The sequence below is a fragment of the Myotis nattereri genome (assembly GCF_964212035.1).
Source record: "Myotis nattereri genome assembly, chromosome: 18".
Classification (NCBI taxonomy): Eukaryota; Metazoa; Chordata; class Mammalia; order Chiroptera; family Vespertilionidae; genus Myotis; species Myotis nattereri.
The window spans coordinates 34,257,542-34,396,048 of NC_138093.1; the positions used below are offsets into that span (position 1 = coordinate 34,257,542).

At 54.4% G+C, this 138,507-nt stretch overlaps 4 protein-coding genes and 1 long non-coding RNA gene across 8 annotated transcripts in view; 3 read left to right on the plus strand and 2 right to left on the minus strand.

Moving 5' to 3' along the window:
• The first annotated feature begins 10,553 nt into the window (after nt 1-10,553).
• On the plus strand, nt 10,554-30,994 carry SLC45A3 (solute carrier family 45 member 3). Its single transcript, XM_081111924.1, has 5 exons — nt 10,554-10,622; nt 24,862-25,254; nt 26,032-26,817; nt 27,485-27,750; nt 29,251-30,994. The coding sequence occupies exons 2-5, from the start codon at nt 25,083-25,085 to the stop codon at nt 29,686-29,688; spliced, it is 1,662 nt and encodes a 553-aa protein (XP_080968050.1). The 5' UTR covers nt 10,554-10,622; nt 24,862-25,082; the 3' UTR covers nt 29,689-30,994.
• A 14,358-nt stretch (nt 30,995-45,352) lies between these two features.
• Nucleotides 45,353-67,951, plus strand: ELK4 (ETS transcription factor ELK4). 2 transcript variants are annotated; one of them, XR_013997153.1, is made up of 6 exons: nt 45,353-45,530; nt 54,181-54,396; nt 56,360-57,208; nt 57,877-57,993; nt 59,573-59,740; nt 67,848-67,951. XR_013997153.1 is itself a non-coding variant. In XM_081112389.1 (5 exons), the coding sequence occupies exons 2-5, from the start codon at nt 54,184-54,186 to the stop codon at nt 59,669-59,671; spliced, it is 1,278 nt and encodes a 425-aa protein (XP_080968515.1). In that variant the 5' UTR covers nt 45,354-45,530; nt 54,181-54,183; the 3' UTR covers nt 59,672-60,888. The 2 variants fall into 2 exon arrangements, 1 of the variants encoding a protein (XP_080968515.1); XM_081112389.1 differs by lacking the exon at nt 67,848-67,951 and having other exon boundaries at nt 45,354-45,530; nt 59,573-60,888.
• A 1,839-nt stretch (nt 67,952-69,790) lies between these two features.
• Nucleotides 69,791-95,739, minus strand: MFSD4A (major facilitator superfamily domain containing 4A). 2 transcript variants are annotated; one of them, XM_081112388.1, is made up of 10 exons: nt 95,461-95,739; nt 85,524-85,722; nt 84,677-84,937; nt 81,236-81,404; nt 80,713-80,828; nt 79,328-79,501; nt 77,338-77,485; nt 73,655-73,725; nt 72,427-72,547; nt 69,791-71,088 (listed from the first exon to the last, which is right to left on the minus strand). In XM_081112388.1, exons 1-10 carry the CDS (start codon nt 95,688-95,690, stop codon nt 71,033-71,035), a joined length of 1,545 nt encoding a protein of 514 aa, XP_080968514.1. In that variant the 5' UTR covers nt 95,691-95,739; the 3' UTR covers nt 69,791-71,032. The 2 variants fall into 2 exon arrangements, with proteins under 2 accessions (XP_080968514.1, XP_080968513.1); XM_081112387.1 differs by having other exon boundaries at nt 79,328-79,475; nt 95,461-95,721.
• On the plus strand, nt 95,528-97,909 carry LOC308534092. The gene is made up of 3 exons (XR_013997154.1): nt 95,528-95,631; nt 97,484-97,587; nt 97,830-97,909. It is a non-coding gene; the product is annotated as an uncharacterized lncRNA (long non-coding RNA).
• Nucleotides 97,910-118,779: 20,870 nt separating this feature from the next.
• CDK18 (cyclin dependent kinase 18) overlaps nt 118,780-138,507 on the minus strand; it is a 23,963-nt gene continuing 4,235 nt past the window's right edge. The window contains exons 1-16 of one of the 2 annotated variants that reach the window (XM_081113157.1): nt 134,283-134,335; nt 127,646-127,794; nt 127,329-127,468; nt 126,635-126,760; nt 125,767-125,823; nt 124,876-124,990; nt 124,637-124,731; nt 124,314-124,376; nt 123,575-123,698; nt 123,351-123,471; nt 122,613-122,710; nt 122,291-122,396; nt 122,128-122,170; nt 121,331-121,421; nt 120,922-120,999; nt 118,780-120,250 (exon numbers count right to left, since the gene is read on the minus strand). In XM_081113157.1, the coding sequence (XP_080969283.1) occupies nt 120,216-120,250; nt 120,922-120,999; nt 121,331-121,421; nt 122,128-122,170; nt 122,291-122,396; nt 122,613-122,710; nt 123,351-123,471; nt 123,575-123,698; nt 124,314-124,376; nt 124,637-124,731; nt 124,876-124,990; nt 125,767-125,823; nt 126,635-126,760; nt 127,329-127,468; nt 127,646-127,769 (1,416 nt within the window). In that variant the 5' untranslated portion in view covers nt 127,770-127,794; nt 134,283-134,335 and the 3' untranslated portion in view covers nt 118,780-120,215. Of the gene's footprint in view, nt 120,251-120,921; nt 121,000-121,330; nt 121,422-122,127; nt 122,171-122,290; nt 122,397-122,612; nt 122,711-123,350; nt 123,472-123,574; nt 123,699-124,313; nt 124,377-124,636; nt 124,732-124,875; nt 124,991-125,766; nt 125,824-126,634; nt 126,761-127,328; nt 127,469-127,645; nt 127,795-134,282; nt 134,336-138,507 lie in introns of those variants that run through there. The other variant, XM_081113158.1, reaches the window with a different exon arrangement.

Here is a 138,507-nt window from a genome sequence, read left to right on the forward strand (position 1 = left end):
TATTTACTCCTTGGTCCTTTGCAGAGGAAGCGTGCAGATTCCTGGCTGGGTCTACAGTGGGGAAGGGATTGTCTAAGGGGCTGGGTGTTGGGGGGACACGTGGCCTCGGGGGCTGTGCCTTGGGCTTTCTGCTGCCTGCGGTGGGAGGCCCTGTCTCACCCCTCACCACAGACACAGTGCCAGCCTCCTGGAATCTAGACAGAGACTGCGGGGAGCTGCACCTCCATGAAGCCTTTGGGGGAAGGGGCCCCCCAAGGGGTGTGCCACAGGAGTCCCATGACCTGTTGCAGCTCATCCAACCTCCCTTTCCCTTTAGTGTTTTCTAGAAGGTGGGAGGTGGGGCCGTTAAATTGGTTTAACCTCCCCCGGACCTCAGCTCTCAAAGACAAAGTCAACCTACCCAACAGAGGAGCCCTAGGACCCCCTCTCCTCCCAGCAGCGGCCCCACATCCTCCCCGCAGGCCCCTACAGGAGGGAGGCCTGGGCAGAGAGTTGTCAGAAACAGACAGTGACAGGGAGCTCGCTGCTGCTTCGGGAAGTGGAATGTCTGCTCCTAATGACAGGCCTGTCTCCCTGGGGAGCTTGTAATCACCTTGTCAGGCTCCGGCTTCCTGTGGCAGCGATGCCGGCCAATGGAGCCGGAGATCCCCGGAGGCGCCGTGCGGCCTTGGGGGTGGGGATGTGTGTGCAACAGTCCCTGGGGTGTGGAGGGGAGGAACCAGAATCAAAATGTGAATACAAGGTCAGGTGCCCGGGATGAACTGGAAGCCGGGAGCCTGAGGGGCCTCGGCTGCCATCCCCAGCTCAGGGAGTGGGGGTGAGGGGCGGGGGCGGGGAGCACAGTGCACAGATGTGCCATTGCGATGCCACCTTCCTTCCCCTTGTCCTTCCTCCACCCCCTCGGGGAGGTCCGCGGGGCTGGGGCCAAGGCCCCCCCACTGTCCCGCTCCCTCGAAGGAAGAAAAGGCCCTTTTCACCAGAGACTTCTCAGAGAGCAGACACCGTCCTGTCTGCCTCGTACTCAGCCTGGGCACCAGCAGCCTCATCCCCTGGGGCCGCCACCCTTGGAAGTAGACGTGGCCAGAGGACTAGCGGTCAAGGCCAGGCTCCCACACTTAGGGCCGGCCGGCCGCGCGGCCCCAGTCAGTCACCGCCTACTTCTCTAAGTGTACATCTCCCTCCTTTAATGATGCCTGTCTCCCCAGGTCACTGAGAGGTCAGAACCACACCCTGTACCTGAAACCACAAAGCCCAGAAAGGGATGTCCGCGGGAACGAGCTACGATCTTTGTGTCCACTCCGTCCCTATGGGCCCTGAGCCTGCCCATTGTACTAGCAGTGAGCCCGGCCCAAAGCGAGGGAGTCTGAGATCAACTAAGCATAGCGTGGCCCACGCAGAGCGAGAGAGGCCTCTGTCGCTAGCACGTTATATAAAATCTGGGAGATGTGCGCAAGGGGTGGAAGATGCCATCGCAGGCTCTCATCACAGGCTCCCACGGTGCCCTGCTTGTGATCTGCCCTCAGCATCTCTCTGTGGGGCTCACCTTCCTGTGTCAGCCGGCAGTTAGGTGAGACAGCGGTCAGCCCCCCACCACGGCCAGTGCCACAGCCTCTCCGGGTCCTTGGGCTCTCATCTGCTCAGGGCTGGACTGGGCGGGACACAGGTTTTTAATGTGTGGGTTTCAGCTGCCCCCTGCCTCTCCCCTCTTTATTCTTGGAGGGTGTCAGTGAAGTTCTAGAAACCCCCATAGGACACCGGGGGCAGGGGGGAGCTCAGCACAAAGGGCATGGGCTTAGGTTCTAATCCAGCCCTGCCACTCGGGAGCCACAAAACCTTCGGTCAGTCTGACACCTTTCCTGTCCGACCCTCAGAGTGGCAGAGAGCAAATGGGAGGTGTCTGTGCAAGTGCTTTGCAAACGATGCTATTTACCCGTGAGGGACTAGTGTTTTCATGTAATGGGTGCTCAGACGTAGACTGGGGTGATGGGACAGAACCGGAAATGGCCCTGAGCGGCCGGTGGGAGGCAGGGGATGGGAGGGGAGGAACGTGGACAGTAATCATTTACTGCTGTCAGGCACTAAACAAAGCCCTCTCTGGTTCTTACACAGCCCTGTGGGATAGGAACTATAATCCCACCTCACAGAGGGCAGTCTAGGCTTAGCAACGTTAGGTCATTTGCCCCAAGTTTACCGCTGGTGAGGGCAGCGCAGGGCAGCGAGCCGAGTCTGTGGAACCTGGGCGCCCATGATCTTTGCACACTACCAAGTCTCCAAGCCCTGGTGAGGGCACAGGACTGAAGTGGGGGGAGGTGGAGGAGGAGAGTGAACCCGGTGCAGGAAGGGACGGGAAGGATGTCTCCGTGCTGGGCACAGTGCCTGGTCCACCCAAGGTCCAGGGCTACTACCAGCCCATAGAGCACTTTTATGTAAATTAGAAAAGGGAGGAGCAGCCAAGAGCCTTGCCTAGCGGTGCTTGCAAAGTGAATAACATGGACAACTGTATTAGTACATGGCAGCCCTGGGAGGGGCTCTGAAATTAATTAAGAAAAGAAAAAACAAATAAAGTCTAGGAAACAATGGAGTTGAACAATAAAGAGTCACTGGGGATGGGGAAGAAGGAAAAATGTGGGAAAAATATGCAAATGGGGAGGAGTGTCAAAAGGGGCTGTCGCTGCTGAGAGGGAGGCGGAGGGAGGACTTGGCCTGCCGCTCCAACCTCTCCAAACAGCTGCTGCTAGTAACACACCTTGCTCCCTGCTGCTTCACCTGCTGGACGGTCAGCTCTGGACAGGCGGGGGGAGAGATGTTGCAGCGTTCTTTCTCTTCAGTTCTCATTGAACCGAGGAGGCGTCTTTTGGCCAACATGGCTAGATGGTGCTCAGTCACTACCGTGCAATTGTACACAGCAGCCCTGAGGAGGACTTTGAAATTAATTAATTAAGAAAAAACAAGCCTGGCCGGTGTGCTCAGTGGTTGACCGTGAACCTATGAACCAGAAGGTCACAGTTCAATTCCCGGTCAGGGCACATGCCCAGTGTAGGGCGTGCAGGAGGCAGCTGATCAATGATTCTTTCTTTTTTTAAAAAAAAAAAAAATATATTTTTTTATTGATTTCAGAGAGGAAAGGAGAGGGAAAAGAGAATACAAATATCAGTGATGAGAGAGAATCATTGATTGGCTGCCTCCTGCACGCCCCCTACTGGGGATCGAGCCAGCAACCCTGGCATATGCTCTTGACCGGAATGGAACCCAGGACCCTTCAGTCTACAGGTCGATGCTCTATCCACTGAGCCAAACCAGCTAGGGCAATGATTCTTTCTTATCATTGATATTTCTATTTCTCTCTCTCCCTCCCTTCCTCTCTAAAATCAATAGAAATATGTTAAATTTAAAAAAAGAAAAATACAATACAAAACAAAATCTAGGCTATAGATTTTGTGGCTTGTTCCGCCTCCCCTTCCTGGCCTTGGAGCCCAGCAGGAGGTGGGATGGGAGTCTCCACCAAATCCTTCTGCTCCCCTGGAGCTCCAGAGTCTGGGGCTGGTGGCCCTGCCCAGGAACCTGGACTCAGACCTGTCCTCCCTTTCCTGCAGGCCTGGGGATGGATTGTGCAAAAGTGGTACCGTAAGTACCCTGAGTCAAGAGGTTAGTTCACAACCTAATTACTAATTACTCACTTGCTTATTACCTTGAGCATTGCATCAGGACCGTGAGAATGGCTTTATAGCCACTTAAATTAGTATCAGCTCCCCTCACCCCAGACACACACACAGGTTCAGTAGTAAATCCTGCCGAAAGTCACTCCAGCCCCAGCCTATCCCCCACAACTCCTGGCACACTCAGGCCATCCCTTCCAGAATGGGAAAAGCTGCCCAGCCTGCAGGATCCCCAACATCAGATCCCCAAGATGGGGCCTGCCACGGTCATCTCACCCATCCCAATTCCCTGGGCTGTATTGCACTGGACTCAGAGAGCTCAGGGCCGGGGGACACTTCGGGAAGGGGCTTAGAGATTTTATATCTGATCTCAGATGCCCAGGGAAGTCCCTCCTCTAGTCTGACTCCCATTCCTTCTTGCTGCAGTTGTAGTGTTTTCCCTCTCGTTTGGCCCTCCAAGTAAATGGTGTGAGAGCATTTGATGGTGGCTATAGCAGACTCATCCTCCTTGTATTCCTGCCTCACAGCCTAGAGTCAGCCATACAGGAAAATGGGAGCAAGACCTTGGGGCCTCTTCTCCTGCCCCTCGCTTGACCCCTCTATTCCCCCACTCTGAGCTCCTCTGCCTGCTGATCTGGGCTCTGTCTGGGCCTGCTGCTGCTGTGGCAACACCAGCAAGGTGCAGCACTGATGTAGAGAGAGCTGAGCCCTGGCTTCTACTGCCACGCAGGGAGCAGGGAGCAGGGCTCTGAGCGCACGCAGATACGAGGGTGAGGGCGAGGGCTTTAGCTCTGCCACCCTGGGCACGTGACTTGACCCCAGTTTCCCCAACTGTAAAACGAGGTGGCACCTGCCTATCTTACAGGCACTGTGAGAACGGAACCTGACGATGTCGGTGAGAGTGCTTTGTAAGCCGTTAAGCACAGACCAGAAACAAGTAATTATCGCTCACTGTCCCGGCGTGCTGACTTAAACACTCAGTTCACAGCTCCCCGCGCTGCCCCCTTCCCGGGCTGGTCCCGCTGAGCTCTGATCACTTCAGGCCTCTGGAGCTGGTGCAGAGCCTTGAGGTTTTGCCGACAGGCTGCCGAGGAATATTTTTGCGTCACTATTTCCCAGAGAAGACGGAGACCTCCATGGGGGCAGAGGATGCCCCTTGTATGTCCTCCTGCATCTCATTTAGGATTGTGTCCACAAGACAGAATGAACAAACATGCATCGAGATCCTCCTCCCAGGACATGACTGACACAGTGATGGTGAACCTTTTGAAAAACCCTAACTTAACTCTGGTGCCGTGTCACATATAGAAATTTTTTGATATTTGCAACCATAGTAAAACAAAGATATTTATTTTATATATTTAAATGCCATTTAACAAAGAAAAATCAACCAAAAAAATGAGTTCGCGTGTCGCCTCTGACACGCGTGTCATAGGTTCGCCATCACTGACTTACACAATAGCCCTCATCATTCCCAACAAGCTTTCTGCATAAATTTACTTATTTATTTTTAAAATATATTTTATTGGTTTTTTTACAGAGAGGAAGGGAAAGGGATAGAGAATAAGAAACATCAACGAGAGAGAAACATCGATCAGCTGCCTCCTGCACACCTCCTACTGGGGATGTGCCCTTGACCGGAATCGAACCTGGGATCTTTCAGTCCGAAGGCTGATGCTCTATCCACCGAGCCAAACCGGTTAGGCCTATTTTATTTATTGATGAGAGAGAGAGAGAGAGAGAGAGAGAGAGAGAGAGAGAGAATTGTTTGTTCCATTTATTTATAGATTCATTCATTGGTTGCTCCTTATATGTGCCCTGATCAGGGATTGAGCCCAAAACCTTGGCTCCAACCAACTGAGCTGTCGGGCCGGCCAGAGCTCTGATTAGAAATTGAGACTCAGAAGTTAAATGACTTACTTGCAGGCGTAAGGTTACTATGTTGTAGCATCAAGCCTGATTCATAATTATTACTTAATAAATGTTTATTGAATGAGAACAGAATGACTAGATGCATCGTAAGTGGCCTTGGATCTATCTGTTCCCTGAGCCCACAGTTTTTCTAGGAAAGCACATAGCATCTCATTGACTCACGGGGTGAAGGACCTGTGTGGGGATGTGGAGCTGGCAGCTCTGTCGCCTCAGGCTGTCCCTCCCCATTCCCAACCCACCCGCAGTTAGCCCCTCAGGCACCCAGCTCCAGAGCAGAATTCCGGGTACTCACAGTGAAGTAATCACCTCCTCGCTCCAGGCATTTCACAGCCCAGCCCAGGTACCATTGGGAGACTGGCAGGGAAACTGTCTGGTGCACGACTGAAACCTTAAAGGGAAGGGACAGCATTACCGTCTGTGCCTCTGCTTAATGCCCCGAACAAGTCCCGTCAAGCATCGAACCCCAGTCCCAATCTGTCCTGTTACTTCAGTTTCTAACACTGAGCAGGTACAGTTCTAGGCTTTGAACTAGGCTTCCCTGACGGAGCATTCTGCTGGTGGCCCCCCGCCCCCCCTGCCCCCCGCCTCCTTATGGGAGGCTGACAGACAGCGTTCCTGCCTTTGAGAAGAGAGTGGATGCATTTCATTGACCCTCAGAGCTGGAAAGGACTATTGTGCTCATCCAGGCTCACCCCTTACCTGGTGCCTGAGAGCCCTGCAGAGCCCCTCCCTTCTCACACTTTATCTCTTTAAAGTTGCTTCGGACCTGCCCCTGAGTGAACTCACCTATGATCTGGCTCCTCATAACTCTCTCCTCTGGTCTAGGTTGGCCCTCTGAAGCCATTCCCTTTTTTTAAAAAAAATATTTTTTATTGATTTCAGAGAGAAAGGGAGAGGGAAAGATAGAAACATCAATGATATGCCCCCTACTGGGGGTCAAGCCCACAACCTTCAACCAGTTTCCCTGATATAAACATAACCATAGAAAAATTATCAAAACTGAGAAATTAACACTGGAGTACTTACTGAACTGCCAGTTCCCACCAGCTTTCCACTAATGTCCCTTTTCTGTTCCAAGATCCAGTTCAGGAGAGTACGTTGCATTAGTATACACCTATTTTTAATTGATATTTTTTAGAGAGGGAGGAAGAGAGAGAGAAACATCAAAATGAGAGAGATACATCGATTGTTTGCCTCCCATACATGCCCTGACCAGGGATGGAACAGGCAACCCCAGGTATGTGCCCTGACTGGGAATCGAACCCATAAACTTCTGGTGCACAGGATGACACTCCAACCAAATGAGCCCCAGTAATTGTGATTACTATTTTGTAGCTGGCTGTTTTCATTGATAATCTTATATAATAAAACCCTAATATGCAAATCGACCAAATGGTGGAACAACCGGTTGCTATGACACGCACTGACCACCAGGGGGCAGATGCTCAATGCAGGAGCTGCCCCTGGTGGTAAGTACGCTCCCACAGGGGGAGCGCTGCTCAGTCAGAAGCTGGGCTCACGGCTGGCCAGTGTAGCAGTGGTGGCGGGAGCCTCTTCTGCCTCCATGGCAGTGCTAAGGACCCCTCTGGGGATGTCTGACTGCCGGCTTAGGCCCACTCCTAAGCTGGCAGTTGGACATTCCTCAAGGGGTTCTGAACTGAGAGAGGGCACAGGTGGGGCTGAGGGACCCCATTCCCCCCGACCCCAGTGCACAAATGTCGTGCACCAGGCCTCTAGTATATTATAAACATTTTCCAGTCAATTAAAATTCTTCCATCATCACCACTTTCAATGGCAGCATAATGTTCCATTATATGGATTTTTCATAATTTCGCTTAGCCAATAGCTTATTATTCTACATTTAAATTGTTTCTAATTTTTCACTATTATGAAGAATGATGAGATGAATATCATGCACATACTTTTTTTAAAAAAAAATGTTTTTATTGATTCCAGAGGTAGAGGGAGAGGGAGAGAAACATCTATGGATCAGCTGCCTCCTGCACGCCCCCAACTGGGCATTGAGCCTGCAACTCAGACATGTGCCTAGACAGGGAATCGAACTAGTGACCTCTTGGTGCATGGGTCGACACTCGCCCACTGAGCCACACCGGCCTGGCCACATACTTTTGATATACATATCTGATTATTTTGCCACAAGCAAAATCCCAGAAATGGAATTGTGTGGACCTCTCCCCCCACCCCCGCTTCCAAGTCCGTAGCCAGGATGTGGCCCTACTGGTGGCCTTTATATTCAAAAGACTGCTCGCCCCTGAACCTGAAGCAGGCGGGGGAAGAAGCAAAGAGACCTCAGAGGGAACCGCGGCCTTTGGATGGTGGCGACGGCAAGAGAAGATGGGAGCATCACGAGAAGTCCAGGTGCCCCCTGGCTTCTCAGCCTTCTTCCAGGGTAAGCAGCCCCAGCTAGGTAGCTTGTTCTGTCCGAGGAGAATAATGCTTGCTCTGAGCCCAAGGATAATGGGAAGGGGCTGTGGGGGGAGGGGGGAGAAGCTGCTAATGCATTTTTGCCAGCATCTTTGGTTTCTCCAATATTCAGCCAGACAATTAGCAGGTCCCCAAGGATGGCCTTGCTCCTCACGTCATCCCCATTTCCTATAAATGGGAAGTGGCTGGGGAGTAGGGTGTGTGTGTGTGTGTGTGTGGTGAGGGAGGAAGGGAAAGGGACATAATGGTTTTCCTAACACTGACTTAGTGGGGAACTGAGACCCAAAGAAGCATCTACTTGCCCAGAATGCCCCAGCCTTGTGAGGAGTAGTGAGGATGTTGGGACTTTCTCTAAGGCTCTGAAGTCACTGGCCAGGCTAAGTGAGGGATTGCTGCCTCTGCCTGGTTCCTGGAGCCCAGAGACTGTGTGTGCTGTGTGTGTGTTGGGGGTGGGGAGGTGGGGGGTGGGAGGATAGTGATTGGACTGAAGGATTGCCTCAGTTTATCTGAAAATAGTACCCATCTCTTGAATGTCATAAGAATTAAATGAGTAAATACATGAAAAGCATTTAGAACGGTGCTTGGCACAATGAGTAATAGTTAGCTACTACTATTATTACACAAGGAGGCTGAGACAGCAGAAAAAGGGGGTGGCCTTTATACTTAGAAGACTGCTCGCCCCTGACCCTAAGGCAGGCAGGGGGAGAAGCAGAGACCTCAAAGGGGACCCCAGCCTTTGGATGGTGGAGATGGCACGAGGGGATGGGAGCATGTTCACAGCACCCTGTGCAGGGCAGGCCCTGAGGAGTGCAGCCACCTGGCTTGGCCCAGAAGGGTCACCTGCACTGGGAGGCGTGGCCTGGCACCTGTCCAGGTGAACAGGCCCTGGGTGGGTCCAGGAGCTCACACCATGCTGTTTGCTCACAAGGTGTAAGGCATGTAGGCCTCTGGCAAAAAATGAGGGAGCGGAGAAGGGGACCCCTATGGCTCTGAGACAGAAAACCTCCCTCTTGCTCCCAGCGCTCTTTCCCCACGCTTGGAAAATACCACGTGCAGTCTCTCTTGGCTCTGTAATTTTCCAACTGACCTGGAATTCCCCCTGACTCCTGCCCTCCTTTGCTGGGCTGTGGGGACACCCGCTCAGAGACCCAGGGCTCCTAGTCGCTCTCTTGGCCACAAATGGGGATGCCAAAGGCTTTGGAAAGCCCCTGGGGACCTGGAGGGTCACCTGCTGAGGGGTAAGTGCGTCCTAGTTTTCATGTTAAACTTGTTAAATGACTCAAAGATAGGTGTTTTTTTTTTTTTTTTGAAATTGATTTTTAGAGAGGAAGGGAGAGGGAGAGAGACACATGCCTGCCCTCTGTGGGGGATGAAGCCGAAAGCCCGACCAGAATTGAATGTGTAACCTTTCAAATCCTGGGAGATGCCCAACCCACTGTGGCACACTGGCCAGCCTCCAAAGGCAGATTCTTGATTCTTCTCTTCTCTGCGCCCTCCGGCACCACTCTGTTCCCAGGCCATCAGGGCTCCACGGTTCTTCTGTCTCTTCTCTGTTTCCCATTCTTCTTTGCCTCCCAGCTGGAGGTGCCCTCAGAGATGCCCTGGCCAACCCTTCTCTGTACAGAAGCCCAGAATAAGGAAGGGACTTGCTCCACGTCACACCTGGTTGGTGGCAGAGCCAGCGCTGGACTCCAGTGCCCCCAGTGCCCAGCCCGTGGCCCCAGCAAGGCCGTCCCTTCAGAGGCATCTTCCTGTGATTTTCCCACAGCAATTGCATGTATCCATCCTGATAAAACTCCAGGGAGGAAACAAAGACACTGGCCAGCCCGGGCCTCCGGCGCTCTGCCTCCCACCTGCCTCGTTCCACGCTTGTCAAAGGCACCTGGGAACAGGTATCTGTGGGGACCTTGTTCAGCCGCTGACAAAGGGCACATTTCACTGACAAGTATCAACCCCGCGTCCCCGCACACACCCCAAGGAGGGAAAGAAAAGGAACTTGGCTTTCAACTCCAGGAAGAGGGGCTGAGTCAGGTATCAGGAAGCTCTTTCTGCCCCAGAGAACAGCAAACAGTAGAGCGAGTAACTCGGGACAGAATGTGACATCTCCTTGCAAGGGCTGGTCCTGGATGGGCGGCCTGGATGGGCGGGGTGCCGCTCTGCCTGGGGACCCGGGCATGGCCCGCGGAGCCCCAGCAGGTCACGGCCACAGCCTGGCTGCCGGGAGGGGAGGTGCCCCGCGCTGCCGGGTCGCTGTTACCTAAATGTCTGGGTGGCAGCGGCGAGGGGGCGGTGCGCTGCCCGAGGTAATGACAGGGCGGCCGGGAGCCGTGCGGGGGCTGCCCGTCGCGGTCGCGGCTACAAAGACGTTCGGAGACCTCGCGCTTCCGCGGCTGGGGGGGCCCTCCCACCCCCCGGACCCCCTCCGGCCCGCTCGCCCCGCCCCCTCCGGGCCGCCCCAGCGCGCATGCTCCCCCCCCCGCCCCCCCGCGGAGCAACCTGGAGATTTAAAAGCCGCCGGCTGGCGCGCATGGGGCAGCAGGAGGCCGAGCTCGGCCGCGCCGGCCGGTGACAGCCGCTCGCCTCGGCCAGGTAGGAGCGCGCCCCGTCTCCTCCGGGGGCCGGGGGCCCGGCGCGGGGAGGGGAGGGGCGCGGCGCGGCCCCGCGAGGTCGCATGCTTCGCGCCCCGCGGGCTGGGACCGACCGCGCGGTGGCCGTCCGGGCGCCGCCGTCGCCTCGAGCCCCAGAGGAGGCGGCAGGGCGGCCGGGCGGCGGAGGGCGGGGCGCCCGCTCGGGTCCCCGCTGGGGCCGTGCGTTCCGGGCGGGAGGCGGGAGGCGGGAGGCGGGAGGCGGGCTGGGCTGGACGCCCGGGCCCCGCGGTCCCCGGCTGGCGGCGGGTGGGCGGCCGGGCGCTCGCTCCTGTTGCACCTCCGCGGCGGAGTTTTCTTTGGAAAGTTGCGTGTATTTTCTTCCCTTGTCTCGCTCCACCGGAAAGGGGCAGATGAGTCACCGCGGCGCGCACCGTCCCGGACTCGGGAGCCGGGAAAGGGGCCGGACGCCCGCGGGAAAGGTGACTGAGCCCTTTGGGACATTCATCTTGGCGCCGGGCTCGGGGCAGGGAGTCGAGGCTGGAGCGTGTGTGCGCGCGCGCGTGCGGGCTCCTCTGCTTCTCAGCCTGGGGTACCCCCTTGGGGAGTGGGGGGGAGAGGGGGAAAGAAGGGAAGAGGGAAGCTCAGTGCTCAGCCCTCCTGCCGTGCCTGCCCGGGCTCGGGGAGAGAAGAGAGGACCTGAGATGAGCAGACGGTGTGAGTAGGTGGAACTGGGCCCCTGCTCCAGCTCCCCAGCGCTCCAGGCGCAGGCTCCCCTGCTGCAGAAGCCCCCAGGGACCGGCAGGGTTTCTCCAGAACCAGGGGCAGCCCTTCCAGCGACCTGGAGCCCTGTGATGTGCCCTTGCCCTTGACCTCTGAATCAGCTTCTCTCCTCCTGACGGACACTTTTGACGTCCTCAGCTTTTCCTTTCCCCCCTGTGCTTCCTCTTTTCTGGGGAGGCCGGAGTTGCGGGGAGCGAGAGGTTTGGCATGGTGGCGGGTACCTGCCGAGGACTTGCCCTTCTGCTGTTGCACAGACCGGGCCTCCGTGGAGCAGGGATTAAGAACAGCCCCGCTGCTGCCTTGCTGCCCTGGAGCCTGCGGCTGGGCATAGCCAGTGGACCAGGGCTCCTGGAGGCATTGCTCGGGGATGGAGCGAGGCTCTGGGGGCTTCTGGCTGCTTCTCCTGAGGCACTTAGCCGGTCTCCCCTCAGAGCCAGGCTTGGGGTGGACTCACCTGCCCAGGCCTGGGGCAACAGGCTGGCTTAGGAGGGTGGGGAAGGCAGGGGCCGGGAGGTGCAGGCTGGATGGGAAGCCTGAGGAAACCCACAGAGCAGCTTCTCCGAGGGAGGGAGTGGGACTGTTTGTGAGGTCAGGGGCCCTTTAGTTGGATGGGTCCCATTCCCTCATTCCTCCCTTATCTCCTCCCCCCAGGCCTGTCATGGAGCCAGGACTCTGTTGTTCCAAAAGGGCTCAGAAAACTGAAGCTTGAGTCAGCAGGATGAGTCTCAAGATAAAAATACAGCTGTGGATGAATGTGCAGCTGTGGGCATACAGGCCCCGATTTAGTGGGTGGCGGGGAGTTTTGTACAGACTCTCGGAGTGTGTGGGGACCTCCCTGCCTCTCCTGGCTCTCCGAGTGACCCCGAGAGGAGGAGCTGGACAGTGATCCTTGGTGGTCCACTCAGGTCCTTCTGGGCCCGTGGGTGGTGGAGGGATGGTGTGGATTCCCCTTTCCCAGCCTGTCCAGCCTCTGGAGAGAAAAGGCAGAGAGGCGGGAATGGCTGAGGACTCCAGAAGTGAAATTAAGCACTAATATCAGGAACATTATCGTCTAATAGCACAACATTATGGATAAAAACCCAGACTGTCAGGAAGACAGCGTTTACATCTTGGCTACTCTCTTAGCTATGGAATGTTGACAAGTTGCTTAACCTCTTCTAAGCTTCACTATCTGTGGCTGCAAAGTGAGGATGAGGACAATAATAATAATAATAATAATAATGATAATACCTCCTTGTAGCTTTATTATTTATTAGACAACAAATATAACAAATGAAAATATTTATAAATACAGTTCTATATGATATGTAAAAGGTAAACAGTGATAGCTCTATTAAATCACACTGAGAGAGCACTGGGCTGACTGTGCCCAACAGGGAAGATGTGCTCGGTAAGTGTCAGCTAGTATGAGCCACATCCAGTGTATCCGTCACTGTCCCTGACTGCACAGCGGCCCCCAGGCTGGGACTCCCTTCTCGGGTTCTGCTGTAGACCTTGTTTCTTTGGGAGCGAGGTCTCCCGGACTTTGGGGAGTCAGTGTGACGAGGAAAGAGGCTGAGCTGCAGCACCCCGTTGCCTGGGGTTGGATCCTATTTCCCCTTTTGAAAGTTACTTCACCCCTCTGTGCTTCCTCTTCCCCGTCTCCAAATGCGGATAAGGGGACCCACCTCACAGTGTTGTGAGGATGAAATGAGCGCATGCAGGTGACGCTCCGAACGCAGCCGCTGTAGGTCAAAAGAGCTGGATCAGTGCCAGCTGCTGTTATGTGGTGGCAATGAAGACAATCATTGTGGTTTACGGTCCGAGACCAGCGTTTCTTAGCAAGGGAATCACACCATCTATAACTATATGGAAGCTGTGAATGACACATCATGCGGTTGAACTTGTGGTTTGGTGCAAAGAACACACCAGGACTGGATGTCCTGGGCTCCCCCTGTCAGTATTGTGTGTGTGACTTGTTTCTTCATCTGTCCAGTCACCCCGTCCCCCTTCCCTCCTCAAGTGGGGATGGAAGTGAATCGCGGGGTCATAGATAATATACACTGAGTGGCCAGGTTATTACGACCACCCCATCAGTACTTCATTGACACTTCCAAAAATACTGAATATTAAAAACTTCCTAAGCAAATACTCTCAAGGTTTTATTATTATTATTATTCGCATAACTCATTCACTTCATTGTACTGATGGGGTGGTCATAATAATCTGGCCGGTCATAATAATCTGGCCACTCAGTGTATATTCTGAAAGGTCAAGAGCCTCCCATGCAGAAAGGTTATTCGTTGCGATTTGTAGGGAAGCTGTGATGGGGAGGGTGTGCCCTGAATGTGGGTTCAGCTCCTCCCCTCCCCACGGGGATCCTCGCACTGCTCCCTGGTGTCCAGCCTGGCTGTCGTTGGAACAGTCGGTGGCCCTGTTTGCTGGACAGCCAGGGCCGAGGCTGGACCAGCTGGTGCCAGGCCCAGTGTCTTGAGCGCCGATGCCACTTGACTCCCAGCAGTAGCGCTGGAGTGTGGAGCTTTGTCCAGTGTGTTAAGTGTCCCTGTTCGGGGCCAGGGGCTGGTGATGGAGCCGTCACGGGATGGTCCTGACATCTTGCCAGAGCTTCCTGTCCAATCCCCTTGTCTGCTGCACGGTGTTTGCTCTCCATGGGAAGAGGTGCCGCTGGGCCCTGAATGACTTGCGGGGGCCTCTTGCTTCTTTTTTTTTTTTTTTTTTTTTAATATATTTTATTGATTTTTTTACAGAGAGGAAGGGATAGGGACAGAGAGTCAGAAACATCGATGAGAGAGAAACACCAATCAGCTGCCTCCTGCACACCCCCAACTGGGGATGCGCCCGCAACCATGCCCTTGACCGGAATTGAACCCGGGACCCTTGAGTCTGCAGGCCGACGCTCTATCCGCTGAGCCAAACCAGCTAGGGCGCCTCTTGCTTCTGATGTCGGAGCTGGGCCTCTCTCGCCTGTTGGCCTCGTTTCTGTGTCTGTAAAATGGAGATGATACTATTCACCCTGTGAGGTTACATACGGGGAGGATTAAACGAGATAGGCACGTGTAGCAAAGTGCTGCACAGACCAGGAGCTCAGTACATGTTTGTTTCCTTCCCGTCCTTGTTAATCCTGGATACCAGACCCTCTGGGAGCTGGGATGAGACGGCAAGGCAAAGGGTCCCATAGCCCACAGTCCTTCAGGCACCAGAGTTCGGCCATGCCGAATGCCCAGCCAGGCAGGGTGCCCTCGGGAGCAGCCAGCCTGTGGCCGCAGCCCCTCTCCCAGTGGTCTCTGCCGTGCCCCCTGCCTCTCTAATCTCAAGTGTCCTTGGAGCTGACAGATAGTGTCCAAGCTGGCGGCATGCGGCCCCTTCCTAGGGCGTGACGATAGAGCTTCCCACTCCTGGCTCCAGCCATGAGAGAGAGCCGAGCACCCGGAAACCTTGTGTGTGGCCCTGCCATGAATCCCAGGGACGCGGGTTAAATCACATCAAACAGGAACCCCGATTCAGCTTCCCCTGTGAGGCCTTCTGTTGAGCACTGCTCTTCTCATGGTCTGGGTGGGGGCTGTGCTCCCTGCTGTCTAGGAGCTGAAGGGCTAGTGGGGTGGGGGCAGGGAAGTACTGCGAGCCTTCCAGGATGACCCTGAGCTGTCAGTATCCAGCCCTGAGGGCTCCCGGGAGGTTTGGGAGAAAAGGGGGGTCCTTGACAGCGTGGGTTCCAGGCAGCCCTGCAGGAGGCGTGGGACTTGAGCTGGGCAGGACTCAGGTGAGAGGCCCTGGAGGGCAGGTGACTGGAAGCAAAAACAGGCCCAGTGCTGATGAATATCCTCTTAGACCAGATCTGAGATCAAAACTCGCCCCTTAATTTGGGGTCTGGTATCCATCCTTCCTTCCTTCCTTCCTTCCTCCCTCCCTCTCTCCCTCCCTCCCTCCCTTTCTCTCTCTCTCTCTCTCTCTCTCTCTCTCTCTCTCTCTCTTTTTCCCCCTCCCTCCCTCTCTCTTTCTCTCTCTCTCTTTCTTTCTTTCTGTATTTTAAAATATTTTTTTATTGATTTCAGAGAGGAAGGTAGAAGAAGAGAGAGCTAGAAACATTAATGCTGAGAGAGAATCATTGATCAGCTGCCTCCAGCGCAGCCCCCGACTGGGGATCAAGCCTGCAACCCAGGCATGTGCCCTTGACTGGAATCAAACCCGGGACCCTTCAGTCTACAGGCCGACGTTCTATCCACTGAGCCAAACCAGCTGGAGCGGGCCATGGTGTTCTTTCCACCACACCTCACTGGGGAGGGGCCAAAGGAGAGGGGGTGGGTGTGGAAGGCCCAGGCCTCAGTGGCTGTGTTTTGCAGATATCTACCCTTTTCTGCATCGTGTTCACCTTCCTTCCTTCCTTCCTTCCTTCCTTCCTTCCTTCCTTCCTTCCTTCCTTCCTTCATTTTTTTTCCCCACCTGCTCATCCTTCAAGGCTCAGCAACACGGCCACCTCCTCTAGGAGGTCCTAGAACTGAACACGCCCCACTGGAGGGACATGGGTCTTTGCACCTGTCCCACCTCTGCTAACAGGGCTGCAGTCCATTGGCCCAGCACCTTCTCAGGGGGCTCTCACACAGTGGGGCTCAGAGTTGGTTGGATGGGTAGTAGGTGAGTTTCAGTGCTCTTTGGTGTTCCTTTGGGGGAGGTTAGGTTGTACTCACTGAGGCATATTTCCTCCACAGGTGGGCCAACTAGAGCTCTTTAATCATAATCATAGTCATAATCATAAAAGAGTCTTTTTTGGAGCCTGCTTGCCCCTTGCTCACCAGTGACTATTTTTGAGAACACGTTTCCATAGGACGGAGTCTGGCCTCTGGAATGGGGCTGGTCACAGACCCTAAAATATCAGGGCTGCAAGGTTCTTTGATGCCATCACATTTGAGATCCTAGAGGCGGGACATGGCAGAGCTGGGAGCAGCACCCTTGTATGACTCCCTGCTCTGCTCTGCTCTGCTCATCTGCGGGTCTGCTGGACCCTCCATCCCTGGCCTCATTCCTGTACACTTTCCCTCCGAGGGAGGCCAGGCTGCAGGCAGAGGACAAGGGTCATCTGTGCAGATGGGGAGAGCTGCTGGCAAAGTTCAGGTTCACCAGGAGGGAGGCCAGTTTGAGTTTCACTTCGCAGGGCCTGTAAGAGGAAAAGAGAACAGAGCCCTGACCAGTTTGGCTCAGTGGCTAGAGCATCAGCCTGTGGACTGAAGGGTTACAGGTTCGATTCCGGACAAGGGCATGTACCTTGGTTGCGGGGAACATCCCTAATAGGAGGTGTGCAGGAGCCAGCTGATTGATGTTTCTCTCTCTCTCTCATCGATGTTTCTAACTCTCTATCCCTCTCCCTTCCTCTCTGTAAAAAATCAATAAAATATTTAAAAAAAAAAAAAAAAAGAAGGAAAAGAGAACAGAGAGAGGGAACTTCCCAGGGCTTGGAGGATGTGCACAACTCCCCATCCTCCCACATCCGTCCTCTTTCCCCACCCTGGGCGTAGGGATTTCTTGGGACCACTGCCCAGCATTGTAGGGAAGCATTTATTGTGGCCCGAGTAGAGGAAGAATTTGGTCACTAATTTCAGCCAGTTACAGAGTCCAGCTCTGGGAGGGCATAGGGAAAAGGGCAAATTCTGCCCCCAGATGTCTCGGTGACTTGGCTCAGTTTCAGGTGACCGCTGACCCTTGGCACTGGGATGTACTCGAGCAGTGTGAAGGCAAGTGAAGGAGGGTTTTTTGTGGTGGCAGTGGTGGTGGTGGTGGTGGGCGTGAGATCGCAGAGCTGTGGGGTGGGAAAGAACCTGAGACAGCCAGTTCTCATTTTACAGGTGTGGAAGCCAAGTCCCAGAGAGGTGAAATGGTTTGTCCAGGCAGCACAGCTGTAAGAGTTACTGCAACTGGACCACACTGTCCTGGCTCCCAGTTCAGAGCACTTTCCAGAATTTTCAAATGGTTTGAATTTTTCATTCAACCCTTTTTATCTGTGCAACCTTGGGCATGTTCATGGATCTCTCAGTTTTCATTCTTGGGAAATAGGAATATTAAATAGTACGTACTTTGTAGGATTGTACAAATGGTATGAATTAGAGAGAGGAGGTATGTCAGTTACCAGCACATGCCGGACACCTCCTGGACAGTTAGTAGGTATCAGCCACTGTGATGGTTTCCCCTGTGGACGGGAACCTCCCTGTCTTACAACGTTGGGATGTTTATCCGTCTTGTCCCTCCACCTGCCTCCCCAGCCTCCTACAGCAGGCAGGTCTGCTGCACTGACCTCTGCTCACCTGGTGGGGCCAACACCTGGGGAGGCATTTACATTCTTGGCATTCCTCTTGCCTCTGGGGCTGGAAGAGGCGCTAGGGGGGATGGGGGGGGGGAGGAGAGGAGAATGGAAGGGAGAATAAAGGGGTAGCTGGTCGCTCTCTGACTTCTGCTGCTCCTGTTGGGGAAAGAGCCACCTCTCCAGACTGCTCTGCCGAAGAGGCCTGGACAGCTGAGGAAGAGGCTGCCAGGAACTTCCATAGCCAGTGGGACCTTCGTTCTGGAAGGCTGTTCGAAAACCGAGTCACTTTTTCCCATTAGAAATAATGTAAACTGAATTAATCCGTCCCAGACCCCCCAAATGATTCCCTGTTTTAATCTTTCTTATACATAGTACATATCTATTGTACTGTTTAATCTATAAATTAACACTTTAAAAACAAAAAGGACAGTGAATGTAAATGAAACTTTAACCAAAAGGAAAGGAAATGTACAGTAAAAAAGGAAAATCTATAATAATAAAAGCATAATATGCTAATTAGACCAGACAGCCAAACAGCATTCCAGATGTCATTCCGGACATCCTTCCGGATAAAGCCGCTGCGGCAGGGGCCAAGGCAGAGGTGGTTAGGGGCGATTAGGCAGGCAGGCAGGCAAGTTATTAGCGGCAATCAGGCAGGCAGGCAAAGTGGTTAGGGGTGACCAGGAAGAAAGGCAGAGTGGTTAGGAGAGATCAGTCAGGCAGGTGAGTGGTTAGGGGTGATCAGGCAGGCAGGTAGGCAGGCAAGCAGTTAGGAGCCAGTGGTCCTGGATTGCGAGAGGGATGTCGGACTGCTGCGGGATCGGGCCTAAACTGGCAGTTGGACATCCCCCAAGGGATCCCGGATTGCAAGAGGGTGCAGGCTGGGCTGAGGGACTCCCCTCCGCCCCATGCACGAATTTCGTGCACTGGGCCTCTAGTCTTCTATAATAATAAAAGGGTAATATGCTAATTAGACTGAACATCCTTCCGGATGACCTTCCGGATGAAAGTTAGGCTTTAAGGGAAGCCTGGGTCCCGGTGCCAGAGGGAAGCCGGTGTCGGCAGCCAGACGGGGGGAAGGAAGGCCTACTCTTGCACGAATTTCATGCATCAGGCCTCTAGTTTAACAATAATTACAAGCAGCAAAAAAAAAAAAACAAAAACAGGAAAATATTCACAGCACAATATCCTGAGATTTTAACAGTGAGTGGTAACTGACTCATATTTGCACATGCTTTCCTTTGTTTGTCACCTGAGAGATACGTGACTGACCATACAAGAATCAGCATGAAAGGGCTGTCAGGTTGAGAAGGGAATTGTTCGAGATGGGAGATGTTCGAGAAACCAGGACTCCCTGTACTTTCTGTCAAACCTAATGGCTAGGAGGTTGGTCGTATTGAGCCAAGTTTCCTTGCCTGTCAAATGGGTCTACTCATGTACCCACCTTGTCGGGCAGGTGGGAGATTGAAATGCTCAGAGGAGTGCCTGGCACATAGTGTCTCGATGGTAGCTGCTGTTATTAACTGCAGATGGGAGAGCGGAGGCTCAGGGAGGCCAATGAGCAAGGTCACACAGTCAGAGTAAGTGGTGGAGTTGGCATGCAAACCCAGGTCAGACTGATGGCAGAGTCTAGGTCACCCTCAGAACCTGCCAGGTTCAGGGGTCTGCGGCCCCGGGGTGGGGGGTGGGGGAGTGAAAGAGAGCTACCCAGGTTGTCTTGGTGTGGAGCAGTGATGGTGAACCTTTTGAGCTCGGCGTGTCAGCATTTTGAAAAACCCTAACTTAACTCTGGTGCCGTGTCACATATAGAAATTTTTTGATATTTGCAACCATAGTAAAACAAAGACTTATATGTTTGATATTTATTTTATATATTTAAATGCCATTTAACAAAGAAAAAATCAACCAAAAAAATGAGTTCGCGTGTCCCCTCTGACACGCGTGTCATAGGTTCGCCATCACTGGTGTGGAGGTACTTGGTCAGGTGACTCAGTGTGACCTTGGGTCACAGCTGTTCCCAGAAAGGAAGCCTGGTTGGGAGACCCATTGCCTGGAGTTAGATGTCTATTTGTGTTGACTGTCACCGTGGTGCCAGGTGACCCTTGGGAGGTGCTTGGCCTTAGGCTGGCCAAGGTGAGGGTCAGGCCTGCCATTGGATTGGAGAGGGGAGGAGAGACCAGAGTGAGCTCAGGGACTGTTCCCCCCTCCCTTCCCCCAGCCTCCTCCGGCATTTGCTCCTTTCAGAAGCTGGGCTGCGGCTCAGACAGGGCAACAAAAGCAACTTTCCTCCAAGCCACTGCCACCTGTTGGGTTTTCACACGTTGGGGCTGAGTGCGGGGAGGGGGCCGTTGCCCTTTTCCCAGTGTCTGTGCTGTGCCCCCGCGGGCCCCCCAGGGCCTGGGATTCTCTGTGCTGCCTAACATGACAGGGCTCATGAGCTGGAGGGGGTGGGGGGCCCCCAGCAGCTGGAAGGGGAATTGAGTGGGAAGGGGCTGGTGCTGGCAGCCGGGAGAGAGTTTGATGGATTACTCTGTGGGCCTAGAGGTTTCTCCCTAATCCCCCTTTGTGTCCCAGCCTGCAGCCCCCTCGCTCTCTCTGACAAGCTGCTAAGCAGAAGGCTTCCAGTCCGAGTGAAGAAAAGGCAGCGCAGCAGGCGGACGCTAAATCCCTGGCCTCTGGGCCCTGGGGGAGGCGGGAGCCAGGGAGCCAGCCTGGGAGGGGACTGATCTTCCTCCTCCTGCGTAGCCCTTATTCTCACAAGTCTCGTAAGGTGCAGGGGTTGCATTCTGAGTGGTGTGGGCAGGGGGAGTCCTTCTAAGTCGTGCGCCCTGGCTATTTGTGCAAATCTCTGCCTTTTTATGGGGTGGGGCCAGGAAGAGCAGACCCTCGCTTCTTCGGAAGTACTCGAGCCCAGAGAATCAAAGACGAAATATGGGTTGGAGGGTGCTGCACCAATGATGCACAGTCTAATCCTGTGCCCCTTCGACCAGCTGCCCAGGGAGGGACACGGGCCCTGAGACAGCGGCGGCTCATTGCCTCACAAGGATGCTCACCCTCAGGTGCCCCGGCTGCCAGCCTGGCTTCTTTCTGGGGTGCCCTAAGGCTTCCTGTGGAGCTGCATTTCTGGAGTGCAGTGTGCTGGGTTTTGCTGGGGAAGGCCAAGGACGTTGGTCCCAGGGACTGCGGCAAGGGGGTGGCCGACAGGTGGCTGGGCTGGTGAATCCCCAGATCTCTTCCCTGCCCCCAACCTAGAGGGGCTGGGAGAGCTCAACCTGGAACCCGATTCTGGGGTCCAGTCCTATGTGGAGGAAGGGGGGATCCTCCCAGCCTTGAGGTCTTGCAGCTTCCACCTGAGGGTTGCTCCCCACCCTCAGTCCTGGCCTGGGGTGGGACCTCCGCCCCCTCGTGTAGGGTGGTTCTAGGGTGGTTCGTTGGGGAGATTGGCCTGGAGAAACCCCACCCTCTGCCGCTGAGTCATCACCCCCCTGGCTAGCCTCCCTAGTCCCCAGTTTCCTCCTCTGGGGAGGGGGAGGGGGAGGGGGAGGGGGACAGGCGCGAGCCTCCCCGGGAGCTGTGAGAAAGCTGGCTGTCTTTGTGAGTGTGGAGGGAGGAGGGCACAGTCGCCTGCCCGGCGGGGTCAGGGTGGGGGCTGCTGCCGTTTGATGTGCCCGGGCGGGGTGTGGGGACGCTGGCCGAATAAAGAGGCCATAGAATTGCTGCCTGACACTGGCCCACCGCGGGGCTGCCTCCGCCGGCTCCCTCGGCCTCTGTCTGTCAGTGTCAGCCCAGGGACTCTGCTCCCCACAGCTCCCCTTCAGCCTTGCGTGCGGGGTGGCAGGAGCCCCTTTGAAAGCCCTCAAAGGCCCCTTTATACGTCCCTCTGACCCTCCCTGCCATGGGGAGCCGAGGGAGTGGGCTCGGTTGCCTTTCCTCCCGCCTCCTCCCCTGTGATCAGAATTCTGGAGAAAGTTCAGGCCACGCTCCTAGCGTTGCTGTTTCATTTCCTCACACTCCCCGCTGGGCCTGACCTGAAGTGGGTGTGGCCGAGCCCACCGCCTGCCCGGGGGCGCCACGTGGAGGAGCACGGGGCGCTGTTTAGGTCTCCGTGTGTGGAGCTGGACAGACAGAAGGCAAGTTCACTGACCCTGCGGGGCCCTTGGCTCTCTGGGCTGGGGTCCTGCTCCCCGGGGTGAGGAAGGATGGCCGGGCGGAGCCCCAGGAAGGTTTGCAGAGTCTTGGGCTCCCTCCAGCTTTCTTGCTGCCCTGTCCTGGGGGCCAGGAGAAGAGGGAGGCCATTTGGAACTCGAGAGGGTCTTGTCCTCGAAGGCTGTGGTTCCTTTCTGGGAGGTCTGGCCAGATGCCCCCTTTCAGTACCTCCCCACCCCTCCCCACCAGGTGTGTGGAGTCTGCCTCTTTGGGTTGATCTTCTGTTTGCCTGACAGGAAGATGCTCCCAGAGCAGTGGGCCTGGAGGGAACAGGGGAGAATTGGGTCCTGTCTCCCTTCCCCCGTCCCCTGGGGAGGACAGGAGCTCCCCAAACGGGGACTGGCAGTGCTCCACCACTTTCAAGTTTTAGCCCGTGCCCTGGGGCTGCTTGTAGGAGTGTAGCCAGGGCCGTGGTACTGAACCCCTTCCTCTCCTCCCGCCTCTCTGGGCCTGGGAGCCAGAGGGGCTGCGCTGCCCCCGCTGAGCCAGGGACGCGGCCTGGAGGGACTGGAGTTAGTGCTGAGGGAGCCCTTGGTCACTTCCTCCCCCCGAGGGCCCCGGAGTGGGGATGAAGGGGGCAGCCTGGGGCACTGGGGTCGATGCCAGGAGAAGAAAGGGGGCTTTGGAGGGGAGAGCATTCTTTTGGCTTAGGACTCCTCAGGCACTTCCAGGCTGGCAGGAGCAAAGCCCGAGGGTGGTAAGAGTGCCCTGGACACCCCCCCCCCCCCCCACACACACCATAGACATCAAAAAGGGGCAGACGGGCTCAGTAACCTAAGAACAGTGGGCAGAGCAGGGCTGGGAGCCAGCCGACTTCCTAACCTACTCCTTTCAATGAATTCCTCACCTGGTCCAGCCCCGGTTTCCAGGTTAGCGCCTCTGGGGGGAGGGGAGAGGTGCTGAGGAGGGGGGATGGCTAATGGGCTATCTGGGTTGTAGGTGGATGAGGGGAGAGTCCTCTCTGCACCCCTTTTTCTCTTTCTCCCTTGTGGGCTGAGGAGCTGGATTGGGGGGGCAGGGAGGCAGGGAGGCAGGTGGGTCATTAATACTTGCTGGAGAGCTGCAGTTTATTTTAAACGAGAGCAACCAGGTCTTGGAAATGGGGGAAGGCTGTGGGTGAGGCTGGGTCTGACCACTTCTGTTTGCCCAGGGAGGGCCTGGCCCTTAAAATCCAGAACAGGTGAGTGTCCAGGGTCCGCCCCAGCTGCGGGCAGGGAGTGGACTGGGCTGGAAGCCTTCTGACCCAGATCCCCTCCCTCCACGCTGGAAGGCACCCCTGGCCTCTGTGCCATCGACTGCTTTCCTTCTGGGGGTGCTACGGCCATGCAGCCTCTGGGGAGGGGCTTGGCTCAAGCTGAACCCACACTTGCCCAGCTAACAGTGGTATGTATCCGGTACCCCCTCCCCGCTTTGGGGCCTTGTGGGCCCGTGTTTTACACTCTTCCCATGCCACTGAGCCGGTGCCCTGCCCCAGCGCTGATGGGCTGGGGCTGGGCGGAACTCTGGGGAGGAGGTGGCTCAGCCTTATCTGATCTGCCAGCTGCAGAGCCCGTGGCAGTTATGGGATGGAGACCTCTACCCAGGATTGATAGCCATCTGATTTCTCTGTGGCACAGTGCAGAGAGCACCTACGACGCATTTTGTAACACACAAGGCCCTGTGGAGCTGTCATTTGAAAAGATAAAAGGGGTTGAAGTGCCAAGTTACGAGATGCTGAGTAAGATTGGAAGAGGGGATGAGTGGAGGCCGAGGGTGCTCCAAGCGGGGAGGAGACTAGAGCCTGGCCCGCTGCCACAGCATCTGTCGGACGGAGCCAGCGAGGCAAGGGACGGCTCCCGACTCCAGCCCCCTTTGGCCTGGGCTCGGTGCACCCACCCCCTTTGACACGGAGGACAGGTTAGAGGACGTGCCTTTTCACACCCGGGTGCCCCTTCTATGCCGCCTCTTCGTGGCTGACTTGATCTTCCCTCTTTTGTGGTCACTTCTGAACAGGGCAGACTGCAGCACCAGTAGGTGCTGTGGTTATGAAGCAGGATCAGGGTGGGATCTCTGTGCACAGCGGTCAGGCCTGGAAGGAAGGGCTGAGGGACTTCTCTGCTGAGAATGGAGTTGTTTGGGGAGCAGAGGAAGGCTGCCGGGGAAGTGGTGGGGCATCCTGCCAGCCCAGGGGTCACAGGGCAAGGCAGTTGCTGACAGTTGGTGGTTTCACACCCCTGTGAGGCTGGCACCTGGGAACAGCCTGGCCCAGCTGTGGCCCCACTGTCCCCACTGTCCCGGGACAGCCGGGCAGCACACGTGGGAATGTTTCCTCTGCGTGAATGCCGAGCGCGGGAAGAAGCTAAGGGACAGGTGTTCAGGCCCAGGTTCTCGGAGAGGAGCGCTCTTTCAGCGGCTCCGTGACAGATTCAGACCCACCCAGCAAACCACAGCCTCCCCTCCCCTCCCCTCCCCTCGTCCTGTCCGTGGGGGTGGGAGTTCTGGTGCAACATGGCTCGGGGCCAGGCAGTGCAGAATAGGAGGCGCTGCTCTTAACAAAGGGGACTGGAACGGCCCAGCTTTGGGAGATGAGAGAGAAGCAAATCAGCCCTGCCTGGTGGGGGTTTCCAGGGGCACCTCGATAACAGGGCCTGGGGATCCGGGAATTCAGTTGCTTTGATTTTTTTTTTTTTCCATACCAGCAGGCGAGGGCACTTGCAAGGGTATCCAAGACAGAGAATAACCGATATCTGTTTGGCTCTGGAGTGTGCTGAGGTTTAAAAATCATATTTACCTTATTCATTATGTCAGCCTTAGGCTAATATTAACATGCACTTCCTGATTGGGCAGCCAGGGGGTGGCACCTAGGTGGCAGGGCCCAGCACCAGCCTGGGAGTGACCAGGATTCAGGGCCATCGGAGCAAATCCTGGAGCCCCGGTTCCCAGGACCTCGCACTCAGTGTGGGATGTGTTCCTGCCCTTTTAGGATCTGAGTGACATGTCCCCACCGAGGCACCCGCGGCAGCAGGCACGGAGCGTGGGCTGAGAAGCCGGACCTGCACGGAGGGCTGGCGGAAATGGGCTCCTGGCTGCGTCCTCGGCAGCCTGTGGCCGTGAGGAGGAGAGGCCTGGGCGCCTGGAGCGGGACTGGGACCAGGCGGTTCTGGAGCGAGTGACGGGGTCAGAGCCCTACCCACCTGGCCCGCCATGGTCCAGAGGCTGTGGGTGAGCCGCCTGCTGCGGCATCGCAAAGCCCAGCTCCTGCTGGTCAACCTGCTGACCTTCGGCCTGGAGGTGTGTCTGGCCGCGGGAATCACCTACGTGCCACCCCTGCTGCTGGAAGTGGGGGTCGAAGAGAAGTTCATGACCATGGTGCTGGGTAAGTCACCACCTCCTCCTGCCTCCTGTTCCAGATACATGTCACCTGGGAATAAGGCAACAGTGCCTCTGTCCACAGAGCCACCTGGCGGGAGAGGGGGCTGTCTGGGCTGAGAGGGTCCCAAGAAGAAGAAAAGGCGACATGCCCTGTTCATCACTGTGCCCCTGGCCCTGCGGCATGACCGGCTCATGGGGACACTGTAGAAATGGCCCTTCCCCTTGGACTGGCCCTTTCTTATTTCTGTCTATTATCTCATTTAATGCTTGCTGCAAGCCTTGAGGATGTCTAGTCCACAGAGAAGATAGTGGAGGTCTATCAGAAGTTAGTGACCTAGCCAGCTGTACACCTGGCTTCTGGGTAGTAGGGTCAAGGTCTCCCAGCCAGGGCTCCTGCTTACCTGTGGGGCGAATTCTGCAAAAGCCACTAAAGGCAAGTGGGCAGCCCCGTGCGGCTCCCAGGCGGCAGGGGCTCTGCCAGGATGATGGGCTCTGGAGTCGGACCCCCTGCCGAAGCCCTGCCTCCCGCCCTCCTCGCCCTAGCCCTGGACACGAGTCTCACTCATCCGTCGCTCCATGCCTCAGTTTCCCCATCTGAAAATGGGGCGTTAGTGATCCCAGCTGTGAGGAGTACATTAGAGTCCCTAAGTACTCAGCACAGTGCCCAGGGCAGGAGCGGTCCTCCCTGTGAGAGTATCACGGTCGTTCCATCCTCCCCAAGGAGGTGGGTCCCCCTGCCCCAGCCCCAGCCTCTGGCTCACACTACCTGCCTTTCTTGCAGGCATCGGTCCAGTGCTGGGCCTGGTCTCGGTCCCACTCCTAGGCTCAGCCAGTGACCACTGGCGTGGGCGCTATGGTCGCCGGAGGCCCTTCATCTGGGCCCTGTCCCTGGGCGTCCTGCTGAGCCTCTTCCTCATCCCGAGGGCCAGCTGGCTGGCGGGGCTGCTGTGCCCGGACACCAGGCCCCTGGAGCTGGCACTGCTGATCATGGGCGTGGGGCTGCTGGACTTCTGCGGCCAAGTGTGCTTCACTCCGCTGGAGGCCCTGCTCTCGGACCTCTTCCGGGACCCCGACCACTGTCGCCAGGCCTTCTCCGTCTATGCTTTCATGATCAGCCTCGGGGGCTGCCTGGGCTACCTCCTGCCTGCCATCGACTGGGACGCCAGCGCCCTGGCCCCCTACCTGGGCACCCAGGAAGAGTGTCTCTTCGGCCTGCTCACTCTCATCTTCCTCACGTGCATGGCGGCCACACTGTTTGTGGTCGAGGAGGCAGCACTGGACCCCGCCGAGCCAGCGGAAGGGCTGTCCGTCCCCTCCAGGCCAGTCCGCGGCTGCCCGTGTCGCGCCCGCCTGGCTTTCCGGAACCTGGGCGCCCTGTTTCCCCGGCTGCACCAGCTCTGCTGCCGCGTGCCGCATGCCCTGCGCCGACTCTTTGTGGCCGAGCTGTGCAGCTGGATGGCATTCATGACCTTCACGTTGTTTTACACGGACTTCGTGGGTGAGGGGCTGTACCAGGGTGTGCCCAGGGCTGAGCCAGGCACTGAAGCCCGGAGACACTACGATGAAGGTAAGGCTCCTTGGCGGGGGCGGGGGGGGGGGGGCGGAGTAGGGGGGTTGGGGGGCTCAGGCATAGGGGCATGCCCACCACCTGTGCCTGGGCAGGTAGCTGTGCACCTCTGCACCCTGACTTCCCCATCAGGAAAACGGGCCCAGCCTCTGCCTGCAGCTCCTCAAGGTTACAGAGCAGCTGAGCCTGCAGTCTCAGTAGAGCCTGGGGCTGCTCTGGGGGTTTGATCAGGGCCCTTGTCCCAAAGTGACAGAAAAGGCTGCACTGATTTAAAGGGAGTGGAGGAGTCCAGGCTGCCTGTTCAATGGTGTACCCTGCCCCCACTCCTGACTTTCCAAATCCCCTTGCCAACACCTTGCAGCCCAGGTGTCCTGGAACCTCAGAGCCTCTGGCGGAACTGTCTTTGTGTCCCTCTCCTCCTAGCTAGCTGAGCACTAGCCGGGGCTGCCTATCAACCCTCCAAGTGGCTTCCGCTGCCCTTAGCCAGTAGCTCTGGCCACATTCCCTAGACTCCTGGGGTTACAGGTAGGGGAGGAGGGTGCTGGGGAGCAGGGCTGACCTAGCAGGTCTTGGGCAGCAGGTGTCCATGGCCCCTAACTCTGAGCACCCCCAGATTGCATTGGGCCCCTCCCCTGCCTGACTGCCTCTCTCCTGCCTCTCTGTCTAGGAGTCCGGATGGGCAGCCTGGGGCTGTTCCTGCAGTGTGCCACCTCCCTGCTCTTCTCCCTGGTCATGGACCGGCTGGTGCAGCGATTCGGCACGCGGGCAGTCTACCTGGCCAGTGTGGTGGCTTTCCCCGTGGCTGCTGGCGCCACGTGCCTGTCACGCAGTGTGGCTGTTGTGACCGCCTCAGCTGCGCTCACCGGGTTTACCTTCTCCACCCTGCAGATCCTGCCTTACACGCTGGCCTCCCTCTACCACCGGGAGAGGCAGGTACTCACACCGGATGCTACCTTGGGCCTTGGGGTGGGGCGGGGGGGTTGTGGGGTGGAGGGGGGCTGGCTGGCCCAGAACTGGGCTCAGGCAAGAGAAGTTTGAGAAAGCAGCCTTTGATCAGAGAGGAAGGCCAGGCAGCCCCAGGGCCAGAGACGTGGGCTGAGGGCTGCGGAAGGAGGGTATAGATTAGCTTCTGGGAACGACTTCCTGGTGTCAGGATTATAAAGCACTTGAGTGGATGATTGCAGGAAGTGCAGAATCCTTCCCTGGGGGAGTCCTGAAGAGTCGTGCCAAGAAGCCCTCTGATGGCTGGGCTGTGCTGTGGGGGCAGGGGGCTGGGCCAGGTGACCTTGGGGCCCAGCTTCTGCAGATGGGAGTGGGGGTGGCCTGGTGTTGGGCAGAGGCTGGGAGGGGCGGACTGACCTGGGCCTGCTTTGGTCTCCCAGACGGGAAGGCTCCTCACTGTCCCCTCTCATGCTTTATCTGCCTCTTCCTATCGAATTCTCTCTTTTCTTTTCCTGTTTTTCCCTCTTCCTTTGTTCCCTTCCCCCACCCCCTCGACCTGACACCACTTGCCTGGACATTTTGAAGTGGGGGTTTCACACTAGCCTTTCCAGGGGCCCCCTTTTGTGGGCAGCCTCCTGACCAGGCTATATGTCAACTTTGTCTCCTCCACTGTCCTCACTGAGCTACAGTCCTGGGCGCAGAGCTCTGCCCAGACGGGCAAGAAGCTGGGGTGTCCCCAGGGAGGAGATGCAGGTGTGTCCTCGGAGCTTCCAGACTTGGGGAGACGTATCTCTGCCTTTGTAGAACATGAGTGGGTAGCAGGGAAGCAGCAAACTGAAGGCTGGTTAACCAAATCGGTAGCTGCAGGGGGGAGGAATGGCGGGAGGGGCCAGGGTTCTGGTTGGGGGAACCTGTCAGCACACGGATAACCTTCATCAGCCTCCACTCTTCCGCTGCCTGGGCTGCGGGCTTGGGGCTGATGTCCCGAGGCCAGGCTTGGGCACATGCACTGGTGCCAGGGAACATACAGGGGCCGGTCCTCCCCTTGGACCGAGGAGCACTTCTAACTCCAGGGGCCCCTCCAGGCTCCAGCCTCACTGGTCTTTCCTGGGGTAGCAGGCAGGGAGTGGAGGGCTTGGGAGGCCCCTTCCAGCAATCGCTGATGGCACACCTGGCCCTGTGCATTGCCTGCACCTGTCTTTGCCCACTTCCGTGAGTCATGGGCTCCCCGGGGGTCAGGGGTGAGCTCTGCCACGGATCTCAGACCTAATGCAGCCAACTAGACTTCTAGCTTCAGATTTGTCCTATCCCTGCCCCCTGCCCGCCTCCCAGTCCTGAAGAGGGTTCTGACTCGACCCAGACCAAGCTCAGGTTTCTGACCCGCTGCCTGGTTTTCACCAAGGCCTGTGGACTGGTGTTCTCATCGCCGGGGGACTCCCAGGCCTGGGTACACACCATCCTCGTCCCCTTTTCCTTCCTCTGTTCCCCCAGGTATTTCTTCCCAAGTACCGAGGAGATGCCGGAGGGGGTACCACTGAAGACAGCCTGATGACCAGCTTCCTGCCCGGCCCCAAGGCCACGTCCCCCTTCCCCAATGGACACGTGGGTGCTGGAGGCAGCGGCCTGCTCCCCTCTGCGCCTGCGCTCTGCGGGGCCTCCACCTGCGATGTCTCCATGCGTGTGGTGGTGGGCGAGCCGCCCGAGGCCAGGGTCGTTCCAGGCAGGGGCATCTGCCTGGACCTCGCCATCCTGGACAGTGCCTTCCTGTTGTCCCAGGTGGCCCCGTCCCTGTTCATGGGCTCCATCGTCCAGCTCAGCCAGTCTGTCACTGCCTATATGGTGTCAGCCGCAGGCCTGGGTCTGGTTGCCATTTACTTTGCTACGCGGGTAGTATTTGACAAGAGTGACCTGGCCAAATACTCAGTGTAGAGCACTTCCCACCCACTGAGCGAGGGCCTGCCTCCCTGGGTCCCGCCTCCCTGGGTCCCAGCTCCCCCTCTTCCAGGCTCCATAGGGCTGTGGGGCTGGCTTCCCAGCTTCTATTGCTGCCCAAGTGGTGTGGCTCTCTGCTGCCACCCCATGGCGGTAAGGTGCGTAGCTGCACAGATAGGGCACTGGGCTTCCCTCCCACCTCTCCCCCATCCTTAGGGCTGCGGCTGACTCCACATGGGCCTAAGTCTGGACTTACAGGGAGATAAAGTCGGGGCATTTGACTAGCACCGTGCACTGGAATTCAGGACTCTCGCGGGATTACCCAGGCTCAGGGGTAACAGCTAGCGCCCTGATCAAGACATACCAAGAGAAGGTACTTGGGGAGCTGAGTAAACTCAGCCATCAGGTCTTCTCTCTCCAAGCCCCCATATCCTATAGGTTCCCCCAATGTTGCTCTAGTGTGAAACTCTCCCCCACAGGATTTGAAAGTATGGAAGTTACTTGGGGGGCAGATTTCTGAGGGGAGAGGGGACACTGCCTGTCCTCCCAGCACTGCCTTTCCACGGATGCCCCCAGCCCTGTGTCATCAGGACATGGCTCGTTGGCCTCTGTGTCTCCATCATCGGGACACAGGCCTTTAAATATTTAACTTATTTATTTAAATAGAGGGGAATCAATTCCCAGCTCTGTGTCTGGGCGGTGACATCCTCAACGACAGGGCCCCCGGAGATGGCTGGTGACTGGGCCAAGCATTGCCAGCATCTCCTTTTCCTGGAGTGATTGGTCTGGCCCCAGAACTTTCTAACCCAGGAGCTCGGAAGCTCTGCTCGCCCCAGCTGATCCCAACTCCTCTCACCCAAGGCTGGTAAAGGCGGAGGGTTGGGCTGCAGGTCTCAGCAGCCTCCCTGGACTGCCCTCCTCTCTCGGCCCAGCCTGCCCCGCCCGACTCCCCTCTGCTTCCTCTAGGACTGGGCTGATGAAGGCGCTGCCCACGCCCTACCTTTCTCCACTGGCTTCACAGCCTCTCTCGGGGGCTGTTTCGGGACCAGAAGCACTCAGTGTGGCTCCTCGAACCTTTATCCGTCTCGGCCCCCAGGGCATATCTGTGCTTGGAGACACTCGCACAGAATCTCAGGAGCACCCCCTGCCTAGGTTAAGGAGGGCATATCTCCGGGGGGGTTTTAAGTGCCGTTTGCAATAACGTCATGTCTTATTTATTTAGCGGAGTAAATATTTTATACTGTATGTGAGCAATCAGAATATAATGTTTATGGTGATGAAATTAAAGGTTTCTTATATGTTTAATTGGCCTGTATTTATCTTCGCTGCTGGGAAGGACCAGATTTGTCAAAAATTATCCTCTGACCCCTTCTCATTGGAGCTGGGTTTTTGTGCGTCGGGGAGGCGGGGGGGGGGGGGGGGGACCGTCAACTTCAGTTCCCAGCATCACCAGCAGGTGGAGCCATAGACCAATACTCTGGTCCTTTGGTGATTGGGTGTGGCTGTGCTACCCCCTGGATTGAGGGGTTCCTTTGGGAATGTGGGGGAGATGAAGGGGTTGGGAATGAAGGGGAGTGGGGGCATTTTCCTTCTCAAAGGGCTCATAGTGTGTCCAAGGAGATGGAGCAAGCACCTATTATCAACTACAGCAATACGAACTCCCCTGATGTGCAGGTGAGGATGTTGACCCCTCTGTGCCTCGGTCCTGCCCTTCCTCATCTCCTTCATCCCTCCTGCCAGGCTCAGGTCAAGTTCAGAGACTTCTCTGTCTTCTCGCCTCAACTTGACGGGTCTTCCTGTCCTTTAAGTAGTTACTAGCAAAAACCAGTTTTATTCATTTTTAAAATGTTCTATATTTTATTTAACTTTTTATTATGGAAATTTCAAGCATACATGAGTAATGAACCTGGTATAATGAGTTCAAGTTCAACAATTATTAATGTTCTGACATTTTTGTTCCATATCCTGCAGCCTACCTCCTGCCTTTTTTTGGTGTGTGTGTGAGATATATATATTAACAAAGAGCTTTTTTAAATTTTATTTTTATTTTTTAAAATATTTTGCCTATCAAGTTGGCAATGACTTTTATTTATTTTAATATATATATGTGTATGTATATATATATATATATATATATTTTAATTGATTTTAGAGAGGAAGGGAGAGGGGGCGAGAGAGATAGAAACATCAACAATGAGAAGAAATCAATGATTGGCTGCCTCCTGCACGCCCCGTACTGGGGATCAAGCCTGCAACCTGGGCATGTGCCCTTGACCAGAATCAAACCTGTGACTCTTCATTCCACAGGCTGACCCTCTATACACTGAGCCAAACTGGGTAGGACTATTTTTATTTTTTTCTTATTGGAGAGAGGAACAGAGAGCCACATTATTAGTATAAAAAAATAATAATTCATTATTATAATCAAATATCCAGTCAATGTTCACATTTTCATCTCAAATTATTTTGTAAAGATTTTGTTCAAATTAGAACAAAATAAGTTCCACACATTGCAACTGATGGGTATGTCTTTTAAATTCGTATAATCCATAGGCATCTCCTCAATTTTCATTTATTTATTTACTTTAAATATAGTTTTATTGATTTCAGAGAGGAAGGGAGAGGGAGAGAGAGATAGAAACATCAATGATGAGAATCATGGATCAGCTGCCTCCTGCACGCCCCACACTGGGGATCGAGCCCACAACCCAGGCATGTGCCCTGACTGGGAGTCGAACCATGACCTCGTGGTTCATAGGTCGACCACTGAGCCACGCACGGCTGGGCGAATGTGTTTATTCTTTCTCCCTTGGACGGGTCCTCATCCCCACGGTGCCAACTGCTTCAGTGTACGCAAAAGCAGATTGCAAACCCTGAGGGAACAAGAGGCTTGGGCTCAGAGGGCTTTGCTAGCAGGTTTTCAATATTTGGGACCAGATAAACCAGCTCACAGGCAATCGCAGCCTTCTGTTGGTAGCCCTCAAGTTTTGAAATATGTTTCTCACAGAAACATCAACTTGCTAACAAGTACAGCAAGGAGGAGCGAAGCAGGAAGAAGGAGGACTCTGGCCAGGACACGGTGAGTAGCCAGCTCAAGGACATCACCACTGAGTCTGCTGAGTCCTCCACGTGGGGTCCCAGACAAGTGCAATCTGGCCCAGACAAGAACAAGCATGTCAACCAAATGTACGTACATGTTTCGGGCAGGATGTACGTGGGGAATGCAGAACATGAACCAAAGATACGAATAGAGTTTAGGGGGCGGGAAAATATATGATTTTTTTGTGAGGGAGAAAGAAAGGGTCAGGCTATCCCACAGCCCTCTCCACCCCCCTCATGTGGATCCTGCCCAGCTCCCAGGGGGAGGGTTGGGTAGGGTGGAGCCCAGGGTCCTGGGCTGGAGTCAGTGAGCGGTGCCCCATCCCTGTGCATTCATGGATCTCCCTTTCTGGCCTGGGGTGCCCTCCCTGCAGAGCCAGTTACAGTGGATGGGGGAGCAGAAAGAGGAGGGGTGGGGAACGGCGCCTGGGCAGCTTGGATCTCGGGTTACTTCTTGTGCTGTTGGGAAAAAGACCTTGGTTTCCAGGGTCAGGTTTGGTTACAGCAGCCTGGCAGTTCTGCCACTGTTGGCCGGAGGGCTGCTCAGAGCTGGGGCTTCCTGACACCCAACACTGTCAGCAGATCCCCATGCGCACTAGGAGACAGCTTGTCACTTGACCCAGCTGCCTCGTGCTAGCATTTGACCTTTGACATGTCATTCTACTGTGGGTACAGTGAGGGGTTAATAGACATAGTAGACACAGCTCTCCAATGCCATGACTTCATGGTTCTGAGCTGCTCCCCCACCCAATAAGCTAGCAATTTACAGCCCCCATTAATGCTCCTTTTCATCAGATAGTATCTGTCTACCTTCCTGTATGCTGGCCCTATGTTAGCCCTGGGACTGTGGCAACGACAGACACCCTCCCTCACTGCAGCTCAGATGGGCTGTGAGGAGGCCCCTGGGAGCAGCCCTGGGCCAGCTAGGGATCCAGGTTCTGGGGGGAAGGGGCTCCAGGGAGAGCCAGGCGTGGGTGAGCCAGCAAGAAGCAGGCTGGGGGGGGGGGAGGTGCCCTGATACAGAGGGTACCCCACTGGCTGGCCTTTCTCAGTGACTTTATTACAGTGACATGGGAATAGCGTGTAGCAGGAGGCACTTCTTCCATCAGTGACAAACAGGCCTGTGAAAATGCCGCCACTGGTCCAGGGGCACTGCCTCCAGCTCTTCTTGTTCTACCATCACAAGTTTAACAGGTGGAGGAGGTGAGGGGGATGTGGGAGGCCCCTGCATTGTCTCCACAGCTTTTCTGTGAATCTAATATCCAATATAATAAAAGTGTAGTATGCAAATTGTCCCCTCATCCAGGAGTTGTCTGGGAGTTCACCAGGGGGCAGGGCCGCCTGGGCGAAGCGAGGGAGGCCCTGGCCGGCAGCCGGCAGCCGCTAGGGACCCTGCCAGTGTACAAATTTTGTGCACTGGGCCTCTAGTTCCAACACAAAAGGGTGACTTCTTCTTAATGTGGGGGACTTTTGATCTGTGCCGTGCCCTTCTGATAAGCACCAACTGATCCATTGTCAACCATTGCCATTGACTGGATACCTGAGAGGGAAGGGCACCAGCGGGTGTGGAGGTGTGGGCAGTCCCTGCTCTCTGAGCTCTCAGATTTCCCTGGGGAAAGAAGCTGTGTCCAGTGAAAAGGCGGTGTGACAAGCACCAGCAACACAGGACTGCAGGGGCGCTGGCGGGAGAAACCACTGCTGGGAGCGTGTTTTTAAAATAGGGACAAAGACCATCTCCTACAGAACAAGCTGGCGGCGTTTATGACTCCATGCGCGCTCTCCGAATCCATGAGCACTTCCATCGATCGGACGGACATTTTCCCAGTCTTCGTGCATTAGTCATAAAGAAACCCACCAAGGCATATTGATTGTGCATCCTAAACACCCCTCCCATCGATCTCTCCATTGCTAGCCCTCGCCGCCGCGGTCGTGTCATCTCTGTCTGGGGCTAATACATTACCCTCATCGATCCCCAGCTCACCTTGGCGGCTGGCCATCAAGTCCCTGCCTACCCTGCAGCCTCATCTTCCCAAGGCACCGAGCTGACTCACCTTGGGAGACTCACCTGCACGCAGCAACGGCAACCAGGCTCCGTCCAGCTCTGTATCCCCGTGGCCCGCCACTCTCCGGTGCCCTCAGCCCCCAAACCCTGCTTCAGCCACAACGAGCATCTTCCCGCTGTCAACCGAACTTGCCTCTGTTGAGCCTCAGTGCCTTTGCACATGGTGCGTTCTCGTCATGACAAGCTCTCCGCCTCGTCTCTGTCTACTGAAGTTGTATTTATTTTTCCACTCTCAGCTTAAACATCTCCTTCTCGGGCTCCTCGATGTTAATCGCATCCTCCTCCGTCTTCCCGTAACATGCAGCCACTATGGCACCCATGCTCACGGGGCAAAACTTCATTGGACTCACTCATCTAATTCTCTCCACAAACATTTATTAAGCAACCACCACGTGCCAGGGCTGTGACAGGCTGGAAACATAGGAGCAGTCTCTACCCTCTTTCAAGTCCCTGACCGCTGAGGGGTGCAGCGACACACAGAAGCAATCACAGAACACGTGGCGGTACTGGGGCGAGGGCCACGGGCAAGGGAAGTACATAGAGGGACCCTGGCCCAGCCCGGGGTGAGGCCTGATAGTGGGGAACCAGAGAGGGTTTCCTAGAAGCTGAAACGAGACCTGAAACCCCAACAGGAATTCACAGCCCGTCCCCCCACCAAGTTCTGGAGCAAAAGCTGCGTCGTATTGAGTGCTGTTCCAAATCTAGATCTGTATCTATGCATTATTATTACGGAGGGGGACGTGATTAACATCGAGGAGCCAGGGAAGGAGATGTTTAAGCTGAGAGTGGAAAAATAAATACAACTTCAGTAGACAGAGAAGAGGCAGAGAGCTTGCCATGATGAGAACGCACCATGTGCAAAGGCACTGAGGCTCAACAGAGGCAAGTTTGGTTGAACAGCGGGAAGACGCTCGTTGTGGCTGAAGCAGGGTTTGGGGGCTGAGGGCACCGGAGAGTGGCGGGCCACAGGGATACAGAGCTGGACGGAAACCGGGTGCCGTTCCTGCGTGCAGGTGAGTCTCCCAAGGTGAGTCAGCTCGGTGCCTTGGGAAGATGAGGCTGCAGGGTAGGCAGGGACTTGATGGCCAGCTGCCGAGGTGAGCTGGGGATCGATGAGGGTAATGTATTAGCCCCAGACAGAGATGACATGACCGCGGCGGCGAGGGCTAGCAAGGAGCGATCGATGGGAGCGGTGTTTAGGGTGCTCGATGCATCGGCTCGCTTGACTAAATGAATTCATGAGCCAACCAAAGGAACGGGCAGAGGAAACCCACCTTCCTTTTGAACAGGTGGACGACCTCCGCTGGGCAGTCCTGCTTCCAGCACCGGTGGCTGCTGCCCTGCAGGCGGGTTTTGCCTTGGCCGGTCACATGGTTCGTCGTAGGACTTGTTTTGGGCCTTTGGGTTCAGTGTAGTCATACTGAGTGAGTGATGAGTGGTTTCACGTGGCTTTTTTTTAATGAGTTTGTGGTTTTGTGTCAGTATGCTGCAGAACGGAGTATTTCATTTAATTTATTAATGTCTGGATTTTTGGGGTAATATGTTCCTTAGAGTGCTTCACATTTTTCTCAATGTAAAAAAAAAAAAGAAAAACATTCAAGTTGTGACGTGGGAGTGGAAATTGTGAGGCTGACGGGTAAGAGACAGGGAGAAGAGGTAGAGTCTTTAAGTCCAGGTGTTCCAAGAACTTTCCCATCTGACCTCTCTCTCTCCTTCTTTTTTAAATATATGTGCGTGTGTTTTAAATTGATTTTAGAGACAGAGAAAGGGAGAGGGAGAGATGAAAACATCGATGAGATGCTTTGGTCACAATGTCTTGTTCACAGCCAGGGCCAGGCCTTTCGCGAGACCGTCTCTATTCTCACGGGGTGATGGTTAATTTTATGCCAACTCACTGGGCCCCAGGTGGACAGATACTTGCTCAGACATTATTCTGGGTGTGTCTTCGAGGGTGTTTTGGGATGAGGTGAACACTTGCATGCGTAGACTGAGTAAAGCAAAGGCAGATGGGCCTCGTTCAATCAGTTGAAGGTCTGAATAGAACAACAACAACAAGAAAGCTGGGCCCTGGCTGGTTTGGCTCCGTGGATAGAGCGTCGGCCTGCGGACTGAAAGGTCCCGGGGTCGATTCCAGTCAAGGGCACATGCCTGGGTTGTGGGCTCAATCCCCAGTGGGGGGGCGCGCAGGAGGCAGCCAATCAATGATTCTCTCTCACCATTGATGTTTCTAGCTCCCTCTCCCTCTCCCTTCCTCTCTGAAACCAATAAAAACATATTAAATTAAAAAAAAAAAAAAGCTGGCCTGCGTCTGATAAGACAGAACTCCTCCTTCCTGACTGCCTTTGAATCAGGACATCACCATCTTCCTGCCTTCAGACTCGAACTGAAACGTCAGCCGGGCCGGGAGCCAGTCCACGGCTTCCAGGCCTTGTTGTCTCCATAACTGCGTGAGCCAGTTCCTTATAATAAACCGTTCTATCTAGAGAAACCAATAGGAAACTACCTATTGACTGATGACTAATTAGTCATGACTAATACAATGAGGTCTTATTAACACCACATAAATCATCGGCTCGCAGACACGCAGACACCGGAGCTGGAGGGCAAACATCCCCCTCAGTTTACAGGCGATGAAATGCGGCCCAGAAGGGAAGGCGCTTTCCACGGCACATCCCACCAGCCTGGGAAAATGATGTCCTGACACGGATTCGGATTCATGAGAGCATGCAGATGACTTGATAAAATGCCTTTTGAAAGAGCAGGTTTTGGTGGGGGAAGGCAGGGGGACAGGGTGAAGAGAGACACAGTTCCTCCCCTCTCGGAGGTCCTTGCTCACCGAGAACTTCAGAGATGTGCAGAAGGAAATGACACAGTTTGGTTCTTTTTTAAAAATGTTTTTATCCATTTCAGGGACAGGAAGGGAGATGGAGAGACAGAGAAACATTGATGCGAGAGCCATCGATCGGCTGCCTCCTGCACGCCCCCTCCTGGGGATCGAGCCTGCCACCCAGGCACATACATGTCCAGACCCCGAATCGAACCGGTGACCTCTGTGCATGGACAACGCTCAACCAACTGAGCCACACTGGCCGGGCCATAGTTTGGTTCTTGAAGGTGAAAGGCGGCATTCAGAACAATGGGAGGTGGCACGGGAGGGGCAGGGCGGGCCCACAGGCCTCGCCCCTGTGGTCTGTTACACTGGGAAGCTGAGACTATACACATCTGGGCGGGGGAGAGGGGGTAAATGGCTGGAGCTGGCCCAATCCCTCACTTCAGTGAGCTCCCAGAACATTTCTGAAAATACAGACTTTTCGCTGCTGCTTGCATGTTTTTAAACAGGACATTTTTAGCGCCTGCCGCCTGCCTTCCTGGCTACATTGGGAAGAGTTGTGGGTTGCGTGGGCGGCAGGGTGTTTGGAACAGGGAGGCAACCCGTAGCCTATTTTCAAACCTTATGTGTAACTTTTTTTTTTGCTTTTTGCCTGTATGAAGCTTATGCTTGAATTTTCTCCTTAGGTCAGTATCTTGAAAAAGCAAGCCATGTTCTGCCCAATGTGGTACAGGATTGTCCATCCGACTTAGAGCGAGGGCAACGAGCAAAATGAAGACACGTGGAATCCCATCCCCTGGGGAAGGGGGATGGGATGGAGATGTGTTTGGCTTGGCATCCTCAGGAGACGGGAGGACAGCCTCCAGCTATGTAAAGGGCTGTTCTGTGGAGGAAGGAATGGGTGGTTCTGTGTTTTCCAGGGAGCAGGGGGCCGAGAGAGGCACGGGAATCCAGATAGTGATGGAGTCAAAGGGTAAATGGAGGTAGGCCGTTCTCTTGGGACGTGGGCTGGACCAGTGATTGGTGCAGGGTCATGGAGGAGATTCAAGCGTTAAGAGGTGGCGGGTGTATCATAAGCACCTTCTAACCCCGAGGTTCTCTGAGAGAAGGCTGTAGACCAGCGGTTCTCAACCTGTGGGTCGCGACCCCTTTGGGGGTCGGACGACCCTTTCACAGGGGTCACCTAAGCCCATCGGAAAACACATCTATAATTACATTTTGTTTTTGTGATTAATCACTATGCTTTCATTATGTTCAATTTGTAACAATGAAATTGGGGGTCACCACAACATGAGGAACTGTATGAAAGGGCCGCGGCAATAGGAAGGCTGAGAACCACTGCTGTAGACAGTGGTCAGTGGCCACAAGCACAGATGTGTGCAGAGGCTGGAGTACGACCCCTCACTCAACCAGAGGTGTTGGTCTGTGGCGAACAAGCTCTCTGTTTGGCTAGAGATACTCAGTCCCCATCCCAAAGACACAAGTGGCTACAATACAAAGGAGAATGTCACACAGGCTATACAGAGGCTCAACGCTTTTCTTCTTCTGTTAGATACGCCTGGTTCGGTTAGGACAATGTGGCAGAGTTGGCTAGCACCTAGGAGACTGTTTTAAGGCAGCTAAGAAGGACCTGCTGGCAGAAGGGAGATGGGCCAGAGAACCGGAAAGACTCGGTGAGGAAGGTGCGGAGTGATTGGCCCCACGTTGTTGTTGGGCGGGTGGCGGGGAGGTGGGGAGGTAAATAGGGGGGCCTCTCTCTTGCCTGTAGCTCTGTTGTGTAGCCGGTACATCTCATTATCACACTATGGACTGAATGTTGGTGTCGCCCCGCAAATTCGTATGTTGAAATCCTAATGCTCCAAGATGCTGGTCTTAGGCGATGGGAGGTGCCTGGGCCGTGAGGGTGAAGGGATCGGTGTTCTTAGAAGAGACCCCTACACCCTGTGAGGCCCCAGAAAGAGGCTCAGCTGTGTCCCAGGAAGCACCCTTTCAGCAGGATGTGACCGTACCAGTTCCACCCGCATGTACGGAGCAGCTCCTGGGGCGGGGGCTGTGCTGGGCACTGGTCTCTACGGGACCCAGGCCCACGGGTTGGGGAGACGAATAAGACACTTCAGGCCAATGTGGGGGTGCCACAAACAGGGCTGGTACTGTACACAAGGGAAGACACTGGAGGTCACACTCCCAGTGTAGGGGTGGGGGCGACTCCCTCCGGCAAAGGCCATCTGAGCTGAGACCTAACATGAGAGATGGCCGAGGGCGGCAGAGCAGGGGAGAAGGCATTCAAGCAAACTGCATCCCTACAACCCGCCCCCGCCCCAACTTTCTCTACATCCCAGACGCCCTGGAGAGCGGTGATGTCCTGGTGAGAACATGATGTTCCTCCCCACCTGCTCCCCGCACCTAGTCTTCACCCTTATTTAACTGACACCCCTTCCTGTACCCGAGTGGTCTTCACCCCTCACCTCCTAGAAACGCCCGAAGCGAAGAGGCTGGTCTCAGTCATCTCTGCATCCCCTACAGCAGCGCGCGCAGCCCCCAGAACATGGTGATGCATGAAAACACTGTGTGATGTGAGATCCTCTCAGGCCCACGGACCAGTATCACGGCTCATACATTTTCAAGGGGCCTCTGGCAGGGTTAAGGCCTGGAGGTACAAAGGGAAAGGAAAGGTGGACACCGAAGAGAAATAAGGCTGAGAGAGCGGGCTGGGACGAGGGGCGAGGAGGAGGCAAAGGATGGTGAAAGGTGCGCACATTGGCGAGCGTACAGTGCCGAGCAGAACCTCACCAGAGGGCTCTGTGCCCACGAAGCCTTGGCTGGGGTTCCCTGTCCCTCGTGGGAGAACCCCAGGCCTCTCGCTGGGATCTGATTTTGACGGCATTTTCTGAGCAGCAGGGAGAAGCTGCGAGAAAGAAGGGAGAAAAAAAGCCCCACAGACCCAACAGTTCCCCCCTTTACAGGGTGAGCCTAGACAGACTGCCAGTGTCCGCACCCCCCACCCCCACCCCACCCCCGCTCCCGGAGTGTGCGGGAGGGAAGCCGGTGGCTGTCACACTTAGGAACTGTCTGCACAACTCCCAAGCCAAGTTCTTGAGCGAGCAAACCTCATTCTGCTTTGCAGCTGGATAAATAAAGGAGGGAAGAGAGGAGCTGGCATTGCACATCGGAATTAGCACCACGTCTCTCTCGGCCTCCACCCCTCTCAGGAAATGTCTCATTGCAACGGAGGAGGAATCTCGCTCCCTCTCCCCTCCCTCCTCGCTCCCCAAAACCCAGTGAGAGCTGCGCTTCTCCCTGCACTTGTCAGCCCGCCTTTGCCCTCCCTGTCCTCGCTGGATCTGTAGCTGGATTCTCTGTTTATGTCAACGGGATCAAGAGATAATGTGAGAGAACTCTAACACTGATGGAAGTCATGGTAGTGAGGATGGTCTCTGAGGTTTACTGGTCCAAGACGGAAAATTCCTAGAAAAAAGAAGAAACCCTTCTGGAGTGTACTCTATAGTAACAGTATAGTATATAGTAAACAGAACAGTATTACACATTCCTTTCCCTCTTTACCTCCAGGCCTTAACCCTGCCAGTGGCCCCTTGGAAATGTATGAGCCGTGATACTGGTCCATGGGCCCGAGAGGACTTCATTTCACACAGTGTTTTCATGCATCACCATGTTCTGGGGGCTGCACAAGATGCTTAGGGCCGCGGTGACCAACCTTCAGACCTCACAGACTGCCAGTGGTCCATGGACCGCCGGTTGGCTACCGCTGCTTTAGGGGATGCAGGGATGACTGAGACCAGCCTCTTCGCTTTAGACGTTTCTAGTAGGTGAGGGGGTAAAAGGTCACTAGGGTGCAGGAAGGGGTACAGTTGAATAAGGGTGAAAACTAGGTGCTGGGAGCAGGGTCGGGAGGAGCATCATGTTCGCAGCAAAGAACATGAATTAATTGCAATTGAAAAAGAAACATTTTCCAGCTGGTTATCATGAGATATACAAGAGAGGGGACGAAACTTCTGGCTTAACATGCCAAGCAGTATGTATTCTACAAGGAGCTGGTCAGACTCCCCAGAGCCTCATACAGTTTATGCAGGAGGTGGGCTTCATGAGCTTTTACCAGGTACATCTTTTCCAAAGGGCCGTTGGGAATCAAGTGCCCAGCGCCCTCCTTTCTCTAGTACATATTCCATATCGATTTCATAAGCCCAGAAAAAGTGTACTTGTGAAAGACCAATAAAAATATTAGCGGAGGAGGGAAGAAGTAGACTGGGTATAGATTCCAAAGAATAAAATTAGATGAAGTGATTCCTGAGGAATGTTTGGGATAGGTCATTAACTGTATTAGTTGCTGTGCCCGGGCACGTAACGGCAATAAATAACTCATGTCTTGTCATGTCCTCTCCAGGGAACAATGTGCAGTGGAATTACAGCCAGGGCTGGAGGATGCTGCCACAAACTCTCCTCATCATCTAGAGGCCGTAAGTACCTTGTTCACGGACCTGCTCAGGGGTCTTTCTCTGGACCTTGAATACCTTCTGATTTAAGTCTTATTTTGGGCATTAAATGTCTTTGCCCAGATAAGAGCCTTGGTCATCTTTGGTGAATTTCAGGGTCTCAATTGGGAGTGTGGTTGCAACCCGTAGTAGCTTGAGTGGGGTTAGCAAATGCTGCCAAATTCAATGTACAGCGAGCTTGCATTTTATTTTATTTTTTAAATTTTTAAGGTTTATTTTTTTACTAGAGGCCCATTGCATGAAGAGATTCGTGCAATAGGCCTTCCCTCCCCCTGGCTGCCGGCACCGGTTTTCCTCCAGCACCTGGGACCCAGGCCTTCGCTCCGGCTGGAGCCTTCCGTCTTCGCTCCGCTGCTTCGAGCCTATGTATGCAAATTAAACGCCATCTTTGTTGGGTTAATTTGCATAGTCTCCTGATTAGCTAATGAGTGTAGTGGAAGGACAGTCAATTTACATGTTTGTCTATTATTAGGTAAGATTTTTAAAATCCTCACCAGAGGATATTTTTCCATTGGCTTTTAGGGAGAGTGGAAGAGAGAGGGAAAGACAGAGAAAAATATCGGTGTGAAAGAAACACATCAATTGCTTGCCTCCTGCATGAGCCCTGACCAGGGCCTGGGCCGGGGAGGAGCCTGCAACCGAGGTACGTGCCTTTGACAAGAATTGAACCCAGGACCCTTCAGTCTGCAGGCTGAAGTTCGTCCACTGAGCCAAACCAGCTAGGGCCTGCTTTTTATTTTTAAAGGTAGATTTTCCTCTAAGATTCAATTCCCACATATACAATAATTACAGGGTCATGTAACAAGAGCTCAAAGCAAATTTGATTTGAGATAGTCCTCAACAGCTAAGGCTAAAATTAGGAATCCATCTATCTGGAGGAAAAATGACCCAACAAGATAACAAAAAAGCACCACCGTTTTGGTTGACCAATGTAACCATCTGCTGTGTGAGGAGCCATGGAGAGAGATTCTGTATTTATAGAATCCTGAGTGGGAAAACCAGGCACACAAATAAACTTTTTCCTCCCGAGTCCACTCATCTGAAATCTATTTTTCTTCTACTTTCTGTCAACATATACTGTTGTTGTTGTTGTTTTAAGTCAATTTAATAGCAGACAGACTGGCTATGAAGAACTCCCAAAGTAGGATATTTTCCTAAAATGCATTGCAATTGACAATACCATCAGCTCAGTCTAAGGGGGTTATCATACAACTGTGGACCCTGAGGCTGACTCAGATGTTCATTGCTCACCAGGGCAGACCAGGGTAGAACTCCACAGCCATCAACTATTCTTAGTATGGGCCTTTACAAAGTAACCTTTCTATAAACAAATGTTTCCAGGGGATGTACCTTAATCAGCCAACCTGAGAAATTCTTATTTTTCCTCTTGGTTTTTAAAATGGAAGCTACTGCAAGGAAAATTTTTATGTTAGGTGCTGAGAGTGGTAGGCTGTTTCATTTATTCCATGTTCCTTTAAAAACACTCTCTTTTTTAAAAAAATATATTTTATTGATTTTTTTTTTTACAGAGAGGAAGGGAGAGGGATAGAGGGTTAGAAACATCCATGAGAGAGAAACATCCATCAGCTGCCTCCTGCACACCCCCCACTGGGGATGTGCCTGCAACAGAGGTACATGCCCTTGACCAGAATCGAACTTGGGACCCTTCAGTCCGTAGGCCGACGCTCTATCCACTGAGCCAAAGCGGTTAGGGCAACACTCTATTTCTTACATCCTTTTGGTAAAATTAGAGAATCTGATATCCTTTGATCGTGTTGCTTTTACAGGAATCCCTCCGTGTATTAGAATTACTCTGTATCACGGTGGAGAAGGTTGGAAATCCAAGGGAGAGATGATTCTCGTTCAAAAGCCTATAAAGTAATGCTAGGGTTGTGTTTCACTCAATGAGTTCAGTTAATTTTACCCTGAATCCAACTGTGGGGTGGGGGAGGAATAAGGGGCCATCACCATTTACCCGGTGCCTACTATGTGCCGGGTAATACCCTCAGCACATTCACGTAGCCTTTATCTCTTTTTGTGTTCGCAGCAATGCTCATCATCGCCTGCATTGCACCTGAGGGGCTGAGGTTCAGAGAGGTCAGGCAACTCGCTGCAGGTCACACAGCCCGTAAGTGGGGAGGCACAAGTAGCTGACACCGGCCCGTCTGTGGTTTCCTGTTAAGTAGAACACGCAATCTTTTTCGTGGAGGTTGTGTTCAGCAGCTCAGCTAATTGACTGCGCGTCCCTTCTGTGGCTAAATTATTTAAGGAGCCTCCTGTACCACGTGTGATCTGGCTCCTTAAGGAGGATGGTTAATGAGAACCGTATGGGCTGGAGACTCTGCGGGGTGATGTATGCACCTCATCTCCTTTCATTATTGCAGGTGTAAGAGGTGGCGTTTTCTCCATCTTACGGATGACGAGCTGTCTGGGGAGGTGAAGAAAGTTGCTAAGATCACCGAGTTCGTGGGGGGCAGAGCCAGGATTGGACTCAGGTCTGACCCCAAGGCCAGAACTGGCTGCCCCGACGCCTGGGCCCCACTTGTCAGCTCCCCCGCTCGAGAGCCTCGGAGCGGCTTTAAGATTCATCAGGAGTCTGCGGTGCCCGGGATTGGGCACGTGGACGAGAAGGCGGCGGTGGCCCAGCTTCTCCGTCCTCGCCGCGGGGAGAAGGCTGCGTGGGCAGCACGCGGCTCGGCTCGGCGGCGAGAGACGCGGTCCCCGGCCTGGGCGCGCCACCCCCTCCCCGGGCGGGAGGAGCGCGGGCAGGCGGCCCCGGGTCCCGGCGGCGGCGGAGGGTTCGGGTCCGCGCCTCGCACACCGCCGGGCGGAGAGCGGCGAGCGGCGAGGGGGCCAGAGGAGCCCTCCCTGAGCACACGCCCGCCCGTCCGCAACCCCGGCCCCGCGCACCCGGCGGGGCGGCCGCGGCTCGGACCCCGGGGAGCGGCTCCCGCGGCCCCGCCCCCAGAAGTGACGCGGCGGCTACGGCGTCCGGGAGGGGCCCCGAGCCGCCGGGGGGTTCAAGACGGGCGGCGGCCGGGCCGATTGGCGGAGCGGCGGCCAGGAACGCGGAGCGCGCGCCCGCGTTTAGCGGCCCGACGACCGCGTGCGGGGGCGGCAGGGCGGGGCAGGGCCGCGGCGGGGCGGGGGCGGCGGGAGATGCGGGCGGCGGCGGGCACCCGGCGGGCTGGGCTCGGCCGCCGCCGCCTTCTCCGGCTCCGCCGCGGGGGTCGCCGTGGCTGCCGCGCCGTCCCCGAGGTCCCGGCGTGAGGAGGAGGCGGGCGGAGAGCAGCGTCCGGTTGGAGACGGAGACCCAGAGGGAGCCCCGCGCGCGGCCTCGGTGAGCGGCGCGCCCCGTCGGGGTCTCGCAGACGCCGCCCTTGGCGCACGGAGTGGGGCCGGGGGGCGGCGGCGGGGCGGCGGGCTCCCCCGGGACCCTCCCCGGCGCCGTCCCGCGGGGTCCCGCCCTGTCCCGCGGCGCGCACAGGTGGACCGCAGCGCCCGCCGCTCCGTCGCCCCGGATTTGGTGCCGCAGGTCCGGCGGGCGCGGGCGGCGGCGGCTTGTTTGTGTGTGTTGCTGGGGGAGGGGGCGCCGAGCGGGGCGTCCGACCGCGGGGACAGGAAGTCGGAAAATGAAAGTACAGTCGCTCGGCGCTCCCCGGGCCCGGCGGCGCGCGCTGCCTCCGCACTTTGATCTTCTCCGCGGCGCACGGCCACCCGCTTCCTGCGCTCCGCGCGCTCGCGCTCATCCGGTGTCGAGTTTCATTGCTTTTTTCCTACCTCTCGCGCCTGCAAATCGCCGGTCCCTTCACTGTCCGCTTCACGTGGGGCTGGGCCGGTAGCTTCTTAATTCCTAGGAGGATCCGCTGAGTTGTCTTGCAGGGGCGGGATGTTAGCTGGCTTCGCTGGGAAGGGAGAGGTGTTGGGGAGGGAGGATGCGCGCACCGTTGGCGCTTCCCCAGCGCGTTGCTGCTTGAAGTTTTAGGGCATTGAAGTAAAGGCTCGGGGTTGGGTTCATCACAGCGGTCCAGCCCCTCTCTCGGGTGGTGGGGTCAGTCAGCCCTTCCCTCCCCGCTGCTTACAAAACCTGGTGCTTCAGCGTGGAAGACCGGCGGAGGTGTTGGTGTGAAAACGTGGTCATGATTCAACAACCCCTCCCTCCAACTCTCCCCTCTTTGATTTTATTTAAGCATCAAAGTCGCATAAGTGGACTTCATTACACTCCTAGGGAGCTATTGCCTTCCCGTTGTATTGTAACAGCCGTATATTTTCAATGATATTCCCTTAGTATAGGCTACTGTGCAGTTAGACAGCTGGTTACTTTTTGACAACGACGATGTATTGATTCCAGACAGGTCTTGATGCATTTTGTAAGTCGGTGTTTCATTTGAGCGGCCCGCTGAATTTGGAGACATTTCTTTTTCTGGGTCTTAGCTACTGTTTCCGGAAGAAAAAAAAAAGTTGGGCTGCGGGTCACCACAGCAACTGGACTGTGTTATAAACATATTTAGGGTGGAAAAGTTTTCATTTAATAGAGACTTCCTTTCCCTAATGGGTTATTTCAGCATGCTCCTTCTTTCATTTTAGCACAGGGATTTGTCTGCTATCTTGGAAGGGTTAAGGTGGAATCAATTGAGTTTTCACCATTCGGCCCCTCAAAAATCAGATTCCTTCATTTGGATCAGGTGTTTCCCTCCCTCATTATACTTCTAAAAAAAACACCTTTTAAAACTGTAATTGTAGGAAACGAGATTTTCGTGAAAAGGAAAATAAAGGGTTTTTATTTATTTTTTGACTGATAGGTGGCAAGAGTAAAAGTGTATTTTTTGCCTCTTCATTTCACCTTTGTCATTTAAAAACTCTTCTGAAACCTTTTTCCTCTAGTTCTCTTTTATGGCTGAGGGAATCATTGAATTTCATACGAATAGCACACCTTTAGGAACGAAAATGAAGAGATTCAACTTAACCTTATACCCAGAGTATAAGTTTTCAGACAAGAAATAACGTGGTATCAAAATTGAATGAATAAAATGTTGCTTTAAAGTGCCCTCTGAAGCTGTCCATTGTATGTCTTTTCTTTCCTCCCAAAAGAAAATTCTCTTCCAGCACTCCAGTGCAAAACCACAATGCCGTTTCTTTTATTCTCAACAGCCCTCTATCCCGGAGGCCGTTGAGGGGGTAGCACCAGCGTTTTCCACAGCAATTAGGTTCTGCCTTAAACATCCAACAGCTGAATACACTCGCTCCCCTGGTAACCAGCCCTGTCAGCCCCGTGAAAGCGCAGGCACCTTGGACACACCTGTACCTGTGGGAAGCTCCCCTTCGCTCAGACGGCACCTGCGTGCTCACGGGGGCGCTGCGGATGCGATTCTGTCTCTCTGCATGGATAGCTTAGTCGCCATAAATCTGTGGGCTCAAACATCATCTACATGAGAGGTAGCAAGACTCCAGGATTTGGTTTTGGGACTTTTTCCAAAAACATGGAATTCTAGGCACCGAATGTGTAGTAGTCTTTACTTTCTTCTTCCCCTCTCCTCTTCCCTTCTCCCTCCCCGCCCCCCACCCTTCCATCACCATGATCTTCGAATTCATACATTTACACCCCTACTATTCTGGATAATGAAGATGATAATCTGGAATTGGAGAGACTTGAGTTCTTTGGTTTGTCTAAAATTTACTAGGGGGTAGTTTTAACAGGTTTAGAGTAACAAGCAATTGTTTAAATGGGAAACACATGTAAGTTAAAAAGTAACTTGCCATGAACGGGCATCAGAAGAAGGCCTCTCTGGTAAACTTGGAGGAATCACAGGGACCCCTCCCCTGCCACCCAGTGCTTGATGGATATAATACAAGCCACTCTTTGAACCCAGCTTAAGCAAGGCTTTGGGAAACTGTGGTTTCCAGTGGGCTTGGTTACTTAGCATTAAAGTAGCACTTCGCAGTTGTGGGTTATTTAGTATCTCATATGCAGTATTTCTTTACAACTGACTGGCCAGGTGTGAATGCTTCTGTCCACGAAGGGAAGTGGTTTCCCTGATGAACAGCAGGTGACCTGTGGTGAAAGCGAGTTGGATTCGTGGCCTGAGCTTCTCCATGAACTCTGGAACTGGGGGAGGCATCTCCCCCTTTCTGTTCTTTGCTGTTTGCCCACCTCTGCTTTTGGATGACAGTACCTCTGTATAACCGGCTTTCAACGTGGTAACTCTGAGCGTAGTTGGAGGACATTTTGAGTGTCTCAGAAAAGTTATAGAAACCCAAATATTTTCAACTTAAGGTCCTTATCTCTGCCCTTTTTGGAAGCATGCATGGGTCACTCCTAAGGATCCCGGCCTCTGTGAGTTATTACTAGAGGCCAGGTGCACCAAATTGGTGCACTGTGTGGCGGGGGGGGGGAGGGGGGGCGGGGGCGCGGTGTCCCCTAAGCCCAGATTGCGAGAGGGTGCAGGCCAGGCCAAGGGACCCCACTGTTGCACATTCGGGGCTGGGGAGGGACACGGGAGGTTGGCCAGCCAGGGAGGGACCGTGGGAGGGCTCCAGGGCCTCTCTGGCCCGTCTGGCCCGTCTCCCTCAGTCCCAATCAGCTGGACCTCAGCAGCAAGCTAACCTACCAGTCGAAGCGTCTGCCCCCTGGTGGTCAGTGCACATCATAGCAACTGGTCAACTGCCTCCTGGTGGTTAGTGCATGTCATAGGGACTGTTCAACCGGTCGACTATCTGCCCCCTGGTGGTCAGTGCACGTCATAGCCAGCGGTTGAGCGGCCTTAGCATATCATTAGCATATTATGCTTTGATTGGTTGAACAGACGGCCGGACACTTAGCATATTAGGCTTTTATTATATAGGATTGGATTGAGCTTCTCAGGCCTATCTTTTGTAATGTTTATAGTATTAGTTTGTTTTTAACATCTTTGTTGAGATATAATTCACATACCATAAAGTTCACCTACTTAAAATGTAAAATTAAATGCTTTTAGTTTATTCACAGAGTTGTGTGACCACCACTACAATCTAAGTTAGGAAATTTAAATCACTCTGTTAGTAGTCACTCTCCACTCTTCTTCCCAACCATCCTCCATCCCTCAGCAATTGATCTACTTTCTATGTCAAATAGATTTGCCTATTCTGGACATTTTATATAAATGGAATTACACAGTACCTTTCCTTTGTGTCTGGCTTCTTTCATTTAGCATAATGTTTTCAAGGTTCATCCATGTCGTAGCATGTACCAGTACTTCATTCTGTGTTCTGGCTAGATAATATCCTACTGTATGATTGTATTACATTTCGTTTATACAATTATCAGTTGATGGACATCTGGGCTGTTTCTGCTTTTGGATATTATGATTAATGCTGTTGTGAACATTCCTGTGCAAGTGTCTGTGTAGACATAAATTTTCGCTTTTCTTGGGTCTGGAGCTAAGGGTGGATTTGCTGGGTCCTGAGGTAACTCTGTATCTAGCATTTTAAGAAACTATCAGAACTGTCTTCCCTGTGACTATACCATTTTACATTCCCACCTGTAATGTATGAGGGTTTCGCTTTCTCCACATCCTCGCTAACACGTGTTACTGTCTGTTTAATTATAGCTGTCCTACTAAGTGTGAAGTGGTATCTAAGATGGTTTTCATTTTCATTCCCCTAATAACTAATGATGTTGAGCATCTTTTCATGTGCATGTTGGTCATTTGTATATCTTTGGGGAAATGTCTTTTCAAATCCTTTGCCTATTTTTCTGTTTTTTTCTTTAATTGTAAGAGTTCTTTATAATTTTTTTATATAGGTCCCTATGATTTGAAAGTACTTTCCCCATTCTACAGGTTGTCTTCTTGATGATATTGTTTGTAGCACAGAAGTTTCATTTTTATTATTATTACTTTAAATAATTCTTTATTGTTGAAAGTATTACATATGTCTCCTTTTTTCTCCCATTGACCCCCCTCCAGCCCACCCCAGGCCCTCACCGCCCCATACCTGCATGGCCTCATCTGTGGCCATGGGCCATGCATTATGCATACAAGGTCCTCCCCTGCCTCCCCTCTGAGATTCCGCACTCTGTTCCATGCTTCCTTGTCTCTGCATCCACTCCGTTCATCAATTTTGTTACTTAGATTCCACATATGAGTGCGATCATGTGATACTTGTTTTTCTGTCACTGACTTAGTTCACTTAGCATGATACTCTCCAGGTTCCTCCATGCTGTCTCCAAGGGTAAGAGAGTCTGCTCTCTCTCTCTCTCTTTTTTTTTTTAATATATTTTATTGATTTTTTACAGAGAGGAAGGGAGAGGGATAGAGAGTCAGAAACATCGATGAGAGAGAAGCATCGATCAGCTGCCTCCTGCACACTCCCTACTGGGGATGTGCCTGCAACCAAGGTACATGCCCTTGACCAGAATCGAACCCGGGACTCTTCAGTCCCCAGGCCGACGCTCTATCCAGTGAGCCAAACGGCTAGGGCAAGAGTCTTCTCTTTACTGTGCAGCACAGAAGGTATTTTTTTAAAATATATTTTATTGATTTTTTACAGAGAGGAAGGGAGAGGGATAGAGAGTTAGAAACATTGATGAGAGAGAAACATCGATCAGCTGCCTCCTGCACACTCCCCACTGGGGATGTGCCCGCAACCAAGGTACATGCCCTTGTCTGGAATCGAACCTGGGACCCTTGAGTCCGCAGGCCGATGCTCTATCCACTGAGCCAAACCAGTTAGGGCAGCACAGAAATTTTAAGTTTTGAGTTTTCTGTAGTATTTTAATGGCTTGATTGAATTGTTTTCAAGTCCTATCCTGATTCATTGAGATCTCATTTCTAGATTTAAAAAAAGGAAGTTTTTGTTTTTGTGTTGGTATAGTTCAGTCATAGGCTTCCTGGATGTGCTTATATGTATTTGGCCAGAGTTTTCGCCCTAAAGAATTCTTCCTGTTCAACAAGGTGTTTTGAAGTTTTATGAGAAAAATAACTTGGTGCAAGCGTTTCCTTGCTGCTCCGTTGCCTAAACCAGTGGTTCTTCCAGGAGAACACTGGGCAGTGTCTGCGGGCATCTTTGATTGTCCCAGTTGGGCGGGAGGTGCTGCAAGGCACCTGGTGGGCAGAGGACAGGGATGCTGTTAGTGCACAGAACAGCTTCCAGAACAAAGACTTATCTGGCCCAAAATGTCAGTAGTTGGGAAACTCTGGCCTAATGAGGGAGGTCCCAAAATTTGGGATTTTGAAGGATTTTTCAGCTCACGTCTTGATAATCAGATAAAGGTTGCTAATCCAATTAAAGGTGGATTGCCCCGGCCAGTGTGGCTGGGTTGGTTGGGCGTGGTACCGTGCAAGGAAAGGTTGCTGTTGGATTCCCGATCAGGGCACGTGCCTGGGGGTTGTGGGTTCGATCTCCAGTAGGGGGCGTACAGAGGCAGCCAATTGATGTTTCTCTCTCACGTGGATGTTTTTGTCTCTCCCTCTCCCTTCCTCTCTCTCTAAAAATCAACAAACGATTCTTAAATAAATAAATACATGGCGGATCTGTGCGGAGGAAATCCCTGTGGGCAGATAGATGGTGACAGAATTTGCAGGTTAAATCAGGGAACATTTTGCCCAGTTTTCAGCGCTGCCAATTTATATGTAAATTATAGTTACGATAACGAAACGATTTGAAGGAGAAATACCAGTGGAACAGAAGTAGATTATTCTGTACCCCCGGGCCACACACACATACACATCCTGGCAAATAAATCATCTGGGCTGATTAAGATAGATGCCGAAATGGTGGTCTCCTCAGAGAATGCAACCATGCGCTTGTAAGATAAATTTAATAACAGTGATTCTCTAGTGATTGGCAGGCATCAGGCTGCTCCTATAATTCATGGAACTGGCTTTGTCTCCCAAGCAAGACTTCCCCTTCAGCAGCGTGGCATGACAGCGTGTAGACTGGATGCGACTACCGAGGTTTGTCTCCGCTCCCATCATTCGCTTGTGTGACCTTAGACAAATTATTTAGCTCTTTTATGAATCAGTTTTTTTCTTTCTTTATTGATTAAGGTATTATATATGTGTCCTTATCCCCCCATTACACCCCCCCCCCACTCATGCCCTCACCCCCCTGGTGTCTGTGTCCATTGGTTAGGCCTATATGCATGCGTACAAGTCCTTTGGTTGATCTCTCCCCCTTACCCCCACCCTCCCCTACCTGCCCTCTGAGGTTTGATCATCTGATTGATGCTTCTCTATCTCTGGATCTGTTTTTGTTCATCAGTTTATGTTGTTCAGTATATTCCACAAATGAGATCATGTGATAATCTTTCTTTGACTGGCTTATTTCACTTAGCATAATGCTCTCCAGTTCCATCCATGGTGTTGCAAATGGTAAGAACTCCTTCATTTTTACCGCAGCGTAGTATTCCACTGTGTAGATCAGTGATTCCCAAAGTGGGCGCTACCGCCCCCTGGTGGACGCTGCAGCGATCCAGAGGGGCGGTGATGGTCACAGGTGCATTTGTTTTAACTTTGTATTACCTTTCTATTCTGAGTTCAATAAATAGTTTCATAATTTCAAAACTTCAATGTTTCTAATTTATACCTTTACTATATTTTACGAAAAAGGTAGAAACATTAATACATACATCTTTCTGTTTAATTGCTATTAAAATTTAAAAAAAATTAATTTCCAGGGGGCACTGAGTAATATTTTTTCTGGAAAGGGGGCGGTAGGCCAAATAAGTTTGGGAACCACTGGTGTAGATGTACCACAGTTTTCTAATCCACTCATTTGCTGATGAGCACTTGGCTATTTCCAAATCTTAGCTATGGTAAATTGTGCTGCTATGAACATAGGGGTGCATATATCCCTTCTGATTGGTGTTTCTAGTTTCTTGGGATATATTCCTAGAAATGGGATCACTGGGTCAAGCGGGAGTTCCATTTTTAGTTTTTTGAGGAAACTCCATACTGTTCTCCACAGTGGCTGCACCAGTCTGCATTCCCACCAGCACTGCACGAGGGCTCCTTTTTCTCCTTTTTCTCCCCATCCTTGCCAGCACTTGCCATTTGTTGATTTGTTGATGATGGCCAGTCTGACAGGCGTGAGATTGTACCTCATTGCTGGTTTGATTTGCATCTCTCAGATAATTAGTGACTTTGAGCATGTTTTCATATGTCTCTTGGCCTTCCTTATGTCCTCTTTCAAAAACCATCTATTTAGGTCTGTTGCCCATTTTTTGATTTGGGTTGTTTATCTTCCTTTTGTTAAGTTGTATGAATTCCCTGTAAATGTTGGAGATTAAACCCTTATTGGTAATAACATTGGCAAATATGTTCTCCCATGCTCTGGGCTTTCTTATTGTTTTGTTGGTTTCTTTTGCTGTGAAGAAGCTTTTTATTTTGATGTAGCCCCATTGGCTTATTTTCTTTCTAGTTTCCATTGCCCTAGGAGCTGTATCGGTGAAGATACTGCTTTGGCATATGTCTGAGATTTTGCTGCCTATGGATTCCTTTAAGATTTTTATGGTTTCCCATCTTACATTTAAGTCCTTTATCCATTTTGAGTTTATTTTTGTGTATGGTGTAAGTTGGTGGTCTTGTTTCATTTTCTTGCATGTATCTGTCCAGTTTTCCCAGAACCATTTATTGAAGAGACTGTTGACTCCACTGTAAGCTCCTGCCTCCTTTGTCAAATATTAATTGAGCATAGTGGTTCGGGTCGATTTCTGGGTTCTCTGTTCTATTCCATTGGCCTATATGTCTGTTCTTGTGCCAGTACCAGGCAGTTTTGAGAATGGTGGCTTTGTAATACAGCTTGAGACCTGGTATTGAGAGCCCTCGTACTTTGTTCTTCTTTCTCAGGATCACTGCAGCTACTTATGAATCATTTCTTTCATAACTAAAATAAGGCTGTTGTGGGGATGAGAAGAAGTAGTATATCTGGAGCAGGTGAAGCAGGGCCTGACACGGTGCTGTGGGAGCGTCGGCCGTTAATGTGCCTGTGTCTCTCCCTTGTGCCTCCTCCAGCTCATGGCGATGGACAGTGCTGTCACCCTGTGGCAGTTCCTCCTTCAGCTCCTGCAGGAGCCGCAGAACAAGCACATGATCTGCTGGACCTCCGACAACGGGGAGTTCAAGCTTCTGCAGGCGGAAGAGGTGGCTCGGCTCTGGGGGATTCGCAAGAACAAGCCTAACATGAACTACGACAAGCTCAGCCGGGCCCTCAGATACTACTATGTAAAGGTAATACCCGTCCGCCCGAGAACAAGAAGCGTTCCTTCTCTTCTGTTCAGGTTATAGGTACTAAGATGCTGATTTATTTATTTAATTTTAAAAATCTCTCTCTATAAAAGCCTAAGCGACTGTTACGACGGGGTGACCGGTCGCTATGATGCACATTGACCACCAGGGGGCAGATGCTCAATGCAGGAGCTGCCCCCCAGCCCACAGGCCCCAATTGCTGATGGAGCCTACTGGCCAACCTCCTGGTCCCTGCCCCCGGTCGGCAGGCCCCGATTTGCCTGATCGAGGCCAGGCCCTTGGGCTGGGACGGGGAACCGGGGGTGGGTGGCGGCAGATGTGGGTGGCAAGGGAAGGATGGGGTGGGGGGAGGGGGAACCATGCAGTGGTGGTGGGTGGGTGGCGAGGGAAGGAGGAGGCAGGGAGGCGGGGAACCTGATGGGCCCTGATGGCCAGCCAGGCCTAGGGACCCCACCTGTGCATGAATTTCGTGCACCAGGCCTCTAGTTGAGATATAATTGAAATATGTTAGTTTCACGTTTACAACATAACGGTTTGATACTTGTTTCCATTGCAAAATGATCACTGTCCTGGTTTATTTTAATCCCATTTATTTTATAGCTTGAGCAGTTTGGAATTAGGACGGAGGCTGGAAATGCTCCAGTTGCTTCTGCAAACTGTTATTCAGTGCCCCACCCCCACGCACCTGTCTTCTTCCAAACAGTTGTCTTTAAAGGAAGAGTAAGGATAGGGTTGAAATAAGGAAAAGGAAGTCTCAGATTCTTGAGGACAAATATTATTGTGTATATCATGATTTACTTTTAAAATTGCCATAGATACTTGTTTCTTAGCTCTGCTTAGTTTTTACTTTTCAATTTAATCCAGGGAACACAATTAACGCATGCCTGTTTACCCACAGAATTGATTTCTTAGTTAAAATTTTTAGATTTCTCATTTTGAATACACTTTGGGCCCTGCAGTAACATAAATGGCTCAAATGGATAGAACTGGGATGAGAAGCTGAGATCTTAATTTCTTTCACCTTCAAGTGGTTGGTCTTAATCAGCGTTGCTCTCTGAGACACGCGTAAAAGCAACAACTGGGATTTTTGAAGGAAGTGGGAACCTTAGTAGAAGTGATGTTTTCAATTCCTTTTTGCTTACTCAGCATGTGGATGGCTTGTACCTTTGGACTTATTGTAGATTGTGTGTAGGTCAGCGATTTTTGACGATGCAGATAATTGGGTGAGAGTGTTAAGCAATCAGAATCTTGCAGCTTTTATGTAATGTATCAGTTCAGTTGTTAATACGACATGTAAATGTTCTTAACTTATGCCCCACAACAGCAGGCACTGTGCTGAGTATGACTGGATGACTTAAGGTGATGTTAGATCAGTGGTCGGCAAACTCATTAGTCCACAGAGCCAAGTATCAACAGTACAACGATTGAAATTTCTTTTGAGAGCCAGATTTTTTTTTTTAAATATATTTTATTGATTTTTTACAGAGAGGAAGGGAGAGAGATAGAGAGCTAGAAACATCGATGAGAGAGAAACATCGATCAGCTGCCTCCTGCACATCTCCTACTGGGGATGTGCCCGCAACCCAGGTACATGCCCTTGACCGGAATCGAACCTGGGACCTTTCAGTCCGCAGGCTGACACTCTATCCACTGAGCCAAACCCGTTTCGGCAAGAGAGCCAGGTTTTTTAAACTTAAACTATATAGGTAGGTACATTGTTACTAACTTAATTAGGGTACTCCTCAGGCTTAGGAAGAGCCACACTCAAGGGGCCAAAGAGCCGCATGTGGCTCTTGAGCCACAGTTTGCCGACCACGGTGTTAGATGAGTTGGAAGCTTGAAGTAAGCTGCTGTCACACAGGACACCGTGAGGCCAGTTTTTTCAGGAGCTCCGCGAGATGAGACTATAAGAAAGTATAAGAACGCTTGTTTTATTTACCTACAGAATATCATAAAAAAAGTGAACGGTCAGAAGTTTGTGTACAAGTTCGTCTCTTACCCGGAGATTCTGAGCATGGATCCGATGAAGGTGGGCAGGGTTGAGGGAGACTGTGAGGCCCTGAGCGGCGGCGAGGGCGGCGGCGGCTCCCGGGACGTGGAGAGCGGAGGGAAGGAGCGGCCCCCGCAGCCCGGTGCCAAGGCCTCGAGCCGCAACGACTACATACACTCCGGCTTGTACTCTTCGTTCACCCTCAACTCCTTGAACTCCTCCAAGAGGAAGCTCCTCAAGTCCATAAAGATTGAGAATCCGGCTGAGAAACTGGCAGAGAAGAAACCTCAGGAGCCGGCACCATCCGTCATTAAGTTTGTAACCACGCCTTCCAAAAAGCCACCGGTGGAACCCGTGGCTGCCACCGTTTCAACCGGCGCCAGTATTTCCCCGTCTTCGGAAGACACTCTCCAAGCGCTGGAGACGCTGGCTTCCCCCAAGCTGCCTTCCCTGGAAGCCCCGGCCTCGGCCTGCAGTGTCGCCGCCGCGTTTCCCAGCACCCCTGTCCCGTCCCCTTCCTTCCAGGAGCCTCCCAGGACACCCTCCCCGCCGCTCAGCCCCAACCCGGACATCGACACGGACATCGACTCTGTGGGGCTGCCAGAGAGCTTGGCGCTGGAGCCCAAGGAGCAGGACTCGGCCTTGCCGGGGAAGGACAAAGCCAGCGGCTCGTCCAGATCCAAGAAGCCCAAGGGGTTGGAGCTGGCCCCCATCCTCCTGATCACGGGCAGCGACCCCAGCCCCCTGGGGATCCTGAGCCCCTCGCTCCCCACAGCGTCTCTCACGCCAGCACTGTTCTCACAGGTAGCTAGCGCTTTCTTTCTCTCACCGTTGTTTGCATGTACTCCCCTTCCCGAACAAATCCAGATTTATAATCTTGAGTGTTCATTCTGCTGCTTAGGTTTTTAAATGGCCCCATGAAAGTAACCCCCAGTCCCTTAGCTCAGTTAGGATCGCCAACACAGAAGGTTTGGAGCACTGTGTTAAATAATTCATTGTTCTACAAGTAAATAAATATTTTGGTTTTCCACTTCCTTCTATAGAAAATAAGCATTCTCTCCCCCCTCCCCTCTCTCTCGTATATAAATCTTATTAAAAACAAACAAACAGGGATAATCTCAACTTGCTGAAGTGTAACATTTAAATGGATGGCTCACTCACAGACCTTCTCGTTATTGAGGAAAAACTCCGTGTGTGACTCAGAGGCCCGTTCTTTATCCATCCCTGAATTCAGATCGGTTTTCCTGTTTGAGAAAGACCCTACAGAAGATAGGTCAGAAAATATGTTGACCTTTATCTTTCTTAAGTTGTAATAAGTAATTTCTGAGTGCTTCCTCGTGATGGAATTTCAGACTCGGAGAGATTTATGGCGAATAAGACAGTATTTGGGTCCAGGGCTATTGTGGTATTAGGACCAGGATGGAGCGGAACCCCGACGTGCCCCTCAGCGAACGCTGTGCTTTGTGTTGCAGACGCCCATCCTACTGACCCCCAGCCCCCTGCTCTCCAGCATCCACTTCTGGAGCACCCTGAGCCCCGTCGCTCCCCTCAGCCCGGCCAGACTGCAAGGTGCTAACACGCTTTTCCAGGTAAATGGCGGGAAGCCCGTCTCTCGTCAGGGGCCGTGGGAAATGAAGAGAGAGGCGGACACACAGGACCCCCCTCTCCGGGTGAAGCGTTATAAAACTCCTGTTTAAGAAGTCCTCTTTAGTTTTGGTTTTGAATGTCTAAGTGTCAATTTCCTACCAGCAAACAGTTCAGATAAATATTCACAGGAAAGTCTCCTTTTCCTGGTTGACCATTTACATGCACTGGAGTTAGACCAAGAACTAGTCAACGCTGGAGTAGGTTTTGAGACCACCCAGTTTTTAGTCATTTTTAAACTGTAGAAATCCTCTTTTATTAGGAAAAGTATGTATGCACATCTATATTCATACAAACACACACATACATATGTGGAGGGGGTTTCTGGACATATGTTTCCCCTTTTAACTGAGGATGAAAGAAATCGAGGAAACTCTTGAGAATAGTATATTAAATACTCCATTTCCCCCTCAGAATATACATTCATCAACATTTTAAATACATGTTTTCAAATGGCTATTGTATTATCTCTTAAGCAGGATCTTAGGAAACGTCTCACAGCTTTTAATGGTTATTTTGCCCAGAACATCTTAGACCTTACAACTGGTAGGCTTTCTTACGGCTGATTCATTTACTATTGGGGGCACTCCCTGGAGGATTGTCTTATGTTTCTGTCATCTAACTTTTCACTAGTTCTTTTTGCAAATGAAATGTTAAAGAAGAAAATAAGTTAAAAACACTCCTACTTCTGGATTTTTTGACACAAAGTTCTAAATTATTGAGTAGAAAATGTTGAGAATCTTCCTTGTTTCATTTTTCTTTGCCTCTCGCAAACCGGTGATTGCGTCATAGAGGGATCTGAGACCTTAAGCAAAGTCATGCTCAGGTAGCTTCGGCCTAGAATCTCCCTCTAGAATTGGCTCAGAACGAATGATGGGGAACCCTTTTCTGCGATGAGCACCCTATAGCTACTTGCACCAGTTATAAATAGAGTTAACTGGTGGGTGTCTCTTTCTGGACTTCTTTTTGACAGCTTGCGATTTGCTTTGTACTTGAATATACTCTGAGGGCACACTGTTACCGACCGTTCTAAAACCTTCATCTGTAGTTAAATGCAATCCTGTGCACCTTAGGATAGGAGGAAAGGTGTAGGTTTGTGCTTTGCATTCCATCAGGGCAAGGTGGAGAGTATCAATATTGAACATTCTTTTTATTTATTTTTAATTTTTATTTCAGAGAGGAAGGGAGAGGGAGAGAGAGAGAAACATCAGTGATGAGAGAGAATCATTGATCGGCTGCCTCCTGCATGCGCCACAACCCGGGCCTGTGCCCTGACCGGAACCGAACCGCCACCTCCTGGTTCATAGGTCGATGCTCAACCACTGAGCCATGCCAGCTGGCCAACATTCTTTTCTTCAGAGTTTTGTCACGGCATCATATTCTCTCATGATAAACAGTTACGGCCGTTGTCCTGCGAGCCACCGCTGGTGGCTGTCATGTTCTGGCTCAGGAAACATAGAGGGGACAGAAAGTGAACGTTCGGTTGAGTCCAAGGATGATGATGTGTTTTCTTTTCTTTCTCAGTTTCCTTCTGTTCTGAACAGTCATGGGCCGTTCACTCTGTCCGGCCTGGATGGACCTTCCACCCCCGGCCCCTTTTCCCCAGATCTGCAGAAGACATAACCGATGCACTTGCAGAAAGAGAACCAAGGAACCAAGGAACAGAGGGGCACCCGCATGACCGCCTCTGACGTGAGTGAGGAATGGTTCCACGTGCTGGTAACAGACTGTCGCGACTGTTGCTGTTCCCATCGAAGTGCCTTGTTAGGGTTCCCTTCCAGGAAGACTCACGTTGGACTGTGCTTGAAATGCCTTAATTGGAGTCTGAACTCCACCTCCCCCTTTTTCTTTCTCTTATTTTTCTAACAAATACTTGAGCTTTGTGTTAAGGAAATTTTTGGTGGGGTTTAGCAGCTAGCTATGTTTTGCAAGAGCAGCTAAGAACAAAGTTATTCCTTCTGCCTTATTGGGACCCTATGGTCAGAAAAAAAAAACTACGCTTTGAGCATATTATTTAAAGAAATACGAGTTAAGTGAAATAGGCCATATCTCTAAGACTAAGTGTGCTTTGTTGGATAACGAGAAGTGAGCTGTGCACAAGCAGGAGAGGAAAAAGAGTGATTTCTGTTCTCTCGGAGGAAGACTGGAGCAGTGCTCGGGGGTGGTTCTATCTACGTTGCTGTGTATCTAACCTATGAAAAGCAACTCTGCAAAGACGCATCCTACGTACATTTGTTTAGGAGGGTCTCTCAGCCATACATATATGTGATCTTGTCCTGTCTACAGAGCATGGAGCTAGTCCATTTTAACGGAGGGAGATTTTTAAACCTGGGGTGAGAATAGGGAACCCCATCTCTTGCACAGAAAAGCGGGCTGCTCGCTGGGTGTTACAGTTCCACATCCGCGGGTGACAGCGTGGTGAATGACCGCTTCTAGGAGAATAGGGCTTTGAAATTGAGAGGCATCCCTGAGTAAAAGATCCAGTTGAAGAACTTGAAACAACGTGTGGCTTTTCCCAGCATGGGATGCATGAGAGGATGCATCCCGGCATGAAGGACCCTTTCTCTTTCCTGTTCATTGTACCTCATTTTCCACTGTGTGTTGCTCTTCTTTCAAATGTAAGGTTGAGAGAGGCCGTGATAGTTTTGAGGATGCAATTAGGAAGATGAAAAGCCTCCAGATCTGTAGGGAGGTAAAGGTGTGCTGATGTCTTTGAATGTTTCTTTTTAAATTAGGGAGGAGCAGAATTCCTTTGGGAATTCTCATGCATAGGAATTAGATGGTTCCTATGAGTAGTGAAAAATGTGGGCCCTACAGGACCCACCAGTCTCTGCAGTACCAAATTTATAAAATACTACTTCATGGTAATCAATGCCAGCTTTGTTGATCCCCCAAACTGAATCGATACCAACGTCTCAGTGGAATCTTTTGAAAATCTTGGCTTTAAAGTCCAGGATTAGATAGTATAGGCGGCCACCCCCTCCGTCCCCCCCCACCCCGCCCCACTCTGTCCATTAAACTATTCTTTTAACCCTAGAAACAGTTCCTATAGTTCAATCGCAGGAACTAAATGGAATGAGGGAATAAGGAATTGAGGGCTCAAAGGGACCCTGATCCAAACCAGCACCTTCCAGGTGTGCAGTCTGTAAGTGCGTTTCCACCCAGGGAGGAGCAGCACTCGTGTAAGACGGCTGTGCTAGTGCAGTGGCAGCGGAGGGAGTGTTCAGGGAGCTGCCTCTGCATTCGGAGCGTTGGAGACCCACGCCGGCTTCCTCGGTGGTCTCAGCCGAAAGGCCTGTTCCCGAGACGTGCAGTAGCAGTGGAGAGGTCGTGCTGTTCAGTAGCGATGCAGACAGACTTCCCGGACTCCCCCCCCCCCCTCCCATGTTGAATGGTTTAGTCCGCATGCCTGGTTGAAAGTGGCCCTCTCAGCCGCACTTTGGAATCGTTTCATTAGGTTGCTTAAGATTTTGTACATTAAATAAGTAAATATTGATGGGTTGACTGAATTAGATATTTAAAATTGTGAAAGCACAAAAAGTACCTTTTGGAATTACAGGAGAAAAGCCATTGGTTTGTTTTCCCAGACGCTCTCTTTCATAATTAACTGTTTCAGCACAGGGGTGCCTGGGAAGCGAGGATTGGAACTGAGTCAGAGCAACTTCCTAGGAACGCGTGTTGGTGGAGCCTCGGTCCGTACACCTGCCCCGGAGGCCTCGTGCGGTGCGGGCCTCTGGGGGGCTGATGGTGACCCGCTTCCTCTCTGCGATCAGTTAATCTGGGGAAGCTTTTGTGTGTGTGTGTCCTTTTTTAAATGAAAGTTTACAGCCTTAGCTCAAGTGTCTGAGACAGACCGTTCTGTTTGTAAACTACCTCCTCCCTGGAGAAGTCTCAGATCCATATTTTTTTGGACGTCCACGGAGTTCTTAGCATCCACGGGTGACATACCACTTCGGACCAGTACGCTGGAGAGACTTCCGTTTGGTAGCCGTCCCTGGTATCCATCGCCAGCCACTCAGCCAGGGTGAATGTTGGTGGGCGAAGGCAGCCTAAGTTGGGACCGGGGAACAGGTTGCAGGAGTCTTTGAGACATCTGCTGCGATTATCTTAGCTCTTCGTCTGCTCTGGTCCATATCTACTCAGTTGTTTGCTGGAAACTGTTTAACTGCCAGGCTCTCTGGAGGGGAAAAGAAGCCCTGACGTGTAGCATTTGCTGATTGCCATGTGAGACTTCCTCCCCACAGGGCTGATTTTAGCTACCACCTTGGAGCTGAGAGGGGACGCGCACAGCCGCACCCTCAGCCTGCAGCCCGCTGCCTTCATTCCGCCCTGGGGTGGTGGATTTTCACATAGTTTCTAAAACATTCTTTTTTTCATATGCTGATTTTTAAAAATACAAAATTAAAACCACATGTCTGACTTCAGTAATCTTTTTTTTTATTTTATGGTTTGTCACTGCTTTTGTGATGTTAGATTCCTCATGGAATATTTTGTGTGTTCAAACAAAGGTGGAAACTGCCATTGATTTTTTTAAAAATTTATACATAATGAGAATCGAGAAACCCTCTAAAGGTCAACCTTCAGCTTCTTAGAGTTAAAATATAGGTTGAATTTTTCTTCTTATTTTTATGGTTAAAAAATAAGTTTAATTCTTTTTTTTTAAATTTTGATGGGAAAAGTAAGCTCATGAGCCTATACTACATAGTAAAAGGGTCTGAAAAAAATATATACACACACACACACACACACACACACACACATATTTTAATTGATTTCTGAGAGGGAGAGGGAGAGAGAGATAGAAACATCAGTGATGAGAGAGAATGATTGATCGGCTGCCTCCTGCACGCCTCCCACTGGGGATCGAGCCTGCAACCCAGACATGTGCCCTTGACTGGAATTGAACCCAGGACCCTTCACTCTGCAGGCCGAAACTCTATCCACCGAGCCAAACCAGCTAGGGCTGGATTTTTTTTTTTTAACTGGAAGAATTTCTTAAAGATTTATGTACTATGTTAGAGATTTTAAAAAAGGCAGAACTATTTATCTGATACAGTTTCTAGCTTCTCCATATTGTGTGTCACTTAAGCTGTCTGTTGCTAGTATTACTTCAGCTCCCTTCACATCTGTCAGTGTGTCATGTCATCTAGTGACGTTCCATCCTGACCTCAGAATTGGTGTTATGTTTCTAAAGTTCTAAAAGGCAGTTCTCTGTGTTTCTAGTGAATTTTAAGCACCTTAGAGACACTCATTGGCATTTCAGCAAAGCCGTCTCCAACTTTTTTGACCAGACACCTTGATCAGGAAAAGTTTTTGAACACAAATTCCCTCTTGCAGATTCGTACTTGTTAAGTTATATACCGCTATACTGAAGTAATATGTACATAAGACATACACAAAAATAGAAATAGGATGGCATAAAAAGAAAGTCTTGAGGCCCTGGCTGGGTGGCTCAGTTGGTTGGAACTTCGTCCCGCACACCAAAAGATGGCAGGTTCGATTCCCTGTCAGGGCCCATACTTAGGTTGTGGGTTCGATCTCTGGTTGGGCTGAGTACAGAGGCAACCAATTGATGTTTCTCTCACATCGATGTTTCTCTTTCTCTCCCCCTTCCTCTCTCTAAAGGAAAAAAAAGTAAGTCTTGAGTAGAAGTTCTGTTTCTTGCTGCACCGGTGGCTTGTCTGACCACACGCACTCTAAGGACCACTGACTCAGGATATTGCTTCTCAGTTTAATCTTGAAAAAACCAACCAACCATGGATGCTTTTGTTGGATGTATAGAGAAATCCTTTACATGTCTGATCTGATTTTCATGTAAAATCTCTCCTGGAGAATTGGAATTTTTCAGGAGAGCTTGTCATCAACTTTCTGAAGTTTCATATTCATCCTTTTTCATAAGTCACCAAGTAACCCATTACCAAATGGTTCCCAGAGCTTCATGAGAATTGTTTTGGGCAGGCTGTTGCCTCTTTTTCCTTCATAGTAGGTGTAACTCTGTAATGTGCTTTTATTTTACTATTCTGCTCACAAACTTCTCTGGCCTTATTAGTATTATATCTTACCAATAAATTCAGAATTAAGTTGCTTTATGTTAAAATACATAGTAACCTCCATTTTACTGCTGCATTAGTAAGTTTTTCTTTTCTTTTTCTTTATAACATTTCAGCATCTGAAGAAATACTTTTCTTGATGGGTCTGTTCTGTGTGTCACTTCATTTATTTTACTTACCCATGCCAGAAAGCTAGGCCTGTGCTGAGGCACCATTCTTAGGTGTGTAAACAGGTGTGGAGACAAAGCAGGTCTCTGAGCAGAAACCTGGAGCTCCGAAGAATTAAAAGTTAAAAGACGCATGATATATGCAGTCTTTTATCTGAGGGTGTGAGAATATATCGTTTCTAAAAAGGAATCAAGAAGCTAATTAGTCCATAGTAGTGAAGTGGAGGTAAACCATAGTTGTGTTTCTTTAGCAGGTGCTCTGACCAGAAAATGGGTTCTATGGAAAGTATTTTGTTAGTTACCTTCTCGATTTGGAGCAAATAAATGTTTTGTTACTGTTTTTAATGCTGCAGGCATAGCCTGCAACAAGGTGCTCTGTTACTCCTCTTAGGTCAGAATTCTGCTTTCCGAAGCCAGTGTTTTAATCTTAGGATCTGGAAATCTTGTGGGTGGTAGTGTATTAAGCAAGAAAAGAAGGCGGTTTGATTTCATTTCTCATACTTGGAGGAACCTGTTATATATAAAAATCAAGTTTTGACCTGTCAGCAGAGCAGATCTGAAAGGTGAGTTGTTTATGTAGTATAAATATTCCACTTGAAGCTGCCAGGTTCTTCAAGCTATTTTGGGGGGAGGGGGCTGGGGGGGGGGCGGAAATCGATCGCCATAGATTGACAGCCTGTCAGAATATAGCAGTTTCTCGGTGCAGCCGTTCATGCTTTGCCATTATGAAAGCTGGAATCCAGCGTGGTCTGTGGACAGGGAAATGTTGGCTTTAAGCTTTCTTTAGAAACCAGAAATCTCAAGTTGTCGTTAACATCATTTAAAATGAAACCTTTAACAAGAAAATTCATGAGGGATACAATCAAACATAAATAGCTTGAACGTTAGTCTTTTGAGCATAATATACATCAGGAAGTTTTATGAGGTTTAAAATTTTATTTTTAAATATTAAGATACTAGAGCATTTCTTCCCAAGCATTCTGATTTATTGGCTGTGTGTGTGTGTGTGTGTGTGAGTGAGTGTGAGATGTATTGACTCTGTGTGTGTGAGAATCTGTTTTTCAGAGGAACCATTTATTATTCATCCTCTAGGATGGCTCCTGGGCTATTTTATACTAAAAATTGGTGCACTTTGCAGTTGCCACTTTTTAAAAATCAATGCTTTGCACATTTCAGTTTTTTAAAATGCGTAGGCTCATAGGCCTTAAAGACTAATTGCTTGCCAATATTTTAGAGCTACATATGTTAAAGTCATCTTAATCTGTTCACTTAATGTATTATTGAGCAAATAAGGATGTCCTTTCTTAAAATTTCTACATTTACTTTTGCTTTTGTGTAAAACCCTTATTACATTGGGCTCTAAGTTTCTCAGAGGAGAGGATTATGCTATAATATTTCGGAAGTACCGGTTTGCCCATGGATTGATATAATAGTGGAGGAATTCTGACATTGTATTTAGCTTCATTTAACCTCTTAAACTGTACGTCGTAAGTATTAGAAACCTCAGAGTATCTTGGGCTGAATGTTCTCAGCTTTGCCTTGTTTTCCATCTCAGATGGGCCCATGCTGGTTCTTGTCCCCTCTGAGGATTATGAGCTGGGCTAGGACAGGCCTGGGGTCTTCTGGACGGGGGTGGGGGTGTCCTGTGGCTGCGCCAGAGTTCTAGTCAATGCCATCATTACAGTGTGCTGGAGTTCGGGGGTGGGAATGCCAAATACTGGTATCGGTTCATGTGGCACTTTTTTTGGGCACCATTATTAGCACTGTTTTGTTTTTAATAACTGGAAGCACTTAATGGTTATTTTGTTAGTCTAATTCCAAGTTATGGATGTTAAGAGTCAGGGAATTAAAGTTTATTTCTCATTTATGTTTTCTGGAACTTAAGACTGTTTGGAAAGGGGGTGAATGGATTACCATTCTTGTAGGCTCTATAGGTGTGTTCTTTGGCCTAGTATGTTTTAAATAACTTACAAGCTTTTAATGTTCTGCTTGGTAGAAATGTATGGCTTTTGATGATTTGCAATTGGTAGATTATACTCAACTTTGTAAACTATTCAGTTTTAAGTTTCTTTTCTGTTTAATCATGGTTGTTTACTGTCTGTTATGTAGGGGATGCAGTTCCGTTTAAGACATTTCATATTTTTTGTTTTTGAGGGCTGTAGTCCCAGTGGCCTTTGTATGTATATTATATTCATTGCTTATGTGGTGAAGTAGCATATTTGATGAACGTCCCTGCTCCGTATCAGTGAAACTAAGATGCAGATAGAAATCAATACAATTAATGTTTTATCGCTTAAGGCCTGTTTATTCCGTTTGGCCATTCAGTTGTCTCTAATTATAGTCATATCTGTTTCTTCACTTTTGTCTTCTGGCAGTTTCGTTTATCTTTGTGGGTAGGGAAGGTTATATATGAAACTCAATCCAGTCATTTTGCTACCTGTTAGCTTTGGTTTGAGGCAATAAAATGTTACTAAAATTAGTTTTTTTTAAATTATGCCCTTTAGTCACCCAGTAATCAAGTTGGCTAAAAATAAAGTGCTTAACTTTGTATTTTGAAGAACAATTTTTAAATGAGCTCTACTGGATCTTCAGTGTTGCCATCACTTGAGAATTAAATGGTGTTAATAATAAACTTTTAACTTCCATTCACCCAATCTATAATTCAGAAGAAAAACCTGTTATGGCATTAACACAGAAGAGGTGTGTTTTTCTATGTCTGTGTCTTAGTTTTAGGACATGTGGTAATATCTTGTCAGGGTGCTTTCCTTCAACCTGGATCAACTCAACTGAACAACCGTTACTTCATTCGTTACTTACCCCCTCGTTTATTTTCTTGAAATCTGTCCCTCATAATACCCAGCATCCACCACTCTTGTATAAATAGAATACTTATCTATAAAGTGCAAGTGTCATTAGGAACTTGTTTTAATTTCAGTGTAATTTATATTAGGGAGACTTTCAAAGTATTAAATCTTCTTTTTCCTTAAAAAGAAAAAAGGGCAATTAAAATTATGGCAACTGCTAACATTTACTAAAATCGTTAGTTTTGATGTGAGTGAGAGAAACTGCCCTCTCCCCAGCCAACCTGTGGGAAACAAAGGATGTTGTTTTAAGTCTTGAGTTGTATTTGCTTACGACGGAGAAACAGGACCCCAAGTTCAGGTGGGTGAGGGGGAGGATGCGCCAGCACTTTGAATCCACTGCTTTTCAAAGAAAAAAGGTGTGGTTGATACCCAGTGGGTCTTCAGACATTGCTCTGAATAACTAGTCAGATTATTTTTTTCTATCACTTCAAGTTCTATGCAAAAATGTTGTTAAATTCTGTAATGATGATAAGCATTTTATTAGAAAGATGACATTAAAAAACTTTTATATAAGGACAGGCATTTGCTTTGTATAATGAAATGGCTAACTGGCTTTAAGCACTGTATCAAATTTACTAAAGTCCAAAATTATATAGATATGTTAATAGATACATGTGCAACTAGATATGGACAACTGTATTTTTTTAAGTAAATATTTTTAACAAAATGGCTTTCTGAATTGATTATTCATTTCCCTCCTCTCACATCTATGTCCTAGGCACCATCTCCTATGCCGTTTATTGCAATTGTAACCTTGCCTGTGTCCACAAGTTTATTCTTGCCCCTCACCTGCTCACAACTCTCCTAATAACTCACATAACTAAAAAAAAAAAAAAAAAAAAATCTATACTCCTAACACGGCTTCTATGATCTGGCCCTCGCTTCCACTCTCACTTCCTGCCCCTCTTCTCCTCCCTGGTGCATGGAGCACACGGCCTCTCGCCAGCCCTCACCGTACAAGCACTTGCAGCCTCAGGCCCTGGCACTTGTGTGTCCCCTGCCTGGTGCAGTCTCTCCCGGCTACTTGGATGGCTTGCTCCTGTCCACCACTCAGGTTTCTGCACAAACGGCACCTCCTCAGAAAGGCCTTCCAGACCATCGCGTGACATTCCCTCTCCCACCCCTTTCCCTACTTTTCTCTGTGGCCCTCCGTTATCACGCATCCTGTGGCACGTTATCTCTGTTCACCGTCTGTATGTCTCCAGCTGCAGCGTAATCTCCGGGAGGCAGGGACTGGCATCTCATTTTCTGCTCTATCTTTGCACATAGATCAGTGCCTTGTGCATAGTAGGGGCTCAACAAATCCTCCTGAAGGAATAAGTGAACTCTCTCCAGCACCTGTCACGATACCTCCCGTTAGTGAACCTGGCGCAGATGCTGGGTCCCGTCCCCGCGTCCCGTAGCAGAGGGAAATCCGGAAACGGCAAGTCCACAGCAGCCTGGAACCTCCGAACTCTTAAAAAGAAGATCAGAAAACTGAGTGTGCAGCCTCATATCAACACCCACCCGCCTCTCCTTATCCGGATTGTGTGTAAGAGGGAGTCGTGGTTCTCTGGCCTGAGTGGTAAGATCTTGTTTCTTCTAAAACATTAGCCATGCGAACTCACACTACGATAAAGACCTGTCTCTGGGGTTATAGAAAAGGATCAATTGCCCTTGATAATAGATAACACACTTATTCCATTTAAAATGTTTTATTTTAGAAAAGGCAGTCTTAAATTTGTTTCAATCTTGTTTTCTAGAGTCACAAATTAATCTTGGTCATCGTAGATATAGTCACGGATTCTTCTTTCTAACTCTGTATAAAAAGGATGTTTTCTTGAAAAAAGCCACAAGAAAAATACAGCTGTTTTCTTTTTGCCCCGGTTAGTCATTCCCTACCGTGAGGTTACACATTTGAGTTTGGCTGGCATGGAATACTTTTAAGTGTTTACAGACATAGTTAAAACTATACCCCTAGCCCACCAGCTTCCAAAAGAATTTGGATTTGTTTGACTTACCATAAACATACAACAAACATATGAACAATTTCTAAGCTGCTTATGAGGAGGTTTTATAAGCAGTTTGTCAGGCATATGAATAATTACACACATTCACCAAATTTTTTCAGAATTCCTTTGAGGTAGGGTAATTCCTTCTAGAAACGTCACTTTACAGATGAAAACGGCGAAGCCAGAAGAGCCTCCGTGACGTCCCTGCCCAGGGCCCCAGCGAGGAGCGGAGGCCAGTGCCGTGGGGGTCTCCGCAGGCGGATGTGAGCGCCACTCCATGCTGCTGGCTGCGCACAGCCAGCCTACAGGCCCAGACGCACCGTTTCACGTCGGGCATGCGAACCGCGTTCCTGGACAGGTTACTGAGAACCAGGATCCACTTACTTTTTATACGTGTACACGTGTATACAGACAGACAGAGCAGGTGAACTAAACACAGTCACTGTGACAGCCACCTCACGACTTACAGCCTCAGGGCTCACCCCTTTCCAGGTCGCCGACTGTGTAGAGCTATGGGACTTGCTCTGGACGGGCAGGCACGGGTTTCAGGATACTGCGCGGCTTGAATGGCTCAGAAGTCCCATTTTTGTCCAAGAACTTGACATTGGTACACAGGCATACCTCTTGTAATTGTGATTTGCTTTATTGTGTTGCTTTTTCTTTTTTTTTTAACAAATAGAAGGCGAGAGCCTCCACCAGCAAAAAGATTGCAACTCACTTTACTGTGACACTCGCTTTATTACGAAGGTCTGGAACTGAACCAGCCATATCCCTGAGGTATGCCTGTAAAGAGTTGTTTTCTATAGAAGTAAAGTTTAAATTAGATGTTTTTGAGAAATTCTTAGAGCCGTTTCTACACCTTTTATAAGCTAGTCAGTGTCAGTAAAGAAAAACAGAACATCCATCTCATTCTCTCGGGCAACGTCTGGACCAGTTCGCACTGATCACTAGCCCTGGTGCGCTGGCAGATGTTTAACACCTGCACCTCCAGGGGAGAAAAGCCAGGCTTTGTAGCTTTTGCCGATTTCTGTGGTGTAAATACTCCCACTCTGGCTGACCTCGAGTCAGCAACACCTTATCACTGAAAGTGGTATTATTTCTACAGTACAGACACGACAGTCATCAATTCCTCCAAGAGCATAGACATAGCAAAATCAGGAAGTGATGAGTTTTAAGTAGGCATTACCTTTGTCTTTAATGTAATTTAATTGTAAGTTTCTATCATTTAAATTTTAATAACGGCCGCATTTAACAAACGGCTCTCAAAATGAAATTTTAACGATCAGCCTTTTTTTTTCTTATAAACTGGTAGGAGCTAGCCCAGCATACCGCTGAATTAGTGTCCCGAAGAAAGCAAGATTCAACGTTTCCTTTTGCTGTTTTAGATCATGGATGAGCTACTGATACCAGCAGCAGGAATTTGAGGGACTCTGGACTATGAATAAGGAAAAAGCACATAAATCGTGTGAGCATGCCGTGGAGTTACAGGGTTTGTTCTGATTAACTTAAAGTAGATCTACATAGAACAATGATCATCAAGCTTTACGATTTCAACCTGTATTTTCAAAATCATCTAAGAGTGATCTTCAAACCTGGGGTGTGGTCCATGCAGGAGGCGGCCATAGAGTGAAGTGTGAGTCTCCTCCCCCTCCCCAGCGGTATCCTGGGCAGCTCTGACCAAGTCCCCCAGGGAGGAGGGAAGTCGCTGGACTAGCCGAGTAAAATCCTAATGATTTGCCCAGGGAGGACCCAGGTACCAGAATGCGATTTCATTCCTTCTATGCCAGTCTTCAGTGGAGAAGGCCTGACCCGAGGGACCGGTGGCCTCCGCTTTCGGCCAGCTTCCTTCCACGCCTTGGTCTCCACTGGTGCTTGAGAGGCCGATGTATTCGCCTGCCTCCTTCCCCCGCTTCTACCTCTGGTAGCATTCGGAGCTTTCCGTCCCACACGGTCTGTCCTGGGGAGGAGCTGCAACAGCAACAATAAAAACCAGGCAGCACGTCTCAGGTGCAGCCAGCGCTGGTTCTGAGAGCTTCCCGCCTTGCTTCTCTGCCGCCCGTGGCTCCTTAGAGAGCCAGGTGACAGGTTAGACCTACTGGTTCTGGCAACTGTTGGTGGAGGCAGTTTGTTGAGACTAGTGTCTGGGGCTTAGGGAATGTGTATTTCTTTTTGTCTCCCTTGATTAGGGAATTTGTTCAATGTCACTCATTTGACATTCAGCAAACACTTCTTGAACGTGTGGCCTAAAGGGAGGCTCTGTGCCGAGTGCTGGACTAGACGGCTGTTGGTACCGGCTACCTCACGGCACGACTGTGGTTAGAGCTGATTGGGGGACCCCCCTCCCCCCCCATTGCTCTTCTGGGCTTCTGCACTGATTGCTCAAAGCGGGCATGTGTCCACTGCCGAGAGAGGGCTGTGGCTGCCTGTCCCTCCAGACTTTGCTTTTCATGGGGAGGACGAGGGCTCTGCCTGGGCACCTGCCCTTAGGACAGTGGTTCTCAACCTTCTGGCCCTTTAATTAAATACAGTTCCTCATGTTGTGACCCAACCATAAAATTATTTTCGTGGCTACTTCATCACTGTAATGTTGCTACTGTTATGAATCGTCATGTAAATATCTGATATGCAGGATGGTCTTAGGCAACCCCCGTGAAAGGGCCGTTCGACCGCCAAAGGGGTCGCGGCCCACAGGTTGAGAACCACTGCCTTAGGGCCTGGCCACAGGCACGGCTGAAGCAGTGTGGGGACGATGAGAGCTCTGGGCGGAAAGGCCGGGGAGGGCGCCGGCAATGAAAATAGCTGTGGGACTCCCCCAGCCTGGGTTCTGCAGCAGTGAGACTGAGGTGTGCCTCTGTCCTGAAGGAGCTTTTCTTTGCCACTTGGCCCGAGGACTTCTTTTTGACAAAAAGATCTGGACTCGAGTCAAAATCCTAAACTGCAGAGAGAGGGCCAATTGGGCTGCTGGGCTGAGTTCCAGCCAAGGAGGCAGGCTCTGCCGCTCAGGGCCCCGCGCAGGCCGGGAGAGTCCTGGCCCGCGGTCCTAAGGCCCGCGGGATGCAGGAAGCCAAGTTCACGTCCGTGCCCCTCTCCTAGTAGAGAAACCATGAGCCAGCCCCTCGTTGCTTGCAGCGCAGACAATCGCCTGGCAAAGCAGGAAGAGGGGAGAGGAAGCTGTGGAAAAGTAAACATTTCCTTGCATTTTTCTTGGACCAGAACAGCCCTGGTGGCGTGCTGAGGTCCAGAGCATCTCCCACGTCCTCCCCGGCTGCTTTCCTCCCCTGGTGCAGAAACAGCTCCTTTCCCTACCTGATGAGAGTCCAGGGTGCATCCTGTGGAAAAACAGGAGCAAGATGTAGAAGGTGAAAGCCAAGCAGGCAAAGATCACGCCGCAGACCAGGAAGCTGTAGCTGCCCCGAGCCTGGAATACCTGCCAGAGGGGAAACACAGAGACGGGGCCATGAAAACCTCACACGAAGCTGTATGGGCGGAAGCGGCCTGCTCGGCCCCCGGCGGGTTTTCTAGCCAAGCCGAGGACGGTCACACCGACAGACAGGAACGTGTTGGCCTCGTTTCAAGGCCGTGTTTCTGGAGGCGACAGAAATCCTGGTCCACGGCAGGGGCTGGGCCCCGGGACCCCGGCAGTCCCTTTCAGCTCTGCCTGGAACCTTCCGAAAAACGTCCCCGTCTTCCTTAAAACTCCAGTCACACTAGCTGTTCCCTCCCCACGAGGCCTGGCCAGAGCTTTGCAGATACGCAGACACACACACACACACACACACGTCAAAGCTGCATATGGAACGCCCATGGACCCACCACCAACTTCAGCATTTAGCACCAGTTTCCTCCGTAGCCTCCCCGAGACCACACTGAAGCCCATCCACGCCCCCTGGTCTGCACGCAGAGGGCCCTGTACGATGCGGCTCTTCCCTGCCCGGCAGGGGAGCCGTGAGGAGGGACTTTGGAGACGGAAAGACCTGGGTTGGAAGTCATCCCGACAGACCCTAGAAGTGCGATGACTGAGGCGAGCTGCTTAGCTGATCTGGGCTACAGTACCCTCCGCTGCAGAAAGGGGGTGACTGTCTACACTCCAGTCTTCGGCAAAAAGCAGACTGACTTCCCCTGGTGAACACATGCCCGGTGGGTGTGGGACCAGAACTGAGAGCCGGGCCAGGGCCAGGGCAGGGTCCGGGCAGGAAAGCTGGGCCCTTTGTAGGTGGCCAGAGGCTCCGAGAGGCAGGCTGGGGGAGTGGCCGGTTGAGAAGCGATGGACAAAGAGCTCTGCAGCGCAGTCCATCCCAGGCCCGGAGCTAAACATTCCCACGGGGCCCCTGGCCCTGCTCCCAGACATGACTGTGTTTGCCTTGGCCTCTCGCATCCCTTCCCAGCTCCAGGTTCCCCATCGGGAGGCTCAGCTTCCAGGGCTGGCTCAGCAATGGAGGCAGGTAATACGGAGTGGGCCCGCTTGCCTTCCCACCTGCTTGAAGGAGCCCACCCCAAGTGCTTCTCCCCCCGCCCCCCAGAGTTTTCCACTTACCCAGCCAACCAGCATCTGGAGGGACATCTCGCCAAGTCCTGCCCCTGTCACCAGCACCGTGGTCGCACAGCCTACCCAAAAGAGAAGGGTTCGGTTTAGTGAGAACAAGTTAGGAGACAGAGGCAGCCGGCGTGTTCCGGGTTATTCTGGGAGGTGTCCGGGAAGCAGCATGGCTGCCTAGGAGGACTCCTTGCCATTCTTAAGGCTTCTCAGACTTTAGCTCTTTTTTTTAATATGTTTTTATTGATCTCAGAGAGGAAGGGAGAGAGAGAGAGAAACATCAATGATGAGAATCATTGATTGGTTGCCTCCTGCACGTCCCCGACTGGGGATCAAGCCTGCAACCCAGGCATGTGCCCTTGACCAGAATCGAACCTGGACCCCTTCAGTCCACAGGCTGATGCTCTATCCACTGAGCCAAACCAGCTGGGGCCAGACTTGAGCTCTTCCCCGGGCTTTGGGGATGCTCAGGTCCTGCCGTCTTTACGACCCTTCCTGTTCTGAGACCTTCAACGGTTCACCCTTGTCTCCTTGGTGAATTCCAAGGTGCTCAGCCTGACATTCAGGGCCCTTCCCAACGTGCCCGCCCCCCCCTTTCCGACGGACCTCCTGACCCCAGGCCGCCTCCACTCTGGGCAGAAGGGTGTCCTGACGCCCTGGCACTGCCCCAACCAGCGCCGCTCACCAGCCTGGCACCGACTTTGAGAGCCCACACTTCAGAGTCACGCCCTGCATGTCCCCTGCAGCTCTGTGACCTGAGGCAAGTTCTCTCCCTTTTCTGGGCCTCGGTTTCCTTCTGTGAAATGGGCGTCACAGGGCTGGTGTGTGGGCCATGCCGGTGCGAGGCATGGAGTGCTTAGCACAGCCCTGGACACGCAAACCCCCGAAGCCAGGCCAGCTCCCTGCTGAAACCCTCCCGCACTGCCTCAGGATCAAGTCCGAACGCCCGGCCGGGGTTGCCAGGGCCCTTTCTAGCCTGTGCCTGTTGAGAGCGCAGACTCGGCTCACACTCCCTGCTGGCAGGCTGCCCTGCAGCCAGGAGAACCGGCAGCTTCGCACCTGCGCACCCACACTCACCCCCTGGTCCCACACGTGCATCATCTCCCCCTCCTCCTCCTCAGCTTCCAGTCCTGCTTGGATTTCCTTGTGTTCTCTCATCCCATCCCTCGACCTGGGTTTGCTGCTCCTTTGTGCACCCTCGGCCCCCTCATCCGTCTCAGCGCCCCCCCCGCCCCCCGTCTGTCTACTGGGCTGCCCACCGGGGTTAAGCCCCTGAGAGGGGACAGGCCTTGGCTGTTAGTGCAGTGGATACATCACTGCTTATCATCGCACAGTGGCCCACGGACGGACGGACGGTAGACACAGTGTTTTTTGAATCAAGCAGATCATTTCCTCCCTGTCTCTGCGCCTCTGCTCTCACACTGGCCACTGCCCCGCCCCACCCTTCCCCGGATGCCTTTCCTTTTTCCTTCCGCCTTTCCGAATTCCGGGCCAGCTCATGTCCCATCTCTTCCATGAAGCTACCTCGAGATTTAACACTGGTCACTCGCTTCTCTGAATCCCAGTGGCACCCACTGTCTGTTCCACTCATTCAAAAACCTTCCAGTACCTTCTGAGCATCAAGTACTGTGATAAACACTGATGAATAATTAGCGTTAACATATATACATATATATACATATATATATAGTACCTGGGAGCCAGTTAAGCGGCTGAGTCAAGAGCTTTACATTTCCTCTAATGTGTAAAACAATCCTCACAGGGAAGTATTGGTATGCCCACTTTTCAGATGAGAAAGCTGAGGCTCGGAGAGGGGAAAGAATGGAATCACACCAGGCCACAAAGCCAGAGAGAGGCAGGCCGGACGGATACTCGGGTCCGCTGGTGACCTCACAGCCCTCGCCCCGGCCCTTGTCCCTTGCTGGTGCCCATGGGGGGGGGGGGTGTTGTCAAGGAGAAGATGGAGATAACTAGGTACAAAAGCCTTGAGGGGATCAAACATGAGAAGCAGGAACAGAGGAGGGGGTACCTTTTCAGTGGGGATCAGGGAAGCTTCCGGGAGGGACGGCGTCGAAGGCTTTCCATGCTGAGGATTCATGTGCCGTCAGGGAGCCAGCCAGAATGCCAGTGCTGAGGGGGGGCAGGGTGGGAGAAGGCCGGGGAAAGGAAGAGAGCCCCACGCCCCATGGGAAGACAGGAAGGCCAGGGCCAGCGGTGGAGGCAGCCCCCCGTGGCAGTGCCGGGGACGGCTGCGTGAGTGAGTGGCTCCCTGCCCTGGCTCCCCGTTAGAATCACCCAGCAGCTCCCGACCCACGACATCAGACTTGGTGGTGGAGCACAAGCCCAGGCGCTGGGTTTTGTAAGGAGCGCTCCAGGTGATTCTCATGGGGAACCAGCACTGAACCTCTGATGGGGGCAACGGTGAAGGCAAGGAGACAAGCCAAGACCTGCCAAGGCAGCGAAGGAGGTGATCAGACACCGGGGAAAGCTGGGTGCTGCTAGAGTCCTAGCAGGTAAGTGATGGAGCCCGAGCTAAGGCAGGGTGGGAGAAATGACGAGAAGATGGGTCTGAGTGAGCATTTGCAGGCAGAACCCCCCACTATCACTCGCGGTTACTCCTTTTAAACGCTATCTCCCGACTTCATCTACTCGCCTGAGGTTTGGGGATTATCCTTAGATTTCAAGGACGCGGTCTCCTGTCTCATTGCTATGGGGCGGAGCTGGGTGCAGCTCTAATTGCTCTGACCTCCCCCCCCAACACACACACCTCCCCAATAACCAATTTGCCCCCTTTCTCCTCTAAAGAAACCACCCATCTTTAATGCTGCTTTTCCGACACTCTAGGCCTAGAGCAGTGGTTCTCAACCTTGGCTGCACATTAGAACCACCTGGGAATCATTTTAAAATCCTGACTTCTGGGCCTCATCCTCCGGAAATTCTGTTTCTTTGTTACTCATGTTGTGGCCCCACCCCATCACAAAGAAACAGAATTTCCGGAGGGTGGGGCCCAGAAGTCAGGATTTTAAAAAGATTCCCAGGTGATTCTCATGTGCAGCCAAGGTTGAGAACCACTGCTCTAGGGCATCTCCAGTTACTTCTAAAGCAGCGGTTGCCAACCGTTTGGACCTCGCAGACCACTGGTTGGCAACCGCTGTTCTAAAGGTAACGTTAACTGTTTGAAACACAACTATCTTCAATGAACTCGTTTTACAAAAGATTTTTGCCACCTGCATTGGAGAGGCTGCAGAGAGAGAAGGAAGCTCGTGAAGAGAATTCGAGGTTTCTGACCTCAAAGAAGCAGCGTCACAACCCACAGCAGCCGTGGGTGCTGGCTCCAAGCCTCTGTGTGTGGAGCAGCATCCACGGGAACCAGCAAGGGGCCCCTCTGACCGCCGGGGTGTAAAACCCCTCCTAGGCTGTGACTTCGGTGCTACTTGGAATGTCCACGCATGTCACACAGCACGCCAGCTGTGGGTCAGCGGAGATCACTCCGGGAAAAGGAAGTGGGCGAGAGGAACGTCCTGCTGCCCTGAGGCCCGAAATCACACACGGAGGCATCCTGTTGAAGTGGGAGCCACCTGGATGAGCCTGCAGGAGACGGGGAGGCGGGGAGCGGCGCCGGCCAGAGGGAGCGCACGTGCACACTCACCCCTGTACTGCAGGATGTCCTCGGGCACACTCACCCCTGTACTGCAGGATGTCCTCGGTGTGGGCCAGCATGCTGGGGAAGGTGCTGCTGAGGAACAGGCCCAGGCAGGCGGTGCCCGCGAACAGGAAGAGGACGTTGTAGGAGAAAGCGAGAAGCACCAGGTGTGTCACCACCGCGCCGACCTGTCACGGCGGGGACGGAGGTGGTTAGAAACTGGGAAGCGCTGGGTGTCGGTCTCCTGCCCTGGACACGCAGGCGTGAGGAACAGCGCTGTGACCAGGGTGCCACCCTGTGGAAGAGGGGGGGACTGCACCTTCCGCAGTCCTGGCTGCCAACCCAGCCCAGGGAATGTCAGGCCCCCCCTTCCCCGCCCCCCCAGCCATCGCCAACAACTGGCCCACCACACGCGCTCAACAAGTGCTTGGTGAGGGGTCCTGGCTGCCCCCAAGGCCCTGTCTGTAAGCACAGGGAACTCCATCCAAGCCATTAGCTCTGTGCCGGCTGCTAGAGGAACTGCTTCTTCCTTAAAGGCCCGGAGCTCACGGAGGAAGCCCCGGTCGCAGGAGAGTGGTGGTGGCTGCAGGATCCCCAGCGTCCAGGAATCCCAACAGGACTCCCAGAGAGGGCCAGCGGCTGTGGCAGGCCAGCGTGGCTCCCCCGAGATTCGGCTCGGACTCCACCGGCAGATGGTAGCCCTGCGATGCACCAGGGGACTGCCCCATGGGAATGTTTTTGGTAAAACAACCCTTTAAATTTTCTTTTAAAAATGTGTTTGTCGCCCTGGCTGGTTTGGCTCAGTGGATAGAGCGTCGGCCTGTGGACTGAAGGGTCCCAGGTTCCATTCCGGTCAAGCGCATGTACCTGGGTTGCAGGCTCGATCCCCAGTGTGGGCCATGCAGGAGGCAGCAGATCAATGATTCTCTCTTCATTGATGTTTCTCTCTCTCTCCCCTTCTCCCTTCCTCTCTGAAATCAATAAAAATATATTTAAAAAAATAAAAAATGTGTTTGTCAATATCGACTAATTTCTATACAAAGTGCATCTGGGCCCAGCTGGTGTGGCTCAGTGGTTGAGCATCAGCCCAGGCACCAGGAGGTCACCGGCTGGGTTCTGGGTCGGGCTGGAGGGACGGGTGTGAGTCCAGGCACAGAGGTATTTGTGGAGCTGGATGATGGGAAATTTCTTTCTGGAAGGTCATAAACCAGGACAAGGCAAATCCAAAACCTTCCTTGGGACTCATCGTGTTTGGTCTGTGTAGCCCCAACAGTGTTTCCCAACCCTCTCTCTGCTAGAAACTCAACCCAGGGAAGGACTTTCTGACAGCAGATGGGGCTACGTGGGCAGGGAGTGAGTTCCCAGTCCCTGGGGGTTTGAACAGACCGTGTGCCCCTCCTCTGGACAGGGGTGTTATGGAGGTAAGTCCGGCCCTTCCAGGAGGTTGGGTGGAGACCTTTCTGGAATCTGGAATCTGGACCCTTGGTCATAGGTGGTGCCAGAGATACATTTCAGGGTGAAAGCTAAGACCCATCACTCAAGCCCCGACCTCCCGCCTCCTGGGCAGACCAGTTCCTGGAAGGCAGCCCACATGCCAGCCTGGCTACTAGAGAACCACCTGGGAGAGTTTCAAATACAAATGCTAGGTTCCAGCCCAGAGAGGGTGATTCTGAAGGCCCGGGGTCCCCTGGCTTCCACTGGCCACAAGGCTCTGCCAGCCGGGCACCAAGGTGGACCCGGAGCACCAACACCAGAACCTGCTTCCCTTGCAGGCAGGTTGTCAGCTGGGACCTACCCACACACAACAGGAATCGCCTCCTTCCCTGTCGGAGTACAGATGGGGGAGGGCAGAGGGAGGAAGGGTAGGCTCCACCTCCTGGATCTCCAGCCTTCTTCACCAGCATCTCCCCTCCCTCTACCCGACATCACACCCCCTTGGCAGAGGTCAGTCCTGAGCAAAGGCCTGGGGCGGTGGTAGGGCCAGGAGCGAATGCTTCTCCTGAGGCTCCAGGAAGTGAGAGGCCACTCACCACATTGATGAAAACCATGGTGGCCGGCCTCAAGCGGGAGGAGACGGGGATGGACACGAGCTGACCCAGGGTGACGAAGCCCCAGAAGAGGCTGGGGAGGTAGCCAGCCGTCCTGTGTCCCATCGACATCGGCTTCTCCACGGCATAGCTGTACACGAAGGTGGAATACGCGCCCTGTGGAGACGGGCCGCTGAGCACACCCGCGGCGCGGCCGGACCAGACCCCTGGGAGAGGAAGCCCTGGCCGGCAGGTGTGGGAGGACCCTCCTGCTCCACAAAGGGTGGGCGTGGGGCCAAGATCACACCGTGCACACAGGCCGGAGCCGAGGACAGACCCCGGGCGCCCCGGCTCCCGACTGCACCTGCGCTGGCCTCTGGGTCCCGGGAGGTGCGGGAGCTCTGTGGCCCCTCACCAGATCCGGGTCCCACTACGTGTCTTATTTGTCCTGATTCCACAGAAAGCTTTCTGTTGAAGGACGTTTGGTGAAGAGTGTGTACCAGCATCTCATTTTACAGATGAGAGGGTGGAGGAGCGACTTGCCTGAGGTCACCCTGGGAGTTGGAAGTCAACCAGCGCCGGCCGACACGAGCACCTCCCGCCAGGTCGCCGAGGGTGCGGGCTTTCTCTCTGGAGAGCCCCTCACGTGGCCATCAGTGAATCAGCCATTCACACCGTCCTAATCTAACCCTTAGAGAGTTCTAGAAAAAGGCATTACGCAGTGTGACAGAGGTCACCAGCAGACTGAACCCCTGGGCCCCGATATCTGTGGCTGGTTTGTGCGACCTGGCAAAGGAGCCCAGGTGCGGGATGTGTTCCCGGGAGCAGAGTGCCCCTGAGTTCACCTGGCATGACCTCTGCTTGGCAGAACAGGGCTCTGCCCCTTTAAAAAACTCGGGGTGGGCCCTGGCCAGTTTTGCTCAGTGGATAGAGCATCGGCCTGCGGACTGAAGGGTCCCAGGTTCGATGCTGGTCAAGGGCATGTACCTGGGTTATGGGCACATCCCCAGTAGGGTGTGTGCAGGAGGCAGCTGATCGATGTTTCTAACTCTCTCTCTCCCTTCCTCTCTGTAAAAAATCAATAAAATATATTTAAAAACAAAAAAACTCGGGGTGGCCTGCACTTAGTGACAAACCCATCGGCCCTCTCTCCAGAGTTAACGGACATGTAAACCACTGGCTGGGACAGAAGACCGCAGTACCAAGGGGCTGTGAGTGATTCTGGAAACAGCCACCCCAGAACTTTTATTCAGTTTGAAGTTTTGGATCAACTGAACTCCAGCTGAGGGCTCTAGGAAACCTTGATGCCTCTCTCCTTCTCTTGCCACCCCCAGACTGGAGTCTCGGCGGAGGGTCCCCAGGAAGGGGCGCCCCGGGGGCAGGCTCACCGTCATCCCGTCGGTCATGAACAGGACCAGGGCAGCTGTGACGTGGATGGCGAAGAAGGAGTAAGGGGCTCCTCTGAAGTTCCTCCTCCGGCAGCAGCTGAACAGGTCCTCGTGCGCTGGATGAGACGAGAAGAGCAGGGCTGAGCCTCGCTCCCGCCCCGTGCCTCTGCGTGCCCAGGGGAAGCGGCTGGCAGCATGGAGGACCACCTACGGCCTCCTACCTTCTCTAGCTTCAACCAACCATCTGTTAGAATCAGCCCCTGGCCACCTCACAGTCCTGGTGGAAGCAAGGCTCAGAGAGGTCAAGTAACTTGCCCAAGGTCACACAGCAAGATTGGAGCGGGAAGTCTGCCTCCCTGGTTCCCTTGGCCAGGCTGCTCCATCTCCTGCCTCATGAGACCATTGGCGCCAAGGTTCTTTTCCAACCTCTATCGCCTGTGGCCTACGGTCACCCTCTCGGGGAGGGGTTACCGGAGGAGCCTTAGTGTGGGGCTGTGACATGAAGGTCCGTGAGGGCCCCCACCTGGGTGTGACTGAACCTTTGGGGGCAGCGAGGAAGCGGCTTCCTTCTCGGGAGGCTGTGTCTCCAGGGCGAGCTCATCTGCAGACAGGAGCAGGGGCCTCCTCTGCGGGCAGCAGGTCAGCAGCCGCTCTTTGGACAGCAGATACAGCACAGCCATGGGCACCGGGAGCTGGGGGTGGGCAGAGGGTCAGGAGAGCCCCGTTCCCGCCAGGCTCCCCCCTTCCCACGCAGGGCCCACTGCGTTCGCCTGCACGTGGGGCGCAGGTCTGCGCGGTCCTGGGAGAAGACAGCTCCTTTCCAAGGGTGCCCACCTAAGAGGCGCCCCCAGCGAACGCAGCCTCGCCCCTGCACAGGCTTGGTGGAATTGCTGCCCAACCTGGACTGCCTCTGTTTCCCTGAAGAGACAGGTACGTGCCACCCGTAAAGCGTAGACTCGCACCGGGCCTCTGCTGGCCAGGAGAGGTGCCAGAGCGAAACGTGTTTCCAAAGAAGTTCTGCTTTGGTTCATCTCGGCTCTACGAACCCTGCTGGGGGGATTGTCATCCCCATTTTCCAGATGGGGCCAGTGAGGCTCAGAGTTATCACTTAGTCAGAACCCGTTAGGACTGGAAGAGACCGGAGAGGTGAGCTAGAGGCCCAGCGAGCATTAGCGCGGGTCACACAGCTGACTTTAGGCAGAGCAGGGCTGGCACCCGGGCACCCTGCTTCTGCCCAGTGCCCTCGCCACCTCAGGAGTTGTCTGGGTGATGTTAAACCCCAGGAGGCAGAGGCTGTCCTCGGGGGCTTGGTGTCTAAATGGGAAAGAGACTCGGACTCCTTTTGATTTAAAAATGCCTGCTCCGAGCAACACACCCAAGCCCAGTGTTACGGGAGCCGCTTAGGCGTCACGAACTCCCAGAGCAGGGAGGAGGGTCTCTGTCTGAGGAGCCCGGAGAAGCCTCTGCCACCCTCGGGTGCCCTGCACGAGTCCAACCACCTGCTGCCAGGAGGGCCTCATCCAGTCCGGCCTCTGCCCTTGCTGCCGCCTCCCACCCAGTTCCTCCTCTTAGGAAAGAGGAGGCTCGAGAGCTCTGGAAGTTTCCCCGAGGCCACGGGCTCCTCTGCCTGATGGAGGGTATAGGGGAAGTGCGCCTGGGCAGCTGTGAGGGAGCCTCCCCAGCCTGCAGCCAGGCTGGCTCGCTCCAGCATTTCCCAAGCCACTTGCACGCCAGCCTGTGCTGGCACGCCCTGTGGGCACCTTGGGAGCCTCCCTCCACCCTCAAAAAGAAGTCCAAGGTCAGACTCTGCCTGGAGAGTGAGAGCCACCGATTGGGCCCGAGTGGAGGGAGACAGTTCCCGCCCTCAGGAGGCCGGGTCTGGGTGACGAAGCTCTCCCTCCGGTCCGATGGGGGAACAGGAAACCCATGCAAGGCCGCTGGTGCAGAAGGCCAATGCCGAGTGAGGGCCAAGGCACACGGCTGCGAAGGGGCCACTCAGGCGGGGCTTACAGGGAGGCGGGTGGTGGGGAGACGGCACACCTGGCATTGCCACAGGCACACACTCCAGCTCCAGAAGAAGCTACCTTGAAAGTCAGAGAGTGCCAGGTGGGCTGTGTATATGTGTGTGTGTGTGTGTGTGTGTGTGCATGTGTATAAGTGTGTGTGTATGTGTGCACACCCACCCACCATCACCCACATGCTCGCTTGCATGGCTCATTCTCTTCTGTGTGGGCTGTTTACCTTCAGACACAAGGCGATGGAAAAAATACGGAAAACCATGCAGCCAACAAAGTGCTCCCAGCCTGCACCTTGGGGGGCAGGAGAAAGCACCCCCAGCCTGCACCTTGGGGGGCAGGAGAAAGCACCCCCAGCCTGCACCTTGGGGGGCAGGAGAAAGCGCCTCCAGCCTGCACCTTGGGGGGCAGGAGAAAGCGCCCCCAGCCTGCACCTTGGGGGGCAGGAGAAAGCGCCCCCCAGCCTGCACCTTGGGGGGCAGGAGAAAGCGCCCCCAGCCTGCACCTTGGGGGGCAGGAGAAAGCGCCCCCAGCCTGCACCTTGGGGGGCAGGAGAAAGCGCCCCCCAGCCTGCACCTTGGGGGGGCAGGAGAAAGCGCCCCCAGCCTGCACCTTGGGGGGCAGGAGAAAGCGCCCCAGCCTGCACCTTGGGGGGCAGGAGAAAGCGCCCCAGCCTGCACCTTGGGGGGCAGGAGAAAGTGCCCCCAGCCTGCACCTTGGGGGGCAGGAGGAAGCCTGGGGCTTTTGTGGACCTTCCAGCCTCCTGGCCCCAGAGTCCCAGCTGACATGGCGCTGACACTGCTCCTCCCTAGGCAGGGTCTCCTTGGACATCGCGGCCCAACACGGCCTGTTCCCAAGCAATGATGGGCCGGCAGGAAAGGCAGGGAGCGGAGTGAGAGGGGAAGAGGGGGAGATTCTGTTCTGGGGACAGAAAGTTACGAAGGAGAAGGAAGGACAATGAGCAGTGGCTGCAGGCAGGAGGTTTGTGCTAGGAGTCGGGCTTCCAGCCCGGCCTGGCCTCTTGCTGGCCCCCATCAGGGCATTGAGCTGTGATGGTGTGACACCGAGGCTCAGAGGGACTGACCAGGTGGTCTCAAGAGCCCCTTTCAGTGCTACCTGCACCGCAGCACTCAGTCCCCGCAGCAGCCGGGCAGCCGGTCTTGCCTGAACCCAGCCGGCCCGCCTCTGGGGGTGACAAGTCTGCTCAGTGCCGGAGAAGCTCTAAGTCAGAGTGACAGGCCGCACGGTGACTCCACCCCACAGTCAGCAGGCCAGGGGCCACCGGAACACTCCGCACTCCCAGCCCCTGCTGGGCCCAAGCCAGGGGGCCAGGGCCGCTCCTGACAGTCCCTCCCAAGCAGGGCCAGAGGTTGGGGTGGGGGAGTCCCCCCCACCTCTCCTTCTGCCCCAGCCCAGGCTACCACGGGGGAACCCGGCGTGGGTCACAGAGCAGCCGAGCAGGTGTCCAGCCAGAGACCAGAGTCTGTGCTGATGAGGGGGAAAGGGGGTGAGCTGGGGGCTCAGGGGGCCTCAGTGCCTGACCCAGTCACAGTGAGGTAGTCAGTCTCCATTCAGGAGCCCGGAGAAGGGCCCGGCCTGGCCCGCAGCCTCCGGCCCAGGGTCACCTTTACCTGACGACTTGAAGGCGGGCCCCGATTTCACTGGGCCAACCCTGTGCCCTGCCCTATCTCCCCAGAGAACTGCAGTCACAGGGTACCACCCTGAAGGACCTGGAGGTGAGCTTCCGCAGCCCTCCTTGTGCTCAGATAAATCCTGGGGGTCAGCTCTCCCACCCGCTTGCTTTCCCGAGGGCACTCTCAGCCTCAACCCGTTTCTCAGAATCAGAAACATCTTCAGCAGGAGCCGGATGGACGGTACTCGGGGCTGTGACTGCCCCCCCCCCCCCCCGTCCCCCGTCCCCTCACCCCGCCCATCCCAGTGGCACTCACGTTGATCAGGGCCATGATCCAGAAGGCGTAAGACACGCGGGTTCCTGCTCCGTCCGGCGGGGACAGCCCGGGGAGCGTCTGGTTGGCCCAAGGCCAGGCCCCCGCGTGGTGCTGGCCCAGGACCCTGGAGGCGTGGAAGAGGCGACTGCTGGAGGTGACATTGACCGTGCTATTGGCTGGCAAGCAGCTGTTCTCTGACAGGAAGGGGTCGGCGATCAGGGGGCTCAGCAGAGCCCCAAAGCCCACAAAGAAATGGAGAACCTGGGAAGGAGGAGAGGGAGAGTGGGGGGTGATGGCTCAGGCTTCATACCCCACCCGCGTCTGTGTCCCATCTGGGAGCCCCTGCCTGGCCCAGGTGGGAACGAGGGAGTGGGAGGCAGGAGAGGGAGTGAGCTCCCCCGCCACCCGCGTGTCCTGGGACGATGATGACAGTGGCTGCTCTCCCTCTTTCCCCAAATCTTAACCCCCAGGGCGGACTGTTCCCATGTTAGCACCCACCAAAGGGAGGAGGGCTAGGGAAGGGGAGGGCTGGGCTGGAGTCCCGGTAACTGGAGGATGAGGAAACAGGAAGAAATGCAGAGAGGGGGAAGGAGAGAGGAGGAAAACAGCCCCCCTGTCACGCCACTTCCCAGTGACAACAAACTCTCTGCTTAGCGCCCAGACTCCTGTGAGCGCCCTGCAGGCAGGGCCAGTGCTACGCCCAGAGACATGGCCCCGCCAGTCACACCGAACTGTGCCCCTGGAGCTGTTCCTGCATCAGCACCCTGAGCCCGGGCAGAGGGGCTGGGAGAGACGGACAGAGGGACAGGCCCCTCCCCGCCCCCAGCTCGTGCCCGCGTGGGCTCACCTGGAGGAAGATGGCCGAGTCCTTCTGGTAGATCCTCACCAGCTGCATGTTGGCCACGGTGTCAATGCAGCCCATGGCCAGGCCCGCCAGCGCCATGACGGAGGCCAGCACCTTCACGTTGCGGCAGAAGGGGATGACGGCGAACACCAGGGAGATGGTCAGAGAGGAGGTGAAGAGGGCCCACAGCGACTGGGCCAGGCTGCGGTCAGGGAGGGGCGCGGTCAGTGGAGGGGCCTGGAGCCCGCGGGGCCGGCCCCCCATGCGCTGGCGGAAGGGGAAGGACGCTGGGAAGGGGCTCTGTCACTTACTGGCTCTGGGTTGTGGGCAAGATGTTTAACAAGCCCAAGTCTCAGAGAACAGCCCCCTCAGGGGCCGTGTTGTGAGGACTCCGGAGAGTATGTGCGGGGACACGATGGGCCTTAACGGAGTGTAGCTGCTATTATTTTGCTTACAACAAGTTTATATTGTTTATCTGTAAGTGACTAGAGGGGATTCTGGTTTGAGGATTTCAAGGGAACTGGGCCACATGCATGAAGCACAGTTCCCTGAGCCCAAGGCCCACAGCGAGGTGTCGGGGCGACCTGGTAACCCCCTCGATGGGCAGAGCTGTTGGGCCCTGTATCTGGCCAGTATCTGGATGGGGGCTCTGTGGGCACCCCCATTGAGAGGCATCCCCCAGAGGAGCCCACCACAGGTGGGTGGAGGGCCTGTCCCCCGAGAGGGAATGAATGGATGAGCGAGGGAATGAATGGGTGAGGGAGGGAATGAATGGGCGAGAGAGGGAATGAATGGGCGAGAGAGGGAATGAATGGGGCGCCTAAGGCTCTGTCCAGGTCTTTTCCGTACACCCTGCCTGATAGCACTCTCAGAGGAAGGAAGGAAGCCTCAGGTTTCTGGGACCAGCCTGCCAGGCTAATGTGGGAGGAAGGAGACTGGGCAGCAAGAGGTTCTGGAAGGAAGAAGTTGTACAGAAACTTCTGACTTAGGAAGAGTTGGGGAGTCCCAGCCAGCCTTTGTGGCTGCTGAGCGTGGGACAGGACAGGATGCGTGGCGAGATGTGTCTGAATCGGCGGCACCGTGAAGAAAAGCGAAACGCGCCCCTCCTCACCCTGACCCTGCCTTCCCCGGAGGGTCCGGCCTCTGCGCCATGGCGCTCAGCTCTCATCTTGACCATCTCTGATTAAATCCGTTACCAGAGGGCTCGGCTGACCGTAGCAGTCCGTTATTTTCTCTTTGTTTCCAGGCTGATCTGCCCGACAGATTACTGACTATGACCCCTGCCTGTTCCCTCTCCGAGCTGTGTGCGGGGTGTGGGAAAGCTTGCTCACCCGGGCCACTGTGAGGAAAACAGGGACCCCCCCACCCCCGTCCCTGCCCCGCCAGCCCTGCTCTGTGGGCCCCCAGCGCTGGCAGCCTGGGCGCTCACTGAGCTTCTGCTTCCAGCTCCCCGGTGGCTGCGGCTCCCCACCTCTGACGCCAACACAGGTGATGCCCACGCCTCCTCGGGGCACTAAAAACGCAGGACTTTCGTCCCAGCTCTCCCTCCCCCTCTCTCCCCTACACAGATGTTTAAGGAGCCCAGATGTTACACCCTCCTGGCTGGCCCGACTTCAGGGACCCCAAGAGGGTCCCTCCCTCCTTCAAATGCCCCCTGCGCTGACCCAGGACACAGCGGCGACAGCCCCACCACTCACTCACCACTCGGGGGAAGCACAGGTGCCCGGGCACAGGAGCGCTCCTGAAGAGCTGGCACATGGCACCTGCCCCGGATCCCTGAGTGAGCGCTCAGTACTCAGTCCTGGGGCAGGCCGGGAAGGAGCTGGGGCTCGGGAGAAAGTTTACACGACAAAGACCAACACTTCAGGGTCCAAGGCACCTGCACATGACCATGCTGGGAGGTAGGCTTTGCAATTGTTGACCCAAAGTAAACTGAGGCTGAGAAAGGCCAAGAAAGTAGCTGACAGAGCCTGGACTTAACCCCAGGTCTCCCACGCCATGCTCCACGCCCTTGGAGGAGGGCACACGTGCATGTGTGTGCATGCATGTATGTGCGCGTGTGTGTGTGTGTGCATGCGTGTGTGTGTGTGTGTGTGTAAGGCTGGAAGGCTGGTGTTGGGCCACAGTCCCAGCCAGGTGGAGGGGGTGGCCAGCAGGGAGCATGAGGGAGCCTGCAGCTATAGTTGCTGGAACGTGAGCCCCAGGGTCCCTCTGCTGGTGTGATGGGAGCTCCAGAGGCACTGCTGGCCTCATCGCCCGCCTCTCCCACCGTCCAGGCATCTGCTGCCGCCTGTTCACTGTGGGACCCCGTGCCCGGCACTGTGCTCGGCCCTGAGAAGGTGCTGGATGCGGCTGGTGAAATGGGAGGCGGGGAGAAGGCCTGTCTCCTCCCAGCGCACAGGATGGCACGGAGACTAGGAGGCTGATGTGGGCCTGAGGGGGGCGGCAGAGAGATGCCAGGAAGGTGCTGAGTAGGACAGCAGGGGCTCAGGAAAGGGACTGGGGAAGGGCTGGTGGCCAGCGGGCTGCCCTGTCCAGGCCTCTCCTCTCTCCCATCTGGACCCTCTCACCCTGTCATTCTTGAGAAGGACACCTGATGCCCACAGGTAGGAGGGAGGCAGACAGGCCGGGCAGAAAGGAGAGGGGGGGAGCCTGCCTGGAAGTGCCCTCCCTGCCTCTCCTGCCCCTTCTGGGCAGTGGTGGGAGCTGCCACCCACCGGCTGAGGCTGAGGCGGGCTGAGCCCCCATGGGCCTGGGTTCCTGGGCGTGAGGGGATGGAGACTGCTCCCAGCGAATGGGGGCACTGCGTGCGGATCCCGGGCTGCCGTCCTCCCCGCTGGTCGGCAGGGCCATTCCTGGGCATTCCCAGACCAGCCTGAACCAATTCCTTCAGAACAGGGCGGGGCCCCTGGGGCTCATGTTCTGGGCCAGAGCTCTGCGCCGCTGCTTCCTGAGACCAGGCTCTGCGCAATCTCCCTCGTGCTCCCTGCTGGCCACCCCCTCCAGCCACGAAAAAGGAGTCTCAGAGCCAGAAGGAAATATTCGAACTGGCTTGGCCACCTAATAGTTTGGTCAACGGCCCCTCCCAGGACTATGGATAAAGCGAAAATTATAAAATAAAAATGTCAAAGCAGCTCTGGCGGTGCGGATGCGGCGGGATTTAGACTAGCAATTGGAAGACTGGTCCGGCCCACCTTTGCCAGTCCCAGGGGGTGGCCTGGGGTGGGCCATGTACACACAGCCCTGGCGCCTGTTTCCTCCGTATCACATGGGGATGGAAGGCGCTGCCTCACGAAGCTGCTGGGCAGTCAGCGCTGTTCTAGCCCGTCCTCCTGGCTCACTCATCGGGATCTTGCCCTGCCCCCCCTGCCCCCCGCCCTGCTGCCCCCTCCCTGCGGACTCCCCCAGAGAGCACTGCCAGGCCCAGAGAAGCATGCCCCACAGGAGGGGCACAGGCTGGTGCTGTGCCCGCTGCAGCACCCTCTGGGTGACTCGGAGGCTGGTCCAGGGACAGCTAGAGTGACAAGGGCCTCGGAGGCCTCCCCTCATATTACAGATCAGGAACCAGGCCCGGACACGGAAGGAGGGCAGAGTAACGCCGAGCCAGGATCCAGTTTCTTGACTCCCAATCCTGGCAGAGGCCAGTGCAGTGTCGTTGGTCTGCCCTCCCCCGTCCTGGGTTCAGAGGGTAAGTCAGGCTGGTTATGGGAAGAGCCCCAGGCCCAGGAACAGCGTGGACAGTCCAGGGAGCCGGTCCTTAGGGAGCCAGGGAAATGCCCAGGTTACTCATTACCAGCTCCCCATGGAAGGTTAAAGAGAACGGGAGGGAGGGCAAGGAGCCAGGTCCTCGTCCTCCCCCGCCCCGCCTGGGGGTGCCAACCCTGCCAGTTTGCTGGGTGACCTTGAGCATATTGCTGACCCTGTCGGCCAGGTGCTCTGCCTTACCCAGAGGGCACACGTGACCCATCACCTTGACGTGGCTTTGTGTGGTCAAGGGGCTGCTTGGCTTCAAAACAAGGAGGACTGAAGCAGCGAGGTGTCCGCAGCCTGTCCCGCCTTCCACTCCCCAGGGTTGGGGGAATGACTGCCCCTTGTCACCACGGACTGAGCGACCCCGGTTCCAATGAGTGACCCCAGGAGGGGCACTGACATCTCTTCACATTTTGCCTCGGGGATCCCCTACCCTGGATGATCTCCGGCCTTGAAGACCAGGGCAGAGGGGCGGGATGCAGAACCGAGGAGGGTCAGAGGCATCCTCAGCACCCATCCACCCCGAAAAGCTGGGCAGCCCCCGCGACAAGAGTGGGGGCCTGGGACAAGGGCTCCCCCTGGGAGCTAGGGCAGGCTGGAGACTGCAGCTCCAGCCAGGGCAATGGCTGAGGAAGGGGCCGGGGGAGAAGAGGCCCCCCTCTAGCTGGGTCAGCCCAGCACAGACACCCCAGCTTGTTCAGGGCTCTGTGTGATGGCTGAGGGTACCTGGAGGAAACCCCAACCTGAGGCCGGGCTACACTCTGTACCCAATGATGTGCCCTGGCCCAGTGGGGGCTGGGCTCCCACGGGTGTTCTTACACACTGGCTGGACCTGAAGTTCTGTTGGCCTAGAACGCCTCTCCCCCAGTTCTTTGCACGTGACTATCTCATTCAGCTGTCAGCTCTAACGTCACCTCCTCAGAGAGGCCTTCCCTGACCACCCCTGTTACTCTCCCCCACTTCTGCTCATCTCCATCCTTACTCTGTTTATTTCCTTCGTTCCACTGGAATGACCCTCCAGAATGCAGGCTCAGGAGAGCAGGGACCTTGTCTGTGGTGCTCACCCCCCAAAACAGGGTCTGGCTCAAGAGGTATTTGTTGAATGAGGGATGAGTCTGAAGATTGTTTTTACATTTAAAAACTGATCTATACTTTACATACCATCCCATTCAACTATTCAACGTGTACAGTTCACTGGCTGTGAATATGTTCAGAGCTGTAAGCCCACGACCACAATCTAAGTTTCCAGCGCTTCCATCGGCCCCAAAGGAAAGCCGTGCCCATGTGCAGGCACTCCCCTCCATCTCCACAGCCCGGGCACGCCCTGGGTGAGGAATCTACTTTCTGGAGCGATAGATTGTCCTGCTCCGCATTTTCGTGGAAATGAAATCATACAATATGTCCTGTGCCTGGCTTCGTGCACTCAGCACAGTGCTTCAAGGTTCCTCCATGCTGAAGCGCATGCCAGCACTTCATTCTTGTTATGGCTGAGTAGTAGGCTGTGTAGATGGACCCAACAAGAAACCAGGAGACAGGGCCCCCCCTGGGAGCTAGGGCAGGCTGGCGATGACGGAGGAAGGGGCCGGGGGAGAAGAGGCCCCCCTCTAGCTGGCCTCTTTTGTGGATGGACATTTGGTTGTTTCCACTTTTTGGCGATGCTGACTAATGCTGCTCTGAATACGCACATGCTCTGAGTAGACAGGTTTTGGGGGGAGGGGGGCGCGTATGTTTCCAGTTCTTTTCTTTGAGGCGCACACCCAGGAGTGGACCTGCTGGGTCACGGCAACTCCGTGGTGAGATGGACTTTAAAGCGAGAAGCACACCAGGCCGACCCCTGGTAGGGTTGCGGCATGCTGCAAGGCGAACAAGCTGCTGGTGAGAGAGGCGCAGGCTCTCTCCAAGGGAGACCAACTGAGGGCCCAGACTAGAGGAAGGAACCGGCTTTCGTACTGTGTCCCCGCAGGGGCCAGCGTTGTGGGGAAGCAGGTCTGAGGATTCCCCAGCCTGGGGAATCTTGCACAGAAGACTGGGTCTTGTGCAAGGGGCAGGAGGGAGTTGGAGCTGGGTCATGGGCAGGGCAGGACTTGCAGGAATTTGAGAGAAAAAGAAAGGTAGAGAAGGAGATAGTGAATAGGGCAAAGGGGGGAAGGACCCAATGAGGCTTCAGTTAGCAGGGTGTATCCAGGGGAGAGGCCAAGGTGAGGCTGGGAGGAGACGGGGAAGCTCGGAAACCCACTCACCTACCCTGATGCCTTTCAGATAAAGGGGTCCCCTAAACTGCCCAGGGTAGTTAGACAGGTCCCCAGGAAACCAGGAAAGGAACTCTCAACTGTTGTCTAAATACCCCCTCCTCTTTCCTGTCTGACAAAGCACATACCTGCACACCCTGCCTACCAGGTGGCTGTGCGTTTTATATGAACTATTTCCTGCTCTTCTGGCCCCAATGTGCACCCTTCTCCCTCTTGGCCGCATGTGGTGGCCTTCAACATCTCTCTCTGCTAGAAGAGAAATAGAGATAGATAGATAGATAGATAGATAACAAACAGCGTGCACACTGGTTCCTCCCCTGCACCCATTCTAAGACCCAAGGCTTTCCACACCCCAGTCCCTCCCATGCATGTCCCTACGGAGGCATCCAGAAACTATTCAGCCCTGGCCCTGGGTCTGGGGCAAACAGCAGGCAGAACTGAGCAGGAATCCTAGAGAAAGAAGCTGCCAGGACTCTCCTCTCCAAGGCTCTGAGCTCGCCCCACTCCTCTGCAACAGCTGGCCCTCGGCAAGGTTCAGCCAATCCCCCACTGACAAGCAGGAGCCTGTGCAGAAGCCAGTAATCACTTAAGCTGAAAAGCACTTGCAGGGTGTTAGCACTTTAACTGAGAGGTGGGGAGGCCCCGAGGAATCAAGCTTTAGAGGCTGGTTTCAGGGCTGGTGGAGGTTGTGTTTGCTGAGGGGGGCTGGGGAGGATGGGGAGTCATGATGAGCTACCCAGCCCTGGCGAGGTGGTGACTGCCATTTACATACAGGCCAGCCTGTGATATCCCTCCATTTCCACTGTTTGCTCTGAGCCAAAGGAGAGGGTTCTTTGCAACATTTTGTCCTGGGGATGGAAGGACTAAGGTTCAGAATTTAAACCCGAAACACTGCCAGGACCTGCTCCCCCTCCCCCCTCCCTCCCATCCCACCCGCCCTGCCCTACCCCCACCCCTCTGATTATAGCAGGAAGCCCCAGAGGCCCACAGTTTCCTTCCCAGGGGAGTCAGCCATGCCTGTGCCCAGGAGTACAGAGTATACCTTGTACCCCGCAGAGTTGAAAATGACCTACTCATAGAGCAAGAGGCATTCTAAGGTCTCTGGTTCTAGAGACAAACGCCTGGGTCCACACCCAGACTAGGCCTCTTAACAGCTGTGGGGCCCAGGGCAAGCCTCTTAACCTCTTGTGCCTCAGCTTCCTTCTGCAAAACATGGAAATAATAGTAGTTCTCTTCAGGGTTGTCGTGAAGGTTACATGAGCTGATACAAGCGAGGTACTAAGGGCAGTGCCTGGCACTGGGTAAGTGCTCAGTGAAGTTAGTGATTATTGTTGCCATGATCACTTTTCTTTTCTGCGAGTAGGTTTCCTGCTGCAAGACCCTTTCCACTGCCTGTTCAGAGCCCCCTGCTGAGTAGGGAACCTGAGGGAGGTGCAGAGCCAGCGAGGAAGAGATGGCTCACCCGGGCGTGTATCTGCCCCTCTCACAAAGACGGCACAACAACCTGCCATTTAGAATGATACTCATTCCCCTTTTGGTTCAGTGCACGGAAAGGTTGCAAGTAAGGGAGTGTTTGCAAATCAAAATACTTAGCAAAGGAGAACAAAGCCAAAAAAACACCTTGCTAGGTCTCTAATTAAACTCTAGGGCCAGTGGTCGGCAAACTCATTAGTCAACAGAGCCAAATATCAACAGTACAACGATTGAAATTTCTTTTGAGAGCCAAATTTTTTAAACTTAAACTATATAGGTAGGTACATTGTTATTAACTTAATTAGGGTACTCCTAAGGCTTAGGAAGAGCCACACTCAAAGGGCCAAAGAGCCGTATGTGGCTTGTGAGCCGCAGTTTGCCTCCCACCTGTCAGAAGAGCGATCATCAATAAACCAACAAACAAATGTTGCCAAGGACGTGGAGAAAAGGGAACCCTCCTGCACAACTGGTGGGATTGCAAATTGGTGCCGCCAGGATGAAAAACAGCATGGAGGTTCCTCCAAAAAAAATTAAAAATAGAACTTCCCTATGACCAGCAATGCCACTCCTAGAAATCTAAAACGCTAATTTGAAAAGATAGATGCACCTCTACATGGACCGCAGCAGTATTTACGACAGCCAAGAAATGGAAACAAACCAAGTGCCCACCAATAGACAAGTGGATGAAAACGCGGTGGTACATATATACAATGGAATATTACTCGGCCACAAACAATGAATGAAATCTTGCCTTTTGTGACAACCTGGATGGACCGAGAGGGTATGTTGCTAGGTAAAATAAGTCAGACGGAAAAAGACAAATACCAGGTGATTTCACTTATATGTGAAATCTAAAAAAAAAACCCACAAGCAAACGAAACAGAAATAAACTGACAGAGAACAAACTGATGGCTGCCACATGGGAAGGAGGCTGAGGAGGATGGGTGAAAAAAGGACTAAGAAGTCCGAATTTGCAGTTATAAAAATAGGCCCCGGCTGGAAAACACAGCATAGGGAATATAGTCAAGAATATTTTAACGTCTGTGTATGGTGCCAGATGGGTACGAGGCTTACCAGGGTGACCAGTTGACAAGGTATATAAATGCCTAACCACTATATTGTACACCTCACACTAATATAATACTGGATGTCCAATGTAATTTTAAAAATAAATTAAAAAACACCCCTAGGCAGAATCGGAGTGGATCTTATGCTTTTAAAGATTTTCTGAATCTCATATACACCCAATCCTGTCCAAAACCCACAGAAACATTAGTATACACAAGGCGAGGTTGCTTATTAAGAGGAGAATTCTTCCGTTTACAAGAGAATTTCGTAGTGGGGATAATTGCTCCCTAACTGATCGTGTTTTGTCACTTAAGTGGTTTAAAGTACGACACCTGTGCCCCTCTCCATCCGATCTGGAAGTGAGGTGGACAGGAAAACCTACCCTCATGGATACCTCTAGGAATGAGCCCAAAGGGGTAGCCCTTGGCCCAGAGCAGCCCCCCCCAGAGCTTTCTCTGGGAGACCCCTCCTGTGGTTTTGCTCCCAGGCTGTGGGCCTGCTCCAGCCCATGCAGCCCATGCAACCCAGGAAACCGCCGGCCCCTCGCGGAGACTAGAAAAATCTCCCAGCAGCTTCTGGCTTGCAAGTCATCCACCCCCAGTTTTGGCTCTGCTCTCCCAGGTGCACCGGGAGAGTGATCCTGCTACCTCCCCACAGGGCGCCCTGGAGGCGCCCCGTCCAATTCCAGCAGGAGATGGACGCTCTGCTATGAAATCCAAAAAGAAGTCTCTGGGGCCACGCCAGGCACTCCAGGGCCAGCCCTGGGCAGAGGCCAGGAAGGCGAGGGAGTGGAAGGGACCTGGCACAGGGACAGGGTCACCTTACCTGGCTCTAGGTAAGACACCTGCGCCTGCCCTACAGGCCCTGGAGGGAGGTCCCGCAGGTGAAAGGGTTCTGCCTCCAGGTGCCCTCCTCCTCCAGGAAGGCCCCCAGCCCCTCAGGAGCAGGAACACACGGGACCCTGGAGCCTGTGCCACCTGGGACCCGCGACAGCCTGTGGCAGCCGATCTGAACTGATGGTGGGCGGCGGGAGCGCGCCCCAGGGGCTTGGTGAGCCTCAGCCCTGCTCTGGCCCCTCGCCGGCCGGAGGGAACACTCCCGTTCTCCTTCCACCTCACTTCCAACCCCCTGACAAACCGCGGGCCCGCGCAGGAGGGCCCTCCCTGCAAACTCCATCACCCCTCTGCCCCGGGGTGTGGGTGGGGGCAGCGGGGAGAGCTGGGTGCACCCCTCCGGGGGTGAGTGGAGGCCGATAAACAACCCAGTCTCGGGGGAGAGTTTTCCGGGAGAGCTGGCGGGGGGTGGGAGGCGCGGGGGACACGCAGCGGGCAGAGTGGGAGGGGTGGTCGCAGCGCCAGGCGGTGGGCAGGCAGGGCCGGGCCGGGCAGGGTCGCACTCACGTCCGCTTGAAGACGCCCCCGAGGACGCTGCCCAGCAGGAGGCAGAGCTGCTGCGAGAAGAAGACCCAGGAGATCTGGGCGAGCGAGCTGTGCGTCTGGCAGCGCAGGTCCGGCAGCGTGGGCCCCAGGAAGGCGATGCACAGGCCGAAGCTGAAGAAGACGCTCCAGTAGGTGAGCGTGGGCAGCAGGTGGCGGCGCAGCAGCCCCGACAAGCGGCCGTCGCAGCCCATGGCCCCGGCTGGCGGCTGCGGCGCGGCGCGCGGTGCCGAGTGCCGCCCGCGGAGGGCCGGCCGGGAGGCTAGCGCCGGGGAGGGGCCGGGAGGGCCGGCCGGGAGGGCCCCGCCCCTGGGCCGGGGGTGGGGGTGGGGGTGGGGGTGGGGGTGGGGGGTGGGGGGACGGGGGCGGGTCTGCGGCCGCGGGCTCCGTGTCCGGTGCAGCCTCCCGGTCCTTCCCGCACCCACAGTCTCCCTCCCCCGCGGCGGGGACCAACCAGGAGCCGCTCTCCACCCCGCCCTCCTCCCACCCGCTCCGGGTCCCGCCAGCCGCCCTACGCAGCCCCCAGGCCTGGAGGGGCCCGAGCGCCCATTGGAGAGCCGGGCACCCCGAGGCCCGAGGGGTCCTGTGTGCCGAGCGGCTGGGAGGGCGCCTCCCGCATTCACCAGCCCCCAGCCTCCCTCCTCAACTAGAGGCCTCACCGACGGAACTCAGAGTCTGCCGGCGCCCCCCATCTTCTGCACAGGAGGCACAAGCTCCTGCCGATGTTTTTTCTTGGGGGGGTATTCACGGTTTCAATGGGACCCTTCAGACAGAAAGCCCTAGAAGTCTCCATCCTCGCCCCGAGCGCAGAGGAAGGGCCCGCAGCCACCCTCACCTGCCGGCGCCCCTTGCTCCTTGGGCAGGTGCGGGAGGGGAAGAGGTGGATGCTGGTCCGGACTGTCTCCTTCCTATCTGGGGGAGCAGGGGGTCAGAAAGGGGAGGGTGGGGACCTGGGGAATCCCAGGAGAAATCTGGAAACAACCCTCTAGGGGAGAAGAGGGTTCTGGGGGAAATTCCTGTCTTGCTGGGAAAAGCCGGAAGGAATGTTAGCCTCCAGGTGGGAGTGCTGGGACACAGGCGGTCCCTCAGCCCAGGTGGTCCCAGGGCTGGTGGTGCTGGTGTGGTCCTGCCCCTGAGCCCGGTCACTGGCCCTGCATTGTTCCCGGGAGGCAGAGCAGTGAGGCCCTGCACGGCCACCCCTGCCCTGGAGTTCTGGTGGTTGTGGGAGCCATTATTCATGCCCACTCGCCCCCCCCACCCCCCGCCCCGGGGGGACCAGGGCTAAAAGGGCTGAGGAGGTTGTGGTGCCCCCGTGACAACTTGGAATGAAATCGGGACAACCTGCTTCTCTTGCAGGTGCTGCCCCCTGGTCCCAGTGTGCCCCCCGCCCCCGGCATCTGCCCCCCCACTCCCCACCCCCCACCCCCAGACGGTGAGCACCAGGGAGGGGAGCCCTGAGGTCCCTGGCTCAGCTGGCTTGTAGGTGATGATAGTTACTTATTCAGCCCTGATAAGGGAGGGCCTCGAAGTACTTGTGCTTAAAAACGTCTCCTCTGGAAAAAACAACAACGAACAATTCATAACCACAGCGTTTGATTGAGTCTTCTGAGCTACTGTCGCAGAATTCCGGAGTCAGCAGCTCAGAGTTGGAGGGAGCCATCTCCAGTCAAGTCTCCCACCCACCCCCCTTCCTCCCCCCGCCCCTCCCCATCATCACTGATAAAGGTTTGTCAGCCCTATTCCAGACGGGTACCTTTTATTAATGGGAACCTTATCATTTCCTGGGGGTCGGCACTGTGGTAGGAAGCGTTTCATGTTTAACTGAAATGCGCCTCCCTGTGGCTCCCCACTGCCACCTATAGGACGTCTAGTGGCTCCTGCCCTGTTAGTCCTTCTCACAAATAATGACCTCGCCCCAGCTCTTGGCTCCTGCAGCCCAAACTCCTGAAATCCTTTCCTAATTTCCTACGGCTGTCTACTGGCTCAGCTCCTCGGGCCACAGCGGCAGCGACCTGTGAACGGAAGGGCAGCCTGCGGGGTCTGGGCCACTAAAAACTCCTGTGACTTGATCTGGGTGGTGGTTTCACACAGGTAAGCATATTGCATTGCTCGCTGGGCTGTAAGCTTATGACTGGTGCCCTTTCCTGTAGGTGAGTTATATTTCAATAAAATTGTAAACAGACTATGGTGGGTGCAATACCCAGCCCCACTGCAATCAAAAGCCTTCCTTTTTTCTTTCCTTTCTTCTTCTTTTTTTTTGGGGGGGGGGGGGGGCTTTGAGTTGAAAAAGCCATAAGGAAGCAAGGACAGCAATGAGATACATTCTATACTAGGGGTGCTCTGAGTTCCTGGAGAAGAGTCCCATTTTGCCTGGGAAGGCTTCATGGAGGAGGTGATTGCTGAACTGGATCTGAAGGATAAGTACGTAAAAAGTCTTGCTTCTTCTCTTTCCTTCTCCTTCCCTGTGTCACTATTTTCCAGCATCATCCCATTGTCCACCTCCTCCAGGAACTTTTCCCAGAAAAATTCTTCCCAAACCCCAAATTCCAAGGAGCTCCAGACTTACCTCTTGCCCCCCTACTGTCTTCACAGTGTCAGCTATCATACAGGGTGGGCAGAAGCAGGCTTACAGTGGTTCATATGGAAAATAATACAATCTCTATATATAAAAGGCTAAGCAACCGGCCAATGGCTGACCGGTCGGTAGCTATGACGCACACTGATCACCAGGGGGCAGATGCTCAACGCAGGAGCTGCTGAGCGACAGCAACTTTGCAGAGTGCCCTCTCGCACTCCGGGATCCCTCAGGGGATGTCAGGCTGCGGGTTTCAGCCCGATGCCCGCAGGCCAGGCCGAGGGACCCCACCTGCTGGAGGGACCCCGCTCACTACACAGACGCCCTTCGAGCCCTGGCGTCGCCCCAGGTGTGGCCGGCCAGGGAGGGACCGCGGGAGTTGGCTCCAGGGAGTGTCTGGCCCATCTCGCCCAGTCCCACCCCACTGGCTACCTTCTAATTAATTTGCTTTCAATGTGTGAGAATCCACACACCGGGCCTCCAGTGATTAATAAATAATAATACAAGAATAAACTGTGTTTTGTGTGCTCACAAGTGTAAACATACTTTGCCTCATCCAGTATTCCACCAACTGTTAGCTGCCTCTTCCCACTACCCTGCCTCCCCTGAGGCCAGTGAGTCCTGAAGAGCTGGGACTGTATTTACCTGTATTTCCAACACTTCCCCGCCCCTGCCCAGGTGTCTCACAAAATACCTGCACATAGAGTGCTGGATAAACAGCTGGGGAAGTGAACTATTTGCACAACATCTTTACAATTTTTCTTAGTGCTTTATTGACATATCTTATTTGCCAATGAAAGCAAGTTTCCAAGGGCAGAGGCTGCCCTATATTTCCTTTGTGCCTTGTATTCAAATCTCTAGCCCTAGCTGGGCACCCTGTGGTTACCATTCAATTAGGAAGCCATAACCTTGGCCCTGGCCCGTGGTGCTCAGTGGTTAGAGCATCAGCCTGCACACCAAAGGGATGCAGGTTCCATTCCTGGTCTAGGGCACACGTACCTTGGTTGCAGGGTTGATCCCCGGCCTCGGTTGGGGTGCACACAGGAGGCAACCAATCGATGTGTCCCTCTCAGATGGATGTTTCTCTCCCCCTCCCACCACATACTAGAAGTGTTTGCTCCCTTCTACTCTCCCTAAAAAATCAATGGAGCCCTAACCGGTTTGGCTCAGTGGATAAAGTGTCGGCCTGCGGACTCAAGGGTCCCAGGTTTGATTCTGGTCAGGGGCATGTACCTTGGTTGCAGGCACATACCCAGTCGGGAGTGTGCAGGAGGCAGCTGATCGATATTTCTCTCTCATCGATGTTTCTAACTCTGTCCCTCTCCCTTCCTCTCTGTGAAAAATCAATAAAATATATTTTAAAAAATCATTGGAAAATATATCCTCAAGTGAGGATAAAAAAATTTTTAAAAGTCACAACCTTGCCTGGTCCTTTTGTCATACTCTGATTTCCCTCCTTGTAAATTGGAAGGGAATGATTCCTGCCCCTCAAGCTCTGGGAGCAGATATGGAAAGACTGAATGGGTTGGAGGAAAGGAGCTGTAGGAGTGACAGGTGCTCAACTCTTGCCAGCTGAAATCGGTTCATTTGCCTCAAAGGTCACCTCCTCTGGAAAGCTTTCTCCCACCTTCCCAGGCCCCTCCTCAGGGCTGCCAGCCTGAGCCATTGCTAGTGATGCGTCCTGCTGCCCCTCCAGGGCCAGGGGTTTGCTCTTCGCTGGGTGCGGGGGGGGGGGGGGGGGGAAGGGGGTGACTCCTGGGGGAGAGGTGTTCACACTATAGAGAGGTGCTTTCACTTACACCTGGAAGTTGCTTAGCAATAAAGCAGCAGCACTTCTTGGGCCACTGACAGGTGATCCACATCCTGGAAATTCTCAAGGAGAAAGCAAACAAGATAATATAAAGCAGGCGAAATAAGAGCCGGATACCCTCACCACGATCCTTCTACGTGCAACACAGCTGCCCAAATTCCTTCGTGGGCAAACCCCTCATGTACATTTTATCCTCTCACTGTTGCTGTTAGAATTGAGCACCTTCAATATAAAAAAGAACAAAGAGAAAAGGTCTGGTCATCGCAGCCTCGTGGGCCCCTTTAAGTGGCCAGGGGCCCGCCCTCCGTCCCCAGGACCCTCGAGGCGCTGCTTGCCAGACCCTCAGGAGGCCAGGCAGGCGCAGTAGAGCGAAGTCTCTAGTTCAAGGTCACCAAGCACATTCTGCCGTTCCCCTGGCCATTCGGGGGCACAAGGCCGCCCCTCCTCCAACTCCAGATTTTTGTCTTCTCAGCCCCCACGTCACTGCCTCGCTGCCCAGGGTGTGGAGAGTGGATTGGCACGCTCTCTCTAAGGCTGGCACGGGGCAGGTGGCAGACAGCTTGGTGCCGAGGACTGCACCGGATGAAGCAGCCGCCCTACCCCATGGGAATGCAAACAGGAGGGCTGGGTGTGTGCACAAAGGGCCTCCTTTTCAATATCCGGGTGAACCAAGCTTTCAGCCCGCCTGGAGAGAGAGGGGGTGGCAAGGAAGAGAGGAGAGACAGGCAGGTGAGACGCACCAAGGCATCTTGAGAATCAGCTTGGTGGCCACACATCTCCCGAGGGAATGTTGCAGAATACCTGGCATTTAGTTGGTGCTGAATATGTGTGAGTGCTTAAAAGTGCCGGCTGAAGCCAGTCTAACTTCTGAGATGATCTAGTGCCATCTCCCACCGAGAAACAGAATTCCATTTACAGCATCCCGGCAGGTAGCCGCCCAGCCTCACCTTCAGCGTTGGATGGAGTCAGAGAGACCCATGAGGCCCGTGAAAAACAGGCTCAGCTCCCTCCCCCACTAAAATGGGGAGAATAATTGAGAAAATGTAGACACAGTGTGTAACACAGGGGCTGACACACCAGGTTCTCCAGAAAGAATTCTTCTCTTTCCCCTCCTCCTCCTCCTCTCCCTCCCCTTCCTCCTCCTTTACCTCCTCTTCGTCTTGCCTCCACTCTTGCTCCTCCCCCCTCCTTCACAGCAGGACAAACTGCCTCGCTGGGTGGTGTGGACCGTGGGACAGTGGCAAGCGGAGTGTGGTGCTGGACCGGCGGCGGCATCAGCGTGTCCTGGGAACTTGTGAGAAATGCAGGTCCCCGGTCTGCCCCGGACCGGCTGGGTCAGACACTCTGGGGGTGCGGCTCGGGTTCTGCGCTAATAAACCCTCCAGGGGCCTCGGTGCAGCTGGGGTTTGAGAGTCACTGCTCTAGAGCCACAAAGGGGAACGTCTAGTTCCCATTCCTGAGAGCCAGCCACTCGCTATCTGAAAACATTCCTCGTGCTCCTCCTCTGTTTGACTCCCACCGACACGCTCTCCACCGCTCTCAGCCACTCCTCATTTACCGTGTGTTCCAGACCCTTCGGCATCTTTTTCTCACCATCATGTCATGCTTTCATCGGCAGTGACCGGTTTGGCTCAGGTGTTGGCCCGTGGACTGAAGGCTCTCAGGTTCAGTTCCCGTCAAGGGCACATACCTCAGCCTCAGGCTCGATCCCTGGCCCCAGTCGGAGCGCATGCAGGAGGCAACCAATCCACGTGTCTGTCTCACATCCATGTCTCTCTCTGACTCTCCCCCTCCCTTCTACTCTAAGGATCAATGGGAAAATATCCTCAGGGGAGGATTAACAAAAATACAGTGTGGCTCCTAGAACTATAGCAGGATTCCCAGCAGTCTAAGCAGCCCACAGTGCACGTGGCACTGTAATATATGTAAGGTTAGCCTCAGTGAAAAGAAACATCAATGATGAGAGAGAATCATTGATCGGCTGCCTTCTGCACACCCCATACTGGGGGTCAGGCCCACAACCTGGGCATGTGCCCTGACTGGGAATCAAACCATGACCTCCTGGTTCATAGGTCAAAGCTCAACCACGGAGCCACGCTGGCGGGGCTTCTATCTACTTTTAAAATTGTGTTGTCTGGCCCTGGCCAGTGTAGTTCAGTTGGTTGGAGTGTCGTCCTGTGCACTGAAGGGTGTGGGTTTGATCCCCAGTAGGGGCGCGTGCGGGAGGCAGCCAACTGGTGTTTCTCTCTCGCCTTTAAAAAATAAAAACATAAAAAAATTTAAATTGGGTCGTCTCTCTTTTAAACTTTTGTTTAGGACTTCTTGATATATTCCGGCTGAGTCCTTTTTCAGTTCATTTATTGTACATACCTTCTCATTGTCTGCACCTACATGACCTTTAATCTTCACCGTGATCCTGTGAGATAAGCATCCTTTGGCTCCATTTTATGGATAAGGACACTGGGGCTCAGGAAGGCACACGGTCACATCGCTAGGGAGTATTGAAGCTGAATTGTGAGCCAAAATTCCTGACTCCAAAGTCCAGACCCTTCCCTCGGGGATCAGGAGAGAATCCTCTTAGTCACCTTTCCCTGCTCCCAAGTGTCATTCACTTTGTTTTGCCCTCCTCTTCCCTGCCAGGCCTCTTGGGGGTCCCCGTCCAGCCACAGGGCGGAAGGGCTGTTCCTCCAGCTGTAAGTAAGGAGGGCCCCTCCTGTTATAATGTGACCGACAGTCCTCCAAGCCGCTGAGGTGAGTATGGAGCGCAGGGCACCGTTCTCTACCTTCTGTTCCCTGGTCAGCCTTTCCTTTCGGGGCTCCGTGAGCTATCCATTCTGCTGGGAGCACCCCACCCACCCCCAGCTGCCCAGGAGCCCGCCTTGTGTGCCATCTACCTCCTCACGTACTACCCTGCCTGTGGTCACCAGCTGGGGTGTCGGTGACACAGATCAACTGTCAGCTCCCTGAGGATGGAGGTTGGGCCACACAGGAACTCTTTTATCTCAGGGGCACGGCCCAGCACCTGCCTGGCACGCAGCAGGCATCCGAAAATATTACCTACCCTAACGTGTGTTTAATTACTCTAACCGTGAACTTAGGAAAACCCCTGAAGCAAGAAATAACATTCTTGCCCTGGCTGGTTTGGCGCAGTGGTAGAGCATCGACCTGCGGACTGAAGGGTCCCAGGTTGGATTCCGGCCAAGGGCACATGCCTGGGTTGTGGGCTCAGTCCCCAGTGGGGGGCATGCAGGAGGCAGCCGATCGGTGATTCTCTCTCATCATGGATGCTTCTATCTCTCTATCCTCCCTTCCTCTCTGAAATCAATAAAAATATATTTTAAAAAAAGAAATAATATTCTTAGAGGATTTTTTGAGGAAGGTACAATTTACCCATTTCTCCCGTGGTTCTCGGACTTGGCTATATATTCGCATCATCTAGGGGTTCAGAAAAGACTCTCTGGCTGATGGAATCCTGCCCGGATATTTTGCAAAAGCTCCCCAAGGGTTCGCTAATGTGCAGCTAAGGTTGGGAACCACTGCTGCCGAGAACCGGCATTTTACCGCCGGAGACTGACTTATCTATCCTGCACTATGTAGGCCCCTCATTAACGAGCCTTTATTGACTCGCGCGTGGGCTTCCTGCCTCGCTTGCGTGGTCCCAGGATGTGCTACTGGAGTCACGGTGCCGATGCTGTGGCCACGGGGCCCGCTTCATGAAGACACACAGGACAGCTTTCGATTGGGCATCGGCATCAGGAAAAGCTGTGATTCCCCTGAGCAGCCAGTTCATGTTTACCGTAAGGAGGCTGGGAAGCCCGCACCAACACTGTTTTCCAGGATGAGGCCCAGAAATCAGGGTTTTTAAAAAGATTCCCAGGTGATTCTAATGTGCAGCCAAGGTTGAGAACCACTGCTCTCTACCCATTGGCAGTCACTCCCCATTGCCCCCTCCCCTCGGCCTTTGGTAACCAATGGTCTGCTTCCTGTATCTGTGGACATTTCATACACATTGGAGCATGTAGTAAGTGGTCATACATGTTGTAGCAGGTATCAGCACTTCCTGCCCTTTCATGGCTGAATGATATTCCACTGTATCGATGAACCACATTTCGTTTATCCCTTCATCAGTTGAGGGGCTTTGGGGTTTCCCCTTTTGGGCCCTCATGAGTAATGCTGCTATGAACACTCATGCACAAGGTTTTATGTGAACATGTTTCCATTCTCTTGGGTATTGTACCTAAATGGGTGGATTTCTTGGGTCATTTACCTTTTTGATAGTCCTTTCTTATTAAAATTTAATTTTTCTGTATCGCATGTATCTCTGTGAGCCACTGAAAATCCCCCTTTTTGGAACAAGGCGAAGTATAAATAAACAAATGAATAAGTCACAAAGCACTCCCAAGCCATCTGTTTAATAATCTGCACTAGAATTCTGCCAGGATTCTATATTGAGCTGCTTGGTCTATAGTTTCCAGAAATACCTTCTGTCTCTTTGTGGAAATCAGGACATTTTCTCGTCTCCCATGTCCTCCTCGTTTATCTGGGTTATTTTTCAGTCCTACCTGCTAGGTAGTTCATAACTCCAGTGTCTAACTCATCTGAATCCGACCCCCGGGACTCATGGGCAGTCACATAAGCTCTCACCATCTACCTTCCTCTCTATGGGGTGATGTGCTTAAAATGTTATATCCAAGTAACTCATGCACGTGGTTAAAAATAAAATAGAACAGAAGCTCCTACAGTGAATTGTCCTGCCACCCCCCTCCCTCCTCCAGTCCTGCTCCCAGGAGGCAGAGCCCTCGAACGCCTTTAGCATCTCATTCTGGGAGGGACTTCCATCTCTCTAAACAACATGCCTATGCTGCTGTTTCTGGATTTCTCCATTTTAAACATCCTTTATTGATCTGTAACTATGACAGATGAGGATTGAATTCACACATATCACCCAAACAACCCTCCCCCACCCTCCTCCCAACATGGCTAAATAGCTGTTTTCATTTAGTTTCCTCTAAATAAAATAAATCTGATGACTACTCTGTTGCTTTAAGTAACGTATGTGTATCTTTGTTTCTCATCCAACTAGCCATTGGCAATATCCACCGAAATCATAACTGCATCTGCCCTTTGCGCATCCAGGAGGTTACCCTGCTCATAGGGTTGTACTTGTGCACAATAACACATACCCAAACTTACTACAGCACTTTTGTGAAAGCAAAAGAGTGTAGACAACGCAACTATTAGCAGAGACTTGCTAAGTAATTGACAATACATCCACATAATGAAATATCATGCAGCCATAAAAGAAAGAAAACTCTTCATATATTGATAGGAAATAACTTCTAAGAGCCATTAAGTAAAAACTAACGGATGCAGAACAAGTGGCTAACACCTGCATAGCATCTGTGTGAAAGGGGAGAAAATAATGTGTTTATCTTCTTGGCTATTCATTAAATTCCCAGAACGTTACAGCAATATCAAGGAGGCAAACTAGGTGGTGGGAGATATTTTCACTCTATGCACTCCTGAGCCTTTCAAATTATGGAGCACATGAATGTGTTGTCTATTAAAAATAAGTAAATAAAATTTCAAACTCTCCCTTTGTAGCATCTCAGTGTTGTTTTTTAAGAAAGCACACATATTGTGCTACGTTATTATTCAGGGGTGGGCAAAAGTAGGTTTGCAGTTGTAATACAAATAAACAATACAATAATCCTATCTAATAAAAGAGAAACATGGTAATTAGCGTACAACCGCTACTCTTCCCATTGGCTAATCAGGGAGATATGCAAATTAACTGGCAGCCAAGATGGCGGCTGGCAGCCAGGCAGCTGGAAGCTAACATGAGGCTTGCTTGCTTCAGTGACGGAGGACTCCAATGTTCCCCGCCTGCCTTGCCGGCCTCTGAGCCTGCAGTTTGAAACATTGTAACAAATATAGAAGCTAAACAAAACCCCAGAAACCTGCTTTCAGCCCGCCAGGATCTCAGAGCTGGAGTTATACATTGTTTTGATTATAGAACCCAAACAAACCAGATACCTGCTTTCAGCAGCGGAGGCCTCAGAGCTGGAGCCAAGCCTCAGAGCTAAAGCTGGCCCAGAATAAAAAAAAAAAAAAAGAAAAAAAGGAGCAGTTGGGAGCTTCAGTCATCCATCAGCCTGAAAACAGCCCTCAGCCCCTCACCCAGACTGGCCAGGCACCCCAGTGGGGACCCTCACCCTGAAGGGTGTGTGACCAGCTGCAAACAGCCATCATCCCCTCATCCAGGCTGGCCAGGCATCCCAGTGGGGACCCCAACCCTGATCCAGGACACCCTTCAGGGCAAACCAGCCAGCCCCCACCCGTGCACCAGGCCTCTATCCTATATAGTAAAAGGGTAATATGCCTCCCAGCACCAGGATCAGCGGAGCTGAGAGGCCTCCTGGCACCGGGATCAGCGTGACAGGGGGCAGCGCCCAAACCCCCTGATCGCCCTGTGGCTCTGTGTGTGACAGGGGGTGGGGCCACAACCTCGCTATCCGCCCTGCTCTGTTCATGACAGGAGAAGGCGCCCCAACCTCCTGATCAGCCCTGCTCTGTGCCTGATACGGGGGAGCTCCCCAACCCCCTGATCACCCTGTGGCTCTGTGTGTGACAGGCTGTGGCGCCCCAACCCCCTGATCGGCCCTGCTCTGTGTGTGACAGGGTGCGACGCCCCAACCCCCCTATCGGCCCTGCTCTGTGCGTGACAGGGGGGAGCTCCCCAACCCCCTGATGGGCCCTGCTCTGTGCGTGACAGGGGGGAGCTCCCAACCCCCCTGATGGGCCCTGCTCTGTGCATGACAAGGGGTGGCGCCGCAACCTCCCTATTGACCCTGCCTTTAGTGTGACGGGGGCGGTGCCCCAACCCCCCTCAGGCCCTGCTCTGAGCCCAACCAGGGGCTGCACCTAGGGATTGGGCCTGCCCTCTGCCACCCGGGAGCAGGCCTAAGCCAGCAGGGCGTTATCTCCCGAGGGGTCCCAGACTGCGAGAGGGCACAGGCCGGGCTGAGGGATCCCCCCTTCTCCCCCCAGTGCACAAATTTTTGTGCACCAGGCCTCTAGTTAATAAACAATGATACAAGAACAAAGTGTTTCATGTACTTACAACTGCAAAGCTACTTTTGTCCAGCCCTGTGAAATAACTTGTATGTTACTCTGTAGATTCTCTGAATTCATATGCTCTAATATAACATAACCTTTTAAAATTGGAGATGCATTTTCCTTTGCTAATAAGCCTATATATTACATATTGCATTTATCCTACATATATACTCTTTTTAAAGGTCTCTTTACAAAAAAGGATCTGAAAGGGAAAAAACAAAATGTCAGCAGTGGTTATTCCTGGGTGGCTGGCATATGAGTGGTTTTACGTTTCTTTTTGTCCTTTCTCGGTTTCTCCTCCGAGCGGTTAGGATGGGGACATGCTGCTTCTGATAATCAGGAAAAAAGCATATATGCTACCTCCTCTCGCCGTCCCCAGGGGAAAGCTCAGTCCCGTCAGTGTGCCTGTCAGGGCCCCTGTCTGCATGTCCATCCTCTTCCATCATCCCCCGCTGCCCCCCACGGGAGGGCCTGTGACCCCTGAGCAGGCCTCCTGCTGGCTGCTCTCCCCTGACCTGCAGAAATGTGACCGGCCTTCACTGCCCAGCTCAAATGTCCCCTCCCAGATAGAATCGGTGGCTCCCTCCTTTCGCCCAGGTGACGACTGGCTCCTCTGGACTGGATGCCCCATAAGTGTGGCCCTTGTCTTAGGAATCGCTGAGTTCCCAGGGGTGGCCCAGGCCCTGACTCGGGGATGAAGGCTGGGGATGTGTGGCCCAGCGGGCTCCTCCCCGACCGACCGCTTGTTGGAGGTGCTAACCGAGCTGTTGCTGGCAGCAGGCCTCACTTCACCGGTGTCCCCTTTCTGTTTGTTCGAGCTCCTGGGGTGTGATCTGGGTGTTCTGCCTGCCCTGGCTGCAGGCCTGCTTCCCCCCTGGCAGGCCCTCTGCCTGGCGGCATCTTCAGGCAACTGCATCTTCCAAACCAGTACCTGCCGGGACCAGCCCCAGGGGTCCCGCTTGGGAGGAAAGGGCTCTCCCAGGATGGCTGGTCTGCCGGAGGGAGAGGAGGGGGAGAAGGGGTCCTTCCCTCGCGTTGGAGCAAGTGGGGCTGGGAGATGAGGTGACATTTGCCCCAGAGTCTTTCACACACCCCTGCCCCCCAACTCCCCTTCCAGAGGAGAGGGATAGCCTGCTAATACCCCCAGGGAAAGTAGCCGGAAGGGGAGGAGATGGGCAGGAGGAGGGGCTAAAGCAGACCCCACCACCCACCTCCCTCCCCTGGGGAACTGAGTCTGTGTCTTCTGGCAGATTCCTGCAGAAGGCAGAGCTCCCCCAGAACCCCACTCCTTCCCAGGGGCTCCCAGATGCCCACCCTCGTCTCACCAAGCCCTACCCCCAGCTTCCGTGGAAGCCATACAGGCAAAGGCAGAGGGGAGCAGATGTCACACTCCTTTCCTGTCCATCTGGGCCCTGGCTTAGGAGGGACTCACAGTCCCCCCGCCGCCCCCCCCAATCCTGCCGCTGAGGCACTCATCCCTATCCTTATTCTCAAGGAGATTTACCCCGAGGATAAACCCCGGCCGGAACTTGCCCTCTGAGCTCCACTGACAGCACCTGGCGGTGAGGGCAGCCAGAGCTCACCTTGGATGTGGTGGGCGCCCGGCCCTGGACGGACCCCGGCCGACCTGTGCAGTCCAGACTATAAAACATCTCCCCATGTTCAGAGTCCTCCCACCAGTAAGCAGCAGGGCTGTTTCCCGAGCATCTGATATGTGCCAGACAGTCCCGAGTGCCTTCCCCGCGCTGAGGACGTGGACACAGTTATTACACCTTTGTTTTACACAGAAGGAAATGGCGGCACAGAGAGGCGACAGGTGGCCCGGCATCGCTCACCTAGTGACTGGCCTCGCCGAGATCTGGTCCTTCTTTCTGGCCTGAGCCTGTGCCCTCCCCCGTGAGGCTGTCCTGCAGGGGAGAGGCCCTCTCCCAGCCCCACAGCCTCTCTGGGACGTTCTGGTAGAGTGCAGTGTTCCTGGGGAGCATTGGGGACTGGGCCACCTCCTGGGCTCGTGGTAGGGCCTGGGGCTCCTCATGTTTTCAAACCAGGATACTGCTCTTTTGGCTTCAGTCAGAGACCGGAGCTCGGCCCCCAGGCTGTGTTCCTCGACCTGGGTTATTTGCTCCAAACCTGACTTACTGAATTAGGATGGGGGAGGGCAGCAGGGCCGGAAGTCCGCATTCTGAGCCAGCACCCCAGGCAATTCTGATTTGGAGTGTCACGGGCCTGGGTTCCGATCCCAGATCTGCCACGAAATGGGCTGTGTGGTCTGGAGGCTCAGTTTCTTCATCTGTAAGAAATGAGGCCCCGTACCTGCTGGTCTTGCTGTGAGGATTAAGTTAAATCGGGAGAAAACCGATGCACATGGCACCTAGGAAGCCCTCTGGGGGCACACCCGGCGCCTGGTACCGGGAGGGAGGCACAGTACATACCTTCGTGGGGAGGGCGTTGGGACATGGAGCATTACTGAGCCACACAAGCCGCTTTAAAATAATTCTGAGCTTGCATTCCTCTGGGGAAAGTGCAAGGAAGCTTTTCAAGACTAGGTCCCTTCCCATCCTCAGGGGGAGCCATCTCAAGTTGGGGTTAGATGTTGTAAACAAAACACCGTTCAATTTGCGCTCAGTGCCCCCAACCCAAGCCCTACATCCACCAGCCCTTTCCCACTCCCGCCCGCACTTCCCCTCCGCTTTACATTCCCAAACCCTCATGCCGAAGGGCCAGGCCCCCTTGGCAAGCAGGTCTGCCAAGGTCCCTGGGACCCTTCGCCTGGTAGCTGCTGCAGCCGTGGGGAGCTCCAAGCGCCTCCTGTCCTGGGCTCCCCCAGTCAGGCTGATCCGGGAATGCAGAGCTGTTGAAAAGCGTCAGCCATTCACAAGGGGTCAGTTCCCTCCGGAAATGTTCCCCGGCCCCGTGAGAGCCTGCCAGCCGCCCGGTGACGCCCAGCTCTCAGCCCACACCGCGGGCAGAGCAGAACAATGCTAAGCAGAAAAAACATCCCACCGTCCGTAGGCTCACATCCTCCTGGGACCCCACCCGAGGCTCCCAGAGCTGGGGAGGGGGCGGGGGTGGGGGAAGCAGCTGTGGACCAGGGGAAGGGGAGGAGTGGGAGCGCGACCAACTTCCCCAGCTTGGCTGTGCTCTGAACCAGCTGGGCGAGTCAGATTAGAAGTCAGATCTGCTTATTCTGGCTCTCCTGCCAGCCCGGGCCTCTGCTCCACAGCCTGTCACTGGAGCGAAGTAAAACCTGAGCTGGCAAACGGCAGTGCAGAGGGCAGCGTGGCAGGCAGGCGGTGTGGTGGGACGCCTGGCTTTGCCACTTAACCAACCAGGGGCAAGGTGTTCATTCTCCTGGGGCCTCCACTCCCATGTCCATGGATAGGGTGATTGCACTGGCCCGCTCCATCTCACAGGTTGTCTACAGAGGAACAGAGGCTACTGGGCTTGAAAGTGTCTTAATAATGACGAAGGAATTACTTGGTCACCAACTGGTGTTGCTACTAACAAAGCAATGGGGGCTGGGGTGGCCCACCTGGGGGAGATCACATTCAAGAGGCACTCTTCAACCCAGGCAGTGTACAGCCCAAACCCAAGAAAGAGACCTGGTAGATATTGCAAAGCTCGAGTGTAGACTACAGACGGTTAGAATTTCTAGATTGTCGGGCTTGAGTGTAGGGCTGTGGGGGCAGGGAAGGGGGTGGCGGCGGGGGGTGGGGGTGGGGGGGCAGTGTGTGTAGAGGACTTACCTAGAACTCAGATTTCCTTACTAAACCCTGTTTTCACTTAGGGCATGTATATGAGGGTCTAAGACCTCCATGAACCCCTTGCATCAGCATTGGTGTATAGGCCCACTTGGTGCCAACAGAACCAGCCCATAAAGAGTGCACGCAGTTGACCAAGGAAGGCTTCTGGGAGGAGGAGAATTTGAGGCATGCTTAAAAGAAGAGAAAGAAATGGTTCCTACAAAACACTGAAGTGGGAAGAGATAGGGTGACGTCAAACTGGGAGCAGGGAGGACACTCAAAGGTCATCTGCTGCCCCCTTCATCACAGGGCCAGCAGCACTGAAGCCCAGCAGGGGCAAAGCACCTGCCCAAGGCCAGTGAGCCTGACAGACCGGAGCTGCAGCGGGAAGTCCAGGCCGAGGGAACGGACAGGTGGAGGGGCCACGGCTTGAGGGAGGAGGCGCCTTCAGGGAAAGGGGGGTCCTAGGTCTAGTGGAAGCGTGCAGAGTGTGCAGCGGGTGGTCAGACACCGAGCTGGAGAGAGAGGCGGTCAGGGCTGGGCACAAGGCCATGGGCACCTTGCTAGTGGGGATCGCCCCTTAGAGGTGACAGTGGGACAGTCAATGAGGGGCCTTGAAATCCTTTGCAGCTTGGGGGCCACATTCTTTTGAGTATTCTTGGAGGAGATATGGGCCGGGGAGGTGTAGCTTGGAAACGCCTAGAAATAAGGCCATGTGACTGCAAATGGGCACTCACATCTAAAGAGGCCTGAGTGTGCCTGGCTCAGTGGCTGAGCAACAACCTATGAACCAGGAGGTCATGGTTCGATTCCTGGTTAGGGCACATGCCGGGTTTCTGGCTCTATCCCCAGGGTGAGGCTCTATCCACGCTAATTCTATGATCACTTCAACTTACAGCAGGGGAAGCTGAGGCATGTGTCCCATAACACTGCCTCCTTGCTTGTCCTCACACAAGGGCCTTCGCTGGGATTCGCTGTCCTCTGGATCACATGGCTCCCCATCTTACCCGGCGCCAGCACATCTCCCCTGGCCCTGCTCCATTTGCTTTGTGACATGTGACCCCTCGAAGGGCCATGCCTGCATGTGGGTGGTGCCTTTCTAAGCTCTGTGAGAGCGACATAGTGGTCTTACTCCTGCCCCGTCCTCGGTGCCCAGCACAGCGCCCGGCACGCAGTGGGTGCTCGATGAGAACCTGCTCTGAGAAGGCCATTTCCGCAGCAGGGCTGTGCTTCTGGAAGGCGAGGGTGGACTCATGCCTCTCCGTGTCCTGACACCCAGCACAGGGCCCGGCTGTTTCCAATTCCTGGTGCTGATCATTTGCTCTGGAGACAGAGGGGCTCATGGGGTGCTGTGGGTGCCAAGACTGGCAGCAGGGCTCTGGGCAAAGATGGGCCCAAGGGGCTGAGCTGCTTCAAGAAGGAAGGAAGGAGGTCTGACAAGTGCCCGACACTTGGCTGGCCGAGGTCGCTTAGCAGGACAAAGGAAATGGTGGCCTGTTGGGCATTGGCCCTGATCGTAGGGCCCAGAACAGACCGGAGGAACAGGGTGACTGGGAGCCCACAGGAAGGGAGGGGTGGGCAGGGGAGCCACCCCAGGTCCCATCTTCGAGGGAGCTGATGTGGGGCAGGGTCTGGCCTGTGACCTGGTGTCACCACCACCCTTGCAAATAGGACCTTCCTCCAGGCCCTGCAGGGCTCCCACCTGCGGGCACAGGAAAGGAACACCCAGTTGGAGCCCTGGGCATTCCTGACCCATCCCAGGAGCAGATGGCAGGAGGCCGGAGGGGCAAATAGCCGCCTAAAGGTGCTTTAGCCCGGACCCCAGCATACCTAGGTAAAATACACAGACGAGCACTAGATAGTCAGGGGTACATTAGAGCTTAAAAAGGGGGAAATGAAAATCTCTTCCGCCAATATTCACCACTAATAAAAACCTTTACCTAAACTGTTCCCTGCAAAGTCAACTAGCATCTCCCTCTCCCAGCGGGGAAGCAACCAAGTTGGTTGCCCAGTTTAAAAGAAGGCGACATGTTTTGAGGTTTGAAAATAAAACAGCAGAAATTAAGGGTCAGTAAAAACTGAAAGTTAAGCCCGTGAGCGGGGAGTTTAAAATATAAAATCAGGCAGAGGATGAACCCTTTAATGATGAGGGCAGCCCTGGCTGGTTTGGCTCAGTGGATAAAGCGTCGGCCTGCGGACTGAGGGGTCCTGGGTTCGATTCCAGTCAGGGGCGTGTGCCTTGGTTGTGGGCACATCCCCGGTGGGGGGGGGGGGGGGTGCAGGAGGCAGCTGATCGATGTTTCTGGGTCTCTATCCCTCTCCCTTCCTCTCTGTAAAAAATCAATAAAATATATTTTTTTAAAAAAATGACGAGGGCATACAAGGGGTGGGGACCGGAGCTATTTATACTTTTCCTTGAATCCCTGGATATTGGCCACACCAGGGCTCAGGGTACTGTGTAAACTCTCCTAAGTCCTGGTCCTCGAGTAGACCCCTCGGGAATTCAGCTCAGCAGGCACTCTAGCCCAGCCAGTTCGGCGGGTAATTCAAAACATTACAGCCACTCAGACCCTTTTAAATCACAGGCAAGGGAGCTGAGAGCAGGACACGGGGTGTGCACGCTTCCACGGGAGGCACGCGATGGCCTCTGCGTGAGCTCGGGTCCTCACCGCGGTGGTCAGTGCGGCTAGTCCACCCGGCCCAGCGGCCGTACGTGGGCAAGGAGCCCCTCACTCCTAGTCTGGGAGTGGGGACTCCCTTCAGCCCTGGCCAGGTGGGGGACGCCTCATGGGCAAGGATGTCTTTGTAAGCACAATGGATACAGGAAACATCCGTGTGCACTTTTTCTTCTTCTTTCTTTCAGATGGGAAGCGTGTTTTCTACACCACAAAAAGACAGTCCATTAGGATGTATCCTCAAGAATTGAGGGATTAAGTTTGACCCACAGACCTTAAAAAGAAAGCACCTGATTTCTTTTTCTGCGCTCAGGTGTGGCCTCAATACCAACTGGCAAATGGGGAGAGTTGGCCCTCAGAGGGAAGCCTCAAGTATAACGCCATCCTACAATTAGATCTTTTTTGTAGGAAAGATAGGAAATGGTCAGAAGTCCGATATGTCCAAACTTTCTTTACCCGAAGGGACAGGCCAGATTTATATAAAAAATGTAAAGTAAATCCCTCGCTCCTGGCAATAACAACCCAAAGGCCACCGAGGGAGGAGGCGGAGGCCGTGCCCGCCCAGGGCTGAGCCAACCTCAGCTTGCCCCGAGACAGATCCCCTTCTTGCCCCGGGACATGAGACAAATTACAAGTGACCTAGGAAAGTTCTCAGAAGACCCTGACAGACATATTGAGGTCTTCCAAAACCTCATTCAAGTATTTGATCTCTCATATTGAGACATCATGCTCATTAAACCCGACCCTCTCAGCCACTGAAAAGCAAAATATACTAGAAAATACAAGAGAGTTTGGGAATGACCATTTTCTTACGTGTGCTGGGGGAAGAGAGGGCTCTGAGGGAAGAAACAGGGATTTCTTAACAGGACAAGAGGCCGTTCCCGCTGTGGACTCTCAGTGGAACCCTGACACTGAGATGGAAAATAAAGCACTGCCAGTTTTGTGTTATAGAAGGCCTCAGACATAGTAAATCACAGCCTGTCAACTGCTCAATTAACCACCATTAATCAAGGAGCTGACGAAATCCCTCAGCTTTTCTAGAAAGGCTCAGGGAGGCATTGGCCAAGCAAACCAACATTACCCCAGGGTCAGATTGGGACAACTAACTTTAAAGAACAAATGTATCACTCAGGCTGTCCCAGATGTCAGGAGAAAATTGCAGAAATGGGCTATTAGTCCTGAGAATAGAGAATCTCCTGAAGATCGCCACGTCTGTGTTCTAGAATAAAGACCAGAATGAGGCAGAAGAACAGGGGAAGCCGGGCCAGAACTCAGGTTCTTTGTGCCAGGCTTTGGCAAGGCAAGGGCCCCCAGTTAGAGCCCGGAGGCAGTCAGTCCCGATCACCTGCTACAACTGCAACAGGTTGGACTTAGGCGCCGGAACTGCCCCAAGGGGCATGTTGGACTCCTGAAGCCCTGTTCTACTTGCCAAGGAAACCACTGGAAGTCAGACTGACCCTGGAGACTGAGGTCCCTGGGGGCAGGGCTGGCGACCAGCTGGCCCAACAGGACTGATGGGCGCAGGGTCTCTCAATCCGGCTCCTCAGAGGACCGCCACCTCCACCCAGGAGCCCCGGGTAAGCCTGACAGGTGGGGGGGGGGGGGAGGGCAAGGAAATTAATTTCCTCCCCGATGCTGGAGCCACCTCCTCTGTGCTCCTCCCAAACCCTGGTAAATCCTCAGAGGCTGTAGCCGTTACAGGCATGTCCGGGAAGCCAAGAGAGAGATCTTTTTTCTCAGCCTTTAGGGCGCAGCTGGGGTAAGTGGTTCCTTTCCCATGCCTTCCTGATCCTGCAAAAAAGCCTCACATTCACATCAGAAACACTGTCCTCTCCACCCTGAGGCTCTAGAACAGTGGTTTTCAACCTGTGGGTCACGACCCCTTTGGGGGTCGAACGACCCTTTCACAGGGGTCGCCTAAGACCATTGGAAAACACATCTACAATTACATATTGTTTTTGTGATTAATCACTATGCTTTAATTATGTTCAATTTGTAACAATGAAAATACATCCTGCATATCAGATATTTACATGACGATTCATAACAGTAGCAAAATTACAGTGATGAAGTAGCAACAAAAATAATTTTGTGGTTGGGGGTCACCACAACATGAGGAACTGTACTAAAGGGTCGCGGCATTAGGAAGGTTGAGAACCACTGCTCTAGAAGGACTCAATATTCTAATCGGCCATTTATTTGAGAAGCCCAAGGTTTATTGAAACCTTGCCATAGTCCTTACAATACCCCATCTAGGGCTACAAGAGCCTAAAAAAGGGGGAAGACTAGTTCTTATAATTAGTAAATAAGACACTGACTCCTATCCAGCCAAGAGTCCCTAACCCTTAGGCATTACTTGCCCAAATTCCAGAGGACACAGAGTGGTTTACAGTACTAGGTCTCAAGGATGCCTTTTTCTGTATACTCCTGCCTTGCCGGGGTCCAACCCCAGCAGGTCCAGGGGTCCCCAAAGGTTTGGACGGAGTCAGCGAAGAAGGAATGACACGGAGACAGCGTTCAGTTGATCAGCAGCCTAGCCAGGATCTCTAGCCAGGAGCTCCAGCCAAGTTCTGGTCTGGATCTCCATCGAAGTTCTGGTTCTTATTGTCTTGTTACATCCGTATTTATACCAGTTGATTTTAATCCTGTCAATTTCTATTGCAAAGGTTAGGGCGTTTCTTATCTCCATTCCAGGGAGTAAAGATTATGTAGCTTAAGCATGATTGTTTGTAGTTAAAGTGATTAACTACCCGCCTGGCACTTAGTTAAGGAGTTTTATCCCCTCCCTGACTTCAGGGAAAAATCCCTATCTGGGGAAACAACCTTTCTCGGAGAGGTGACCTTGGTTAAAACACACAGTGCTAAGGGGAGCAAACATATTAAGAACAGTGTGCTATATACGCCAGGTCCCTTGAAACATATGCTGTGCAAATGTTTCTTTCCTGCAGCGACTGTGTCAAGCAGCAAGGATGGACCGGCTTCCGGCACTGCCTCCTAACTCACAGTTCCTATTCGCCTTTAAAAGATCCCAATAATTAAAGCAGTCAGCTAATATGGTCCATTCCGGCCCAGGATTTTCAGGAATGGCCCTTATTCATCTGGGCAGGCCTTTAAACAGCCCAAAAAAGCCCCTTTACAGGCACCGGCTTTAAGTCTCCCAACGGGTCGGCAGCATTGACTCCTCGATCCGTCCGTCTCCAGTGAGCCTTGAATGCCAGCCAGCACAGGAGGAGGACACAGCTGCATTGCCCTCAACTAGATCACCAAGATTTCTACTCCCGTGAGCCTCTAAAGGACCTGAAACGTCTCTTTCGAAGGGATCCTGGGAAGTCAATGAGTGCCAAATAAGGAACATTCTCTGGTATTTCTAAATAATCAGTATTTTCATCTTTTTAACAATTCTTATTCTGTCTTTTCATAAGTGTCACCTGAATCCTAGGCTGGTACCTGGAGGAGACCTTCTCTGTCCTTACGGGGACCCAGAAACACCACAAGATATTCCTAGCCCCTCTCTGGAACCCCGGTATCGTAAATTTCTCAAGCCATACGGGCCCCCCAAGTCCCTAACTACTAAGTATGTTATAAGCAGCCCAATTCAGGGTCAAATAATCGCAGAGATGTTTATCTCCCACATCTCTTTCAGAGTAAAATGTGTTAAATCTTAGTCTATAGGCCAACTTGTGCTACCCCTACCACCAACCAGACCAGAACCACTTCTCAAGCCTCTACAGATTTTTATTCACAGAGACGCCCTCGACTGAGCAGGGCAAAGTCTGTGCCATGAATAACACTCTTGGCTGCAAGCAGCTTAGCTGAAAGGAAGGCCTCATAGCCTCTTGCCCCAGAAGTCTGGACCCCAATTAAAGATATAATGCCATCCCCATTAGCTAACTCCCTCTCCCAGACCTTGGTCTATGCTGCTTTTCTATCACTCATCTTTAACTATTGCCTGTTTAACCTTTGGTATGTCTCGTATCCTCCCATTTAGAAGCCCTACAGCTACAGCCGACCCTCCGCATGGAACAGCGCATGGAGGCCGTTCCATCCATCTTCTGCGGACCCTTAGACCACCCCCTTCCGGTGGGACCCCGACTGCCGCCCCAAACTACGACCCCTTGGCCAGCAGGAAGCAGCCAGAAAGATGCGGCGTCCCCTGTCCCCAACGGGATTTTAGGGGAATTATAGGCAGGCTTAGGGAATTTTTAGAATTGGGGTCCATGGAAAAACACAGGGCTACAGACTGGGAGAAGGTACATTTCCACAACACAAGGAAGCCTGGTGCAGTTACATTTCCATAAGACAGGGAGCAGCAACAGGTATACCTCCCTAAGATAAGGGAGCTGGAAGTAGCCAAAAATATCTAATTTACATAATAAAGAAAGAAAGCCAGAAAGAAAAGATCAATGAGGGAGGCGGGCATCCCCTGTCCCATGTGGTGTTTGACCTTTGAGTTGAGGAGTTACTATAGTAACCAGTGTAAGGGAATAGTGACCAATCAGGGGATAGCAAGGCACCAGGATCTGCAGCCTTGATAAGCCATAGGGAAAAGGAACTCAGGGGGACCCTTTACCCCTCCCCACACGGGAGTCCATTCTGTGGGACTCTTTCCCTCTCCCCACGTGGGAGTCTGTACTTGTTCTTCACTAAATCTCCACCTTTACTATACAACCCTCTGTCCGTGGATTCATCCTTCGACTCCGGCGGACAAAGAATCAGGGTTCCAGTCCAAACATTCTGTTTCACCACCTCCCACATCAGCTTCCTCCTCTGGAAAGCAGGCCAGCACACTGGAAGGTTCCTGCCAGAGCTGAGCCCACTGGACAGGGGAGGTCGGGGGTGTGGCTCAGGGGCCTCACATTCTCCCAGTGGCCTTGGAGAGAACAAACCTAGAGAGCAGGATGCCGAGAGCTGTGGAAGGTGTGTGTGAAAGAGGCTGTACACAGACCCAAGGTCAGAGGCAACTGGGCAGCAGGAGGAGCCACAGTGGTGGTGAGCACTGCTGGGCCAGAACCACCGTGAGGTGTGTACCTAGTTTTTGCTTCCCTGGCCTTGGCCATTCCCCACGTCAACCCTCTTGAACCTTCCTCCCTCCCAAGAAGTCAGGGAGCCATCTGGTTGGGGGAGCACAGGCTTGGCTACGGCACCCGGAACTGCACAGCCCTCCTCTTGGCTCCCTGGCTGGCCCCACTCTTCAGGCACCGGCCTGGGCCAAGGCTGGACCTGGGCCAAGGCTGGACGCAGGCCTCCTCCGCGCCCACGGGCATCAACCTGGCCCTCAACACAGCCGCGTTGGGAATACGGCCGGGAGGGTGCAGGGCGTCCTCCTACAGCCCACGGGGGTGCAGAGAGACACACAAGCCAAACGCTCTCTCCACTTTATATATACACACACACACACATCCACACCCACAACCGCACCCCTGAGGCCCAGAAGGCCTCCATCTTTGGCATCAATCTGTCGGACTCAGCTTTTCAGCGCGAGACTGCGGCTCCCCTCTGTACATGAATTAAATATGGCGTTGGTCTCCGTGCTGAGTCCCAGGACGTTCACAGTACCAGTACCGTGGGGGGGGGGGGGGCCCTGCAGGAGGCAAAGACCCTCCAGGGCTGCCCCTCAGGCGGAGGGTGGGGCAGGGCAGGGGCTGGTATGGGAAGGTCGGGCCTGGCCTCCCTTTGGCCTTGGTATTTGAGGTTCAGCCACCTGTGGAGGTGCCCTTGGGGACACAGCAGGCAGGCCAGGAAGGGGTGCTGGGAGGCCCTTCTCCAGGGGCCCAGGTCTCGCAGACTTGCAGCCCCTGTGCTGGCCCACCCCACCTTCCTCTACCTTGGACTGGCATTTACACTCGCCTTCTCACAGCCACCCTTTGGGGCGGCTGGTGCCAGGATCGGGCGGAGCAAGGACAGGGCCACAGGGGCTGGGAAGGAGGGCAGGGAGGCTGTGCCAGGCCCAAGGAGCCAAGGCCAGCCTGGCACCAGTGCCGGGGTGACCCTGCTTATCTGGATGCTGTCCTCAGGGCCCTGGCCCCGGGCTGGCTTATCAGCACGCGGGTGGGACAAGCAGGAGCTGCTCTGGGGAAAGGCTGGGCAGGCAGGAGCTCGGGTCAGAGCTCCAAGGGCAGCGCGTGCTCCCACGTTCCAACTTAAGGCAGTCTGACCCCTTCAGACTAGGGAGACGGCGGGCGGCGGAGGCGCAGGTGTGCCCCTGGCGGTGCCAGGCCGCCGGGCTCGGCGGGCATCCAGCAGCATCCAGGGCCTCTGGCCAGGAGGGGGAGTGGGGATAGGCCTACTATTTCCCCTGTGGCCCTGGGGCCCCTGCCCCTCAGGTGCTTTGGCACACAAACTGGCACCCAGGATTCCAGGGTCCTGGGAAAGGTGTCATGTCGCTTCCTGCTCTCAGAGGGGAGAGGCCCATCAGGGGATCTACCAAACTGGTGAGACAGGCAGGCCCTGGGGGAGGCATGTCCAGGGCACCGTGCTCAGCCCGGCAGCTGGGTCCTCCTGGCCCCATGGGCCCCACGCTGGTGCCCGAGGGCCTTGGGATGGAAAAGCGTCTGAGGTCCTTCCTTGCCCCTCACCCCCTCCCAGGGCAGGTGATGGAGGGGTTGGTGTCCAGGCTGAGGCCACCGGGGAGACACGGGGAGCAGGTCAGGACCCAGCTGTGGCCAGCAGGGCTGCCAGAGGTCTTCCGGGCCGGCCTCGTCCTCCGTCCTCCATCCTCCGAGGGCCGCATAAGCCACCCTGCCTGCAGCTGCTCAGTGTGCCTTCTCTCCCTCCGGCCGCAGTGGGCTGGGCGCAGCTCAGAAGATGCTCTGTCGCCGGCTCTTCCCTCGTCCTGGAGAACAGAGGGGACTGCAGTGAGGCAGCTGGGGCCGGAGGGAAGGGCGTGCTCCAGAACTAGGGGCAGGGCGAGCAAGGGCACGCACTTGGTAGCCGGTCAGTCCTGGGTTCAAATCCTATCTCCGCTACTTAGGAGCTGCATGCAATTGAGACTTAACCTCTTCACAGCCTCCGTTGCATTGACTGGGGAGCAGGAATAGTACCAACTTCAGGTGTTTTAAGGATTAAATGAGTTAATGCATGGAAAGTGCCTATCACTTCCAAGGCCATCAGCTGTTTCCGAGACCAAGTACAGCTCTCCAGGGTGCAGGTTAGTTGGAGAGCTCAGAGCGTGCAGAGAACACTCAGAGAGCGCATGCCTTCAGGGCTGTGAGAGGCAGCCAGTTCTGTCGGTGGGGGTGGGGGTGGTGGGGGTGGGGGTGGTGGGGGAGGAGGAGGGAGACACTAGAGGAGGAAGCCTGGGCTGGAGATAGGGAAACCAGCCCTTCCCTGCTCCCCACAGGCCCCCGGAAGAGAAGCCAACGTCCAGGAGGCCATACTGATTTCCCATCACAAGAGGGGCTGCTGGGCCCCATCTCTGTTCCCCGAGGAGGGGGAGCAGCCTGTCCTGTCTCCTCTGCGAAGCGGGGTGGGGGGGAGGGGCGGGGGGTGGCGCACAGGCCCTACCTGGCTGCTGGAAGGCCAGGCCCCGGCCGCCTGGGTCCTTCTGGAGCTGGATCTCCTTCAGGGAGAAGATGGAGGCGGCTGGAGGGGAGGACAGGGAGAGAGCTGGGCGGAGCCGGCCCTGCACTGCAAGCCGGCGCCCCACACCCAGGGAGCCTGGAGCCGGGAGCGCCCCCCCTGGCTGGGGAGCCCCTTCAGTGAGGACTGTGCTTTTCAGGCAGAGTCTCGGACCCACAGTTTGGCCGTTTGCTCACAAATGAGAACCAAAGGGGGGGAAGCCCTGGCCCAAGGCTGTGCAGCTGGACCGAGGGCCTCTGGCCTTTCTGTTACAGCTCTTCTGCCCACACCTGCTGCCCCCTTTCCGGGTTCTGGGGTTCCCCTCCCCCCCGCCCCCCACCACCCCGCCACTCACTGTCTTGGAGCTGGTGCACACGCTCCCCCAGGGACCGGAAGTAGGGGTGGTTCAGGGCTGCCTCTGCTGATATGCGGCTCTTCGATTCATACTGAAAGCACAGGGCTGGCTGGGTCCCGGCTGGCGGGCTGCAGGGACCCCTTTGGGAAGCGGTTCCCCTGAGCTAAGCTAGGTGCCCATGTGGGCGGGGCCCGCGCCCAAACTGAGAGGCCCTGGGGTCCACTGCCAGCTCCCAGCTCCGGCCCAGCCCCAGGCAGCCTCAGCCCAGGTCCCACCAGCAGGAAAACAAGGCATGGGACCGCGGGAGCGTGACCTCCTCTGGGGATGGAAAAGCAGCCGCTAAAGCAACCGCGATCACAACGTTAACGGTGATAGCAACATGTCACACCAACAAGTACCCTCTTCTGTGTGCCTTAACGATTAAAGACATGCCCCAGAGTAAGTGTGTTCCATAAACTCGATTTGGCCTCAGGGCCACCTTATAAAACATGGATGATCGATTGCACACTGCATGGAGGAGACTGAAGCACAGAGAAGGTCCGCAGCTTGCCCAAGCCACACAGCCACTCAGTGAGTTTGAATTGGGTTTTGGTTCTGAGTGCGCCCCACTCCAAGTCAGTGGGGAAGTCGTGCTTCTCTTGGGCCTCGGTGGGGGGATGGGGGTGGACAGTGGCCGGGAAGGGACAGTCCTGACGTGTGAGCGGGTGAGCACAGAGGTGGGTGCCGGGCCAGGGTAGGGTCGTGGGCTTCAGCTGTCTCTGGCTGCCCGTTCCTGGCCCGGCGGCGGGCACACTCACCAGGAGAAGGCTGGTCAGGAGGTTGATGCCTTCGGAGTCCAACCTGCAGGAGGAAGGAGCTGGCACAGGCCTGGCCTGGGCGGGGTGGGAGGGAGGGTGTGTGCACCTCCGGGAGGGGCAGCCAGGACCACAAGCAGGAGAGGAGGCTGGGGAGGCAGGCTACCTGGGAACGTGGCTGATGAGCGGCTGGGGGAGGTACCGGGGGAAGTTGTAGGCACGGAACTCAGACTGGCCCGTCACTCCAGGCCACGTCTCTTCTGTAGGGGTCCCTAGGGAGACAAAAAAGGGGTGGGGGGGCCTGGTGAGGGGCCAGGGACAAGGGCGACCTGGAGGGGTGCAATGTCAGGGAGGAGACAGAAAATGGCCAAGGCCCCTGGGTCCTCGCCCTGCTGTGAGCAGGCTCGTCCCAGTCCCTTTATGCGCTTGGGCAGGACAGAGTTCTGTCGCCCCCTGGTGGTCACATTGGGGGAGCGCAGGAGACTGACCGAGGAGTCGAAAGATGAGGTGCAGCTCCTCCTTCACCGTGGAGCCGGGGAAGAGGGGCCTGCCCGTGGCCATCTCGTAGTGAATGCAGCCCACGCCCCTGCGGGGAGCAACGGGCAGCGCGCGTCAGGGACGGCTGCTCCCCCACGATGCCCTGCCCCCGGGGGCTCAGAGACCTCCTGGCACTGGGGTGGGTGGCCCAGCCCCCACTACAGCCTCTATGGGGGCGTCTGCGGGCTCTAGGGGGCGCTGCCCGCTCCCCTTTCACTCTGTGGGGCTTGTGTCTGCACAGCCAGCACCCCCGTGGCAGTTCCTTAAGCTGTGTTGTCTCAAACCCTGTCGACTCTGTGTTTCCCACCGGAGGAGACAAGTCATACATCCGCTCTCCTGCAGACCCCCAGGGCACGCATCGGAAACCTGGGTTTTAGTTTTGGTTTTTGGGTTCATACAATAAATAATATCCATGCAAATTTTTAAAATGATATATTCTTTCCAAAACGTCCAGTCGATCCGCTTGGGCAGATCATCGTCTTCACAGTGGGGCCTCCGGTGAGCCTGGAGACCCCAGGGAAATACTTCAGAAGCACGGCTCAGAGGGGTCTACTTAGAGACAGGGAACCCCAATGTGGTTCAGACTTCACCCGTTAGCATCCAGTTCACCAGGATGCCACGTGGGGCAGCCAAAGGGAGTCTGGAGGTGTGGGAGGTCCTCCCCCCCAGGTCCCGGGACGCTCACTCACCACATGTCAATGGGGGTGGAGTACTCGGTGGACCCCAGCAGCACGTCGGGGGGCCTGTACCACAGGGTCACCACCTCATTGGAGTAGGTCTTCGTGGGCACTGACTTAGCCCGGGCCAGTCCTAGGGACAGACATGTCACTGAGCCGCAGCCTGCCCTCCCCCAGGGCGCCCGCATCCTAAGGAGCCTGGCAGACTCCCGGCGGCCCTGGGGCTGTGTCCTCACCGAAGTCCGCCAGCTTCAGCTCCCCCCGCTCATTGATGAGCAGGTTCTGGGGTTTCAGGTCCCGGTGCAGGATCTTGCGGCGGTGGCAGTAGGCGAGGCCCCGCAGCAGCTGGAACATGAAGATCTGGGGCGGGAGGGAAGAGAAGGGGGGCAGTGAAAGGGGGGAACGTGTCCCATGGCTGGGCCTCGGATGGGGACAGGGACTGGGCAGGGTGAGGGATCCGGAGAGCCAACTGGTTCTCCTGCCCACACTGCGGCCACTCCTGGGCTCCACCCACCCCCGGGAACCCCATCCAGAGAGAAGAGCAACAGGTACATGGAGGAGGCGGGAGGATGGGGGAGGGCAGACAGTTCCAGGCCAGGAAGCCCAGCATGTAGGGATGTATGCGCTTGACGCTCTGACAAACACCAGAAGAGGTCATGCATCCCAGAAGCCTCCCTTCACCCCGCCAGGTAACTCATGCTCCCATCTGCCAGGTGGGGAAACTCATGCTTGGGTGGGGGTGGGGGGGTAGATGGCGGCAGAGGGTATGTGTCTGTATGGTGGGCTGAGGCGCCCAGCACAGCTCCTGGTCCTCTCTGAATGGCACTGCCCTTTTCCTCCATCCTCACTGGAAGCTCTGAGCAGCCTCAGCAGCCAGGGCCCTTGGAGGTGAGTGAGTTCCCACGCTGGGCTTGAGGACAGGTGGGTGCGAGATGGGCGGGGCCTGAGTGCGGGGTCCCTGCCAGAGGCGCTCACCTTGACATTGTGCATGCTCATGAGGTTCCCACAGTGGTCCAGATACTGCTTCAGGTCACTGTCCTGGAACACAGAGCCGCTCAGCCCCCGCCTGTCCTGACGCCGGGCTGGAACCCCGCCCCCAGCCCCCTTCCCACCCACCCCCTCCCCGCCCCAGCGTAGGCCGAAGCCCAGGAGTGCGACAGGTCCCTGCTCCAAGCTGCCCCTAGGCCTGGAACATCTGAGAACCTGATTCTAGAACAAGACCTGGGACATCCCCAATCTCCCCTCTTCTCACCCTCACCCCCACCCCCCGCCACAAGGGGTAGAAGCTCCCATCTCACCAGGTACTCAAACACCAGGGTGAGGGACCGCTCTGTATGAATGAGGTCGTGCAGGGTGACAATATTGGCGTGCTTCAGGTTCTTCAGCAGAGACACTGGGGAGACAGGCCACCTGGGTCCCAGCACCCCACATGCCCCTCACACCCCCTCTTCCTGCAATGACCCCATTCCTGCAATGACCCGCACCCCCAGACTCCTCGCAGGAGCCCTCAGGAGTTCAGGCCCCGGGGGTGCGGTACCCTCTCGGATGGCAGTGCAGGGCGCCCCCTCCTCGTGCTCCAGCCGGATCTCCTTCAAGGCCACCAGGTTCTCCGTCAGCTTGCTGCGCCCTTTGAAGACCGTGGCGTAGGTGCCCTGGGAAGAAGAACCCCGGGGCCCCAGCAACACTCGGCTGCTGCTCTCCTCTGCCCAGGGCCCCCCTCTTGTGCCCCTGCTGGGGCTGTGACTCCCCCTTCTCCCTTCATCTCTCTGCGAAGCATCCCTAACTCCTCCCGCTCGGAGCGAACTGTCCTCCCCCAGCCCCCAGCAGGCCAGGGCCCCTCTATTGTAACGCCAGTTTGTTCTTCCTGCTGCTGGTGTTTGCGTAGGTCTGTCTGGGTTTCTGCAGGGAAAGGGCCACCTTCTTTCTCTCTGTAGCCCTTTGCCCCCCGGCAGCCTCGAACATAAAGCCTGGTGCAATGATCACAGAAACAGCGGACAGTACTTAGCTACATGCCAGGCACCTGCGTGCTGTCCACAAGCTTATCATAGTGACCGCTTCGACCCTCAACAGCCCTGTAAGGGGGACCAGTTAGGATCCCCATCTGACGAGGAAGAACCGGAGGCACAGAGGGGTCGCAGAACGTGCCCAAGGCCCCAGAGCTAGTACATGGTCAAGTTCGGATTCGAACTCAGACAAGAAATACTGGCATGAAAAAAAATACACTGGATCCTGCCCAGGGTCCATGAACCACTCCATCCTCACACCCTCCTCCAGCACCTGCCAAAGGCTGAGCCCAGCTGCCCAGCCAAGATCGCGTGCCCCTGTGGGCAGGTGCGGCGAGGGGGCAGGTCAGGGAGGCCCGGGGAAGGCCCTGTCACTCCTAACCATCCTGCTGGCTGCCCTGAGAAGACCAAACCCACTCTCTTACCTCCCCCAGTTTGTCCAGTTTCACGTATGTTTCCAGTTTCCCAAAGCCGATATCTGACTGAGAGAAGAGGCGTAGGGTCCCGTGAGCTTGAAGGCCCCAGCAGCGCCGAGACCACACCTCCCGCGCTCCACCTCCCCAGGAGGAAAGGTAGGGAGACCCCCATCGGGAAGAGAACGACTGAGGCCACAAACCCTCCCTCTCCCCCTCTCCCCTCCATCCCTGTGCTAAAGGAGGAAGGCCTTGGAAGTATGGGTTCCTTCCTCCCAGCGGTGGGGGGTGTGGAGCCCCGGGCTGCAGACCGGGTTCTGCCTCAGCACACGTCACCTGTCTATCTCTGTCTTGTTCGGACTACTCGCTCCAGGAACTCTGTCTTTTCCTCCCCTGCACCTCGCATGCCCAGTTCAGAACCCACCACCCCAGGAGCCTCTCTCATCAGCACCTTTCCTCTAGCTCAGTGATGCCCAACCCGTAACAATACAGATTCCTGGGCCCTACCGCCCAGAGTCTGATTCTGTGGGTATCTAGCGTGGGAACCAGAGCCTGTGTGTTTAGGAAGATGCTCCCAAGGAAATAGGATGGCAGCCAGGACTGGAGAGCACGTGCCAGCCGGTCTATTGATTTCACTCTAGTGGAGACCCTGGCGCCCAGAGGCGGCCCAGCCCCAGCCCTGGTGGGACCCAGCCAGAGAGTGAATGTTGACCAAGGATGTAGGACTATATCTGCTCTGACCAGCAGGTGGCGCCAGAGGCTCAGGACCGTCCCTAGAAACTGCTGTGGCCTCGGCCCAAAGAGGCCAAAAACCATGTGCGTGTCCATGCTTGGGGGAGGGTGTCCCACCCTGGTTATCTCGGCCGCTCTGGGGACTCACCAGGGATGCTCGGCGGGACATGCGGCTGAGCGGTTTGGGCAGCTCCGGGCTCTCCAGCTGCAGCTTCTGCAGGAATTCCTGGGGCAGGCGGATGTCCGCGGGCAGAGAGAGCCTCTTACTGATGTCCTGCAGTGGCCAGGATGACACGTGGGCAGCTGGCGCCGTGAGACCCCTGCCTCTGACCCTGGGCCCGGCGTTCCCTGTAGAGCAACTTCGCGGGGCCAAGCCACAGGCTGCGACCCAGGCTCCCAGCTGCCTCAACCATGTGCTCAGAGACCTCCGTGAACACCCGGCCTGTTGCTACGTGAGCTCTGGAGGCCCCTTCCCCTCTCTGGCCAGTGTCCCGACCTGTGCACTGAGGCTCCTGCGGACACTATGATTCTGGACGCATATTTTTCATGCACTTGGGTACCTGGGTCATAAGAACAATAGTCCAGTTGTCTGGCCCTTGCTATGTACCAGGAATGTTCCAGGCACGTGGCACAAGGCAGCTCATCTAATCTTCACGGTGACCATTTTAACACAAGGTGACTGCAGTAGGCAGAGGTTGAGAAAGGTGCTCAAGGTCACCGAGCTAATCAATGGCAGAGCTGGAATCTGAACCCATGAAGTCTGGCCCCAAGGCCACCTCCCTCCTGGGCACACGTGAGTGGATGCGTCCTGCCAGGCCCACGGGACGGCCCAGAGCCCTTACCTCCATGGAGAAGCGGCGCTGGCTCTGCCGCCGGAACCGCATGCCGGGGGACGGCGGCCTGGGCTCCTCCCCACCGTCGGTGGGGGAGAAGGTGCTGGGCTCTGGCTGGGCGTCTCTGCCAAGAGGACCAAGCTGCAGATCTGAGAGGGAGAGGCATCAGCTCCCCTCCCTGCCCCTCTGCCTCGGAGGGAAGTCCCCGTCCTCCCCCTGTCCTCCCCCAAGGCCAGCAGTGATGGTGTGGGGTGTGGGGTGTGGAGGTGTGGGGTGTGGTCAGCGTGGTCGAGGGCAAGGAGGGGCTTTGGGGGGAGTGCCCTCACCCTCATTGTCCCGGCTGTGGAGCTGGTTGAACTGCTCTGCGAACTCCGTCAGGGACTCCTCGATGGTCTCGGTGCGGGGCACGGACAGGGAGAAGCGGCGCTTGAAGTTCTTCATCTTATTCATGATCGGCCGGACCAGGCAGCAGGTCCTGAGGCGGAAGCGAGGAGAGCCAAACATGAGAACAAGGCCACAGGGAATGGCAGGTCTTGGTCTTTCCATCAAGCTCTGTAGCCCTGCCCTGGGAGCCAGGGTTGAGTCTTCACAGGTTCCAGCTCCCAACCCTCTCCCCCGCTGTGAATCCACCAGGATTCCCTGCTCCTGGGAAATGCTCACAATAAGGATGAACCAGAACCATACGGCATTGCTCATAATAGCAGCATAGCAGGGCCAAGAGGGTCCTGGAGGCCCCCCCAGGGCCAGGAGGTAACCCTTTAGCTGCTGGAGATCTGAGAGTTCTGGAAGGAAGGCTGAGTGGCAGGGAGGGCACCAGAGCCCGATGGCCCTCGGGCCAGCAGCTCTTTACCAACTTATGTGTGAGCTTGGACATGTCAGCAGCCGGTAAGCCTCGCAGATGGATGCCTATAAGCTAAGTATCAGCCCGGCTTACACCCTCGTGACAGAGTCTGGTCCAAACCCCATTCATCCTCATACCAACACCTGGAGGTTCCTCGCTGGTTCGTCCTGGGTCCCCAGGAGACAGAAGAGAGGGAAAGTGAGGGAGGAGGTGTGTGCATCTGAGCTGGCCCAGCCCCATCTCTCCAGCGGAGATGTGGGTGTTCCGGCGCAGCTGAAGGTCTCAGGGGAAACACAGAGGGTCCCCGAGGAGCCCCAAGGGGGAAGGGTGTCCACTGCAGGGAACAGTGGGGGAGGGGCGGGCCACTCTGCTGGCTCTTGGGGGGCCCTTCCCCAGCCAGAGGGGTTCTCCCTGCAGCTCCTCAGCCCCCTAGTCCTCGGAGTGAGGAGATGTGCACTGCTTCCTCCCGCAGACCCTGTGTCCTGCCCTGAAAACCCAGAGCGGGGCTGTCCCTCCTCCCAGCCACAGTTTCATAAGCTCCCACTGTGGCCGCCCCCTCACCCTGCTCTGCCCACACTCCCTCGGCTGCAGTGGGGCTGGGACCCAGGAGTCTCGCAAGGGCCCCCACCCACATCTGCCAGGAAGGCATGGGGGCCAGTCCTGTGATGGGAGGGGCCACCCTCCCCCTCCCCCAGCTTTACCCACGCACCAGACACAGCCCATCCCCGGAGGATGCTCTCAGCCCTGTCACTGGCTACTACCCGGTTGCCAAGGCAACCAGGCCCCTCCTGAATCCTCCTGGTTTAAGGGATTATGGGTCAGTAACATGTTTGCTTTGCCTAATGATCACATCCTTCTGTCCTCAGCCAGAAGGAACCCTGAAAAGGGTCCCTTCCCTGGGCCTGAATGTTCCTGGCTGCCCCCAAATGCACTCAAGTTTGGTCCCCAAACTCCCCGGAGCCCCGACACTGGGCATGGCCAAGCTTCCTTCCTCGGGCTTGTGCCTCTCAGAACCCAAGCCTTCGGTCTGCACTGCCAGCTAAGCCTCCCTCGGCCAGTGGGCCCTGAAGTCTCGCTCAGTTCAGCTCAACAAACGAGGACTGAGTACCTACTGCGTGCCAGGCATTGTGCCAGAGGGGCCTACACACCCCCCACCTGTGACTCACATTGCCCAGCATGACAGGAGTACGGAGGTGACTCCGTTATAAGGGTCAGTGGTTTACAAGGCTGGCAGCGCATCAGCATCACCAGGAAGCTTTGTAAAAAATTCAGATTCTTCCCGAAACCGGTTTGGCTCAGTGGATAGAGCGTCGACCTGCAGACTGAAAGGTCCTAGGTTCGATTCCGGTCAAGGGCATGTACCTGGGTTGCGGGCACATCCCCAGTGGGAGATGTGCAGGAGGCGGCTGATCGATGTTTCTCTCTCATCGATGTTTCTAACTCTCTATCTCTCTCCCTTCCTCTCTGTAAAAAATCAATAAAATATATTTTAAAAAATAATTCAGATTCCTGCCCGGCCAGCGTGGCTCAGTGGTTGAGCGTCGACCTCTGAACCAGGAGGTCCCGGTTCGATTCCTGGTCAGGGCACATGCTCGGGTTGCAGCCTCGATCCCTAGTGTGGGGCATGCGGGAGGCAGGTGATCAATGATTCTCTCTCATCATTAATGTTTCTATTTCTCTCTACCTCTCCCTTCCCCTCTAAAAGCAATACATATATATGTTTTTTAAAAATTCAGATGCCTGGGTCTCACCCTCAGATTCTGGAACTGAGGCTCTGAGGATGATGCCCGGGAAAATGCGTCTTAAAAAGCATCTCCGCGGATCTGACGTGAGCCGCGGTGGAAGCACCTGAGGCCCAGGACAGGGAGGGTGATGTGTCCGGGTTCCCACTGCCCGCCTGGCTGCGATGGGGACTCCTGAGAGCGAGCTGGGGTGGAGCCGAGGGTGGAGAGCACATTGAATGGAGCCGGAGGACCCTGAGAAGGGGAGGAAATGTCTGCCAGGCACAGACTGATGCCCCAGACTCGATCATGGTTACCCGGTGGGTAGGGGGAGCCAGGCACTTGGCTCCCTGAGGTTTGAGCTCTGCCAAGAGAGCCAGCCACGCCCCCTTCTGAAAACAGGGGACCCCCCATAAAGTCATCCGGCCGCCTGGGATTTCTGGCAGGGAGCGATGGGTTTGTGCTCAGGAATCCGCCAGGAGCCACCATGACTCTCACGTCCTCGCTCTCGCTGTGTAGGAAGGCAGGGGGCTCATTAACAGCCTCTGGGAGAGAGGCCCCCAACTTCTACACGATAAAGGAGCCCAGCCCTGAATGGTACCTACTCTCCTCCTGTTCCTTCAGAAGCAAGGAGCCACCCACTTGGGTTGTGGGGGGATGGGGGTGAGGTGGGGGGGGCAGCTGACTCAAGCAGGAATGGGGGGCCAAGCGAGGCAGAGAGATGGGGACCAGCTGTCCTCCACTGGCCTGAGGAGAGCCCAAGGGGAAGTGACTGTCACTGTGGCGGGAGCGATGGAGGTCAGATGTAGGGATGGACTTCCGGATGGAGACAGGGAGCAGGTGGCAGGGGTGGTGACCATGGCAGAGAGTGGCTGCCTCTCTCTGCTGGGGACAATCGGGGCATTGAACCCAGCAGGGTCTTGGGTGTGACAGGGCAGCCTGGGCAGTGAATGGTCTGTTGTTTCCTAGCTCAAGACACAAGATGCCTCTGTCACTTTTCCCTTGGGAGAGTCAGCTCCTCAGATTTGGGGGTCGCGGGGGAAGGGAGACAGGAAAATGGCCTGTCACCTTGTGGCGACTGCCCCCACCCCCATATGGGGACAGAAGGGCTCAGTGTGACCCAGCCTGAGGCCAGCCCAGGGCTGGGCACAGTGTGGCCTTTGTCCCCAGGCCAGGGAGCCATCTGGGGCTGTCCCCGTGCGACTGGTGCCAGGGGAAGAGGGAGACGGGCGTCCAGGGAAGCTGGCCTGGGTGGGGTGGGGGATGGTGAAGGAGCACAGCCCTCTCCAGAGCGGGGAGCTGCGGGCTTGGGCAGGCAGAGCGCCCGGCAGGCCTTCCTTCCTGTGCCCCATGCCCAGGTAAGTCTGACAAGTTCCCAGCCTACCTCCTGCCACTTCCTCCTGGGCACACACCAGCCAGCCCAGAACGTCCAGCTGGTGCAGGAGGAGTGGACGGCACAGGAGGAAGGAGGGGCCGGGCCAGGAGGAAACAGACACTTGCCCAGAGGCCGCTGCGTACCCAGGAGAAAGGGCTGGAGTCCTGGGGCCGTCGCACAAGGCACCCCTCGCTGGCCACGGGGCACCCAGGCTCACAGAGGGGAACTGACTTGCTCAGAGTCTCCCGGTGTCGCGTGTTAGGAGGAGAAAGGAGCCGTGTGGTCTCCTAACCGGAATGCTCCCCACCGCCCCTCCCTGTGCCCGAGGCTGTGGGTGCTCTTTCCTCCTCCAGCCCAGACCAGGTTTAAAACCTGGTGCTACCACCAGCAGGCTGTAGGAGGGCGATGACGTTACGTAATTCTCTGCTTTGGCTCTGGTCGTTCATTTGATAATTATTTATTGAACAACTACTACGTGCCAGGAACGGTTGTTGACCCCAGGAATCTTGTGAACAAAACAGACATTCCTTCCCACCTTCATTACGTTCTAATCAAGGCAGGGAGGGTCGGCGCAGACAGTAAAATAAACAGTACACAGAACGTTAGGTGGTGACACGTGCAATGGAGGAAATACAGCCGAAGGTGTGAGAGGTGGGGGCGTGGCGACTTTAAGTAGGGTGGGTAGGAAGGCCTCCCTGAGAAGGTGGCATCTTCTTGGGAAAATGCCAAGTAGGCCAGGGAAGGAGTCTAGTCATGTGGAATCTGGGGAAGCAGGTGAGCCAGGGAGCAGCAGGAGCAAAGGTCCTGAGGCAGAAGTGGGGACCTGGAGGGGTGGCTGTGGCTGGAGAGAAGGCCAGAGGGGAGCACTGAGCAGAGCAGATCATGTTGGGGCTCCTCAGGACTTGGGAGGGTTCAAGCGGATGAGAGATGTGATCCCACTTAGATTTTATTTTATTTTTTACAATGAGATATTGCTTTTTAAAGTATATATATCCTTATTGATTTTAGAGAAGAAGGGAGAGGGAGAAAGAGAGAAACATTAATGATGAGAATCATGGACTGGCTGCCTCCTGCACGCCCCCCACTGGGGATTGAGCCCACAACCTGGGCATGAGCCCTGACCAGGAATCGAACCATGACCTACTGGTTCATAGGTCGATGCTCAACCACTGAAGCCCACCAGCCAAGCCACTTAGATTTTAAACAGCTCCCTCTGGCTGTGGTACTGAGAACAGACTGTGCGCAGGAGGCTATCAGAGGTCCAGAGAGAGATGGCGGAGCCTGGGTCGGTGTGGGAGCAGTGCGGGTGGGGAGAAGAGGTGGGATTCTGGAGAAATCTGCAAGCCAAAGGGACTTGCAGACTGCACATGGGCTGTGAGGAAGGGGCCAAGCAAGACTCTGAGGCTTCGGGTCAGAGCATCGGGAAGGATGGGCATGAAGCATGCTGGGAGTAGGGGTTGCATGGCTTGGGGAGGAGTGGGATTTGGGCAAGTGTCTGATGTCCAGAGGACGTCTGCATGGAGATGCTGCGTGAGCTGACATGACACGGCACCAGCTTCAGGGAGACGCCCAGCAAATGCCAGCTCTCCTCCACTTTCCTGCTCAGACGTGAAGACGTGCCAGCAAAGGGGCCCCATCTAAAGCTCATCAGACACCCCTCACAGGCGCCCTCACAGCCCACAGGTGCTCTGAGGAGGGTGGGGGTCAGCTTCCCGTCTTAACCTCCAGGGAGCAAGCTGGAGGTCCCCAGCAGACCCCTATGAGGAGCCCCTTTGCCTTCCTCCTGAATAAAGCCCCACTCCCAGCCTGCACCCAAGGTCCTTCAAGATCTGGGCCCCTTCCTCTCCAGCTTTGCTCTGCCCTCTCCCCTCCCTACCACCCCAGCTCTGCTGCAGGCCACACCCCTACATGCAGTTCAGGTCTTGGGTCTTCAGAAGCTTCGCTGAGCCTCCAGGACCACTGGGTGCCCCTCCATCAAAGCGTAGGACCCGTGGGCCCGCTCTGGTCCCCGCCTCCTGCTGCTGACACACAGCAGGCACAGCTGTCTGTTTCGCAGCCCGAGGAGTGCGAACCATGTTCCGGGTGCACGTCGGACACTTCCCCAGCTCCTTTCTGTTTTGTTTTGTTTTGGATCTGTCTCTGTGGGCCCAGGGGCAGGGGCTGGAGGGTATCACTTCCAACTGCCCACGCTCTGAAGCCCAGAGGGTCTGACTCTTAGTCCCAAGGCTGACCACCTCCTGCTGACACCCTCTGCTGCCCGCTCCCTGCAGGTTTCAAAAGAACCAGAAGCCACAGCTGACCAAGTGCGCAGCCGTCAGGAGCTGAGACTTCAGACATGGTGAGAACAGTGAGAACGGTGCTTGCCGAGAGCCGCAGATAGCATCTCGTCCTTCACCCTCTAACCGACCCTGCCCTGCCCGGCACAGCCTGAGGTTTTAATTTCCTCGCCTGGGAGGAACCTCAGGGGAAGCCAGTCATCCCGTGGCTGCCTGAAGCCAGGAGGCAAGGGCAGAAGCCGAAGCCCTGAGCCCTCCTCACTGACCTCGCCCCGCCCAGCTCCGACCTGCACAAGAGGCGGCCAGCCTGGGCCTTCTGGGTGGCAAGAATCTAGGAAGACTGCGTGGCCTGCATCACCCTGCCAACGCACAGATGCTCTGGACAGAGCGGCAGGACTCCCCACAGCCTCTGCTTGGAATATAGGAAGCAGGGGGGAGGGGAAAAGGCCTTGAGAGAGAGAAGGAGAGAGAGCGAGCGCTGTGCTAACCTATAGGAAGGAGGCCAGGTGGGGAGGCCGAGTGTCTGGGGCTCAGCCCCTGCAGCCCCTACCTGATGGAACGTCCCGCAGGGACCGCCCCATGCCGCCCAGGCCTGCTCTCCAAAAGTCTGCAGTTTGGAGTCCTGGGAGAAATCCCAGCTCTCCCCACGCCCCCCCCCCCGCCCCCCAGCACTGCCATCTGGGCAGACACCCGAGTCTCAGTTTCCTTGTCTGCTCAATGGGGATAATACCTAACCTCCCACCCACCTACCAGGCTGCGAGACTTCCCTTCCGTAGCGGCTTTCTGATGCTGTCGCTCCCCTGCAGTATAACACTGCCCTGCAGGTGGGGGGGAGGGGGGGGCGGGGGGGGGGTGGAGCAAATTCTAGGGCCAGCAGCGCAGGCCTCTGGTGCTGTAGCCCCTGCCTCCCTGTCTCAGCTCTCACTCCTCCGTGGAATGTGCAGAGGAAACCGCGCTTGCGCCCCACAGCTCTGCACGTGGGTTCACTTGGCCTGGGACGCCCCTCCTCATTTCCCCTTGGTGACACCACCTCCAAGCTCAGCTCCAGTGTCCTTCCCCTGAGAAGCTGCACAGGACACCGCCTCCTTCCTCCGGTGGAATGCGACGCTTCCTTGCTTCCTTGTGGCTTGCGCGCAGCTAGACTGGGGTGCCCTTCAGGCCGAGAGCCGTCAACTTCCTTTCCCCGGCGCCTCGCACGGCGCCAGGGACCTGGACCTCCCAGGTGCTCAGACCGTAGCCACTGTACCATAAAGGCTTGCTTAAGCCTCTTTCCTCTACCAATGTAGAAACATCAGCCCCACTGAGGACAGGTCTGTCTGTGTACAATGCATGCTGGCTCCCTTCCGGGCACCTTTGGCCACCAGGGACCTGTGTCCAGGTTTATCTTCCTGTCGGACCAGCCGCACGCTTGGTAGGTAGGGTTTGAGCAGCACTGGGGCGGGCCTGGCCCTGCCCTCTTTCTGGCCACACTAGAGCAAGCCAAGCAGCCCTAGGCTCCCCGGGACATGGTTCTGCCTCGCTTCTCCTGGCTCTCAGCGGGAAGTGGGACGCTGGATGGCGGGCCAGGGCCTGGATGGGCCAGGGCCTCGGGAAAAGCCAGCGAAGTGCTCACATCATCAGGGCTCCATCCAGGAGCAACTTCCCCCTAGACACCTGCTACGCTGCCCCTGTTTCCTCCAGCCTGAAACCCCGCCGGCCCCAGCCAGGCCACCCCTCCTCCGTGCCCCCACGGCATTTGGACACCCCAAGCAGAGCCCTTGGCAACCCGTCCTGTTGACTTGTCTATTTTCCTCGTTTACCTGTGAGCTTGTTAAGGGCAAGGACTGGGTCCAGCTCATCATTACACCCCATGCCTGACCCAGGGCCTGGCGCCAAGCCGACCCTCCCCTGACCAGTGAGATGAAAGCTGGGAATTCCTCGTTCCAGGAGCTGTTTGGAAGCAAGACGACCGACAGGAGACCATCAGGTCCCAGCTGGACTCAAAGCCTCAGCCGTAACCTAACCCTCCTCTGACCAGCTCTTGGCCTCGACGGCAGTGGGGAGCTGGTGGGCTGGGGCAGATGCGGCAGCTTCCTAAGGGAGGCCTGCAGAGGTCTCCTGGCTGGCAGGTGCCGCCCCACAGTGAGGGGTGGACTAGGGCTGGGAAAAGTCCGAATGAGAGATTCCAACCAAACATATGTCAAGCTGAGGCCTGCGGGGCTCATGGGGAGGGAGGTTGGCAGGGGCCTTCCTCAGAGGCTCCCGTCCCTCAGGGGCAGATTTCCAGAGACTCCTGGGTCAGGCACATGACCCAAGCTCAGACTTTGACCTTGACCCCTACAGATGAGCCCTCTGACTCCCTGACTTCCCCACTTCTGGCCCCTCTCTGTGGCCCCACGACAGCCCTGCTGACACTCACTCTCTTTGGCTCCCTGAGGCTCAAGAAATGGAGGCACAGAGACCATCTTCTGGTACTTTCTTTGTGACCTGTTTTGGAGACCCGGCTGCCGCTGGCCTGCAATCTTTGGGGAGGCTTTGGATTTGCAAGTGATAAGATGGGACCAGGCGCCCTTCTGTCAGCTGTGGTCCTCGCCATGCAGAACCTCCCAGACCAGAGGCTGAAGCAAGACCTCCATCCCCACCTCTTCCTGCTTCCAGGCAAGGCCCGCCTCGCCTTCTAGGCAGAGGAGAGAGTCCCCTGCCTACTCCGTTAAAGATCCTCAAAGAAGGCCCCTCACCTACCGCCCATGCTTTCAAAGGTCCAGAGACTTCTCTAAGGCCGCCCTTCAATCCCAAAGGGGGGCGCTCCGTCGGTTTCCTCTCGGGCTGCCTAAGCACAGACGCTGTGCTCACCATCTTCTACAGATCAGGAGGAGGAGGGGAAAAAGAGCACCAAGTCCCCCCACTCTCTGGCCTTCCCTCATCCCGACATGAGAACCTGTCACGGGATCCTGGTGAACAGCTCTCTGATTTCTCGCCATGCCCAACTTTAGCAACGGAACGGCGGGGGCCTCCCAGGGCTGGTGTCCCTGGGGACCCCTTGGTCTCAGGAGCAGGGAGGGCCGGAGGGAAGGGCTTCCCAGCATTTCTAGACTGTGTTCCTATTTATACTCCACTCTCAGCCCCCACCCCACCCCCAGGCTGGCCCACACGACCCTATGCCCGCATTCCAACAGCACTCGGGTCAACGTTCTCCAAACCACCTCCTCGAACTCTCATTGGTCTCCCAACCACCAGGCTGGGCCCCGGCCACAGCTTCAGCCTGGACCCCGCTACCTCCCATCCACTCCTCCCTGTCTCCAAGGCACCTCTGGGAAGCCGCTGCACAGCGCTGTACGCCTGTCCTCTAATTGCCCCATCCGTGGCACCTGCCTCCCCCTCCCCCACAAAGCGCAGGCTTCTTGAAGGGAGGGGCTCGTCTCTCTGTCACTTTCTAATTTCACAAGTAGCTGCTGGGCAGCAGGCATTGTCCTGTGCTCTACATCTGCCTTCCCTTGGCCTCCTGCTTCTCCTCCTACTTCTTTCTCCCTCCGTATCTGTGTCTGGCGGACTCACTTCCTCTCCCTGTCCCTGTGCGTCGGCACTCCCCAGAGTTCCCTCTTGGGCCCTTTGTTCCCCCCTCTGTACACACTCTTCCTGGTGACCTCATGTTTTCCACTGGTGGAAACCACCACCCATGTGTTGATGACTGGCCCACTGAGCCCTGAATCTCACACAGGCAGGGCCGACTGCCTGCCAGGCACCTCAGGGGTCCCCCCAGGGGTCAGAGATACGGAATAAGCCCAGTGGGCTTAGGACCATGAGAGACGGCATATAGTTGGAGATGTGTTTTTAACTAAAAAAAAAAAAAAAGGCAGATGTATACAACTTGTAAAAGCTATACGTGTGCTAGGCATACATGTGTCCCCCATGTACACATGTACATAGGAACACTGTCTATAATCCAGAAAGACAGATGTTAGTTAACACGCTGACTGTAGTTATCCCTGGGGGACAGAATTGAGGGTGATTTTAAGACTTCTTTTTGCTGATTTGCATCATCTAATATTTCCATAATGAGCATTCACTGCTCAGGTTGAAAGAAGTAACACTTCTTTTTAAGTGAAAAGAAAGTATTTTTAGATCGAGATTCCAGAACTGTTCAGAGTGAGCCTTGGGAGGACTGTAATTATCCGGAGCAGGGTCAGCAAGCGCCTCCTGGCAAAGGCCAGACAGTCCGTGCTTCAGGCTCCGGGGGCCACTGGGTCCCTGCAGCAACCAGACACTCCTACCCAGGGGGCAAGTGCCCACAGACGGATGGAAGTCCAGTCAGCTGTGCTCGTGGGCACTAACATTTAAATGTTGTACAGTTTTCAAGTGTCACAAATATTAGTGTCTTCTGTGGAATTTTCCCCAGCCACTTAAAGCTGTAAAAAACATTCTTAGCTCCTGGGCCATACTAAAACAGGCTGGCTTTGGCCAAGCGCCACGGTTTGCCAAGCCTTGCCCTGGAGCGCCCAGTGCCTGAATGGCATTAGAATCTAGCAGCCACCAGGTAAGGCAAGAAGCTGGGAGACTGTGGCCCTGGTCAGTGTGGCTAGATGGGTAGAGCATCGGCCCATGAACCGAAGGGTTGCAGGTTCGATTCCCAGTCAAGAGCATGTACCAGGGCTGCAGGTTTGATCCCCAGTCCCAGTCAGGGTTCGTATGAGAGGCAACCAATCGATGTTTCTCTCTCTCTCCTCCTTCCTCCCTCCCTTTCACCCTCTCTAAAAAAAAATAAAATCAGTGGAAAAAATACCCTCAGGTGAGGATTAACAACAACAACTAACTAGCTCGGAGTTTGTGGACATTATCTCATTGGAATCCGCACAGCCACATGAAGTAACACTGTTATTACTCTCCCCACTTGCCAAATGAGGAAACGAACATGGGTGAGCAAGTTCCTTCGTCTAGGCAACCACTTACTGAATGGCGGAGGCAGGACTGAATTGACCCCTGACCCCAAAGACCATAC

What these genes read in the sequence shown, in the direction of transcription:
- ELK4 (XM_081112389.1), top strand. Translation starts at nt 54,184, where the DNA reads ATGGCGATGGACAGTGCTGTCACCCTGTGGCAGTTCCTCCTTCAGCTC. An exon ending in TCAGATACTACTATGTAAAG is followed by an intron (nt 54,397 to 56,359) that starts GTAATACCCGTC and finishes ATTTACCTACAG; the next exon opens with AATATCATAAAAAAAGTGAA. An exon ending in CGCCAGCACTGTTCTCACAG is followed by an intron (nt 57,209 to 57,876) that starts GTAGCTAGCGCT and finishes TTTGTGTTGCAG; the next exon opens with ACGCCCATCCTACTGACCCC.
- MFSD4A (XM_081112387.1), bottom strand. Translation starts at nt 95,690, where the DNA reads ATGGGCTGCGACGGCCGCTTGTCGGGGCTGCTGCGCCGCCACCTGCTG. An exon ending in ACTCGGCCATCTTCCTCCAG is followed by an intron (nt 84,938 to 85,523) that starts GTGAGCCCACGC and finishes CCTCCTTCCCAG; the next exon opens with GTTCTCCATTTCTTTGTGGG. An exon ending in GCACCCTGGACTCTCATCAG is followed by an intron (nt 71,089 to 72,426) that starts GTAGGGAAAGGA and finishes TTGCTGTTGCAG; the next exon opens with CTCCTCCCCAGGACAGACCG.
- SLC45A3 (XM_081111924.1), top strand. Translation starts at nt 25,083, where the DNA reads ATGGTCCAGAGGCTGTGGGTGAGCCGCCTGCTGCGGCATCGCAAAGCC. An exon ending in GTTCATGACCATGGTGCTGG is followed by an intron (nt 25,255 to 26,031) that starts GTAAGTCACCAC and finishes CCTTTCTTGCAG; the next exon opens with GCATCGGTCCAGTGCTGGGC. An exon ending in CCGGAGACACTACGATGAAG is followed by an intron (nt 26,818 to 27,484) that starts GTAAGGCTCCTT and finishes CTCTCTGTCTAG; the next exon opens with GAGTCCGGATGGGCAGCCTG.